General features: G+C 38.7%; 3 protein-coding genes across 4 annotated transcripts; 1 reads left to right on the top strand and 2 right to left on the bottom strand.

The window, feature by feature from the left end:
• The first annotated feature begins 40,158 nt into the window (after positions 1-40,158).
• adgrd2 (adhesion G protein-coupled receptor D2) lies at positions 40,159-73,125 on the top strand. Its single transcript, XM_087809441.1, has 25 exons — positions 40,159-40,441; positions 42,268-42,313; positions 42,389-42,619; positions 42,707-43,336; positions 44,200-44,322; positions 45,605-45,699; positions 46,417-46,701; positions 54,963-55,074; positions 57,498-57,632; positions 57,895-58,003; positions 58,842-58,947; positions 60,502-60,557; positions 60,692-60,818; positions 60,888-60,991; positions 61,207-61,309; positions 64,131-64,284; positions 64,744-64,877; positions 65,524-65,639; positions 67,022-67,142; positions 69,012-69,053; positions 69,119-69,172; positions 69,232-69,379; positions 71,901-71,959; positions 72,221-72,251; positions 72,943-73,125. The coding sequence occupies exons 1-25, from the start codon at positions 40,397-40,399 to the stop codon at positions 72,948-72,950; spliced, it is 3,174 nt and encodes a 1,057-aa protein (XP_087665567.1). The 5' UTR covers positions 40,159-40,396; the 3' UTR covers positions 72,951-73,125.
• Positions 73,126-76,186: 3,061 nt separating this feature from the next.
• Positions 76,187-91,356, bottom strand: nr5a1b (nuclear receptor subfamily 5, group A, member 1b). Its single transcript, XM_087798172.1, has 7 exons — positions 91,168-91,356; positions 90,070-90,188; positions 89,142-89,283; positions 88,068-88,720; positions 81,983-82,102; positions 80,854-81,001; positions 76,187-78,537 (listed from the first exon to the last, which is right to left on the bottom strand). The coding sequence occupies exons 1-7, from the start codon at positions 91,187-91,189 to the stop codon at positions 78,284-78,286; spliced, it is 1,458 nt and encodes a 485-aa protein (XP_087654298.1). The 5' UTR covers positions 91,190-91,356; the 3' UTR covers positions 76,187-78,283.
• Positions 91,357-112,122: 20,766 nt separating this feature from the next.
• nr6a1a (nuclear receptor subfamily 6, group A, member 1a) lies at positions 112,123-126,228 on the bottom strand. 2 transcript variants are annotated; one of them, XM_087798148.1, is made up of 9 exons: positions 125,934-126,228; positions 118,904-119,134; positions 118,129-118,184; positions 116,301-116,461; positions 115,642-115,872; positions 115,281-115,535; positions 113,383-113,504; positions 113,159-113,314; positions 112,123-113,084 (listed from the first exon to the last, which is right to left on the bottom strand). In XM_087798148.1, exons 1-9 carry the CDS (start codon positions 125,947-125,949, stop codon positions 112,954-112,956), a joined length of 1,359 nt encoding a protein of 452 aa, XP_087654274.1. In that variant the 5' UTR covers positions 125,950-126,228; the 3' UTR covers positions 112,123-112,953. The 2 variants fall into 2 exon arrangements, with proteins under 2 accessions (XP_087654274.1, XP_087654284.1); XM_087798158.1 differs by having other exon boundaries at positions 113,159-113,311.
• Between the last annotated feature and the right edge of the window lie 17,951 nt (positions 126,229-144,179).

Genomic DNA, 144,179 nt, shown 5'->3' with positions numbered 1-144,179 from the left:
GTTCTCCCCTGTCTGAAATCTCAGCGAATGAGAGGTTATGAGAGCGGAGTCTATTATTATATAATGATAGCTAGCCAGCCAGTTGTAATCGTGCCTTGAGGTGGAGACTTAGATTGAGGACGCACTGATGCTTGACCAATCACAGCAGAGTGGGCGTTGTTATGGTAAAAAAGAGTTTATCTATTTTCATTGGGTGGGGCTAAAGAATATTTTCTTATGTAAATATTAAAAGAGAGTTTTGTACAAACAGACATATACTGATGAGTACAATAGATCTCCAAGATACATTTTAGGGGCACTTAAAATAACACATTAGTTGAACTTAAATATAATAAATACAGTTTTTGTTTATAAGATTCAATTATGTTCATAATATTGACACATTCAAACTTTGGTTCTACCACAATGCAGAATGTTTAAAACCTATTAATTCATAATTAAAAATAAAAATAAAGGAAGAAACTATGAATGCATTTTGGCCTCTGGTGGAGGTAGTTGGTGGCAGTGGAGCTGCTAAAACAATGCCTATTCTTCTCTGTGGTAGATGTTTTGCTCTGGAGCTGGACTAAGTGAGAGTTTAATTCAGTTAAGCGACCACTTTCAGCTCACCGGGCAAGCCGGGCTCAATGGGGCCTGATTTATGTGCTGACAGGCCGTGGAAGCTGAGTGTGTTGGGTGTGCAGTGGAAGACATATCACTGCTGGAAGCTAAATAAAAAATCAATGTGAGTGAGGCTGCTTGGTTAGAGAGAGCATCCGGTCGGCTGGAGTTTAACAGCATTTTAACTCTCCACTGACTGAGGCTGGGGGAACAGCCATCGATCTAAAACCCCCGCCTCACCTCAATCCCCATCACCACCTTCTCTCTTTTAATAAATCAGATCTGTGTGTCTTTGTGTTTGTGTGTGTGTGTGTGACGTACACTTTTGTTCAGCTAATTCTGAAACTCTTATGGAATAAAAGGGAGCAAAATAATCTCCAATCCTGATTGTGACTTGAAACATGTTAAATTTAATACAGAAATACATGTTAAATCAGTGTTGAGATCAGTCTCAAGAAGACTTTTTTTGTATTATTTTTAACTTGGTCTCGATGGTCGATGGTCTTGATCTCGACTTAGTCTGAACTTAAAGTACAATGGACAGCAATTATTGTTGTGCTTCATAAGGCCTTGATTATCGGGCGTCTGGCCCCCTTCAGTCAGTTCTGTGTGGTTGGCACCCCGAGTCCCTGTGGTGTGTCACCCCAAGTCCGGAGTCGGCGTCCTCGTCGGACAAAAAAAAAGGCGGGTGCATGCGTTCAGTCTGGAGGCAGGAGTCTGGCTTAATGGTCAATCTGATTGGTCGAGTGCTAGCTTTAGCTAGCGAATCAGCGCAGGACAATGAAACCATAGTGACTATTGTAAACAGTAGATAAGCGGCGATGGATGAAACTACACTTTCATCGAAAACTTCACACCAATATTATCATGTGAATGAAGCAGATCAACGAGGTATTTTTGTGAGAAACAGGGCCAGACTACGTCACACCACACAGGACCGCCCGAGGGCGTCAGACGCCCGACAGTCGGCGTGGTGTGTCAAGGCCTTTAAAGGGCAACAAATGTGATATCCTTGCTTACTCAATTGTTAATGTAAATGTTGAAGTCTTCTTCTTCAAGATGCAGTCCCTCATCATGATGATTTTGTGACGTTAATTCTTAAAATTATTATTTTCAGTGGGTATGCCTTATTTTCTAATGTAACAATTTCAGTTTAAAGAGAGTTTGTACAAACAGACAGATACTGATGAGTAGAATAGAGGTCCAAGATCAATTTAAGATACATTTAAATAAACACATTAGTTGCCCTTTAATTACGCATGATACAACCGGCCTCAGAGTCCATGCTACAGAGATCAATCGACAGATTGACGTCAAAATCGACCCTCATATGATGGAAATTATTTTCAACTCCACCTAGTTATTGAATATATTATGTGTGTTCAATGGACCAATAACAGCACAAACAAATGGTCTGTGAACCACATTAAAACAAGCGAGTTTGATTAGTTTGATTACTGGTAATAGTGTAGGATGAATAAAATTGACGGGAAAACAACTCAATTAATGACTAGCGAAAACAAAATGGGGACATTGAATAAATAATAATATTTGTTTGATTAAAGTTAACCACTAAAATGTATTTAATCATCACTTAACTAGACTAAAACTAAATTTAAAACAGAAAATTACAAAAAATCAAAAGAATGGTCTTTACGTTCTTAAAATGTAGATTTAATTTAGATTTAAATTGGTCCTGGTCTGGATCTGGAAAACTCCTACTGACTTGACCTTGACACTCGGTGATCGTTGTAGTATCAGCTGAGGCACTCTTGACTACAAGTCTACTTAATAGTAATTATGTCTAACGTGAGTGGCTGGTTGAAAAATAACTAAGTTGTCTCTCTATTACTGGTTAGTTGATCATATTTTTATTAATCGCCTACCAATCATTTAGATGATAGAATCTTCTCAAAGGAACCACAGGACTTAATGAACAAAAGTAAAGCTCAAAAGTTTTCATTAATTTGATGACAAGAGATAGAACCACATAAACAATTCACAACCCGACAAAGGGCAAATAAACACTTTCTGCACTGAAAAAGTGCTCTAGTAACTGTAAACACCTCTATTGGTTTACAGTAATTACATTGTTTAACAAGATTTTAGGTTAGGTAGGTTTATGTATGTACTGCATAAAACACATTTTAACAAACTAATGGTTATGATGCATCAATAACCAAAATGCTGTGCATTGAGGATTCAAATAAAGCAGAAAAAAAAAAAATCTTCTAAAGGTCGTTTTCCCATCGCAGCATCATCCTGATGTACGACTTCTTTAAATGAGTTTTTATACCAAATTGAGGAAAGAGCATTTGGAGGCTCATTCAATGATAATGAAATATTAGATAAATGAGAGCAGTGTAACAGCTCCTGCGCTCTCTGACTGGCACTCCCTGATCACCCTAATGAGGCTCCGGCACAAACCAGGGCAGGAGGGCACCACCATTATCTATTGTCTCCCCCATTAAAATCACCTCCAGCGGCCCTGACCGTCCAGCACATCATCCTCCACCACAATTAGCGGGTGAAAAATATGCAAATACAAACTAGTAGAGCTGCTGCGAGGATGCGAGACACAGAGGCTCATGCGGTCAGTGAGGTGATATGAAGGAGAACTGGTCGGGCATGTTGTCCAGAGGGCAGCTGGTGATTAGTGCATCAACCTATCCATTGTCACGGGTGATGTTGTCTGGGCAGGGTGACAGAGTGACAGGGGTAATTACTTAGGAGAGGTCACGCAGGAGTGACGGGGTAGGTGACTCTGCTGAGGTCTGACCGGCGCCCAGTGTCAGGAACAAACACCTAGTGAACCCCTGCCCTGCAACAACAAGGTCACTGTTCATTCACTGGTAAACAGCAGTCAGCATTTTGTTACAAAGATCAACAGCAAATGAAACCTCATACAGTAAAAAGCTTTTCTCTCCAAGGTGTATACTTTCTGTAAAGCAAAATAAATGTAATGATTTTCCATTTTTACACCACAATCAGCAGGGTTTCAGTATATTACCTTTTTGTCCCAGACTTTTTTATGATTGGTTATTCTATCCTGTAAATAGCCCAGTTTCGACGTGCAGACTGTGGACCAATGGTGATATCTGACAACAATACAGCGACCCACCCAGCATGTTGGAGGTCCCTAATGAGTTCAGACCCACCTACCAGTCAGTTATCTAAATTGAAAAATATGTCTTTCATTGCCAAGCCCATAAATTGATGATTGCAAAATTGTGTGTCTAAAAATGCACATCTCGTAGTCTGAGGAACATGCAAGTAGAAAAAGACACAATGAGATGGATTCATGTGAAGTATTCAGCTTTGTTGTTAACCAATAGAGCTCATTTTTGTTAGTCATTTTTTACGTTGATTCCTTTAAACTATTCTTTGATGGTGCCATATATTATGTGACAACATTATTCTAATTCCCCAAAACATCTACATCTATTTCAAATTAATGTATACCTTTATTTGTGTCTAGTTTATTTAACAAATTAACATCTACTACTGTCTGACGGGCTGTATCCAGGTCCAGTTTGGCCCATTTGTACTGCCCATTAGACAGCTAAACAATGCCTCCAGCACTATGCCAGAAGCTTGCCAAACCTCCTAAGAGAATTGGGGATCATAATCTGGAACAATGTCAGTGTGTATGGCATGAAGCCTGAAACATGGTCAAATCCTCCTAGAGCTCCATTGCAGAAGTAAGTACAGGAACATGGAAGAAGTAAAAAGCAAGTCCACAACATCCAGGGTAAACTGAACGAGTTGAGTGGAAGGCCTTTTTTGAGATCTAAAAATGAATGCAATCAGAACTAGTTGTGAACTAAAATAAGTGGTTGGAGACTAGCTGGATGACGGTCCCTGATACTTCCAGCCATTTCATGCCACTAGAGAAGTTGCTGTAAAAAATGTAATACCAGAATGATAGATCAATATTGAGTAATGTCCCCACTTGAGACTGAAATAGCTAAGGAACAACAAGAAGGTCCAGAGCCTGGATCCGGTATCAAGTTCTTGAGCTTAAAGAACTGCCTGCTCAATGTATTAGGAAGCTACCCCAGTGAAAAGTTGACTTGCATCAAGAGATCATACTTCTGGCTTTCTGGTTTGTAGGAGAGAGAGAAGTTGAAACAGGCGGGCATATAGAACCATAATAGTTTGTTGAAATTCTGTAATGCATATGATGAGATTATTAAGGTCAATGAGAAAATGAATGAATGCATTTGTCTGGCATCCAGCAAAGGTAGACTTCTGTGTTCAATCCAGATGGCTGAGGATCGCTCTGAGCCAGATTGTGGATTTATGCATCCCAGATTTAGATGAAAAGTTCTTCATTATTATCTCTGATAGCTATTCTCACTTTTCCTTCTTGGCAATTTTTTTAGCATGAAGATAAGTAGACTACAGGTGACAGGAGCTGTTTCAAGGCTTGACAAAGATATTCAGCTAACATTTAACATGATAATTCATATATCTCCATCCTGTCACATACTTACAAACAATAAAAATAACAACAATAACTTAACTTTAAAACAAACCTATGTCCAAAGCATGTCAAATTCTACATTACTGTCTAAGGGTATTCGTGCATTGGAACTGTGACGAGATTGTCATTTCGACAGATATTACCCAATTGTTACGATCGCCACTTCTGACCTTTTTTCCTTAAGTAACAACACATTACAAAACAGACACAATTGCCCGAGGACTAAAGCTTTGAAAGATGTTTCATGTTTTGTTTAAAATGAGCAATTACAATAGGCATAATCCTCTGTTACCCTGTGACTATTCTTTTCAAACCAGTGTCCCCAGATTTTATAGGAGTTACATCTTAATTTTATCAAAAGACTAAGACAGAAGCAGTTCATCACCTGGGCTAGCCCCACCTCTGACAGTCTGCTTTGTTACTTATCAGCCTGTGAAGTCAAGAAAAAAAAGTCATCAGTCTGAAAAGATCCTACAAGGATGAAAACTCATGTGCTCCACACAAACAGAGACAAAGCCTGAGGGGAAGTGACAAAGGCACCAGGAAGCGTTCCAGAGCCTGCTGTGAGCAGACGTAGGAAGCTCCAGCTCGCTACACAGATCAGACCCACAAAGGAGTCCCTCTGTCAGTGGTGTACCTCTCTTCACAAGCTTGTCACCGCATGCTTCCTCTCTACTGTTTCTCCCACTTAAATGAAGCCATGTTAGACTGAGGCGCCCTAATGCATTCAGAGGAGATTGGTTGTGAAGTCTGGCTTCCCCTGTGCGCTCATCCTCCGAGGCCGGCCTGTTGATTGTAGTGTACGCTGCTGCTTCCTGAGATCCACGTCAAGCCTTGTTACAGCAGTGGCGTGCCACTGGCTGGCTTTGGCAGGTAACTACAGTCGTGCAGTCTGGGATTCTTACAGATCCACTATTGTCTTTATTCTCTTTTTTTCTTTCATCTCAGCTCTTCCCGATCATTGACAGTTATCTCATGAGCAAAGGTAAAATACAAAGATGTGTTCATCATACATTGTCTGCATCATGCCCTGGGTAACTTATAACTTTATATTACTGTCATTAGATATGTTTATTACCATTGAACAAGTGGTCCAATGCTGGTTCGTTGCTCCACTTTTCCCCTTCCATTGGAAAAAATGTAATACCAGAATGATAGATCAATATTGAGTAATGTCCCCACTTGAGACTGAAATAGCTAAGGAACAACAAGAAGGTCCAGAGCCTGGATCCGGTATCAAGTTCTTGAGCTTAAAGAACTGCCTGCTCAATGTATTAGGAAGCTACCCCAGTGAAAAGTTGACTTGCATCAAGAGATCATACTTCTGGCTTTCTGGTTTGTAGGAGAGAGAGAAGTTGAAACAGGCGGGCATATAGAACCATAATAGTTTGTTGAAATTCTGTAATGCATATGATGAGATTATTAAGGTCAATGAGAAAATGAATGAATGCATTTGTCTGGCATCCAGCAAAGGTAGACTTCTGTGTTCAATCCAGATGGCTGAGGATCGCTCTGAGCCAGATTGTGGATTTATGCATCCCAGATTTAGATGAAAAGTTCTTCATTATTATCTCTGATAATATAACTTTATATTACTGTCATTAGATATGTTTATTACCATTGAACAAGTGGTCCAATGCTGGTTCGTTGCTCCACTTTTCCCCTTCCATTGGAATCATAACATATTCTATTTTAGTCCAGAAATACTTATGTACCCTCCTTCAACATTTGAGTATTTTAAAAGGCTATCGTTCACTTGAATTTGATAATTGTTTAAAGTTGTGTTCAGGTTCTGTCATTTGATCTAACACATGGAATAAACCAGTTAAAAATGTTATTTCTTCAAACTGTCGTTAAAACTAAAGGGCGTTTGTTTTCTTTTCCTATAAGCCTCAGCACATGTACCCTATCCATAGTGAATTATATGGAATCACAGTTTGGCGGTGGACACTCATAATATCTCCAAGCACTAGATGGCACTCTCTGCTCTATACTTTTTGGATTTTAACAGCTATTTTACTGAAGCCTCATTAATTTTATACTCAAGGCACCATTTACTGAATCTAGTTATCAAGAACGTTTTAAAGAAAACCAACCATCATAGAAACATGGGGGGAAATGATGTTAGCAATTTGTTAATCAATGCTGCATTGGCTTTTAGATAGTTTTTATTTCTTTTTTTATTTATGTAGTGGACCAACATTTGGCCCGCTCAGACATTGGCCTAGATTTGAATAGAAACTAACAGGAGCAGTGTAAGGAGTTCGACAACTTATCTGTTATCCAAGTCATTTATTTACAATTGACCAGTGAGTATTTGTGGGACAACTGTGTTAAGTCATTGAATTCTCTGACTCTGTGGGCTTCATCATACTGGTAACATGCATGTTTAAGTCTCTAAATCTGAATACTTCGACGTCTAGTCCTCTATCCCACCACAGACCAACCCTTCTTTTGGCCCTCTGCAGACGCACTCATCCGTGCAGCTTCCTTCCCTGGCTCTTGCTCACCCCGTTGCTCACAGCTCTGCCCATTAACTTCAATTAATGTGATGGTTCATCAGTGGTGGAGGACTCTGTCACAGAGCCGTACCCTACTACTTATCTGATTACTCTTAATGGGAGAAAATACGATAAACAAATTCAATTATCCATGACCTATTTTCAATGTTGGGGACATGTTGGATGATCATTCATGTCATCTCTGAAGTATGATAATAAAGAGATCTAATTGCCTCAGTGTCACGTAATGGATGGACAGGGTATGTAAACACACTCCATATTCATGGTGATGAACTGCGGAGCGTTGTAAAGGCCAAAGAGGGAGTGAAGTAAGACTGGAGATGAACACCCCCTGATGCGTCCTCCCCGGCCATCAATTCTTTACGAGAGCGGCCTCCACCCACTGTATTGATGACGGCAGTGCTGAGGATTCTTCCAGCATGCGCACAAATGATGAAGACAGATGGATATGGATTTAATTAAATCGGGAGCTTGACTAGATGAAGATTGAGGAAGCCAGCTAAAGATGGATGCTCGTGCGGAGGTTAATGCAGCACCTCCTCTGAATGCTGCTCGTGAATACCATCAGCCGAACAACAACTAAATGAACAAAGGAACAACATGATTCACTCATAGACAATGCTAGTGTTGATTTTGTAATATAACAGTCAGTAATATTGATTGATGAGACTAATGAATGATTTTTATTTTATTTTAAGGTTTATAATTGTAAAAGTAGTAATCATGATCAGAGTAAAACAAAGAACTAAACTATAAATGTGTTAGAAATCAGGCTGTCATAAGTTTAACTGTCGGCCACTGAAATACTCTCAAAATGTAAAGTGAATGTATGTACATTCATTGCACTGTAATAGTCAGTCAATAAAATCATTTTCTTAAAGTTTTAAATATATCAACTTTTTTATTTGGGCAATAATCTAACCTTGTAGGCATAAAAATGTAATCTAAACCCAAAGAAAACTTTTCTTCATTCTTTATACAGTATATATTCTTTATTTTTTGCTATTGTTTATATATTTTATATATATATACCTATATAACTGGGAGATAATGGAGAGCAGAAGAGGCAGTTAACCAAGCTGAAGCAAGGCAGATGTTTGAGTAGGTGGAGCTGCTAAAGCCCACACTACAACAAAGCCATAAAACAAAAAAAGACATCCGTTGTTGCAGGAAAAAAAGAGTGTAGAGGTGGTGTGGCAGCAAGAAGACTCCTTGGAGCATTTCCTGATCTTTAACACAGTTAAAGGCTATAGCAGAAATCACCTACACAACACCACCTTCATCAGGACATGATAGAAGCTCCAACTGGTCTTTCAGCCACAGGCCACAACTGACCCTGGGAGGTAGCTAGAGCTTCCATAGGGCATCACACCTGATATTAATGGAAGACTCTATGATAGCAGATGGTCCTGTTTTAACTTATAATACCTTTGGAAGAGCGGATGGAGAAGGACCAAAGCCTTAAGCTTGAGTTTAAGTTAAGGTACAGTGGTAGATATACATCAGAGGGCTAGAGAGATGAGCCAACAGAAACATCAGCAAGGTCATTGAAAAGACTGTATCAGTAGATCAGATGCAGCCCACTGACGGGATCTAAATCTAGTCCAGATCACCAACTGTTAATTCACCTAAAGTTTATTAATCTGGAACACTGGATTAACGCAAGTTCTTTGGTGCCTGTGTAAAGCTGAAGGTGGGTAAATATTCTCTTATTTCTGTGCCTTAAACTATGTTAATATCTGTATCTGTATCTGTATCTGTTAATAGCATAATTCTAAAGAGTGATAATTCTCCTCCAGCATGGGTCTCAAACCCGTCCTGAAAAGGGCCAAGATGGTTCATGTTTTGGATTTAACCAGTCTAGCACATATATTTGTGTCTGAAAATAGTAATACTGACGGAATGATTGACAGTCAGGAGCTGCTTGTTTAAGCAACACTTAACTCGTCTCCTTTCATTAACTCATGTGTGATTGACTGGTTCTAACAAAACCCTGGAACATTTCAGCCCTTTTCTGGACAGGTTTGAGACCCCTGTCCTACAGTATTTGCATCATTCTATTGATTCATTATAAGCTGAAAAGTTTGGCTTAAAACAATGCAGTTCCTCATGTAAAGAATTTCTTCTAACACAGTTATTGGAACTTATCTGTTGATAAGGGATTCACTGAGGGCTCCAAATCCTGGTGTTCATCTTTTGTCAACATGGAAATTATAGCAATTAGTGTCATCATCAGTCAATTGTTACATCCTACGTCACAGTCTGGTACTTTGCTGCAACATTTACATACAGGAGAATATTTTCAGAATCAGAAGCTTGGGAAATTTGGTGGTGGCAGTTTCTTTTGATGATAAAGAAAGTAAAGGATTCTTGCAGCCTTACAGAAGGTGTTTTAAACAATGACGAACTATCATGTTCGCTTTAAATTAATATACTGTATAATTAATAAAGTATATAAAGAGTTTGTTGTCAATTGTGCTATTAAGGATTTAATGTATGCTTTAACGTTTATATTTAGGTTTTGTAGGTCTTTCCTTTCTAGATTGGACTGCTATAGAGCAATTTTATAAGAGATTGATTCAAACTCTTTAGATTTTTCGTTATTTAATCCATTTTAAAAGTACTTGTGTTGTATTTTTCCTGAATTGTAGCTAATTTAAAACTATTTTGAAAGGTTTACTTAATAAAGAAAAGAAGAAAAATAAGTTTTTAGTGTGAAATTGATTTGAGATTTGTTAAGTAAAAGTAATATAATGAATATATTCGTGCCATTCTCGTTCGGTCCATGGTCGGGAGTGTGAAACTTTACACGTTGATGACGCGACTCTGAGCTCCTGGGGAGTCTGTGGAAAAACGTGGGCTCCCTCTGTTGGTCATCCTCAGCTCCTGCTCTGATAGCAACACCAGAGAGTGTGTATGAGAGTAACAGTTCCTTCTTAATTTAAAAACAATTCCTTTTCACGATACTAAACAATATTTATGAAGCCTTATATGTTGTGGCACGTTCAATAGGAAATGTGAGTTTTAAACTGCTGTTTCCTTTTGTAATACTCTCTTTTGTAGTATATTGTGTGCATCATTGTTTGTGTGTGTGTGTTTCCTCTGCTGACTCTGAATACTGAGAGTTCACTGACTCTAAAGAATCGATGAAGGGAAGAGATTCAGAGCCAATTATTTTCAGCTTAATGGTCCCTCGGGTGTAGGGCGAGCAACAACAAAACGCCTTCAAGAGACGTCAATTCTGGACAAGCCAGCTCCTCCATCTCTGCGCCGCCACAGTATGAGCATCCACTTGTGTATCTCAGGAGAAGAATCACACAAACCCATGCACACATAGCAGCTGGAAAATGTCAACTCCAGGCATTGCTGCGCTACATTGACAGAAGATGCTAGTTTTAAGCATCCGCACTGAAGCAAGAAAGTTGCCTGATTGGAAACAGACGCAGGAAATAATCCAGTCTAACACGCAGCACTGTGGTTCAGGGGACAAACTTCCGTTAATCACAATCCTCCTTTTCACTGTCTTACATCACGCTTGCATGACAACATGTCAGCAGCGAGTTCCTGACACTCTGTGACACCTGAGGCAACACTTTACAGCATCCTAACAGAAGTCCTTTCAAATAGAAATCTCTTGCTCAACATTATTTTCAAACACGAAGAAGTGAAAAGCTGCTTCATTAAGTGCACAGAGAGGGAGATTATTTGTCATAGGTGCGAGAGTGTTACTGTGAGTCTGACAGCTACACAGAAACATAACAGCTTTCTGAAAATGAGGGATGATAAATTACATATTTTACTAACAATTGTCAGAAAGTACAACTTGGGAAAAAATAATTCCTCAACTGTAACAATAATAATTATACCTGGTTTCTCATGCAAACCTTACTTGCTTCAAATATATACGTATAAATGTATCCAAAAATGTATCCATTAGTGTGATAATTGCTACATAAACGGTAGGTCTTTTTGCCAAAGGGTAAAAGAAGGCCGCGCTCAAACGTCAAGAGGATTTGATAGATATCAGCACAGAGGTCCAATAGAGCAGTCAAGTCACAGTCAATTATCTGATTGGACAATATGGGAACATCAATGATGAGCTTCAGCTTTGTTGCATTCGGTGTTGTTAGTTCACATTGAAAGATTTGAAATGAGATGACAACCCTGCATTGACACACCAACATATACAATATATTTATTTTTATAGCTAGAAAAAAAACTGAGCAACTGCTAAATTTATATATATTCTTCTTGTATGTTGTGAAATCTAAAATAAATAACAATCATTTATATGTTTTCCATGATTGTTTGCTTAATCATGTCACTCTTCCTCTTTATGAGGTGCTTACCTGTGGAAGTTATTAACCGATGCTGAGCTGATGCTGCTCAGTCTGTCCTTGTGACTAGTGATGGGCTGATGATTTACAGAAGCTCATCCGTGCTTTTGTTAGTTGGACTACTACAACTTTATTCTGTCATGCTGATGGAAGTCTTGTGCTGTCCTCTTTCCAGTAGAATTTTCAATCCAATTTAAAATCCTTCTCTGCAAAGCTTTACATGGTCTAGCACCTACATACATCACAGATCATCACACCATTAGCCCTCTATCCACAGTCTGGTACAGTAATTAGATTAAGATTTAACAGTTATAACATAATTCTCTTAATGTACTTATGGAGCCAAGGCCTTCAGTTTTCAAGCCGCTCTGCAGTGGAACCAATTAAATGTCTCAGTCTGTAGTGCAGACACACTATGTTTAATAATAATCTTAAAACTCCTCTTCAAAAAACTAATAGTGAGGACTGACTTTGGCTCTTAGTCATGCTGCTATAAGTTTAGATTGATGGACGTACACCAAACTCTCTCCCAGAGCTCCCTCCTAGATGGCCACATCAGAAAATTGTTAACACTGAGTGTGGTTCTGCTCGAGGTTTCCGTCTGATAGAACAATGTTTTTTTTTCCATGTCCCTGTTGCTCATTTTAATTGGCAGTGACCTGTTCTTTAAATCTCTTGTATAGTGTCAAGCCACTGTACAGTGACTTGACATAACTTTAATCTACAAACCCAAGACTACTCGTGTCCCATATATCTGCCTTTGATTCTTTGTAACAACTGGAATATTTTCGCAAGGGTCCTTGTTGATCAAATGTGCTTCTCTAAACAGCTTTGGGCATGGGTTTACCATTTTAACGGGTTCAACCTAATATTATTTGTTTGTCCAAAAACGCCATAATGATTTACTCCGCCAGGAAGGCCAACTCTTTTGCAAGCTTTGTGAGATCAAGCTCCTCAGCTTCACTCAGAGACTCAGCTGAGCCCTACTGCTGCCTCTGATTGGCTCTTCTAGCAGTAGAGTAAACACATTTCTATAAAATTATACATGAACATTTTAACAATTTTGGCAGAGTAGTCTTTTTTAAGTCATAACAAAAGCACTTTGATTTTTCAGTATTTAAGTTTATAACATGGAGTGATAATTAGATAAGGCCATTTTTTCCATGATCATGTATAAAATGATGTCTGTGTAAGCAAAATGTTTTTGTATGTTAGTTTTATGTCTTTTTTTTAAAGGATGAAGAATACCTTTCTTAAATAACCTCTCCAACCTTTTTTTTTTCGCACTAGAATTAAATTAAGTGATGATCTTTTTTATAAAGCCAGTTTCCTATTTTTGAAGCCCATTAGGGGATTCCCTCAGTTTGAAATGCTGTAAAGTTTTGATAAATTACCAACTACAAACTACAAACCCAACTCTCCTGACTCACTCAGATGTTTTAAATGTTGAAGTCTTCCTCTTTAAGATGCAGTCTCTCATTATCACAATGTTTTAAAATTATTACTTTATAAAGTTCACACTCGTCTCAAATCTCAGCGAACGAGAGGTTATGAGAGCTAGAGATCTACTGTGCCATAAAAATAAGAACAATGTTTCTTAAAGCTTAGTTTGAAGTGTACATCCTTTAGTATGAATGCAATGTAACCAGCTGCCAATTAATACAATGTATCCAGCTGTCAAATCCTCTGAGGTAGATACTTTCTGTGAAGTGCTTCACCCCAAGCAAAACAAAGAGGCAAGTGTCTTCTTTCTATGAAAAGAATGGCAGGTGACAGCTAGATCAGTCCATATTTAGTGACCTCCACAAATCTGATGTCTAAGTCAGGGCATCATCCTTCAACACCTTTTCCTTGTCCTTCTCTTTTTCTTCTCTTGAATATCTTTTCATCACCATCCCTTTGAGGGCTTGTTGACAAATATACATCAAGAATCATGTCAAGTATACTCAGCCTCCTCCACCTCCTTCTTGGCCATCCCTGAGCCCCATAATCCTGAGATCCTGATAGACAACAGCTGGAAGTCCTTGTGGTTATTAAGGCCTATCGTATTAGGTATCTCTAAAACAAGATAATGCATATATAGAGTGACAAGACATTATTTAAATGTGAACTTCATTTAATTACATTCAAAGAGACCTGGTTAGAGGACCGGACATGCTCATGCTCGGTATGGCCTCTGCATTAATGATTGATCTGTGCTGTATATCAACTCCCTGCCAGAGCAAGCACTTCACCTTTATACCATCATTTTAAATATATTGAATTAAAATGTGTTAATGTAAGCAAGACACACGTTCTATGATGTATCATTGTTATGGTGACCAATGAATGTCCATGAACACCATATGAAAATAGAATCTTCATAATACCGTAAAACATCACATTAAGGAGCTGATGGTGATCTTTTTTGACTGCGAGTCACCTTCTACGCTGCTTCTTGGTCACAATAAGCTTGCTTTCATTTGCAGCAGCTTCACTAGACTTGGACTGAAAACAATTAAGATACAAATACTGTTACTATTTTAAAAACAACGAATGGGTTGTAAGAATTTAAAAATCTTCTTACATGTTAAATTAAATTAAACCTATACCCCCCCCCCAAAATAAACTGACTTTTTGCTGCTAGTGTTGCCACAGCCACTCAACCATGGAGGTCATTGATGCCTGGAAATGAACTCTGCATGAACCCATCCTAAAATCTCTGATCCTCAGACACTTTACAGCATGTCACTTCTGCTGAAGATCTTTCAGAGATGGTGAAGATGCAAGAGAGGGCCAATGATTTCATCAGCCCTAGAAAGCTGAATAGAGTTTTGGTGGTCTTGATGGGGTTTCCTACAGAGTTAGGGAAGGAGGAGGGCTACATTCGGGATCTCATCGCTGCCTTGTCTTGTCCCAATCTGTTTCTCCTATGAGTCAGTCCCAGGGCACTGAGATCCTGGCTTCATCTTCCCTCTCTTTCCATCTGTTCCCCGGCTCTCTCAGCCCCTCAGAATAACCCCCGTTAACGTCACCCTCAACCACCTCCACTACAAACCTCCCCACCACCAGCACACCGCCCTCTCCTCTGCCTCCTCTCAGCCCTTCCATCTCTTCGGCATCCCCCGACTCCCACAAGCAACTCCATGAGGGGTCGCATGATGAATGAGCGGGCAGTCAGCAGGACCTCTGTGCATGTGTGTGAGTCTGTGTGTGTGTGTTGGTCAAAGAGTGATGACCACAACTGGCAGAGTGATCACAGTGGGATTCATTACGGCGACAGACAGGGCCGCCTCTCATACACTGCCTGTGCATGTGTGTGTAGGTGTGTGTGTGTCTTTGTAGCTGTGTGTCTACGCATGTGCGTGTGTGTTGACAGGCCCTCTACTTAAATGCTATCTGAGGACAACACAAAAGGAAATAAACAACCGTGTGTGCGCGTTTGTGTGTGTGTGCGTGTTCTTGCGCTGGTTTGATAAATTATTTACATCACTGAGAAAGCAGTGTTGACACTGTTTATGCCCGCACCTGCTCCTCTCAGTGCTTAAAAGATGATTTATGTGTTATGGCCACATCGGATTTCAGTAACTATCGGTCCGCTGCCTTGTGGGACACAAAGTGGTGGTTACAAAGTGACGCCGGCTCATTTGGGAGGCGGCGCATCGAGACGAGCGCAGCAACATATAACTGGACCGGGCAAATCCCCGTCCAGAGAGCTGTTACAGCAGTTTGTTTGCTCTTACTCTCAAATGAGTTATGGACACACTCGGGGAGAGAAGACACAACACTCACCATGAATCTAGCGGTGTAAGAAGCTATCAACGCGGTGGTTGACACGGCTGGAGGCAAACGTAAAAACACAACATACTGAAATTGTACTTGGCAACACAATAATTTTGCTGTGTTTTTATTAAATATTTCGGAATAGCATTCATCAAAGGCAAGTTTTTAAATTTACTTATTTCAAAGAAAACAATGAAGGGCACTTTCATTGACATCTTTACATCTATCCCTTTTTCCATTTATCTTCCACTGGTTCTGAGTCGCAGCTATAGCCACCAAAGAAAAGAGGCCCAAACTTTCCTCTGCTCCCAAGTCTTTTTGCAGCATGTTCAAGAAAATGGTGAGGCCATTCAAGGAGACATTGTTGTCCAAAGCGTCTTCGGTCTACTTGACCTTCTTCCCAGCTGGACATGCTAGGAAGACCCTCTGGGGGAGGTGTACAAAAGACATTATCAAAATAAGCACAAACCACCTTAACTGAATCCCCTCTAATGTGTAGGAGCAGTTCTTTTACTTTGATTCTCTCTGAACATGTGGTGAATACTCATTTTATCCACCTGACACTACCTTAAATTTGTGAACATAGATTAAATCAAGATCTTCCTCTTTACCCCAGTCCTTCAACTAGGACAAACGCAAACTAAATCTAGTGTATTTTATCTGATGATCGCTTCACTGAACGCGTTCATTGTGGTGTCCATTAACATCACACTCTCTCCGTTCATCCTCGGCCAGTAGGTCGCCAGATTTCTACAGATAGTTAAAGGCAGAAAACTGCTAAAACACTGTGTACACGTCTTAATGTATCGCTGAAAAAACACCCAAATCTGGCAACACCAACCACAACAACCGCTTACATCATCAAAACAAAGAGCAACACAGTGAGGCTACAGCAGCATGTTGTCAACACCCTCTACAAAGTGTCAAGCTTTCCTTCTGTAATCATTTAAACAGGTTTTATTAAAATGTTTTAGATTTCATTTGCACTTGCCCGCCGACTATAAAATCTGTAGATCAAGACAATGAACGCATCAATGCAACTGTGACTGAAGACCGATAAACATGGTTCTGTAGGGTCCAACATGGGATCCCCGTGTTATCAACTCTTTAGTTATTAAATGTATGTCATATATTTTATAAATTCCTCTTTTACGATACTGACCATAATTGTCGAAATTGTTTCTGATGTGACAAGGATATCTTATGCATATTTTTAATGTTAAAACAGACATAATATTTACTGACTTTAGTTATAGATGAGCTTTGGTAATACTTTTGAAAAAAAGAAGAGCTTGTAGCAACATATAGAAAAAAAAAGAACTATAAACTAGTTTTGAACTTTTGAACATTTCGAATTATGAACTATAACCTGAACCAGTTCCTATTTAAAGTGACCTTTGAACTAAAAAATTGGAAACATAATGAATGTTATATAATTCAAAAGACTGTTTTTGCAAGATGGCCCTGGCAGTAACAACATGAAACCAAACACTGCTGGAAATACATGTAATAGAAGTATGCCGCTCCAACAATCTCACACTTGGGTTTTACCTCACTCTTGAACAAGACCTATCTTTGCTTGTTATCTACATTGTTTGCTGACATTGTTTGTTGTGAAGAAATGAAAACATCATTAAAAAACCGACAGACACAGATGTATTTATTTATTGAAAAATAAAAAACAATTGAAAGAAAACTCTTTTAGGAATCATCCTTACAAACATACAGGCTGAGATGCTTTTCTGCCTCTTAACTGATGTTGCATCATTGTCCCTGCAGAACCCTTCACACGTCCCAGATATCAGTCTCCTGCTCCCGACACGGGTGTCATGGCCAGATTTACATACAGTCCCGGCATCACAGACACCCAGCGGTACCACAACACCGCACAACAGCTCAATATTTCATAGCCATATGAAATATGTCTAAATGTGTGCACAGCATCTGGCATCACTGGGGCCTGATGGCCCCAAGGGGGTCCGTTTGATCTGTAATTGGGAAGTGTGCTGAATTAATCAGCAGTTTATCCAGTTTTTAATTGAAATAGCACTTTAGAAACACAGAAGAACAGCGCCACTGCTGCTTCCACTATTGTCTTTTGTCAATTTTGTTTTGCATGCTTGCTAATGGCCCTCAGAGGTTCCAATTTTAACTGTGAATCAGACACGGATCACCGGTGAAAACTCCACAGAGACATCAAGTGACGCCTTCGCATTTCACTGAATTTAAGATGAGATTACAATTTGAAAGGGAAAGTAGCACAAATCGGAGACATAATGAATATTATATAATTCAAAGGACTGTTTTTGCAAGATGCCTGCGGCAGTAACAACCGGAAATCAGCACTGCTGGAAATACATGTAATTTCAAATGTTTGAGTTCTTGTTTTGAGCTTTTGTGGACAATATACAAAAAAAGAAAACTGTAAAATAGTATTGATTGGAATGGGGCTGATAAATGTGTTTTTTGAAATTTCAGTGTATCTAGTGCATTTGGTTTTCAAGTGCCAATAAATGTGAATAAGCTAATGTTAATGTCCAATAAGAATTAAGAGAGTGAAGTTCAAGTAGAGAACTGGAAATCCACAGCAGAGTTCAGGGACGCTATTAAGTCTTTCTGGGAATGTTTGTGTTTTGGTGACACATACATATTTGTGTTTGTTCCGGTTTGCATGTATTTGGCATCATATGCTATTTAAGAGTAAATAGTACATCTATTACTGTTTGAGTTGGTATAGATGATGCAATCAAAGAATTAATAAAATATGATGTGAGAGAAGAAAAGGAGATTTACAAAACTAAATACATAGACACTACTATTCTTAGGCTGCTGAAAGTATACAGCAAAGATACTTTTTTTAATATAAAAATGAATTGATCTCGAGGGATCTTGCGAGTATCAACGTAAGTATTAATTTCAACTTCCAAAATGTCAGTTATAAAAGTATGTTTGTGCCATCAGAAGATACAGGTTCATTATTAAACAAGTATATTAAAAGAAAACGTGTTTTATTTCATACTTTTGACAAATCTTGTGACTCATTAGCGTGTCTTGTGATTACCATACTGAAAAAAAACTGTGTACACAAAAAGGTGCGTATGTACTTTTCCACAGCAAAGTTCATATGTATCAAGAGTGTGAAAACGAGATGACTTCCTGACAGGTTTAAAAGAGTTGTAAATGAAGGCAGAAACCTCGAGCGGAACCAGACTCATTGTTGACGGCCTCCTGCTGCAACTGGCAGGGAGGATGGATGGGGAGGGATAGACAGATGGACGGAGAGAAGAGTAAGAGAAAAGAGGAGAGTGTAGAAGAGTCCATGGAGGTGCTGGAGAGAACTCTGGATCCGTTGACGTGGTGGAGATCCTGGATCAGCAGCAGCTCTGGATACACAGAGAGAGAGCTCGGTGTCTCTCGTCACTGCAGAACATCTGTAAAAGGTGGGGTTAACATTGAGACTGTTGTAATGATTTTTATATCAGCAAAATGTTGAACTCTGTTTGAGGTCTATTCTAAATCAATTTTAAACTTATTGGGGTTTCAGTCAGGGTCTTATAATACTATCGGACAGGTTACTTTCACCCCATATTCCAGTGACGTCATCATGATGTAATGTTAACTTTTTCAATATATACCACTGACTTGGGAGATGATATTTTCTTGGAGGTGATGACGGTACATTTCTATTTCCTCTATTGCTACACGATGAATAGGAATATGTTAAAATCTGATAGTGACTGATTTCTCAATGTTAATAGGGAGGGTCGACAGGCTTTATAACTAATGTTGCAGGTGGAGATCAATGGAGGTGTGGGGGGGTCTGCTCTCATTGTTCCTGCACGCAGAGCTGCCACTCCTGCCAGAAGATCCCTGCTGAACACATGATGGATAGCCTCCATTCTGAACTGGTCGCTTGGTACTTGGCATTACTGTGGCCTGGGAGTCAGATGTGAAACAGTGGCAGGTCCCCAGTGATCTCTGGGAGGGTCACCCAGGGGTCTCCACTCTGCCTGGATGGAAAGGGGGAACCATAAATCAGTGCGGAAGTCTACATTACTATCCAGATCATCCATCCTCACTATCAGGATCCCTCATGAGCAGGACGAGGCAAGGGTTGTCGAGAGGTAAGGGGTTCGTGTACCAGGGGAGACTTGAAAGAGGCAACACTGCGTGAGCGATGGGGCTTCGGGGAGCCCAACCATCCTAAAACCCAGGGGTCAGGTAACACAGAGGGGTGACGATCCCCCACACTGGGCTGACCAGGGTTCACAGGTGAGGAAGCTCAATGTGTTTGGTGCTCTTTATAGCAACTCAAAAGCCCAGAATAATGAGTCTGCTAGTTTGAGTTTGTGAGAGGTCACGGACCAGTGACACAGTGTGTCCATTCATCCGCCCGCACTTTCCTCTATCCTGCCTGACTCATTATGCAGGGATTAAAAAACATCCCTGTTTCCTTCGCTTTTCCTTAATTTAAATGTTACACTGATATGACACTAATGTTCAGGCTGCAAGTTGGTCTGTGCTTTTCAAAGGCTAACAAGCAGAAAAATGTGTTATTGTACGTGTGGTATTCAGTATGAATGTGTGTGTCTGGACGTGCACTGTGCCTGTGGCAGTAGCAGGGGCCAAGCAGAGAAGGTCTTTGGTGGGAATCTTCAAACATCAGCATGGTGTTTTGCAGCGGGAGTCTGCAGACGGTGGCAGTGCCGGGGGCAGTCAGGGTGGCTGAGAGGAGTCACACTGCTTCAAAGAAAGAAGCCACGACTCCAGGGCAGAGCATCTGATCTGAGCACAAGCCTCCAACCAACAAGGAGAAGGGGCAAATCTAGCTGTTTGCTGCCGTGAAACACTGTGCAGCGGATGAGAGAGGGATCTTCCATCACAGCCTGACTCCCCTTTCGCACACCCTGGTCCAGGGAGGGGTGAAAGTGGAAGTGTGCCGAAAGCTAGAGAGAAAAAGAAAAGATTGTCTACTAAAAAGTCTTCTGATATATACTTACTTTGATGTTCAAACTGATGAACCGATTGAAGCTGGATTGCTGTTGAAGAAATAAGACTTGCTGGAGATCTCTTGGACACAAAATTAGGATTAAAAGACGTTTCTTTGTAGTTAGAGTAGTTGGGTTCGTAGTTTGTTAATTGGAGGTAAATATCACTAGACTATACTACCTTATTGAATGTCAAAATTTGATGACAGCAAGCCTACAGTCCACTTCAACCTGCAAACATCCCATTGGTGTGTCGATTTCAAGGCTTAACAAAGTTGTAACACGGTTTCATCCCAGACTCACCGTTGTCGTTTTAACCTGGGATGTCATGTTATAAGAGTGCATTAATTTGCTATTAAGACGGTCATTCACCCAAAAAAAAGTTAAGTTAAAAAAGTGTAGGTGTACAACTGTCTCGGGCTCCATATATTTGAGAGCGTCTAATGTTGTTTTGTCTGAGGAATTTTATTTTAAAGACTGAGGACGTTCGATCTGACAGAGGTTTCTCTGATTTTTTTGATGCCATTTCGTCTGGAACCTGACACTTTACTCTGACCTGACGACATCCTAAAATGTACACCCTACTAAAGGATAATGGTTGCCATATAAGACAACTGAAAAATGCATTGGCTTGCATGCCTCTTGACTAAAAACAATCCAATCTTGCCCTATCTGCTTATTGAGAATTCAGAATCGCCTCGCTCTGCTGAAATTTTCTGCTAAAAGGTCACATTTCATTGTTGTATGCTCAGCAGTGGCTATGTCCTTATTCTGGTTTCTAAGTCACTTCAAACTAAGTGATGACTTCAGGGCAGAACATCTGATCTCTGCCACTAACCAGAGTGGCAAGGATACAGCAACTTCTGTCTTGTGATTCTCACACACGTATCCAGTCACGTGTTGGGAGAGCGAGCGCTGCTTCTCCCTTCTCACCAGAAAAAATGTGCCAAAAGCTAGAGAATAAATATCGGGGTGAGGGGTGGAGAAGAGGTGGGAGGATGGGGGTTCCTCTTCAAATGTATGCTAATTCAGATGACGATCCGACATCGCAGTCACAGCACACTAGCCCCAACTTTGTTCACATATTGATGCATTCTGCAATCAGCTTCAATGGCAGAAGAGTGAGAAGAGATGAAGAGTGGAATCACCCGAGCGAGGGTGCCAAAAAGTCAGAGGAAGAAAAAAATCCAACAGGGTCCCAGATTATTTCTTCACTAAACGCCACCTTCATTACCCCACTAACCCCCACCATTAATTAGACTTCTTGCGCTCATTTGCAAGTCAATGTATGTGGCTGTAGGACGGGCTGCTTTGAGCCACGGCGGCCCTGTGATCTCTGCCTCCTCCAGCCCCCCACCCTTGCCCCGCATATGCTGGATGCCAGCCTTCCTGACAATTAGTACAAAAGAGATTCATGCTCTGGATAATCGATACATTATTCATATTTTCTTCTCACTTAAATAAATGATCATATTCTTTAGGCTATTACTTAAACAACATGCTTCTGCCTGCTCTCTCTCCTATTGGAATCACTCTGTATCGCCTCCTGCCCTGAATTTGATTTTAAGAAGTCTAATGAGATTTTTGTTTTTACCTTCAATTAGAGTGAAGACAGAAAAAAAGAAAGAAAATATTTTAAGCGACAGAAGTCTCTCTTACCATAATGATTTAAAATGTTTCTTCATTCACTGCCGCTACTCATGTGCCTTGTATTAAAAGAAAAACTGAAAACGTGAAATAAAAAATCCTATTTTTTTACGCTTCTATCACTTAGTTCCTCATGGGGTCATACAGGCTGCTTAGGCTGAGAACCGGAGAACTCACTTCCCAATCATAGAGACACAATCTTTTATGCACACTCTCATTCACAGACAATTTAGAGAACTCAATCTACCAAAGTACCCATGCAAATGCGTGGAGAACACATTGATTTCATTGTGGAGCTATTTTGACACAAGTTTCCACTTTTAAATCAGTAATAAATCATGTATTATATGTGTATAAGTTCTGAGCAGTCTGTGAGTGTGTATGTGAGTGTGGCAGCCACGTTTTAGGAAGAAGCGGAGACCAATAAATAGCATAAAAGTGAAAAACTAAAAGTATTTTTATTTGCTCTTTCAACACTTTTATTCACTTATTATGTGAACAAATTTTCAAAGTCATTAGGATTATATATTGTTTTTTTGCAGTGGTATTACAAACAATACTCAACAGAGACGACATAATTATATTAACGAAAACATTAATTATGACACCAGACAATATCAAACAATAATAAGAATTATAAATTAATTAACGGTATTAATATATCACAAATGACATTCATTATTGCAATTACATCAACAACAGCATCATTAATAACTAAGAAGTTAATATTCTCTTTGGTTGAAAATAACATGTGATTAAGAGGCAAAGACTATGTAAAGTGATATTAACTGATAAAATTAGATTAAAATGTAACTACAAGCCAATCAACTAATATGGTTTATTTTTATATTTCTACAGTAACATATCAAAGAGGAAAGTTACTGATGGTTAAAAGTAACTAACTGTCAGCAAGTAATATATTTGAAAAAGAAAATGTTTTTTCAAATGATTCTGCTGCGAATCGTACCTAATTCGTCTAAAAGCAGCAATTGAATACCATGGAATCTCTGTTGTTTAACGTCACAACTCAGAGCACAGACCAGGAGGCAGAACTGCAGTCTTACACACTCTTCTGCCCTTCTCCCACAACAGTCACCTGCCTTTAACCACATAGAGAGGGTGAATCTGCCCCGTTTAATAAAACCAAGAACAAATGTCTGTATTAGACGAGTTGTTAAAGAAAATCTAAATCAAATAAATAATTCCACTACTATTGTGCAGGACAGGAGAATTAAGTGTCGACTGTTGAATATCCGATCCCTGTCCTCAAAAGCTGCACTAAATAATGAACTCATATCAGATAAAACCATTGACTTATTCTGCTTAACTGAAACCTGGCTGTCTATAGATGATTACGTATCTTTAAATGAATCAACACCACCCAGCCACACTAACTTTAATGCTCCTCGAGAGAGCGTCGAGGAGATAGAGTCGCAGCCATCATCAACTCATGTCTGTCAACCTTTACTAGACCACAATCTGATTTCAACTCTTTTAAAAGTATTATACTTGCATATCTAATACAACCTTGAGATCAGGTCAGTCACTTCTCTTTGCAGGACTCTATCGTCCTCCTGGACCATATTCTGAATTCTTGTCTGAGTTCCCTGAGTTCCTGACCTGTCCTGACTTGTTGGTGACTTTAACATCCATGTGGATATGGTCTATGATAGCTTAGCTAACAGGTTTCACTCTATCCTGGAGTCATTTGTTTCGTTCAGTATGTACATGAACCGACTCACTGTTTTAGGCACACATTAGATCTTGTCCTAGCATACAGACTTGAAATTAAAAATGTTATTGTCTCTCCTCAGAATTCAGTTCTTTCTGACCATCGATTATTAACCTTTGATTTTATCTTAAATGACCCAAGTCTACGGAGCGGGAGCACTCTCAAAAGATGTCTGAAAGTGCCATAACCAAATTTAATAAAAACAATTCCCTCCGAGCTCATTAAATTGTCTAGGCTCAGTGTGTCAGGAAACTCTACCCATAGACACCTTGACATTGATAACTTTGTGGGCAGTTTCACAGACTCGTTGCATAACACGCTTGACTTAATTGCACCACTAACTCAAGGGACTGTTAACAGAAGTAGTCGTGCTCCCTGGTATACTCAGGAAACACATAAATTAAAACAGGATTCTAGACGATTAGGGAAGAAATGGTGTTGATCACAAAATGATGAATTCTACCAGGTCTGGCAATATAAATTAAAAATGTACAAGGCAGCTCTTTGGAAAGCCAGAGCCAGCTATTACTCATCACTTATATGAATAACCCCAAGTTCTCATTCTGTACTGTAGCCAGGCTGACAAAGAGCCATCAGTCCATTGAGCAATCTCAGTAGCAGTGATTTCATGATTCAGTGATTCATCATTTTTTAAATGAAGAAATAGTAACTATTAGAGGAAAGATTCAAGACCTCCTAGATTCTTCTTATACAACTGGTGCCGCTTTGCCGGACACAGACACTAAAACTGATATACCTCAACAACTGTCCCGGGTTGTTTCCTCCTGAAAGTCCACAACATGTCTTCTCGATCCTATTCACACATGGCTACTTAAAGAACTGTTCCCCTTACTTAGCACATTCATACTTTACATTATTAACTTGTCAATGTCATAAGGCTTTGTGCCTCAGATTTTTTAAGTTGCCATAATTAAACCTCTGCTTAAAAAGCCCAATCTTGATCCAGAGGTTCTCACTAACTATAGGCCTATCTCTAATCTTGTCTTCATTTCAAATATTCTGGAGAAAGTGGTAACAAGACAGCTCTGTGATTATCTCCATGTTTCAGTCTGGTTTTAGGGAACACCACAGCACAGAGACCGCCCTGGTAAAAGTAAGTAACGACCTGCTAATGGCCTCTGATCAGGGCCATGTTTCAGTTCTTGTTCTTCTAGATATCAGTGCTGCATTAGACACTGTTGACCACCAAATTCTTCAAAAGATATTAGCAAAACCATATAGGCATACGTTACAACCTGTCGGATTGAAACGACTATGTACATGTCAACCAGCTCTCATCGACACACACTGAGGTCAGCTATGGTGTTCCACAAGGTCCGGTTCTAGGTCCAGTCCTATTCACAATCAATATGCTCCCACTATGGGACTTGATCAGAAGACACTCTATAAACTTTCACAGTTATGCTGATGACACCCAACTCTACTTGTCAATGAAGGCAGATGAAATAAATCAGCTAACACAACTACAGTCCTGAATTACAGACATCAAGTCCTGAATGACCAAAAACTTCCTTTTACTGAACTTGGACAAAACTGAGGTTCTGCTAGTTGGTCCACAACATCTCAGACAACTAATGATCTAGATTTCTAAAATAGACTTGCCCCTGATACTAGCACCACTGTAAAGAATCTGGGTGTCTGCTTTGACGAGGCCTTATCATTCAACTCACACATAATATAAATCTCATGGACTACCTACTTAGACCTTCGTAGCATTTCAAAAATCAGGCACTTCCTTCCTTTGGATGCTGCTGAGAAACTCATCCATGCATTTGTAACCTCCAGGCTGGACTATTGTAACACTCTTCTCTCCGTCCATCTGTCTACCCTCTATCCTTCCTCCCAGCCGGTCACAGCAGCACAGTCAACAATGATTCTGGTTCTTCTCAAGGTTTCTGCCTCCTAAAAAGAAGCTTTTCCTCGCCACACTGGGCTTTTAATCATTGTAAATCATCATTAAAATAATAGAGTTCTACTAGATGAGTCATGACTGACCAAATTTAAATAAAAAAAATGTTTTTAATGAAATAAATATTCTGAAATTGTGACCCTTGGCAGATGTATTCTCTCCCTCTGTGTTTGATGGAGTCTACTGACATCTTAATACATTCTTATTTGCGCAGGCTTTTCCCTGACTTTCTTGGACTCCTGTGTTTGTCTTATATGTCTTGGCCTTTTTAAGTATATATTTTACCTGTATATTGTTTTTAATTGCGCTTTGTTGACCCTTAACAAATAACTATTTCTTAATTACTTGCTTACTCTAAAATGATTGTTGTTCTTATATTCATACAAATCTAATTGTATTATATTATAATAACAAGGCTGGGTCACCACTAGATGGCTCTAAAGGTCCCCTGACAACTAACAAATATTCATTTAGATAATATTCACATTCCAGTCAAGGATACCAGAGTATAATTTCCACTTAATCAGAAATGTAGATTTGCGAGTATGTATAGCAATTTGGTTCAATACAGTGATTGAGTCAACTAAACCTGAACAACTGTTTATCCACACAGATATTGTTCACAGCAGTTCAATAAGAAGGCAGCAGTTGTCTCAGAGATTTAGAAAACCTTTGAACTATTATTTATCAGACTGGAGTGCGTCTATGTCCAGCTCAGGGCCTGCATCTTTCATGATCGCTTGCAGTCTGTTCGGACGAAGATGCTTCCATGGAATACACAAAACATGTGTATTGATGTACATGGAATATTTATTTCATCATAGAAAGACATGAGACGTTCAATGCAAAGAGATGGATTTTACTGGATCGCTCCTAAATTGCTTCTCTTTTTCTTCCTGTGTTGAAATTGAAAGTGTTAGACAGATGCTGTCATCCTTCCTAGCACACTTGTCATGTTAGTTAATCCATCAGTGCTGGTCCGACAGCTGTCTCTTTTGGCTGCAAACTTTACTGCTAATTTAGAAAGTTGCACTGAGCACTTCAAGGTACATAATCCACAGCACAGGCGGGGTCGAGCTCAACTTTAAGTGTGTTTCTGAGTGTATTACTGCAGTCCAGAAGATCTGAGGATGCGAGCAGACACAGCAAGCCTGTCACTTGGGCAGAAACAGGTAGTGCAATTAGCCAAGTGAACATGTTTATCTGTCAGCGCATAGACAGAATTGGATGGCTTTGAGGAGTGAGTAGGAGGGAAGGGAAGGGGGGTACTTCGCGCTAGCCCTTTTAACTGTGTACAGACTATGAGGCCATTTCACATGACTCATTTTCAGATACAAAAAGGGGGACGCCTGTGCCTCCAAACCCCCCCTCGTCCAATTAGCAGAAGAATCCCCTCTTCTTCAGCATTTATTACACCTATTCAGTATTCCGGATGCTCCTATCAGTTTTCCATAACTAGGCCGAACAAAGAGCAAACGCTCCATTTGGTGTGATTTGTTGCCCCGCTTGACCGCTTCTTTGTCTGGGCTGGGCTGGCTAAGCGCCGCAGAATGGCGCTCCCCTGCTGTTTTATCAAGTCTGCTGAATCTCTAATGAAATAAGTGGGTGTGACAGTGATGGTGGTGGGAGGGGAAGCAGAGGTAAGAGTAAACCTTTAAAAGAAAAGGAAATCATTTAAGCAAGATGCAATTACCGCTGCAACTTGAGGTGAGCCCCAATTTTCCAGACAGCACAAATCAATGTGCACTGCCACGGTGATATGTTTGACAGAATTGCCTGTTAGTGGTATGCAACCGCTTCAAAGGATCGTTATACAGTGTGTCAACGATACATTATCAACAGAAGAGGAGTGTGAAGTGACGATGAGGCTGGGTATGAGTTTTTTACTAATTATGTACCTGAATACAACTGCTAATCAATTCCACTTCTTAACGTTGGATCAATGTGATACATAAGTATTTACAAATCATACTGCATGCCATTGTTGTTGTTTTTTCCAAACAACCTAATGCATTTATTTGACAATAACAAAACTTTAAATGTTACAATGAATTATGTGTAACACTGAACTTAATTTGACATTGGTCAGATGAAGAAGCACATCCATGTACTGCACATTCAGCAGCTGTGGAACAAAAGTGTGTGTTCATATGAATACCTTCAGAAGTCAGAACATAGACTTCCAGTCTCAACTGACAAACCTAATACTTTCTATCTATCTATCTACAGCATGTATCTATCTATCATTCCTTTTTACAACAATTCCTACATCAAACTAGTCTGTGTGGTAAAATAGGTTGGTGACCCCTAATTGCCTTCCCTTCAAAGCCATGAAAATGTAAACTTGGTAGAAAAAAGGTTGTTCATGATCCGAGTGTGTTTGAGCACTGAGGGTTTAACTTTTATTTGAGAACATGTTAAGTAGGTCAAATCTTCAGAAATGCTTTCTTTGGCGGTTTGTATGTAAACATGTATGCTTATGTGTTCTAAACAAACTCCATGAAAGAAGAAGAAAACAAAAGTGCTGAGCCTGTTTGGCCTTTGGTGCTGTAAGCGTTAAGAATTCCTAGCAAAAAATCTTTCCTTTGCATCTTTGATTTTAATTATATGAGCCTGTTCTAAGCATGGTTGTTCAGTTGTTGGTGTTGTACAAATATTATAAATAGCTACCAGGTACAGAAAAGAAGGACATGTAGATCGAAAAAAAAAACTCTAAAATATTTCAAAATGTTTTAAGAAATCATTCATCATTCATTTAAAAGTTTAGTCAGTAACTCGAAAACCTTCATTTCTACTCTACCTACTGTATACTTTATCCATGAAAATGCGCTGCTTGTCTCGTCTGAAAGTTTCTCTGTGACTTTTCTCTGTCTGACAGTCGTGCTTCCTGATCTTCTTCTGAGTGCAGAGATTCTCATTTTGTACAAGGTTCAGACCTTTCATGTACCCCCCTCACACGTGCACCTCTGTGGTGGATCCTTGCTGGCCACTAGTGCCTGGCGAGGTCTACCCCTCATTTATCAGTGACACCAGTGGCTGACAAAGCACTTATTCACACTCACTCATGAATATTCAATTTACTCGTAGCTCAAGGATATAAAAGACATGTTATACACAGGAGAGCTGAGCGGCACCTCTCTCTCAAGCCATCTTTTCCTCCAGAAGCAAAACATCAGCAGCAACTGCGGGCCTTAATTTTGCGTGCATGTTCCATTACAAGAGGCTTTTTTTTTTCTCTGAGTGGTTGTGCAACACAATCCTGCACAGTTGGCGCGAAAGGAAAATCCCATTTGTCCTTTGTCAGCACAAACACTTTAATTTGAGGCTTTCACACCTGAGTAAGCAGCAGATTTCCTCAGAAGCCCAAAGAGACACAGGAAACACATGTGGCTCTTTCAATCTCCCCCTCGTCAGCAGGGGTGCACTGAGTTCCTCACTGCCGCTGTCTTGTACCGCTCTCTGCAGCCAGGAGTTGCCTAGAGGAAAAGAGAGATGGGCAACTTCGGACCGTGGCTACATTTTCCAGATTTGTTAAGAAGCTCTTTAGTGCTAATTTCTTCTTTGGAGTGCTCCTAAGAAAGCTGTGAAATAAGGATATGTTTCAGAGAGGCACTCTTAGCTTAAGAAGATATTTGACTAAGGAGTAAATGTAAGAGCTGACCATCTTAACAGCCTTCTTAGCGCCTAATTTGTGAGCGATCAAGCCGCATAAGGGAAATTTCTATCCTCCATTTTTCCAGATTATCAAACAATTCTCGATGATATGATGATTTAACTTTTCCACATTATATGTTAATACTCATGTGTGTGTGTGATAGAAATCACACAGAAACACTTGAATGACAATATCCAAATATCCTATAATAAACATAAAAAATATAACCCTTTTACAGATATCAATGAAACAGGTGTAGTTGAACTCAGAGAGTCTCCACCTGTTACTCTATATACCTTTTTTTTTTACCAAAGTCTGCGCATGTGCTTTGTGTGACTTTTGAACTGATACAGGGGTGAGTAATAGACTGTGGATCAGCATCTGCTGATGGTTCCTCACACACGGTTCAGTACCAGAGGAGAGAAAACCTTCCAGACTGTTGCTCCTAAGCTTTGGAACGATCTTCCTCTCTCTTTGCGCTTGATTGATCTACTGACTCCTTTAAGAAACATCTTAAGACGTTTTTATTTGTTCAGGCTTTTCCTTGATTTTCTGGTACTCATGTTGTGTTATCAGTTTTATCTTGACCTTTAAAGTATATACTTTATTGAATATTGTTTTGATTGTTTAAGCGCTTTGTGACCCTGGTCTAGAAAAGCGCTATATGAATAAAAATGAGTTACTTACTTACTTACTTACTGGGCATTGATTCGGTTTCAGCACCACCATATTGGACAGCTCCCCAAGCCCTCGTTACTAAAAGTCTTCTTACATCTATGCCTATATCCTAAGGTTCTCTTAAACTCAGGAAAATGCTGTCTCATCTGCAGTCAATACAAAACACTGCAGTGAGAATTCTGACCCGCTCTAGTAGAAGAACTCACATTTCCCAAATCCCTAAAACTCTGCATTGGCTGAAAGATTCTTTCAGGATCAACTTTAAAATTCTGGTTCTTACTTTTAGAGCTATTCATGGTCAGACCTTCGATCAGTGATCTGATCCAGCCTTACACCCCAGCTCGGGCTCTTAAGTCTGTGGATCAGAATTTGAGCAGCTTTTTTCTTAATTATCTTAGGGCTGCTGTGTTTGTCTCTACATTGTGTTGGCCTTTTACAGCATGTATTTTAACTATGTATTGTTTTGATGATTCAAGCGCTTTATGACCCTTGTCGGAAAAAAGGGCGCTTTACAAATATACTGTACATTCTTACTTACTTACTTAAAAAGGCAGTTAAGAACACTTTGGAATACATCTTATACTGTATATTAGCAATCCTTCTTAGCTGAATCCTTCTACCTTTAACCCTTGTTTTACATTAACTGTTTATGTTGAATATTGGCGGGAGGTGGGGGGTTTCTAGCGCTTTACATCATTTTAGTCTGACTGATCTGCAATAACTTTGCTCATGTTTGTTTCATACTTTATAGAAAAGGATGACCACATTTTATTTCAAAGATTCATGGGGTTGCATACGCAATCTGTAATTTTTCCACGTTGATCAAATCTATAAAATTCAGTCCTATAGTGTATTACTTTCAAAACTTGAATTCACTGAGTCTCTCCTTGTCTTTTCTGTAGTAGCCAGCACTTTCCAGGAACTTCTGTAGGAAAGCATTTCTGAAATTGCTTCTCGATCTTTAAAGTAATTGACAATTCCTGATACTGGTAGGTGATCACTTATATATGTATATGTGTAGATTTTGACCTTGTCCCTTATTAAACATATGATATTATGTCACCGAGCATTTTATAAGTGTGAGGTCCATGGCGAACAATGGCAAGGTTATCTTTTCTTTCAGTTGTCCTTACATTGGCAATGATAAGAGGTCATCGACCCATACTATTGCTCTGCAGCCAGTCTGATTGAAGGTGCACTCCGCATGTTGTCCTAGAGATTTAGATGTTGTGACATACAGACATGGCCCCCTTTTTCAAATTTACTTAATCCTCTTTTTAATGTATTGTATAAATATTGTCACACATGATGAAGTTACATGAGGCAGTGTCCTAGCTCAGAAAGTAGAAAACGTTTTCACATATTAACTGGTCAAAGCACTGGATTATAAAGCAGAGAGTGCCATCTAGTGGCCTCTAAAAATAATTATGCATCATGAGGCCTCATTAAATAGTTACTCCTCAAATCCCTCAAACGCCTTGTCTGTACTGTCCCGTTCCAACAATTTCCAAATAAGTGCCAACTAAAATATATATATATATATATACTGTATATATATTAAATCGCAATTCCATTAGCTTTCTAAACAATTCAAAGTTGAGTTCAGTTGGGCAAAGTGTCATAGAAGTTTAATGTAATAATTAGTAGCCAAACATTTTTATTTATTATATTTTTTAATTTTGGTAATGAGTGGATTTTGAAAATGTGTAAACCTACGTTCTTATAGTGGTACATCTGTTTGTCACACAGCTAAAGCTGGAGGTTAGCATGAGGAGGAAACTATTCCCTGATCATTGAAGACAGGCAAAAAAAGAGGAACGGCTGTTTGACATTTATTACACACTTAAATACAAGCCCACTACACAAACTCACAGCATATTGCAAGAGCACCCTCAAGTGGTAGAAATTGAGATTAGATGCAAGATTTATTCTGATGTATACACATCTCCTTTATCTTAAATAAAAATTAAAAATCAACATCAATGTTAACATAAAGAATAATTGTAAATATTTATTTAAGACAATAACAATACAGCTGCATCTAAATATTTCCATTTGTTAAGGGAAGATTTCAAATGGCCCTCTATCTGAGACGAACACACTTCAAGTGGTGGCAAACTGCAATCTCAAGATGAGAATACAGTGCTGCAATGGCCTCATTGCTGCATGGTCATCATCACATAATGTACAGCTCAAGATGGCCAATTCTAGCGTACACTGCTTAATACTACTTGCTGTTTCGAGTAATTCTATTATCCTTTATGACCTTATATCATGTTGGGAACAATGATTGCTGAACATTAATTCATTTCACAGTTTATTTTACAGGGCAAGCGTAAGATTAGTGAAGAGTGTGGGCTTGAGAGAACAGAGGTCCAGTATCAATATTCTCCATTGTATAATGTAAAAATGGAGAAAAATAAAAACATGACTTTCTGAAGTTTTCAGTGGAAATTCATTAGATTTTAAGCTGTATGAAAAATGAAATATTGTTCACAGTGCCACATGTGCATGGTGCTGGTATAACTAACCCGTGAATTAAATCAACACTATCATTTATATTTATATAGCCACATTTATTTGAAGTTCTTGTAAGGAAATGTTCCTTCAATGTAAATTGAAGTAAGTGGGGGAAATTTAGTGGGCCATTACTGAAACTGAGACTGAGCTTGGAGGAGTTCATATGTAAGTAAGTAAGTAAGTAAGTAAGTAATATTTATTCATATAGCGCTTTTCGAGACCAGGGTCACAAAGCGCTTAAACAATCAAAACAATACTCAAAAAAGTACATACTTTAAAGACCAAGATAATACTGAGAACAACACAGGAGTTCCAGAAAATCAAGGAAAAGCCTGAACAAATAGAAACGTCTTAAGATGTTTCTTAAAGGAGTCAATAGACTCCATCAAGCGCAAAGAGAGAGGAAGATCGTTCCAAAGCTTAGGAGCAACAGCCTGAAAAGATTTCTCTCCTCTGGTCCTACTCTGGAGTGGTGTGCGTGGAACCATAAGTAGATTCTGATCCACAGACCTCAGAGCCCGAGCTGGGGTGTAAGGCTGGATCAGATCAGTGATGTAAGGAGGAGCCTGACCAATGCTCATGTCTTTCCATTGTGATTGATAACAGATTAAGTCATAGAATTACCGTAATTTCTGGACTTCAAAGCACACTGGACTATAGGCCACATGTTTTCATTGTTACAAATAAAGCGTAGTAATGGCAGTATTCACCTTTTTTTTAAGACTTTGTTAATAAATGATCTGTGAAACTTTATGAACTTCTCAAGAATGGTTTTATTCTTGGATAATAACACAAAGAGAAACATAAAAACGGTAGTACAGATTTAAGGTCATCCCAGAGGCTGAGCAGCTTAGTCAATAGTTTGCTGGAAATCAAACACTGGCTGAGTGAAAATACTTGCTAAATGTGGACAAAACTGAAACTTTGGTTATTGATCCTGATGATAAGGTTCCAGGGTTGAGTCAGTACTTGGGTGACTTAGGTCAGTCTGACAAACTGAGCCTGAGGAACCTGGGTGTTGTATTTGACAAAGACATGTCTCTAGTACAACTCTGCAAAAAACTGACCAAAACCTTTTCCTTCAACTGAGAAAAATCTCGAAACTTAGGAAAATCATGTCACACCATGATCTGGAGCTTGTTATCCATGTGTTTGTGTCTTCTCGTCTGGACTATTGCAACAGTCAACACATTTCCCCGATCCTTAAATCTCTTCACTGGCTGCCAGTTTCTTTAGGGATCAATTTTAAAATTCTGGTTCTTACTTTCAGATCTATTCATGGTCAGGCTCCTCCTTACATCAGTGATCTGATCCAGTCTTACACCCCAGCTCGGGCTCTGAGGTCTGTGGATCAGAATCTGCTGATGGTTCCTCGCACACGGTTCAGGACCAGAGGAGAGAACTCCTTCCAGGCTGTTTCTCCTAAGCTTTGGAATGATCTTCCTCTCGCTCTGTGTTAGATAGATCTACTGACTCCTTCAAGAAACATCTGAAGACACTTTTATTCGTGCAGACTGTTCCTTGATTTTCTGAGACTACTGTGCTTGTGTTGGTGTTGTCTTGTCCTTTTAAGTATATATTTTATTGAGTATTGTTTTGATTGTTTAAGCGCTTTGTGGCCCTGTTCTAGAAAAGCTCTTTACAAATATTACTTACTTACTTACTTACTTACTTACTTACTTACTTACATTTGACCACAGACAGAGCCTTCTTGAAAATGCTGTTTTGAGCCACATATCAAGCCTACGGCCCGCGACTGGTTAAAACATGAGAGATTCATACAAAAAGACAAAGAACACAGTCAAGTTTGGTGGGTTTCCAGTACTTTCTGAAAAGTTTGTTAACACTATTCAGCCTCCCTTTAAGGATCCCTCTAACAGTCGAACCTTAGATTCAAGATAAGCAGCATTGTTTTATTCTGATCATGAACCAGTTTACCAGCTTTCACCCTCAGCTGAGTTTGTTTAACCAATTGTTTTGTTGCACCTGTTTAACGTGTGGGGTTTCTTTCCTATAATGGCTCAACTATGTCCAAACTTTTCTTCTTAATCGGTTTCATCTTACATTACAGTTTTTTTGGACTGCATAAACTTTAAAGTCAAAAGTCTTACACAAGTATAAAAAACCTTATAGTCAATGAGAAAAGCTCTGGATTAGATATACATAACTATAAGCTTCACACTTCTTGCAAATGACTGCACACAGTAAATTGCAAACAAACAAACACACTCTTGTACATTAGACACAGATGCATATCATGATGTCTCTTCCTCGCAAATTTGCAAATCACTGACTTTAAAATGACACTCATGATCTAATTGGTTAAACAAACACCCAGGTTCACACATGATGCTTAATTTTAGACACACAAATCAGGTTCAAGCACTACAAAAAGGCAGCATTTCTCGACCAACTCTACAAAATCCTCACAGTGAACCAAATACAGATGCAACACATTGTCATCTGGGACGATGTATTATTCCACCACTCTGCCCAGGTCATCAATTGGTTTCAGCACAATCGTCAATGTTCTGTGCTACACCTTCCACCATACTCTCCATTTCTCAAACCAATCGAGGAGTTCTTCTAAACATGGCGGTAGAAGGTGTATGATCTGCAGCCTCAGACCCAAGTGCCCCTCATCTAGGTCATGGAGGACGCCTGTGACCAAATTGACGCCTTATTCAAGATTGGATTGCACATGCACGGAGGTTCTTCCCTCGTTGTCTTGATAATGAAGATTTCGCCTGTGATGTCTACGAAATGTTCTGCTGGATTGTTCTTCTTTTTTGTTATTTCTACCCTCCCCCCATATTTTTTATAGTATCTTTTTTTTGATTAGGTGTGTATTTTGTTGTTTTTTTGTGTGTTATGCACATAACTGTTGTAGCATGGACATCTTTAGTTGAAAATTTTACTGATTTAGATAATTCAATTCTATTTTCATCCCAGCATTGGTCTTGTGTTATATTTAGTTAATTTTTAGATTTGTATATTAGCACTTCCTCAGTGTTCTTCCCTTACATTACTCAAATAACTGAACATATTAAACATGTGTGTTTTCATACGGTAACAAAATATCGTATTCCCTGTAGTGTAAAGTGACATCATTCACTTCATCAAAGTCACTCAGGACCAGAGGAGAGAAATCTTTTCAGGCTGTTGCTCCTAAGCTTTGGAACAATCTTCCTCTCTCTTTGCGCTTGATGGAATCTACTGACTCCTTTAAGAAACATCTTAAGACGTTTCTATTTGTTCAGGCTTTTCCTTGAATTTCTCGAACTCCTGTGTTGTTCTCGGTGTTGTCTTGATCTTTGAAGTATGTACTGTTTTGAGTATTGTTTTGATTGTTAAAGCGCTTTGTGACCCTGGTCTCGAAAAGCGCTATATAAATAAATATTACTTACTTACTTACATCATCACTGAGTAAGATTCGCAGCTCAATGTGTTCGGTCAGGATGAGAATCAGTTCCTAAAAATCTGAAACAATCTAATTCAGTCAGAAAAGGGCGGAATGTGCTGTACAGGCTGAAGGAAAGACTTTTTCAAGTATTGGGGATTCTCAGTGAAGAAAAGAGCCAAAAAGAGTAAGGAAAAGCTCTGAACTTATTGGACCATCTATGTCCCAACCCTCGTCTGTGGTCATGAATACAGACAACAAAACCGGGGTAAGAATCTCCCCAAGGGATAAGGAGAGAATTAAAGAAGAACTGTTGAGGTGTCTAAGGCACATCGATGACCTTTGCAGATGTTGAGGAGAAAATGTTAAAGGATCCGATGCACACCAATTCCAATATGGCTATTAAAGTTACATAAAGGAATACTTTATCCAATATTCAAGTTTCTACTCACCCTCATGTCGACTAAGGGTTGGGATTATTTTCAGAGTAATCTGTTTTTTTTATTTTTTTATTTTAATAGACAAAAACGTTTTTTTGATGTAGTGACCAGTAGTCTTGTATTGAAGCCTCGACAAGAAGAATTGTTCTTTTTTTTTACTAACTCTGTATATCAGTTTTGCAGATGTGACTACCTATTAGTAAATGCTACACACTTGTGCAAATATATGCCTCTCCAATCAGATTTCTTACTTTGGTTGTTTAACAGGATCACTAAACAATGAAGGATCCTTTTCGGAATTTGATAACTTTTATCCATACACAAACTAGACAAGTTCACTTCCATTGCGGTTTCCCATGACAGAATTGGCCTCATAACAGCTGCAGTGATGTACAGAGGCCCTGTGTTCTTATAAAAGTTTTGATGCAAAGCATTTGTGTTCAATTTTGTAGAATTCATCAGCTGCAGGTAGATTTTTTTCTTTTCTTTGAGCTCAGCATTTTCTTAAATGTATTCTTTTTTATTTCAATCACTTCAATTTTTTGTCAGAGTTTTAAAAGTTTTATGGAAGCAGCACAAACAGATTCATGTTCAGAGTCAGGGAAAGTGACCCTCTCATGCCCAGAATGTGTCACCTCTTCTTTGTTTCATCGAAGAAAAAGAAAACCTCAGTTCGGTTTATATGGCTGCTTTTAGAGCCGTCTCCGTAGCAACAGAGTGACCCCAAGCTGCTGGTGTTTTTGGGCCCTCAGCATTAGCTCTGATTGATGACCAAGGGCCGGCTATAAAGACGATCTGCTGTTGCCAGATTAGAACCGACAAACACCGATCTGTGACTAGAGAGAAACGTTTGTTTTCAAAGCAGCATTCTTGTATTTAGCGCTGAATATAAAGTCTGATAAAAGTGCACAGATATACATTTTGTCCACTATTATAATGTTAAACATTACAATAGAGATGTTAAAATTAGTAAAAGATTGGAGAAAGTAAATGTAGTCTATGTGTTATATATGTGTATGGGTGTGTGGCTGAACATTTTTTGTGTGAGTGCCTGTCTCTATTGTGTACATCTGCATGTCTATAGCATATCTATAGCCAGTTGAACAGTGCTTGTGCATGTGTGTGTCTGTTGCATGTGTGTGTGTGTCTGTGCCTGTGGTTGCTGTGTTTGTGAAACATGCTCTGCTGGACAGGATTCTCTGGGAAAAGACTTCTTCCTTTGCTCCACATGTAGGTCAGTGGCCTTTTGTGTTGGACCATGTCGGCCCACCAAGTGTTTGACGTGTCCATAGCATTCTTACACTCTACCAGTTGTCATGGAGATGAACCAGCCGCTGGGGCATCAGAGTTACAGTGGTGTAGAGGACCTGGGTCAATTATTGGCGCCTTTATTGTACGTTCACAAGCCTGCGTTCAAGAGCTAAGAATCACAGAAGTTCCTAAAATACTCAACGTGGAGACTTGTAAGAAGAAAAAAGTAGATTTACAGATTGATTTATGACATTTTTAAGGAGACGCTTACATTAACTTTCAACTAGAAGTCTGAGTCAAATCTGTTGCAAAGTGTTTATATTTTTGAATGAGCCCCTTTTTATCTATCACAAAGAAATACATAAATCATGGATGGCCTAATACAATGCCCAGAGACAAAGTGTGAATCATCAGCTTCTTAGGAAAGGTGCATGTAAAATGAGAAAATAAGCTTTTTATCTTTTACATTTCTTCATAGACAAATAAGAACGACCTGGCGCACAAGCTGATGCTGTCGTTTACCACATTGAGACACATATATGTGTGATGTCCTGCTAAGATTATGCTGTTACGTCTTCATGTGACACTCTATAGACTCTCAGCTCTGTGTTACAAATATTCATCAGTGAAGTAGGTCAGGGTTGTTGTGGTGAAGGTGTTGTCAGGGGAAACGCTAGGGAATGCTTGGGCATCTCTTGCTCTGCATTTCTGTTCACTGCCAATGACTTTACGACATCGCTCAGTAGCCGAGTGCAGCCGCTTCCCGTTTTCAACAGCTGCCAGCCTTTACGAGAACATTGCTACTATGTTTACGCGTTTTCCTTCTTTGTCTGATAAAATGGGACGTTAAGTGGTGAACTTAAATGATCCGTCTCATGTGAAACATCAGATGGGACTGACCTTGACATGCTGCTGTAAATGAAATCCAACCAAATTTGTTCATTTTAATGAATTTTCCGAGCTCTGAATATGAAACAACGTCAGTATCCGCTCATTATCCTGATCAGGACGACTTCAACACGAGTTGATGTCATTCTAAAGTTTTCAAGTTTTAACTGTCATCATACACACTTGTGTGTATCTCCGTAACAAACAGTTTACCTCATTTTAATGCGGACCTTTGGAGACACATTTTAAGTAAGAAGGTAAGTTATAGTTACAATACAATTGAAAAAAACCAAGACAACATGAGTCCCAGAAAATTAACAAAAAGCCTGCACAAATGGAATGGTTTTAAGCTGTTTCTTGAAGGAGTCAGTAGATCCATCAAACACAATAGAGAAGAATATCGTTCCAAAGCTTAGGAGCAACAGAAGGATTTCTCTCCTCTGGTCCTGAACAGTGTGTGCGGAACCATCAGTAGATTTTGACCCACAGACCCCATGAATAGCTCTGAAAGTAAGAACTTGGCATTTGTGACATTGATATTAATCATGTTTTGTGTCAACCTAGAAGAGGGACGTCTTTGGATCCAAAATATATTATTTTAGCTTTCAGTGGGACAGATAATCGCTAAAATGTTTATGATTAATATAAAACAAAATATTTTATGAAACACATCCTTATTTCTTCTTTTCAAATTATATCTTAAACCCCCTTCAACGTATTGGTTTCCTACCAAATCTCATCCCCTTTGAATTTATTTTTAATTTAGTAATTATCTAATTATTATATTTTTCACAATGTAACAAGTTGAAAATTGTTTTAGCCACACTCAATCTTAGTGAGACAAACCCTCCAACGGTGGAAAGGTTCAATCACTCTCTTTTCTATCTTCCAGTTACTTGTTTTTCTAAATAAAAATCCTCCCTCAATCGTCTTAAGAAAGATTCTGTTTTTGTACAGTTTTTGTTAAAAATCTTCTACTGGCACTGGGTTATCCAGAAGCCTGGGGTGGACTATTATTCTCCAAAAATCACTCACAATTCAATTTGTTGGAAGTGTCAATAAGAGCTGCGGGGTGAAAAAGAAGCCTACCACCCAGCTGGCTGCTCTTAACTATCATGCCAAAAGGCTGACGCTGCTTGCGTAAGAAGGATTCTTTTAAAAAACGACCACATTTACATGACAATGTGAAGAGACTTCAGGGTGCTGAAAGGGAGGAGTGTGGGGTCTACAGTGAGCCAGAAGGCACTGGAAAGAAACACTGGGGCACTGGAGGTACCGGACCCTCAGCAGAACACTGGATAAATGGAGGAAATAGACTTCCACATATTTGGTTAACAAACCAGGAAAGCTTGACGTCAATCTGCCAGGAGGACGGATTAAAAAAAAATGACTTGCATCACTCAATATTATGCTGATGATACAATAGTAGGCTCAGCAATAGCATTGTGATGCCAATTTCCAAAGTTTAGCGCAGATTTTCGGAGGTTTTTTATACGCTCGATACAAATGTCAGGAGGATTTTTTGCCTAATTAAGTATTGACGTCCCTTCTGGTTTCAAGATGATGGGAGTTCCTCAAGCTGGACTGTTACTCTTCTCTTTGCTAGTAAGTCCTTTCTGGCTTTTTTTGGTTCTCTTTTTATATCTCATTTACTTTGCAGGTGTAGTAAAAACAACAGAAATTGTCAAAGGAATCAAATATGAGATTATCAGAAGTATATTGTCAAGGTTTGCAACAAATCAACGGCTCAGTGTTGACTTTGGTCCTAATAGCTCAGGAAACATTTGGACCAAAGCTGTAATCTTGTTCCTGCTGCCTTATTGGAATCATCTGCCTGTGGTGACCGAGAAACTGAGAGCCTTTAAATCACAGGTCACTACACTACAAAACTAGAATTGGTCTTGGACACCCATCTTTGACACCCCTCTGAAAGTCTGTATTACATCTGTTTTGCTCTAAATGATGACTAATGACCAAATAAACGAATAGTGTACAGATTGAGGAACTTCATCAGATACTTGATCAGTGATCTTCAACCCTTGTTAATAAGGCAGTAAACGATAAAACTCAACTATTCACACTCCCACAGGTGTTCCACACAGAAATGGATAATTGGACCATATATAGCACCTACCTGCTATGGCATCCTTACATTCCCACAGGTCCATCTCATGAAGTATAAATGATGCTTGCTGTGGTTGTGGTTCTAGACGGGTGCATAGTAAGCTAGGCTAATCAGGGTCATAGCATTTCTATCGTATGTGGTTCTCCTAATGTTTAAGGGAGCATGCCTTAAGTCCTGTTGAACAACACTTGTCAGTTCCAATATCATGGGTCATGAAACATGAACAGGTAGAAGGCCTTTTGAAGGTGAGTTCAAGCTCTTAAATCAGGGTCTAGACAAAAATAGAAGTGTCTTGAATGTTAAAGAACACTAGCTTCACATCATGTGCACAAGGAGACAGAGAGAATGTATTGTGTCTGTAAGGCAGTGATGGTTACTTGACAGCATTGGTCAGTGATCTGAAGGAGGAAGTTAATCACAGGTTCGTGGGTTCCGGATTAACATAAGTAGCTGCACATCCTGTCACTCATCAATTCCTCTTTTGAATGACAGACAAGTATCTACTTAGAATCAGTCAAGCGAAGCTTTATGAAGCAGTATCCTCAACTTTAGGGTCCATTTGAAAGACATTTCTACTTTATAATCTTAGGCTTTAAAACAAAATGAAATAAAATAATAGTTAAAAAACAATATACCTCACATGCAATCACACAGAGGGAAAGAATTACTAACCAAAAAAAAAAACATTTTTGCTCGAACCAAGTAGTGCATAAGACATGTAGTCCTCCAAACTGGTCTTGGTCTCCAGACCACTTTATAGTGTTCTTTGTCTTGTCCTCAGTCGGAGTTGGCAGGTATAGAAGAAAGCAAACTAGTATTCAACTGGTTATCTGTAGGAATAAGGAGCAAATCAAATTGATCAACATGATAATTATCTCACATTTTAATTACTGCAACTCACCTAGTTAGTCTGCTAGTCTTAACTTTTCTTGTTCAAGACTCTGCTACTTGCCTTTTAATCCTTCACACACACATTAATGGTCTGATCAAGCATGCATAGTTAATTCAATGAGGTTTCAGCTGAAACAACCAACACCAACTAGTCGACTAATTACGGTCCTAGACAACCTGATTAATGAAAAGTATTCTTCATGGGTTCCAACAAAAACCTGCACCCACTGCAGCTCTTTGTGGAACACTTTGGACACCCCTGGGTTCGGTCATACATCCCAGCACTTCACTTAACCAAGAGGCTTTATGCCTGGAATCGTCTCTCGATGTTTTGATGTCTAAATGTTGTAGGGGGCTTCCCTTGATCTTCACAGACGTTTGTATATTTCAGCAAAAGTATTTTTTCTCTCTCTAGCTGGTCTGTCAGAGTGAGCCCACCCAGGAGGGAAAAGGAGAACAAGGTGAGAAATCCGAATTATAGACCTTGTTACTGTAGTTTCTTAGTCTTGACTCCTGCCTCCTGTTTGACTCTATAGAACTGTCCCGTCTAGTTCACCTGACATCTGACTGGGCTTTCCAGTTGGTCAATGACTCTCAGACCTTCCCCAGCGCTGAAAGTTACTGCAGAGGACTGTTCGGCTCCCTACCTACTCCGGACCAATCAGAAGGAGCTATTGAGCTTATTCATCAGGCTGGACTTAAGTCCTATGTTTGGATCAATGATCCTAACAAACATATGTCCAACCCTGTGGCTGTTGCCAAGCAGTGTAAGTGCCATGACAAAGTCTCTGGAACACCTGGATGAACTGAGTATGTTCCTCACGTCAAGCTAAGACAACTTTTGTTCCTTGCAGATTTACAGTTTCCAGCTCTTCACTTCCCAAAGGAATCTCGAGAAGGCTTCGCTCGCGTGAACGTGTCCTTCCCGACTCTTTCTGTCGTCAGTGTGTGTGTGCGTGTTCGGTGGGACCCAGACTGGAAGGAAGTGTCGACCATCTTCTCCTACGCCTCTCCAGTCTTCACTAATGAGTTTCAGCTCCGGGGACAGGCCGATGTGCAGGGAAGAATCCTGTTGGCCCTCATCATCCATGGAAAACACCTCCCCTATAAGGCCTCCTTCACCAACAACGGCGAGTGGCATCACGTCTGTGTCATGTGGACCAGGAGGAGTGGGGACTGGGCCATTTATGTGGATGGACAGAAGAAGGACATGGGTTCAGGAGCTGGCACTTCAAGAGACCTCCATGCCGATGGAATACTCATCCTGGGTCAGGACCAAGACTCGTTTGGGGGGAATTTCACTGAACCATTTTTTGGGACCATTAGTGACGTAAATGTTTGGAATACGTCTCTGGAAACAAGGCACGTCAGAGCCCTCAATGAATGCTCTACAACAACTGAGGATGTGATTTTCAACTGGAACCTCGACAACTTGAGCATCCACCCGGATGTCAACAAGGTGCAGGCCTTGCTGTTCTGTCCAGGTAGGACTTCTTCTTTTCAGTATTTCAGAACTGAACATTTTAACTGACAAGAAGCACACATATACTGCTAGAAAACACAAAACATACAGAGAGAGAGAAATTAAAGAATGACTTTTGAAAGTTTTTTTCTTTCTTTTCGAGAAAAAAAACAACACTTTCATTAGTATAATGTCTGAATAAGTAGAAAGTATGTTATTTTTCCCACGAAATAGAGCAGAATTGAACACATCGTCTCAGCCAATCACAACTTCTTCCTTGTATTATCTTATTATTGTATTAATTTGAGTAGATTTGATTTCCTATTTTATAGCAATCCAATTTGCTGCAATAAATACAGACAAAGACGTACAGTCTTGTTTTTGTTTTTTTTAAGTCAATCAGCAAAAGGATCAGATGTGATTATTTCTATTTCTATCAACAATTTTTTCTTTTATTTTGTTTCATTAAAAACAACAATACAACCACATTGAAACTTGTGTGTTGCAATCTGAGTTCATCATGTTTTTGGTTAAATTTCTGAATTATATTTGAGTTATCTTTGCTTGAGTGTGTTGGTCGTTGAATTTTACTTATTTAAAAGAAAAATAATAAAAAAGCCAATCAAAAAAATCGAACTAAATTAAAAAAGATTTAAGATACTGTAGTTTTCAGCCAGTATCTTACATTCTAAAATGTGACTCGTTCATTGGGACACATTTAAACTAAAATCAGCCATTGAATGTGTACATTTAAAGAAACATAGTCCTACATGTTTAATTTGAAAATGTTTCTTTAATCTCCGTATTAAAATGTTTTTACAACTGTTCATTATTACATTGAAATGTATGTTTTCTAACATTTTTACTACGTTGTTGTGTGTGCAGCTTTTTACCAGCAGATGAAGTTGCAGGGCTGCAGGACACTGCAGGGCTGGTCAGATCAGTTGCCATCTATCAGTCTGACTGACTGCTACGAACGGCTGCCCTTCACCTGCATCACCAGCAGAGGTCAGTGTGACACAACCATCCCTTGACTTTATTGCAAAAGACAAGTGCATTCATCTATAAGTTGCTATTAGCTTTTGATATATCGTAGGTGTTTAATCATGAACTTTTGATGACGTTCAGGTAACAGTCTATTACTGCCTCATTTCATCACCAAAATAGTTTGTCTCCTTACTAAGTCATTTCCATAGTTCCACCTTTTTTTTAAATTAACTCTGTGTTTCGCCATCATGTAAGAAGTACTAAGGCTTATTCGTAATAAATATATAATAAGACTTATTACTGAGTGTGTGCCTTTTCCATCTGATCAGATCATCTCTGAATAAACCAAAAACTTTTACCTCTGAAACTTGTGCTAATGTATTTCCACTTAATGATACAATGTTTTCATTGTCTCTGTTTGATTTTTATTTTATATAAATACTGTATTTTAAACGTTTATCTTTTTTTCCATCCAACCAATGTTGAACTTTAAAAAAAGGTCCCTACTGACTCAGAGTTTTTATATCCTCCCCACAAAGGTTATGCAAGTAACACCTGATTCATTGTTTTGCCAAAGACGTGGATCTCTACAACTCTCTAATCTCTAATTGAATTAAAAAAATTAATCTGACCGTCAGAGTAAAACATTGTTCCTCTTCAAATCTTTTAACATCAGAAACAATTGTTTTAACGTGAGATGTAGTGTAAGATGTTTTAAACTCCTAACGATTGTCAGGAAAATACCTAAATTGATGTGCCAGTGTTTTGATGTTGTCACATATTCATCTGCGCGTCACCTGTAAGTACAATGAAGTAGCTCGGTCCTATTTTGGTATTGTCTGGTGTCACTGTTAAAACAGCATTTATTTTGAATTTGCAAGGCTTCACACTTTTACTACTGAATTGAAAAGGCTACGAATTAAAAAATATTGAATGAAGAAAATGTATTTTTAAATTATTGTCAAACTCTAAGTGTGGAAAAAGTAATTAATTTCGAAAATATTCCATTTTCTTATTTCAATTATTCAATAAAAATGAATCCAACATTTCAATATTCAAAATATAAAAATCAATTATTCAAAAATAATAATTCAATGGTTAAAAAATACAACAAAAATATGAAATTTTAAATTCAGCAATATGATATTCTGATCTACTTCAATATCTCTTGTTACTTCATCCAAATTTGATATCACTCGGTAACTTATTGATATTATTTTAAGTATCTAATCTCTGAATCAAAGGTTTTTCTAACAAATTTCTAACAAGCTTTGTTACTGAACTGCTTTTCTCTTCTGCACAGAGCGATACCTAAAGATGAAGCAAATAAGTGACTCTCAGGCATCTCAACCAACAACTTTCATGTCCCATCTGATGAAGCTAGCCAACAAAAGCCAGGTAAGCCACTGAACACATCATTGACAAATTCTTCCTTCACAGATGGAATCAGGTACATGTATAGCACATATTGTCTTAAAGTCATTGACTGCATATGAAACAGACAATCAGCCAGTATTATTGTCAGGCTGTAGTGGCGTTGGACTGTATACTCTTCTGCGAGCTTGCTGCACTAACCTTTAGCAAACCGTAAACAATGTTTAATGGATGACAAGACATTTTGACACATGGAAGTTATATTATTGATTTTATGCTGTGTCTAATAAAGTTATACAGTAAAGTTTTCTTGTGGTTGTGGTTAAAAATGTGTTGATTTAGAGTTCTTAAACAAATATTAGACACAACTCACAACAACCTGGTTTGAGACCAAACATCCTATCAAGAACAAGCTATAAATATAGAACACTGACACAGGTTAATGAGATTAAAGATTCATCAGGTTAAAAAAGAGGGCGCTGTGTGCTTTTCTGCTATTCTTATTTGTCTTGCTCTTAAACTGCACTGCTGAGTTACCGCTTTGTTGATCAGCAATAATGTCATGTTCCTATATTCATATCACAAAATCCACATTATCACACATTACCCCAATGACTTCATAGCCTTCCAAGGAACTTGTTGATAGTGTGACGTGCTAAAGTGTGACTTAGAATAGATTGTATGTTGCTAAAGGCTAAATTCTGGTTCGACTAATTGATTGAATGAGATGTGCTTCCTCAGGGGGGTCCTGGACATCAGCTAGCAGCTCTCACAACTGTGGACGAAGCTTCCAACTTGCTCAACGTGTCCGTCCAAGCATTGGTGGACATGGAGCAGCAGGAGCTTCAGCCGTCTGACATGGTGTCCCTCATCCAGCTGCTGTCTCTGGCTGCTGATGTGCCCATGCACACTCCTGACTCCAACCACAGTCAGGAGAGAGTCCAGGAGCTGAGTCACCACTTCATCAGTTTGGCAGACAGCATCATCAGTGAAGAAAACACCCTTAAGTGGCAGACCATCAAAGAGGTAGTGAGATCTACTCATCCTTGTTTGTTATTTTTATTTTTTTTAGAATCCCTTATTAGTCCCGCGAGGGGAAATTCGGTAGTGCTTTTGACAGCCATTCACACATCCTGATGGGAGTAGGCTGCACACCTGCGCCAAGTCTACCATCAGGAGCAATCAGGGTAAAGTGTCTTGCTCAGGGACACAACGACACATCTTGTCTGGAGCTGGGATTGAACCTGCAACCTTTTGGACTGCAGGCAACCACTCTAGCATCTGAGCTATGACGCCCCTTTTATCAATGGTGATGATTCTTCTGTCTCTATCCTGTATATATCTTCAATATATAATGCTGATAAAGGGTGAAAGAACTGTTATTTAATGGTTGTGTTGTTTTAAATTAGTATTTGGGTACCACTACGGCCATCTGCTGGCCCATCGAGCTCATTGCTATCTAAGATATTTCAAATGTGTCTATTGTTGTCCAATTCTAAAGCTAATAGTAATGATGTGGCGATCTTTACTTATCTTACTCTTTCCCTTCAATTCCTACAAAACTAATTCAGGTTTTAACTGTATCCACTTCCTTAATCAGACTTTTGGACTTTCAGGAAAACAAGGCAGGTTTCTGGATTCATTTCTCATATAATACAGGAGCAGAAATACGATCTATCATTGAGAAGGAAGCAGAAAGATGTTCCTGTTGTTGGAGAGAACTCGGATCAAAACTCTAACTGGTGCATGCTCCTCTAAATGGGCAAACACATATGTTTTAAAAAAGCACTTTTGTAAAAGTTTAAATAAATACAACATTTAATTCACTTTGTGAATACTCTGTGTTGTTTAAGCTTGATGGAATCTGATTCTTGTGGACAAAACGCATGAGTCAGCCTGTTGTATTTTTTCTTTGAAGAAGCACATTATCCTTGACCTACCATTTTAAAGAGCAGCAAAGAATAATGGTGTAAACACTATAACAAAGAAAGAAGAATAAGAGAAAAAACATTTGTTTTCTTTAAACAAATAAGCTAACACAACAACTGGTATTAACTTCCTGCATACCTGACAGAATATAACAAAGCTTATATTTAGATGATTTTTTAACAGTCTAAAGTCTCGTTCTTGTTTTAGTCTCGACAGTCTATGGTTTATTTCTTGTCTGTTTGGACTCATTGTTATTTTGTCTGGACACAATATATTATTGGTATTGTCTTCCTCTGGTCAGTCTATGGCAGGGGTCTCAAACTCAGCCACCAGAGGTCAATTCTTTTGAAAACTGGGCGGTCTTTTAGTACTTCTAATGAACGATTGTGGTGAACATTTTTCTACATTTTTGTCTGGTTTATCCATGAATTTGGGTCATTATTGTTAAATTGTATGTGATATTTTAATTCTGTTCCAATCCTTACTATATATTTGGTTTGAGTTGATGATCATCATTCCATCTGACCTTGTGCCTGCACTTGCAAACATTGCAAACATTACATAACAAAATACATGGAGGGTCGAAATCACCCGTAAATGGCCCATGCAAATTTGAGATCCCAGGTTTATGGCCTTGCTCTTGTTTATGTCCAACACTGTGTGGTCGCGTTGGTGACTTTAGCCAAGCTACAGTCTTGTTCTTGTCTTTGTATCAAAGGTCATTGGCAGGAGTGTAAGGCTTTGGATCAGGCAGGTGAAAAAGTAAATATAATTTTCTTTTTGGTTAAGCATGAGAAAGAGCAGCAATTTTTCACTTTGTCCACTGGATGAAGCAATAGCAGTTATTTTATGGACGCAAACTTCTCATTCAGGGTTGTGCAAGTTCCGGTTGTATAGAAAGTTGTTTTGCCCTTGCTATTCATTACAGCTTTTACTTTTATCATCACATGCTTTGGCACCCTCATTGCCTCCAACATGTCTCTGTCTAAAAGGGGAAATTGAGTGTCCAGCATTCCAAGAAAAATGGCTATTGATTAACGGAAGTTAATGGGAAAGCTGCAGGTGTTATAATGAAAATCTTCACGTCAAAAAATAACGTCAACTTTTAAGGTCCACAAAGAAGAGACCAAATTAAAACAAAATTTGGTCTTTTTAAGTTTTTTGTTACTGGTTCGGCCAACTTGGTAATAGATTTTGCTCCATTATGCCTCTGCTGTAGAGTGAGAGAAAATATGCAATATATTTTGATATTTCAGTAAACACCTGTGCTTTACAGGCTACATTATATAAAGTGAGCAATATCAATGATCGGCCAATTGACAAACCAGATAAAGAGGAAGTGATGGAGACAACAGGAACCGTTCGTATTTAGCATGTGCAAGTTGTTAATGAATGCAACATAAACAACACAGGCATGTGGCTTTCTTGTTATTTCTTGTTGTTGACTTACATTTTTATATTGTAGAAAAGTCATACAAAAATCATTTGGCCATTTAGTTTGAACTTGATAAGACATTCTAAGAATTTGTGTATCACTTTTAGTTTCACTTGTTGAATGAGAGGCTTTTAGTGGAAGCCTTATACACGCACTTTGTCTTAATTTCACCTCCAGTCAAAAAAGGTATCTTGATTTTTAGGAAACCAAAAGTAAAAAGCAATATCACAAAAGGCAGAATTAAAAAATGTTTTGAACCTGTGGCCTATTACCTTGGATCTTGTTTTCTGAGTACTGGAGATAATTTGAGACAAGTTTTGAATTACCACATCCTTCCATATCCCTCCCAGATTGCCAAAAACATTTTGCACATTTTCACAAAATGTCTATCTCCATGCTTCACATATGTCTTAAATGTACATGATCCATTCATAATAATGTTACTGTACTGTGGGTCTTGATTTCCATAGATGCATTCAATGATGTCATTTATGTCACTTTATCTCCTCTAAAATCCATTTAAACTTCCATTATTTATATACAAACCTTTCATTTCTGACTATTCTGTTTATTTCCTTACTTTTAGCTTAAACTGATGGGCTTAATGTTTTTAATTGTACACAACTTATTCCTCTGGTAAATAATTATTTAAAAATGATGAATGTTTAGTATGTACATTGACATCATCCACCATTACAAATTATAAATATTTAAAACATAATAATTAGCGTGCTCACAATAAATCTCAAGGATACATGGACAAGAAAGTATGATAAAGCCCATTTTTCTTTTTTACTATTCCATTCTTTTGATTGTTGCTGGTTTGTTTTTGTTGTTTTGCCGTTTCACACAACAGAACATTGTATTGATGTCATTTTCACTAAATTCAGAAACAGCCAATGTATACAGCTTGTTGAAGGGAACGCTCCGACACATGGAAAAGTGTACGTGAAAGACTGTGCTCCCAGAATCTGTGTGGTTTAGTAATCCTGATGTGATGTCATTGAGGCAGGTCTGATGGTAGTTTGTCAAAGAATGTAAATAAGTAAAGAACATCTTCTCGGATCAATAAAGTTTTACCTTACCTTACCTAAGTCTGTTCTCAGAAGATCGATAGACAAGGCTACACCTCTCCTGGCATGTTCCCCAAAATGTATTTGACGGATTCTATTTGCCAGCAAAACACACCATATAAACACAAGAGGGATCACACAAGATTTAGGACCCATCTCCGGTAGGTCACCAATAAACAAAGAGATGCCAAATAGAATCAAGAGCTCCAAGCTTCTAATCTGTATATATGCCCTCCCCCTGGCTGTGGATGACTACTCAGAAAAAAAGCATAGAAGATCTTATCAATTTTAACAGATATACACACCCATCTGTCTTGCTGTGGATTCTGTGAAACCCTTGAGCTTGTCACTATTTTGACACTCTACCCTGAATGTGCTTGTTTAACATCATCTATGGGTTACCTCAAAGCTCTGCCTTGTCACTGAGAAAGATAGATGCACTTGGCACCCAGCAGGGTTCAGTAGGCCGCCCCTGCCTAACCTAGCTTAAAAAATTCCATATTTCTTTATTCAGCTTAAAGTGATCGTTCACCCAAAATTCATACTTTATTCATTTTCTACTCACCCCCATGTCGACTAAGGATTGGAATTATTTTCAGAGTAATCCATTCCTTTTTAGAGTTATAGTCAACAATGTATATCCAATTCAAAGTAGCAATTGGCGCCCAGGGACGAACTTCCTCCAAAAAGACACGTAAAATCATCCAAATACCTTCATACTGCTCGTCTGTAATGTCCATCTTGTATTGAAGGTGAAGGTATTGAAGGTGACTGAGTACAGAGTACCTCCCATCTTCCAGCATGTGGGGGCCAGCAGCCTACAACCCTGTGTGTCAAATAGGGCCATTTTGAGGGAGGCCACCTACTGGTCCCTGTTGGGTGGTGAGTTCATCAATCTTTATCACTGACGAGGCAGAGGTCCGAGTTAACCCATAACTACAGCCTGTAGAGGGCGCCACACGCATCATGTATACCTTAAGTTAAGAACGGATTGGTCAGTATATTTGCCGCTGTGTACAAGTCAAGAGACTGTTTCAGATCGTCTCCCCTCACTGTCCTGCTTCATGTCAACAGTTCTACCCTAGAACTCCTCAAGAGGTCACTGTGGCAACAATAGTTGTGTAGGCAACATACGTCAATAGTTAATTCACTTTACGCTCTATGTTAATCAGAATAACTGGAAGAAGTTGGACCAGTGGGCTTAATCAAGCCGTTGTCTTATTTCAACTATTCTGTGAAAGCACACAAGCTGTCTTAAGCTCTTGGAAGAAGCATGGTGTAGTAGGCTGCAAGCTGACTCAGCAGTATTGCACAAGCACCACATTTAGACATACTATGCTGTCCTGGCACCATCACTGATGGACAGCTAGAACAAAGCGGCCGCACTCTCATCTTTTTTTTATCAAAGCCTTGAACACAATCATCCAGACTATGGTTTTGAGCAGGGGTCACCAATATGTCACCAGGTCGCCCGCAAGGACCATATGAGGCGCCCGCAGGCCTGTTCTAAAAATAGCACAGCTACCACCAGTGAGCTGCATCTGAAAAAAAAGTTTAATTAATTTTAAATAAATTACTTTTTAATCACATTTGCATTTATATGAAAATGAAAATGACAAGATCTTTAAAATATCATATTTCAAAATATTTGTATAATAGATGGAAAGTAGCATTTTGCTAAATCTGGTGCAGCCATCTTTTTAATGTAACTGCACATTGTCCTTTAAAATAAACTGACCTGAATATGAAAGTTTAGATAATTTAGTTGAACTCTTATGGAGTGAAATTACTGACACCGGTTTGAGTGAGTATATCTTGGTTGTTGTACACTCAAAACATGCCTTCTTCCCATGGGTAGCTCCCTGTGACTGGTGGAGAAGTCCAGCCAATTACAGCAGAAGGCTTCAAGAAGAAGGTCTCTGATTGGCTGTGTTCGTGGCAGACATGTAACATTCATTTATTACGAGCCTGCGAGACTCGTGTTGTGAGCAGACAAATGTTCAGTGCAGCAGTGTATTTGAGTTTGTGTATGACTGGTTGAGTGCGCAGCAGAGTGATATTGCGCATAAGAAAAAGTTTTTAGAGTACATAGTACACCCAAAACATTTTTTTGGGTGTGAATCAGTATTTTCTGACATTAACTTCATCAAGAACAAGCACAGAACCCACCTCACTGATGGACACCTGCAAGACTCACGCAGAGTTGCAGTGTCAAGTTACACACCAGTCTACAATACAGTGGTGAACAGCATGCAATGCCAGTCTTCCCACTAAGATAGAAACAGATACCAGATGGTGTCAGTTGCAAAGCTTAATCAAAAATAGGATACATTGTGTTCAATTTAATAGTGCTAATGGAATGTAACAGATATCATTTTGTAAAAATGCAGCAGACATTAATTCAAAAATGTGATTAGATGTATTTGGAAAATATATAAGTTGATTTTTAAAACATTATGTAAGTGATTAATTTTTCAAACAAGGTTAAATACATAGTTAATGATTTGTTAAAAGGGTTTGGCAAATGGCTAGCGAAAAAAAAGGTTTTTCCCAATTTGAATTCACAATATATTTAAATTGGGAAAATGGTGTTCCGTTTAAAAGAGTATTCATGAAATGTAAAAGATTATTTTGTAAAAATGATCATTGTCTTACATAAATGGGTATCATTAATCATTAATAAAAATATATAACTAAAGGCAAACTGAGCAAATTTGTTATTTCAGAAGACTGTATCAAACTGAGTCCCCCTTTGTATGACTAAGTACCCATGAAGTAGCCCTCAGGTTTAAAAAGTTTGGTGACCCCTGGTCTGAATGTCCAGATATTTCGTTTTCAGCGAGGTTATACTGCTTTAACAACGGGAACAGCCACAGTTCAAGGCTATGGCCACAAGAGGGTAATGTGTTGCTGTGCAAAATATGGGTGTGGACGCTTGTCTCTAAATGGCTTCTTACATGTTTGAATAAGAACTTAACTTAACTTAACTTAAGTGTTTGGACTCAACAACATTTTAGACAGTTTTGAAAATAAACCAGAATAGCATAGTTCATGTATTCTGGTGTCAAATTAATTTCGACATTAATGCGTGTTACACAATTTCCTCAAAATAAAATAATAAAACATTTTAATTACCTAAATAAAATGGTATTAATATTAATTCTAATACCAAGACAATTAAAACGCACATTTTTATTTCACTTTGAGATACTTCAAGAAACAGCTTAAGACACTTTTAGTCCTGCAGGCTTTTCCTTGATTTTCTGAGACTTATTTGTTTGTCTCGATGTTATCTTAACCTTTTAGGTTTATATTTTTTTATAGGTTTTTAAGGGCTTTGTGACCCTGGTCTGGAAAAGCGCCCTACAAATATAAATTACTTACTTAATTACATTTCAGGAGGTTCAGTGACAAACTAGCTCTAACTTTAATACAATAATAAATGATTGATTTTTTTAAATATTTGTATAGCAAATACTGTAAGTGTAAAATTGTGAAAACAAACTTTAAAAAATAAGATTCCATTTTTTTTTTTTACAAAAAAAATTATTAACTTTTTTTGTTTGTTTTATGTTTTTGTTTTTAACAGAGTTGACTTGTAGCTTATATAAATTTCATCCATCCTATTTGTACCGCTTGTTGTGGTCTGAATGTGTTTTTATATATGCTTTTTATAATTGTCTTGTTTTCAACAATTCCTTTTTTCCTGTATCATTATTTTTATAACTCTCTAAGTGGATCAAATGGGAATTTTCCAGAGTTATGAGTCGTATCGTTGTCATGCTAACACTTTCACAAAACTTTGCCAAACGTTTATCTTTGACAGACTTGCAACTAAGTGACAAGGGCTCAGTTGTAAGGGGCGGTACTACAGGCTGAATCCTTTTCTAGTTCCAAATCAGACCAAAACAGAAGGCATTGATTGTGCTCATTCATCTTCATATGTATGTCTCGGTTGACTATAGATCTGAACCATGGCTGCCTCATGACAAGTGAGTTTAAAGCTTACCTTGCTTCCCTTCCCCCACAGCCTCAGTGCCTCAAGGCCACCACAGCCCAGGCTCAATGGTTGACATCCTTTTACAAAAATTGTCGGCTGTACTTTTACACAAACCTCCTTCACTGTGCTGCCAGCTTGGTTATCAAAAGCTCCCATTCAAATTGACATAAGTGTTTTGACAACAAACTATTTCTAAATCCACAAATGAAGCCAGCTATCGCACAACATCCATACTCCTGCTGAATGTCTTTGTGTCGGATAGTTATATTGAAAATCTAGTTGGGGCAGGATATTGAGTGTTGCTACTTGAGAAAGGTATAAATGGAGTTATTGATTTGTGTTTCATTATAATGGCTTGTTTTATTTTGCTATTTGGAATTTAGCAAAGTATTTATACATTTATATATGGATATTAATGATAGAAATGAAAAATGTCTCAATCTTTATCTTTATTGAAATTACTTTTTTAATATTTTTGTGTAATGGAGTTCTGTTTGTTGATGTGTTGCATGTGTGTTTAGGTGTCTGTGTGTTTGTTTAATATTGATCACCACAACTACTTTGGGATCTGTTATTTTTCTGTAAGATCTTGTGTCGTAGACGGGACTCAAACTAAAGACCAGCTCAAACCAATGATTGTAGTCTGGTCTCTGTGGTGGAAAATGGGAAGATAAGTCCCTGAAGCTCTTTCCATTCATGCTTTGAGCCTGAAAAGTCCTGAAATATGGAACATGTCAGTATCGTCAGAGGGAAAAAAAGTTTGGCCAAGCAGTGCAATGTTATATTGCCATGATCACATCACGCTGGTGATTTACATGACTACAACTGAACTTTCTTCTCTGTGTTTTAGGTAGTAAACGGGCCAATGGATGTGGTGAAGAGTATTGACCGAATGGTGACCAGCTTGAGTCCTCATTTATTGGGGAAAACAAAGGAGCTTACGATTAACACCCCCAATATCAGTAAGTGCCCAACAACATGACCAGATCAAGTTGAAATAAAAACAAATATTGGAACTAAAATATGAAAATGAGCAGTCAAATACACATGGCTTTCTTGTCCAAATACAAGATGGACAAGATGTGATGTAAATTCTGTTGTTGTCTATAATAATGTTAATATAAAAGATACCTTGTGGTTAATAAATCCTGGAAAACAAGACAGGGATAGAAATATTGTAAATTATATCAATATAAAACATTGACACATGGCAGCGTAAAACTTCTCATCTTCCTTTTTGTTTGTTGTGTTTGTGTAATGTCTGCTATATTTATGATGTGTTCATGCCTTCATATCTCTCAAAACTCTTCCTGCCGCAAACCAGGTAACACTTCACTCTGATTATACATGCAGTCTTAGTTCAAATCAACAAGATGTTTTTCTGAGCAGCCCAAGATCAAAACTAGAGCCATTCTTTTCGATTATTTTGCCGCAAAAGTGAATCATCCCAAAAGACAGCCCAACATATACAGACATCCTTGATGGTGGCTCTGTTTTTTTCTCTATTCACGCCACTGCATTTTCTCTGATGCTGGCGCTACACTTAACTCAACAATGTAAAATCCAACACTTTTGAATTCTCAAAGCTTTTCTGTCTCTGTAGATAGAGAATGTCTCTGCCTTGGCATTGTATCAGGGAAAAGAAAATCCACAAATAGATTCCAGAGATAAAATGTGAAACATATAATAAAACTCTCATCACAAATATTCCTGGGTTGCTATAGCAACTACATTCTCTTTTAAGTTAATCAATCTTTTTCCAAATGTCCTCTTGTTTTTTTTAAAGTCGGCTGATAAACAGAACATTATATTGTGAACTGCCAATTTTATTTAAAGTGTCTTATCATAACAAAGTTATCTCAAGACACTTTACAGTTTAAGTAAGACTATAGTAGGGAAGGGAAAACAGATCCCAGCAACTCAATAATGAGTAAAGCACAGTGTGGCGTTGGCGAGGAAAAACTTCCTTTTAGAAGGCAGAAACCTCGTGCAGAACCTGACTCATTGTTGACGGCCTCCTGCTGTGACGGGCTAGGAGGAAGGATGGGGGGAAGACAGATGGGCGGAGAGAAGAGGAGGAGGAGGATACAGTGAGAGGAAAGAGGAGAGTATAGAAGAGTCCATGGAGGTGCTGGAGAGAACTCTGCATCTAATGATGTGGTGGAGATCCTGGATCAACAGCAGCTCGTGAAGTGGAGCCCTGGGGCTACAGGAAGGAAATAAAAACAGTGGGTTGAAACTGCACAGGTGAAGAAAAACAAAAAAACAAAAAGGGTTTATTCAGGCAAAGCCCGACTCAGTCCTAATTATAGGCTTTATGGAAAAGTAAGGTTTTAATATTGTTTTTAAACATAGAGAAGGTGTCTGCCTTCCAGACTGAAGCCGGTAGTTGGTTCCACAGCAGAGGGGCTTGAAAACTGAGGGCCCTGGCTCCAAATCTACATTTAGAGATTTGTGGTATAACTAAAAAGATCAGTCTTTGTCAGGACACGAGCTGAAGAGTTCTAAGAGGTTACAATAGTCCAGCCTGGAGGTAACAAAAGCATCCAAAAAAAGGAAGTGCCTGATTTGTTAAATGTTACGAAGGTGGAAGTAGGCAGTCCGTGAGATTTGTTTTATGTGACTTAAATCAGTCCTCGTCAAAGCAGACACCCAGATTCTTTACAGTGGTGTTAGTAGCAAGAGCAAGTCAATTTTAGAAAACTAGATCATTAGTTAAGGATTGTCTGAGATGTTGCGGACCAACTAGCAGAACCTCAGTTTTGTCCGAGTTCAGTAAAAGGAAGTTTTAGGTAATCCAGGACTTGATATCTGTAATACAGGACTGTAGTTGTGTAGGCTGATTTCTTTCATCTGGCTTCATTGACAAGTAGAGTTGAATTTCATCAGCATAACATCGAATGTTTATATTGTCTTCTGATCAAGTCCCCAAGTGGGAGCATATTGATTGTGAGTAGGATTGGACCAAGAACAGAACCTTGTGGGACACCAAAGCTGACCTTAATTTTTGTTTAGTAGTGACTGAAGTAGCATTCGTATGTCATTCCTAATATTTGATTTGTATAAATGACCATGATCCCATGTATACAGTACATTATAACTTCATTTCAAATTGTCAGACTTGAGCTCCAGAATATTGTAAACAGACAGATTAACAAATCTTTAACTGTGTCACAACTTAAGTGGAATTCCATGATAGATGTGTAATTGACATGTATTTTTTAAAGCGCATCCACATTTGAAGTGCTTCATAAAGCTTGTAATAGATTGACATACATGATTATAAAATGTCATCTTAAAAGCCTTCTAAATGCATTAGAATGTATTTAAAATGTGTTTTTCTTGTTTTAAAAAAATGTGTTCTAATGTTGGTTCTAATGGGCAGAACTTGCAGTGCGGCAGCAAAACCTCCAAGAAGGATCCAAAGCAACACGTTTCTGCGGGCCCAGCACTGAGAAATACTCCAGCCAGGACTGTATTTCAGTGCCTCAACAAAAGATAGTGGATCTCCATCAAAATGGTAGGAAGACCTCCATTCTTAACACTTCAGAGAACACCTCATTCATGCTACTATCACCAGTTCACAACACCCCCTAGTTTGCAAACAATTGAACACATATTATGTAACTAAGTGCAACACTTATGTCTGATGTATGTAATCTCAAGGTCTTCTGTGAAATGCAGAGAGGCAACTATTCATCCTTGACAATAAACCATCGTCAGTTAACTGCATTACTGATTAGCTTCTGCCTATAAAGAAATCTATTGCTTTTGTGATGCAGGTTTCCAGAAGATCACGTTGGTCAACACGTGGTACGGTTCCCTGCGACAGCTCTTTAATCCTGGAGAGAACATCACAATGGTGCCTACTGTCAGTGACGGCAGCCAAAGGTGGAACGACCTACCTTCCTATTATTATGAACAAGAAGACTGACTCAAATGAGATATAACTGATTATATCACCGATACAAATAATTCATTTAATGTTTGGAAATTTCACAACAAATAATGAAAAAGAATATCAACATGTTGGATCGACAGTTGAAGTTGCATACAGTTTAATAGGACAGCTGTGTAGTAGAACCATCACTGAATTACACTTATCATGTCTTTAGACTGATGTTTTTGAGATGTTAAAGTGAAAAATTCAACTTCCACACTTTCATTCAATTCTCTCCAGCTTCAGTTTTTGTTGTAATGATCAATTCAAGACAAAGAATAACATAATTTTAATGATTCTCAGTCAAAGTTAGATTACATTACATTTATGAATTGTAAATGGTATTTTATTAGAACCAGGTTTGGTTTGTTAAAATGATGATATATTACAGTAATGAACAGTAATTATTTTATATATATATATATATATATATATATATATATATATATATATATATAGATACATATACTGTATATATATAATAATTACTGTTCATCATATTGTTTTTATTTTCTTTTTTTTTATATTTATTTTTTTATGACCTGACAAAAGAGATGTGCTTTGATTTCAAGTATTGTAAAGGTTATGTAACTTGAAAAAAAAATAAATCTAAATGTTAAATTTTTATATCAAGTATTATATCACAAGGCATATGTTTATATTGCCCTAATACATGAAATAATGTTTTTTAATTGTGTGTTTTGGGATAACATAAAGAAAAGATGTCAATCAAATAACTTATATGAGCAGCAGCCAATACCATTGAACTATGAATGTGAATGTCACCAGATACTTGGGGACTATCCTCGGCTCCTCTGTCATCTCCACCACTATGCTAGGTGATGACCAGCAGGTCAACACAGCTGTCCACTTCCGGCTTCATCACAAAGTCAAGGTTTGTTGGGTCTTTTTAAATGTCTTGCTTTGAAAATGTTCCAAGAAATTAAGCTACAAAAGCCTAGTACGAAGAAAGACGTGCATTGAGTTTCCTCGGATAAGAGATATGAGTGGATAAAAGACTTCGTAATAGTTTTGAAAAAAAGTCACTGCTATAAATTCCTACCTCTTCTAATCTAAGATTTCAACATTTATACATTTCTTTATCGACTTCTAGGGTCTCAAATGCACATCCTTTTTATACTGCTAAACTAAATTCGGAATGAACGGCTAGTACTCCTGTTATGCTTAATCCTGTGGGTGTTTGATTGATGGGTAGTAGATTGATGATGGAAGTGACATCAATCCTTAATTAACTTGAATAACTCGCCTTACAACAACCAACTTATAGGTGAAATTGAACAATTGCCGAGATACGACTTTAAGATGACAGTAGATTCAACAACACCTGTGTATATCTTGGTTTGAATTATTGAAAAAGTTGGGAATAAAGGACTAAATGCAAGCTTCTTTTATAAGAATTGTGAATACGGAGCAGATGAGTTGTCTAAAATGAGTTGTCTAAAAGACTATAACACTCCTGACGGCTAGTGGAATATCAATGGATGTGAAGTGGGCTGTGAAGATGTTAGCAAAGGAAATTCACATTGAACTCAACATCGCTCACAATTTGTCAAGTTTGTCATCTACAACCTGAGCATTTCTTTTGTATTTAGAAAGCATTATTCATATTTATTTTTAATTATTAGTTGGCTGAATCAAACATTTTTACAGTAAAGGGATGGTAAAGCTTCTTTCAGTAGGTGTTGCTCTCAGTTTCTCATCATATGAAACTTCGCCTGGAGAATCATATAGAATCACATATACAGTACACATGACATCAACCTTAATATAGGCTGTTCAAGCAACATTTAATTTCCCGGGCAAATCAATCATTAAGTTCATATTCACTATTAGGAAACTGCCAGTATTGCCATTTCATATAAGGAACCAACAAGGTGTGAAGAAAATGAAAAATAAATGAACATTGTAAAAAGTCAATTTAAAATTCAACAGCGAAACAATCGAACATGTTGTGCACACCACGTTAACTTCTTTATAAATTGCAGTGGATCGGAATTAATATTAATTTGCAGCATTTTTGTCCTTTTATTTCATTATCGTTTAAATAAATTGAATAAAATGTCAGCTGTCACACATGATCTTGCTAATCGAAACATGATTGGATGAATGTCAGTGACATCACTGGGTAGCTGAAACATGATTGAATTAAAACTGTAAAATTATATTTGACACTAGAAACAGGGCAAACAAGTGGATATATTATGACATAAATACAATATAAATTTACTTTTCTAAGTGCGTTGAGCCCAGAAGAGAATCCCTTGCTGGCCCTGACTGTTCAACACTGTTGTAATGAGATGCACCAGGATCACTTATTTGATGTTGTACTGTGCTTTTTGTATACTTTTTTTCAATATGTTTTCTGACTCATTTCAAATAAATAACATGACCCCTTCAATAGAATAATAAAACCTTTGTTTTGTTTTAGAATACTATCAACACTGTGTACGATCCAGTATGTGCATTCTGGGATTACAACCTCACGTAAGTTGGAGGCCACGATACCACACTTATCTAACCTGCTTCTGTTGTCAAAAGCATTCAAAATGTTCTATTTTCATTCTCTACATTCCTCGTGGTGTGCAGAAATGTTATCCATGTTGTTTGTGTCTGACTAGGCCTGAAACCGGGGGCTGGTGGAATACCAACGGATGTGAAGTGGTATCCAAACAATATGGATTCACAACCTGCTACTGCAACCACACCACTAATTTTGCTTTGCTGCTACAGGTTTATGAAGCTGAGGTAAAGTCCCGCTCTTAAACCCGATCCACTATCTCTTCTGCTAACATTTTGCTATCACTGTGTGTCTAGAGGAGCCCAGAGAACGAAAGAGCTCTGCAGGTGCTGACATTCATCGGCTGTGGAGTGTCTCTGTGTGGCCTCCTCTTCACCTTCATCCTCTTCATTGCTGTGGGGTGAGTCACATGTGTTACAGAATGAACAAACCACAGCTCAAAGGGTGAAAATTGTTTTTTTTTTATATATATATTTTTTTTTATGAAAGATTCAAAGCAACAAGTCGATTTGAAAGCGAAACCCTTTTGCTGCAGAAAACTCTCTGGACTTGATTTGTGAAATGGATTATTGGATTGGTGGGAATAATCTGCTATCATGTCATTTTAACATGCAGGGTTCCCAAATCTGACCGCACCACAGTCCACAAAAACCTGATAGTTGCTTTGGGACTGGCAGAGCTGCTACTAATGTGTAGCGATTGGGCATCTGCCAATGAGGTAAGTTATAGTTGGGAAACATTCACAAACAATTTGTTCATTTTGGTTACAGAGTGGATATAGAAAATATTCAGAACCCTTAAAGCAATCAATCAGATTTCGCTCATTTTCAGACAAAACCTTTTAATTTGATCATCCCTCACATCATCTACACCTTCGTTGTAGTCCAGCTGTTTGTAGCTGGATTCAATAAACTTCTTTTGGAAAGCCACATACCTGTCTATTTAAGACCTTTAGGCTCAGGCTGTAAGACTCTGAGACTTATGAGGTCAAGAGACTGCCAGAAGTCACAGAAACAAGATTGTGACAGACACGAATCAGGCCTAGGATATACAAGAATGCTACACTTAAGGGGCCTTAAAGCACAGTGACTTCCATAAGCCAGAAATACATTTTTGACACTGAAAAATCTTTTAGAGGTGGCCGTCCAGTGAGGGTTGGAGGTTGGTTAGATAATAAGAAGAAGATGTGACTGAGCCCAATAAATGCAGTTGGAAATTTTTTGTAGGCAGGCCCAATGGAACCCTTTCCTAAGTACAAGACAGATAAAAGCCTGAACAGACTTTTCCAAAAAGGCTGATGTCCAACCGATTCCAGACCAGAGGTCGAAGTAAGGATGTCACAAAGAGACAAAGTTTGCACTTTGAGCATCAGTTGGGACTAAAAGAAACTTGGCACCACCTTTTTTGTTACAAAGGCAGGGTATAATGATTTTCTTTATAAATTAAATAACAAACCGAGGCTCAAAGTTTAAAGTGATGGGTTGACTGCAAATGAAAAAAATGACTAGAATTAGTCAAGTGGAAATGTATTTGATGCATACACTTTCATGCATGCTGACGCAATTCCATTAGGCAGCTTGGGATCTCTGATACAGGCACAGACTGGGATATTAGAGGTGATTACCCTTGCAACTGTTTGCCCACAGAGAGGATACCCAGGCATCGGGTTCCTCACTTTTTTAAATACTTGAATGGCTGCAAGTTCAGTGGCTGAGGGTCTTGCCGTATACGCTGGAGATGAAAGGACTGCATCAGTACCAGGAGGAAGCGAAGGTCAATCATTATTATCGTAGTTCGACTAACCTGCATTAGCTCCAGCCGACACTCCTACACCTGGAAAGTAAGCCATTCATATATAGAAGGCACTACTGATTCAACAGAATACAGATCGAGGATCCTTAGTATGTAACTACACTAACAGGTAGTGCCCGAGAAAATGTGCAAAATATGACAAATATATACCATATTAACCTATAAGTAAAGTGTATTACCATTAAATTAAATGTGTTTAAATAGTTAAATAAGTATTTTAATAGTTGAGCATTTATTTATCCAACAAAAGAAAATCAAAGTTATAAATCTTCATGAAAGAGGCAAGGAAAAAAAGCATGTTATTGGAGGAGAAATACAGCATAGCGAAGAAGTCATTGTTCAATTTTGAGAAAGCCCTGAATCAAATGGCGGCCAGAACTGAGAATAATGCTCCTCCTTTCAGCTGCATTAATGGAATTTATTTACAAAAAGAAATAAATCGTTTATACACAGCTGTGGAGCCAAGACAGTCAGAAGTTTGCTGATAATCGTGGCCTTTATTGTCCTCTGTGCTAGCTTGAACAATCATTTTCAATTTCAATAATGCCTAGTAGTTCTAAAAATCACAACTCCGGCATACGTTTTAGTTGGTTAAGACTAATTATTAGCTTTTGTTTTTACCTTGTAAGAAACAACTCTTCCATTGGGGACTTCCGAGCTCACTTGCAATAAAGAGTTTTGATATACAGTATATTGTGAGACAAGAAAATACAAAAAGTTTTCATGTGGTCTTGTTAACTGGACCAGGGCTTCCCAAAAGACTGGTTGAATTTATTTAATAACATTATTGCAATGGATTAGCCTTCACAAATAGCATGACTGGTAACGAAAAAACGTTAAGTGCATAAAAAAGACATCTCACGAGTCTGTTACACTAGACATAAGGAGCCCTGGACTAGTTTCTTAGCAACAAGATGGTCCCATATAGAGTTTGTGTTACTAATAGTAACCAGTTTACAGTTTGTTTCTTTTGAGTAAACTGTACCAAAAGCGTCTTGAATTGACTTTTTGTTGAATATTGTTTGGGTTACACAAAAGATAATCAAGAATTTTTAATAAAAGAAAGCCTGTCAGACTATAATAATCAATACAACAAATTGTATATATTATTTCTTGTTTATTATTTCTGTGTGGGACCATAACCTTCAAGACCCCTTACTTGGGTTGGCTTGTGGAAAAACAAAATCAAATAAAAAAGTTTCTTGCTCCGTACTCTCTCTTGTGTGTTGCTGTTGAAGACCTATTATTATTATTATTATTATTATTATTATTTATAGATTATTATTCTATCAAATAAAACAATATGTGTGCCACACACCAAGCCTTGGTTGTAAATGTAAAATGTTAAAGGGATTATTAATCGACCGAAGTGGCCACAGAGTAGACCTGGTTGGCCTTATACATTTAGGCTAAAAATGTTCATATCCAAAAATACAAACACAATCATCATAAGCCGTCATATTTCTAAATGATTGACAATTTCCAACAATTCACAGTGATACAACCCATACACAAAACCTCATAATGATGAATAGATGATGCTGGATAAAGTATAGAGTTAAAATATGTCCCTCTGTCTGAGGCCTGGTCTCACCTCTGTTGACCCAACAGTCACATGAGTTTGAGACATCTATTACTAAGAGAAGAGAAGAGATAACGAATATATTGACAGCAAGTTTTTACGTGCGTATCCTGCTCAATTTTCTGACATCTAGTTGATTCTACAGGCAGCATGTTTTGCAGTGACCGCACTGCTGCACCTCTTCTTCATGGCTTCCTTCTGCTGGATGTTGGTGGAAGGTCTGCTGCTCTGGAGCAAAGTGGTGTCAGTCAACATCAGTGAAGATCGAAGAATGAAGGTCTACTATATAATTGGCTGGGGTAAAGTCTGAACTCTGTTATTCCCCTTAAGTTAATCTTGATAGCCGATCAATAGTAAGATGATAGAATTAAAAGGAGTAGATTGGTGGACCTCACGATTAGTCAGCAAATATCTAGTAAACACGCTGAAAAGAGTCAAATATTGTAAGCTAATAGTCAATCAGTCCACAGTACAACTTTAACCCAGTACGTTCAACATGAAAACATGGGCCAGCTGTTCATGTTCAAACCATGCCGCTGCTTGTTATGTCACACCCTGACCTGAGAACACAGTGTGACTTGTCACAGACACAGTCTAGGATTGTCCCAGGTTAGACGCAACAGACTTGAGTAGGACAAGAGACTAAACAGTCCAGGACCACGCAGCAGATGTGCCACTTCTCTAAATACCGTAGATACTCACACTAGCTTCTACCTTTTCTTCTCTTATTCTGATTGTGTTGAAATGTTTGTTTTTAGGACTTCCTGTTCTGATAGTTGGCGTCACACTCACCACATCAGTCAACGAGTACAAGGCCGACGATCACTGCTGGCTCAACGTAAAGACAGATACCATCTGGTCTTTCGTGGGACCAGTTATATTTGTCTTGGCAGTAAGTTATCAAAGATCCTTTTGACATGTGTACAATCATGAGTTGTCATATTCACAACAATTAAATAAAGTATTTAAGACGATAATGAAAAACAATTATAAGATTATTTACATTTTGATCATTAATCAAAACTGCAATCCTTATGAGGCCTTAGAGACACTTTTCTTCTCTTCAAACACTGCCATTTTTAATAATGCCTCATTCAATTTAGTTCCAGATAGATATTAGATATAGTGCAACAGATATAAAACTCAAATGTTGCTTGTGAGGAAATTGGGAGTTCAGGTGCAGAAGGGGCGAAACTAGATCCCTGAGTTCATATAAAGATAAATTGAAGTTTCTTTGAAAGAAAATCTTTTGGATCGAAGATGTTTTGTATTTTGTTTGGTATTTTAAGCATTTACAGCAGAATTTTAATTTAAACACATCAGTTTCTAGACATTCCTTAAGAGGAAATCATTTTTACACTTGAAATAATATTAAATAATGGAACCAAAAAAAACTCTCATAGCATTGGCAGTGAGGCATATATTGGAAGCGTCTGATAAAGAGAATTCCACATTTGCTACAGAGGCCAAGTGGCTTTGCAGATGCACATCTCGTGTTCAGAGGAGGCTGCACTGTTGCTGTTATACTCTGCTTTCAGGTCAACGCCGTTGTGTTGTGTCGGGTCGTCATGGTGACAGTCTCCAGCGCTAGCCGGCGTTCTAAGATGCTCAGTCCAAGCTCCGCATCGAAGATGCAGACCTTCGACCTTACCTGGTGAGATGTCTTTTCCGTCAATCTGTTTTCTTTTTTGGAGACACACGCAACGCCAATGTGGTGTTTCCTTTCAGCCAGCTTTCGTCAATACACACAGTTGAGAGATAGAAGCGGAGGTTTGGGAGTCTGCTGTGGGAGGCAATGGGGCTTATCTGCCTCACACCTGTTTCCAGCAAAGCCGAGAGTCCATCTGGATTTATACAGTATCTGTTGTGTTCATGTGCCTGCACAGGGTTTTCCTCTTGCAGCATTGTTCTCAGAAATAGTTAAAGATTGAGAAAGAAAATGATTTCCCTTTGAATACAATTTATCCAGCATTTTATTCATTCATTTTCTGCAGACCATTTCTTTATCGGGGTTAGTTGGGGTTGGAGTCTATACCAACTGTTGCACAGCTTACAGATGATATATTGAGATTCAATTGCCAGATTTGTTAAAAGTATCATTGGCTTTTAATCCGCAAGTCTGCAATGAAGTTACAAATATATATGTTTAAATTAACTTATTATGTATTGAACACTTTTATCAACACCAAATATGGATCTATTTCAATAAGTTATGATATTCACTTTTCACCATTGATTTGACAAAGAAGTCATGAGGAAGTCACGCCTTATGTTTAATAAAAGATAAAACTTGAATACTTTATGTCTTTTTAGTTCATGCAACTTAAGGTATAGTTTTACAACATCTCGTGATTCCTCCTTAGTGTAGTCCAAAAACATAAATAAATTTCAACTTCTGTTGAACGTTTGTTCATGAAGTGTAATTGTGTTAGTTCAACACAAACTTTGAGGATGTAGATTTGATCCCCCTTGTCTCTTCCGCTGGATTCTCTTTCACATCAGGAGGATGGAAATTCCACGACAGCCTCCTCTCTTTCTTATCTTCACAGAACTCCCACAGAAACACACTGAAAGGCAGTAATGTACCAGCTCTGAAGTTTTTCATGAACTCTGCAGATTAAAGGGAAATTCATTTCAAATCCAAAGGGGTTTGTGCCAATGGTGTTGTCCTTGCAGACACAGCAATGACTGAAAACTTGATTTCTCTTTCCAGGTGCAGCTGGAGGACAATAATAGTAGTTTGAACAAAGACAACTTCTCTGCCTTTGAGCAGGAATCACTTGTCACTCTGCATTCTGGGGAGAGATAAGTGATGAGAAATTTAAAAAGAAGCAGATGAAATATGAAAGCTATTAAAGCATCATATAAACTATTCAACCCTTTGTGTCAATTCTTTTTTGTCTGTCCCAGATTAGATAACGAAGGTGCGCAAATGATCGCTTAACTCTGGTTCTGATTCTTCTTTATCATCAACATGATGATTGACACATGCTTTGGTAGTAGCCCTTGTAAAAATGCATCTTCTTCCCTCTCTAGGGCTGTGACCCGACCCATTCTCATCCTACTTCCTGTCCTGGGTCTGACCTGGCTGTGTGGAGTTCTGGTCCACCTCTCAGTGGTGGTTGCATATATTTTCATCGTACTCAATGCTTTCCAGGTGATAAAAAGATATAATATGACAATTAGTTAGAGTAAGTCATCATGCTACTGGGTGTGCAACATCAACATGACATCTTCACTTTCTCAATCACTGTCAATAAAGAACGTCATGACAGATAAAAAATAGATAATAGCAACAGAAACAATTCATTGAATGAGCTCAACGGCTGATGGTGGACCTTTTAGTTTCACAATGCCCATTAAAAACATAAAAGAAGACCTTGCAAAAAAGGCAACTATCAAGCTAGCGGCACAAAACTCTGGCTACGTTTAACCTGCATTTCAATCATCGTATCAGCTCCCCTCCAAGATAACAGGGCTTCAGGAAGGACAATCATTTTGTGCCTCTCACCCTACACAGCTGGGACAGGCTCCAATCTCTTGAATGACTTAATTTTTTTAAATTAGTATTCTGACAGAACTCAGGGATGAAACTTATCAGATACTTTTCATCATCATACAGTTGATGATTCATTCCTCAGACCTGTTCATGCGATCTCTTGGCACTGGTCAGAACTAGATGAGATGGATCAGAGAGCTGCTTGAACCTCCCGCACATTTCTGTGGGTCACACATATCCATCTACAGGAACCGTTAAAAAAATTATATTACAGCTGAGATCATTTCCTAAATCTAAATACAGACAAATCAAATATTCTGAGAGCTAATGTCTGACGAAATATGTGACGATTAAAACAAGCAACAACACTGACATTCACACCTCTTGTTACAATGAAACATTTTGTTCCATTTATTGAAAATTCATTTTGAATGGGGCAACAACAGCGTTTGTGTGTGTTTCCTTACTTGTAAGTTAGAGTGCAGGGTTGACTCTGTGTGTGGGAGTCAAGTTAGTTTAGAGCACATCTCTGATAACACTGCAGCCACTTCCTCTATCTTCACTCGCTTCTCTTGTTTTTCTTCACACTCTTCTCACACTGGCTCAGCTGAATCTCGCCCCCCCGACTCTAATCTTTAATTAATCAAATGAGGTAGCCCCTCAGTGACCCCAAAAATGCTAGTTAATTTAGATTTACTGCTAATGTTGGTACAAGGAAAAAAAGGCACGATAGTGGGAGTTCTCTCCCTCTCAGAGGTAGGAGGATGATATTATGATCTACTCATGTCGCTAAATGAAAACTCCACTAAGTCAATTGTCAGTTGTGGAAACACTACAGACTGACAGATTCAAATCTAACGAAGATTTCACTGGCTGAATTGTTAGATTCAGGTTGTCTGTTCTGTATTTGTTATATTGTTTGGTTTTGTTAAAAGTGTTTTTTTGTGCTTAGTTTTTGTTTTGAATGTTGATGAAGTGAGTTTAGATCTGGTGGAATTCTGTTCCATCTGCTGGGCAGCCTCTACATCAAAGGTCTGCCCTTTTTACCCTGCAGTAATGCAACCGGATAGAAGTTCATCCCAGTAATACAAGTATTACAAGTAATAACTCACATGTCTACCTGGTGATGGGCTGATGAAGCTTCATGAAACAGTGTCCTTTTTGAAAGCTCAGTAGGAAGTGCCCTCAGTTCAACACTTGTTATTTTTTATTTTGGGGTCAAGGTGACCCAAAAAACAATGTTTTTGAGGTATTCCATGTGTTGCCTCTGAGTCAAGGTGAACAATGAGGAGAACGCCATTCACTTTGACCCAGAGGCAACACAATGGTTAAAATCAATGCGACAATTCATTTGAATATCTGTCAACAACAATAGATTATCGAGATGAAAGTATAATCTATGGGTTGTTGTTTCCAAGATAAATTAGGCCCCTTGAAAGCAAGAATAAAATGTCTTGTATGACGGGAAATGAATGCAATGTAGATTTTCTACAGTCAAATAATCATGAATGTTTTTCCTCTACTCAGGGTCTGTACATCTTCCTAGTCTACGCTGTTTACAACAGTGAGGTAAGACGTTATTGAGCATCAACATGTGTGGCCAGTGTTTAACTGACGATCTTTCGGATCTTTAGGTCAGAAATGCCATAAAGAGGATGAAAGAGAAAAGAAAGGCGTTGTCATTCACTGTGAGTGTATCAGATCTCCTTTTCACTATGCATTCAGCTAATGACTGTATTTCTGATAGAACTGCTCTCAGCCAATCACCTTCCTGCCCTCTCAGAGGGTGCCTGTTAGTTCCTGGAGCCATAGTCCCCCAACACCCTCCAGCCCAGAGACAAGCGATACATCCGGACCGCCGAGTTCCACTTCCACATCTCTGGTTATTAAGAATGGTAGGTGTGTAGAAGTGTGTGTTACTCTCTACTCATAGGACTGAGCCATGTGATACGCAAATATTCAAATCAATGTGTCTTGGTTTGAAGGTACCTTCATGAATAGAAGCAACAGAAAAAACAAAATAAAAACTAAGTTCACTTAGACCTGTGACAGGATTAATGAACCAAAGACATTTAGTAAAAACCTTTAGTTCTACCCTTTAGACTTTGATCTCTTGTCTTAAACTGCTTATTTTTTATGTTTAATGAGATGTGTTATTGTTTTAAACAATATCCTGATCTCGTATTTATTTATTGCTATAATTTTTTATATTTAATTGTTGTTTTTACTGTGTATCCCTTTGATGTGAATTGACAAATACATTACTATTACTCATTCATTAATTAATTTTCTACCGCTTCATCCCTTATGGGGGGGTCGCTTGGAGACTGGAGCCTATCCCAGTTTCATTGGGTGAGAGGCAGGGGACACCCTGGACAGGAAGCCAGTCTGTCTCAGGGCACACAAAGACAGACAACCATTCACACACACTCAAACCTATGGACAATTTCCCTAAATTCTCAATCAACCTCTGTATGTTTTTGGATTGTGGGAAGAAACAGGAGTGCCCGGAGTAAACCCACGCAACACAGGGAGAACATACAAACTCCATTACTATTACTATCATTATTATTTTTATATTAATTGTATTTTTTTGTATTTCATAGTTATTATTAGGCTAGTAGAAATACAGTCCAATTGTTAAACCAACGCCATACCGATGATGATAAACTAAATGTAAACGTCTTATTCGATTAAATAGTTTAGCGTCACTCATCCAAGGTTGGGTTGCAGAGCTATCAAAGAAGCCCATCCTTTCCTCTCTTTAGACCACTTGTTCCGTCTCTTCTCGAAAAAAAGGACTGAGGTTTTTTTCAGAGCGTCTCTACCCAGTTGAATGTCCCCCAACTATCTCCCAAGCAAGGTGTTCTGACATCCTAAAACCCGGCTTCTCTTCATGTGAAGGAGCAGTAATTCTTCTTTTGTCTCCTGAATGACTGAGCTTTTCAGAGTCCAGAAACTAATGGAAATAACGACACATGTTCATACACACACTGTGGGAATACAGTCGAATTCTAGTTGGAATCTATGAAAACAGTTTAATGCTTAGGGACAGGGAATTTATTGGGTTAAACTGGAACCGCAAAATCAATGTATATCTGGAGATATTTCTGCCTCAACCTAGAGTGCTGTCAGTTCACCAGAGTTTACTGAACCTACTCGTGGTCCTTCCCCACATCCTCTTCAGATTGATTTCCGAGATGTGAAGTTTAGTCCTTAGGTCATTAAAATGGGTTGATGACAGCTGGAATTCTTACAAACTTCAAGGCCGGTTACCTTTTCTATAAATCATCTTTTGAGAGTAAACATAACCAGATTCAAGGGTGCGAGTGCCTCGCTCATCAGGGCAGTTCTTCTCCAAGTAGTTACTAGCACCGACGAGGTCATTGAGCCAAAGAGAAAGCATAGAAGAGCTCAAATGGATATTAATCTGATGTCAATTCAGATCTCCCCTGGAAAGTAAACATTTCGTTGTTGTACATGTGCAAAAATAAAGTGCAATACGTATGCACCTACAGTACATTATTTCTTGTTTTTTCTAGGAAAATTGCCTTGAAACTTACATACAATAAAAGTAAAGCAAAAAATGTGCCTGTTATGTCCTCAGCATTCATTTCTCAAATTGGTTTTCAAGGAGCTCCAACATAAGCTCTCATTCACTCATCAACCTACATCTTTTTTCTGTTCTGTCAACTTAACCAGTTCCCTGGCTGATCTGGTTATATCAGACAAATGTGCTGACAGTACAACATTAATTTGGAAATATATCAGTAGAGCATGCAAAGGTCTGTGCCTTCCAAAAGAGTAAAATCCAAAGCATGCCCAACTTACACAATGATTATATACTGTATATATTAAACTTAGCTGGTTCTTGGAATACAAAGTTATAATATTTGATTCCCCAAATTAATCAAGTTATCAAACCTGAGAGCAATTGTGTAAAAGTGTTTATCTTTATTTTTGACATTTGGAATGGAAGAAGAAATACTGTGTATGGGTTATACATAGAAAAAAAGGAAATCTAATCTACATGGTTGAAATGATTGTATATAGTGATAGGTGGATGACACTTGACGCTGAACAATCCTTCTTGCTCTGAACAGCTTTTATAGTGAAACGGCATGCAGTTTTAAAAGGTGTTTGTGTGAGTGGGACACTTCAAAACAAGTTGCTCAAATGCTCGATAGAGTCTGCAAGAACATTAAAGAATTGCAGCATAATTGAAAAAGATTGATTTGCACCTGAATCTGATACGTATAACTCAAGATTGAAAGTGTTATAAGTGTACATTATGTTGGTAATAGTTGTTGTCTTTACAACAAAAAAAAAATGTATGTACATTAAGACAAGGGAAATGTGAACAGAGGGATGCATTGTTTCCTTTCTAAGCTTCATTCTTCTGCATTTATCTTTTAGAGAGTTTCAGAACAGACAGCTGCGTCAGTTTCTCCTTCCAACCTGTGACTGAAAATCAGGTGAGTAACCATGTTGTTAACATGAATATTCACAAAGCAGTTTCCTCCTTTCAAAGTCTCCTCTATAATCAATTGCTTTGAAAAGTTTATTATAGCTTTTATAATGAAACTTAACATCATTTTTAAACTGAGGGCGCTACCTACAGAGCTCTAAAATAAGGACACGCTTCATGAAGCTTCATGGGGCCATCACTACATCTGGTGTCTCTGTACAATGTAAAAATTCAGCTGAATGTTGAAGGTTTATTTTTGTCTCAACAGGTGGTGCAGCTCACTGCATTCAAGCCTTCAGGTAATACAAGTACTGGTGGTTTTTCACATTGAGCTGAAAAGTTCTGAGAGACTTTTTTGAGAGTAACAATTGTGCCAAGGGAAGGAAATGCCTGTTTTTTAAAGATCTTACCGAGGTGAAAGTAGACAAGATAAGTTTTATGTGTGAGTTAACAAGAATTCAAAGGAAGGTCTGACTTCTTAGATATCTTGGATTTGCACCTACAGCATCACAGGCGTGAGTTGGACCAGCCTTCTGCCGTGCCATAAGCAGGATTTCTGTGCTTACAATAGGTCCCGGGCCAGCGACCCTGTGAATGTGTTTTGTTGACATAAAGGTGCAGACTGACACAACAGATGGTCCAAATTTCTCCTTATGGTCACCTAAGTGGCCGTCATCCTCCAGAATGAACTTCCAGATACAGCCATTAATGTTTGAGTGTAGCGGCTGCCGGCCTGTGCTGGAGTGCTCATTGTTGAGCGGTCGCACAAAGACAAGTCGGTTCCCATCATCAGGAGGACATGTGTGTGTGTCTATTCATAGCGTCTGCCATTAAGCACTTTAACACCTGCTCTCTCCCGTGCTCCCCTTTCTCCTCGCCTCCATGTTTTTATACCTGAACCCGTTTTGTACCTGAACACAGTTGTGTGTTGCCCCAACACTCAGCATCCAGCTTGCACTCCTCCTAATGTGTTGATCTGTGTTGTTGCAGCTTGTTGAAGAGAAGAAAATCCTGAACCCATAGACTGGACCTGATCTTGATACATGCACATCGAACCTACTTAAAAACATCTGTTCTGAGCTTTCTCTCTGCAATAGAACAATAAAAGGATCCGAAGGATGAGATGTACCTGTGTGATTGTTTCAGGGACTGAACTTCATGACCTTAACTGTGATGAGGAAACTCGCTCAAGAATCCATAAATTCTTATTTTTGTTCGTGTTTCAAGACTCCCTTTTTTTTCAAATTGCTCCTAAGCCCAAAACATATTTCCAGAGATATATTTTTAAACATTAGTACATTCCCATCCACTTACCCGCTAACCTAGTTTTGATAAGTTGCCATCAATCAAATTTCAATTGACAATCGGTGTTTAACTGGTAAATTAGCATACACATGAGCCACTACATTTTACCACAAGGATCCAGAATATGTTTCAATTATTTGTTGGTCCAACAATTAGACCACATAGAATGTCCCATTGGATCGTTTTCTGTCAGCGGATGGTCAAATAAAATCAAGGATGAATCCTACATTCAATTATGTTTTGGATTTGCTTGAATTTAACATTGCACATGCATTAGTAAATGAACAAGACGGGATGGTAAGTTGGGGAAGATTCTGCTCACATCTCTGTCTACAATAAGCAATGAGCAAAAAATATCAAACCATTAGGGAAACAAAATATAACTTGAAAAGCATGACAAAATGTGATCCCAACATGTCCACCCATCCATTCCATTCATCTGTCAGAGAGTGTCAGGGAGTGTCTTAAAGAAGAATTGTTTGTACTTGGCATGTCATTTTGACCAATCGGCATCACATTGCTGTGGCTGCAACTGAACCATCTTTAGATGTTTGACAACATGTGACTCATTTCTGAGCTGAACATGACTAAATGGTAAACTGTATTTGTTTACAATATTTAAACTCAGAGGGAAATATTGTGAATTATAAAAATTGTATTCAATTGATTGTGGCTATGTTACTGTTACGATTGTATAATTGTTGAATGAGAAATAAATCTGATAGAAATAGCAGGTACCATTATTGTTTGACCGCCAGACACAGTTTCTTCTTCTTGAGTCAGTTTGTGAATGGATTCAAGGATTGTCATTCCAGTCAGTAGAAGACGATTATCAACATGCTGATGACAAAAAGATGTCTACCTACTTAAAGTTGTGTTCATCTTCCTTCCACACTTATTAGCCGGCCGGAGGAGCAACTGCTATGATGGTTTACCTTGTTCCAATCAAGGAAATTGCAAAAAAGAAAATCTAAACCTTAATGGGAAATTCTAATCTTTTTTGTGGCTATAGTTTTAGCTGATGAATAAATAAACCCTGTAAATTCCTGGTCTGTTATTTTTCATGAGTAGTTCACCGTCCTTGTGACCACGGTCATAGATCCTCATCACTGTGGTTTATTTGTGAAGCGTCTGAAATTAAAAGTTGTTGCAAAATAAAAAAAGAATCCAAGTTCAATATTTTCTGAATTTGAAGCATTTTTTTAATTAATCTTAAAAATTTCATAACACTTTAAATTCAATGTTAATGTAAAGATATAGTTGTAATAGTGTCACCAGACAATTCCAAAGGAGTGCAAAGCTACTTGACGATGTGTACACTTGGTTAGAAAATGTACAGGGTCTCAAAAAGCTTACATTCATTCTCATGTTCAACCTGTGACACACATTTTATCTTCTCTGGGTTGCAAGTGTGTGTGTGAGTGTGTGCCAGAACCAGAGGCCAGTGTAAAAGTACTCTCTGGCTGTGTTCAGTCTTATCCGAGACAACGCTTCATCTTTTACCCTTCAAAATGTTAGGTTGTTTGCAGGTGTACACACATGTGGTTTATTGTCAGTGTGTAGTTGCTTCTCACCATCATCATCCCAATACTGATCCTGGATCATGTTTTCTCTGCTGGGAGCTTCAAACGCGTCTGACCCTTCGTCTTCAGTCAGAAAAGAGAACCTGACAAAAAGAGACATTTTGTCTTGAACCACTTGACAGGATGGTTTTTTCTCGGCTGACAGATTCAGTGTGGATGTGTCTGATTAAAAGACCCAGATAAAGGACAGCCATGATTTCATCAATAACAAGCGCTAACCAAGGAAGCTCAACTTCATCTCAACACCAGCAGCAGCACTGAAGGAGAAATGTTGTCCATCTTAATAAGAGAGAACCTTCAGATGCAGGATTGAATCAATAAAAGGTTCATACAGTTTGACCCCTTTTTTCCACTGAAAGTGGAACCGCCGTGGACTTTAGTGGAAACCAGGGGTCAGAGAAAGTGTGAAATGGTGGTCGATCTGTCTTTTGGGTTCAGTTTCACCCCAAGATTTTTCTTATTCGTCTTTTCTAATCATGGCCCTCCTCTTCATGATCTAATTTGCCCTTTACCTTGTACCCCCATATGTCATTTGGCCAACCTTTCTTCTAGAGTTCTCTCTACAGTATAAACTGCCACTCATTTGTTATATATTTGTTATATGAATCTTCAACTCTGACTCTTCTAACTTTGCTTGTTTTTTATCAGAGCTGCTCTTTCCAAACATCCATCTTGGCTGGTCTCACTACTGTTCTAATACTTTTCTCTCATCTCTAGTTGGTATTATTGTTTTACAGATCACCCCATTATTCAACGCCACCTAATCCAACCTACCTTCAATCTTTTTTTCATACATTTCTGGCTGATATTTCCACTGATGTCATTGGGTTTAACCTTTTCTAAAATCATCTAAAATAATTACAAGGAACCTGAAAAAAGATTTTGGCTTCATATGTATTTTTAGATTATTTACACCTCAATCTCTCTCTCTCTCTCTTCTCTGCATCATGTCTTGTTTTACAACTTTTTAATCCAGGATCCTCTCCATGGCTCTATCAGTACTGTCCTTAATCTACACTTCCTTCCCTAATCTCCCCGTCTTTCCTCTCTCACAGTTGTATTCCCTGTCTAGGACCTGTGCATTAAACAGTCCTTTTTTTAACTTGATTTTATTTTCTAGTTATTTTTTTCATTTATAGTTTTTTTTTCTCAAGCTTTTACTAATGTTCATGCTTTTAACTTTTTCTTGTGAAATAACACCAAACTACTGAAAATGAAATCAATTTAAAACATGTATCATTTTGTAACAGCCGATTAAATACCTATACACTAGAGCCACTATAATATAAAACACACAGACATTGACTCATTGACTTTTATTGGTGTGAAGCTATTACAATAAAATATATTCCATACAAACAAAATGTTTTTATTTTCTCTTGATGGAGAAAAGCATATCGGTCAAAGACAGAACAAACTGTCAGCTCACAGGAAAAACAATTGTATTAATCAAATCACAACAAAAGCTATTGGGACATAAAGCCATTCCTGTGTTGGAATGAATCTTGCAGTAGATATTCACCTCACAACATAAATACTCTGTACAGAATGAAAACGCAATTGTGTGTGTGTGAGTTGTCAGGCGGATATTAAGGCAGGTGGAGTGATTGTCTACAGGGGGTGAAAGCCGCGTTTCTAAAAATCTCTAGCTGCTGCTGCTGATTGTTTTATTACTGGATGTGGATGTTTTTTGATTCTTGTTCTTTATGATGTGTGAGTGCCACTTCAAGAGGATGTCTTTAGTTCAGTTAATCTAGTCTCAATTCTGATATCTGGCTGTAGTGCCAAATATTTCATGTTGCAGATTCATGCTTGCATTTTGATTTGCTGGTGATAAATTCTCCATAAAACTGCAGAGTCTTAAAATAGTCGTTTTTTCTTCAAAGTCCAGAGCGGCTCATCTTTGCCTGTTTTGTTCAAGGTCAATGTTTTATCGAGCACTGTCCCTGTTACAATAAATAATGCAACCTTGGCATTGGATCCTCGTCTTTTCTAGGTATTTTGAATCGGTAACACTGGTATACTCTCGAAATGTGATGCACAGAGCTATGATGCTGGAAAACTCTTTGACATCGCTCCACTTCCCTCCACTTGCAAACTCTTTGCTCTGCTTTATCACAAATATTATGTTGACTACAACAGTTTAGTGTGATGAACACAGATCAAGAGACAGTTGAAGACGATGCAGCAGTAGTGAAGCGACGCTTTGAAGGACAGTCAGAGTGGCCAGATGTAGGATTTAAAGACTTCATTTTTGGATGTGGCAGAGATGAACATATGAACTTGTCTTTAAGGGTGACTAAGAGCGACAATGAGTAATAAAGTTTATGTGGAGTGGTTTGGCAGGGAGATGTCATCGACATGTAGAGAAAATAAACTGTTGATATGTTGGATGGAGTAAATGAGAGCCTTAGATGCCAGGTGTACGTTAAAGTAGTTGTTTTTGATGGAACTGCAGAGTACGACTGTTTGTGCCTCTGCCTGGTGAGACCAGGATGTTTTTTACTCCTTAAACGATATGCAGCACAAATTCATTTTTTTTCATTAGCTATGTTTTTCACTTCAAGCTGATTTACTTAATATTTTCAATCATCCGTCAATTGGACCTCCAAATAATTTCGTAAAGATTTTACAAAACGTTCACAGATATCTTTAACTGAGTAAAAGAAAGTGCTTGGATGGCAACTTTATATACGTTAAGGCACCATAGACCTAAAATAACAGCCAAATACCAAAAAGTCATTTTTTCATAATGTGGAATTTGTGAAACAAATTAGAAACAAAATGTTCTTTTCATGTGTATACAGTGAACAACATTGTTTTCATATGGGTTTACATCAAGGAATGTCGTGGAAAACACAATGTAAGTGTGTTAATAAAGTACACTATGTAATCATCTGTTTCATTGTCTTAGCAGTCCTGTCAATCAGAATTGATCTGCATTTGATGTGCCTCGCTTGTTTCAGTTAACTCATTATTAAAATAATAATATTGCCCTTTAACCAGATCTGTGATGGTGCTGTCAAAATGTGTTTGCATGAACGCATCACTGTGAACTGAAAGTGAACAAGCAACAAACAGATCTGGACACTCTGACGGAGACAGTTGATGACATTATTGTCAGAGTCTTGAAAGACAATATCAGGGTAAAAGTGCATAGCAGCTGAGGCACCTGAATGATTGAAACGTTAGAGATGATTTAGTGTATCTGATGGAGGCTGACTCTCACAGCTGTCTCCATTTCTGATGTTGGCCAATAACCTATACACATACTGCCGGGCTCATGTTCCAAACTCCACAGAGGTCCAGTCGAAAACAAATGATAGTTGCAGCGCTGCCAGATATCCTTTAAAGCTTGTCATGGATGGAACGTCTTCAAATTACAAGAGAAACCCAACTCACACACATCGTCACCCGGAGAGACAATATTCATCGGAGGTGCTTCACACACATGCTCGCTTGGCGTGCAGCATCTCGATAAGCAGGTTGTTGCAAGGCACCTCCCCGCTCAGGTGCATGTAGCACAGGTAATCCTCAGCCTGTGTGCTGAGAGCACGCAGCTCCGGCAGTCGCACAACCAGCTGACTGAACTTTTCCTGAAACTGAGGATAGGCTGACAGTGTGTACTCCAGTAGAGCCCCGTTCACCTGCTCCTGGACGCTCTCCACAAACGCCTGGTTCTCCAGCAGCTTCACATCTGTGAAGAAAGAGCATGTCTTAGCAGGAGAGAAACATTGTGTCAGAGAGCCCTGCAGCATCTGCTCATTGAACACTAGATATTCTGAATTAAGAAGAAAAGGACATATGTTAAGACAGACAGACGTGGTGATGCCCTTGAAGGATGAAGCGACATCTGATCTCTGTGCATTAATTGTGGTCACCAGAGATGATTGGGATCAGAATAAAGAAAACACATATATACAATATTATAAAGCTAAAATCCACCTCTTTAGTACAACACGCATGCAGGAATGCACTGTTGTACACCGTTGTATCAAACACACTTACATGCACACAAAAAGTGTTGGATAAAAGATTATTTATACATTATCTCATACGTATATCATGTGATGACACTCATACATAGACAAAAATAAAGTTAATGACCACTTATACGCAGAAATCTTCAGACTATAACACATACACAACACCACAGTCCAAAGGTTGTTGTTTCAAAACAATGTTTTAAAAAATACGGATCTCTTCATTCTTTTGTTGACTCAAACCTATGCTGTTATAAAGAAAAGTGTGTTTTTGTGTTTCTTTTATTTCTTTTATATTTATTGACTTGATTTGTTAAATGCCGTTAATTGGCACATATTTTCAGTTATTTAAAGCATTTTGTGTAAACGTAAAAATAAGTAGCATATGATTGATATCTATATTAAATTAATTTAGGTTACACAAATCAAATTATTTATATTAAAACTCAATGACATAAACACTTCAAAGTAATTACACACATACTCTCAGACTACATCTTTAGACACCTGGATGTTAGGGACATACTGTTTTTATGCATACACACAAACTCAGCATCGACACACACTTTCATACAGTGAGATTTTAGACACGTGTGTACATTTTCACATGTGATATTCATATATTTTCATGTTTTACGCAGACAGATTGAAAGCCTGTCACAGTGCACACAGAGACACTGCACAACAAATGAGGCGGTCGCAGTAACCACTACCCCATGGTAATTCTTCCTAGCATATTTCATATTTTTCGTGCAAAGGGAAATGATTGGAGCAACCGTGATAAACCTTCCCAACTGTTGATACACAGCTCAGCTTTAAAACTAACAATACGGTGGAAGTGGTGGTGAGTGTAGCCGCTACCTGCAGGCCCAGGGCCTAAACAAACCTTTTAAACATCATCCCAGCAATGTGTGTAAGATTGTGTTTACATACTGTTCGCGCCTACATTGTAACCTTGCTGAAAACGAAATTAAAGAAGGTACAACACTATTTATTTATTTGTGAAAGGCTTAAAAATTAGATAGGGTAATAAATGTTGTCATCCTTGTACGAATGTGGACGTACATGCTGACCTGCACCTCTAAAGGGTCAAACCTATGCATGGACACTAGATACATCGATTTAAAGGTTCTAAAGGTTGAAAGGATTAACGCAGCAAACGTCTGTAAATCCATCTAATGTGTTCTGGAGTGATGTAAACACGTGTCTGTGTAAGAGAGTGACAATAGTGGAGCCCTCCGGTGGACCGACATTCATCATCAGCTAAGCCCGTCTACACGAATCTATTCAGTCAGTAATTAAATATTTTGAATCAATCTTTTCAATGCGCTTAAGGGCAATTAAAATACCCCCCGACACAAGCCTGACTCTAAAGAAGAGGTAGAGAAGCTGCCGGTGAAGAAAATATTTTCTGCCTCTGACAAGTGCTCTCCTCCATTCAAAAGCTCTTTGTTCGCCCCTAAACAGCAAACACTTCTGGGAATCTGTGCAAGCCGCGTCTCTGCTCTTTCCATCTGTGCAAGCCGCCACATGAATGTCGACTCCGCCATCCAATGATAGAGACATCCATTACTCTGCCTTTGAATGTCATTAGCGGACAATGAAGGAGGATGTCTTTGTTAATGTTGGCTTTTCTCTACACTTAGAATTTAATTAAGTGAGTTTAGTGAGGAGAGGTTTGAGAGAACAGGGCCAGTTTAGAAAACACTTGTAACCTTATGGATAAATAGGTTTCGGCACACTATCCAGCGATTGTGACACTGTTTCATAGCAGCATCGCAGCTATTTATGAGCGCGCCATCGGAACGACCCCACAGCCTCAGCAAGCGGATTGAGATTTGTCGAGTATGCTTGATTAAACTATCTAAAGACCCAAGGATACTGCCACTGTTATATTAAAATACATTTAGCTGCTTAAATGTGGAAAATTAATGAAAATGACACCACACTTTGACCCTGCAAGAGATTATTTTAAACCATGTAAGTGTGTGTGTGTGTGTGTGTGTGTGATGTAGGGCTGGTGCACTCACTGGGGTTGAAGAGTAGAAGGAATTTCAAACAGGCAATTTCTCGACGGTCCACCTGCAGCGCCTGCAGCCGGGCAGCCAGCTCCTGACCCCGCTGCACCAGGCCTGACAACGTCGCCTCTCCCTGGGACAGGATGGAAGACAACTCCACCTGCGAATGTGAAGCAGTGTCAGCAGCAATAGCGTACTCCAAGCTAGTTTTTCATTTTGTTTAAGAGTACCAAGAGTAAACTTTCACAACTTTGCTAAAAAACATTGACTTCTGAATGCAACTAAACAAATTCATTGACACAGTTTAGAAATGAATAGACCATATATTTCAAATTAAATCACAGACTTTTTTGCTGTCTAGAAGATGCTGTATATCAATTATATAATAATATATAAAAGATTGTTTTTGGTAAAAGAAAATGTTGGTTACTTGTGTTTGATATAGCTAAATGTTCCCGATGACAACAAGATAGAAATATAAGCCGTTTTCATTGATTAAAACATGACTTTTCGGAGACTAATACCCGACTTAACTTAAAATAGTATTGATGTGAATGGAACCAATATACCATAAAATGACAGCTAAATGCAAACTCAACAAAACCTCAAATGAAAACAGTTTAACAAAAACAAAACTAGTGTGTCCAGTAAAGTAGAGCAGCTGCTTTGACACTGTCCAGTGTCAAGACAAGACCAAAGCCAGGTCTGTACAGTCACTGTCCAGCCTTTGTTGTGTCTTGGTCTCCGCTGTGACATCTTATCTATTTGTTAGAATTAGGGAGAAGATCTGAACCTGATTTAGTAGAGCAGCTGCTTTAATGTGTGCAGGTGGGTTTTATAAGAGTTGTGTTTTGTATTGTTTTATCTGAAGTAAGCAAAACATTTAGTCTGTTGTTGTAAAATTGTCACTGCGACATTCTTTGTATGGTTCGTCAAATCTTGACCTCATTCAAGAGACGACTGATTGTTTTAAGCAATTATGTTTGTGCATATTATTACTTTTTTATTTTATTTTTTATAAAGCCGTTAGGCTGTAGTTGGGTGGAATGTAGGCATCTTCAATACTGTAGAGCGCAGAAGGCCTAATGATGTTGTGTTTGCCCGTTTGTCTGTGAGGGAAGTAGTGTGTAGGAGTAGTTACCTCTTGGCCCGTCACCAGCAGGATACTCTCCCCCTTCCCATGTTGCACTTGTCTGAAAATATGATCCAGCACCAAAAGTTCTGACCAGCAGTTGTGGAGCAGTTTCATCTGATCCCCCACCTAAACAGAACACACACACGCAGGAACACACATGTTAAAATCAGTCAATCCATCAATTCAGACCATTTGCAAAAGAGAACATTTGTATGTGTCGGTGTATTCATACAAAAAAAACCTTTTCATTAGGGGGAGAGGAATGAAGACATGAATCTGAAGCCGGTTCCTGTCAAATAGCAATTCAAACCAAGTGCTTAAATCTTAACACCCCTGATGTGCTGGTCTAGAGGAGGGGTCGCTGAACGTGTTTTCAAATTGAGCCCCATCCCACATATTGTCTATGAAGTGAAGGACACCGCAGCCAGTTCTGCCACTAATAGACCCAGACAAACATGGGTCTGACACAGAGATGACTGAATAACTGTCTGCCTGCATCAAACAATATATTAGCAGGGGAAGATGAAGGTCCTCTTATATAGTACTGTGATGGGGGTCTGGGTGTACGCTGATAAAGGAAGGGGTTAAGGAAGTAAGAGGTCTTGGCGACCTCCCCGCATTTCCTCTCGAAGAGGAGTTGGACTCTGAGCCTCGGCCAAGAAAGAAAAAGACTGAAAACCTCCTCTGATTCGCTGAACATTTTCATCTGGATGCAAGTGTGTGGATTTGGGTCGGAGCTTGTTGAAGTGCAGAAGTGGTCTTTTGCTGTGTAGTAACCTGTTTGACCACGTCGCAGGGTTTCTGCGGCCTCATGTCTTTGTGTGATTCGCATCTTACTAGTGTGTTTTCACTCGGGCCGCGTGAGCACACAAATGTATTTAACTTCAAGCTAAATTAATTTGTTACAATAATAATAATAACACATTTTGAAAAGTGAATAAATGAACTGAATATTCTGTCTATTATGACATAAAACAAACAAACAATCGGAATATTAAACAAATGTTTTTTCAAGGTTATCATTAGATTGTCCTACTAATCTCAAACACTTTTCATTCTTATTATTACATTGTGTATATTGTATTCATTTGAATGTGTGTGTGTGTGTGTGTGTGTGTGTGTGTGTGTGTGTGTGTGTGTGTGTGTGTGTGTTTTATCCTGCAGCAACATTGACTTCAAAGATAACAAGAAAGTTTTTTGATTCTGTTACAGAACAATCTTACTTTGACCGTTTTTAACTGGCCTATAGTGTGCCGAGAATTCTATTGATAGGGCTGAATTTAAAAGTTCAAAAAATGAACAAGAGCATTTATTTACACTGCCTAAATCATTAAACAAACATTTGTGTTAATAGCGAGAAAACGGGAGTCGCCACACCTTCATGTGGATCCAATGTTTTCAAGCCCAAATACGTAACATTCCAAATTTTGTTTATTGAAAAGCGTAACTGCAACATTGTAAAATCACCCTTGTTCATTTTCAACAGGTTCATTTTTAATAAAAAATAATCTTGTTCTGGTTTTCTGGTTTTAACTTCCTATTAACGTCAAAAAGTCTCACAGTACTTTGTATGAAATCACTGTCTCTGATCGACTTAAAGTCTAGATGGTGGTGGTCACATGGGTCTCACAGACTCAGCCAGGTAAAGTAACATGGTTTTTAAAAAATAGCTACTACATTAGTGATGACTATTCAAAATTGAATCAATTATTGCAGACAATGAAATGAAAAAACGTGACATTTTGCTACAGTGTTAAAACAAATAAAACCTGGCCTACTGGCATTTTTAATTCTGTGCCTACAATGTATCTCCAGGTTGTATAGAATTGCAGAGTGACAGACTGTTTATTCATGTAAACAAATGATACAAACAAAAGCTGTGCATTCTACACATCTGTGTGAAATGACCCTGGCAAAGAGTGAACCTTTTATGATGGAGCCACAATAGAAGTTGTTCTGTGTGTGGTGATGAAGCGTCTTCTTTTCAGCAACTATTTATGTTGAGAAAATATACTTTATTAGTGAAAATTTAAGGACCAACTATAGGTCATTATTTTATCGCAACAAAAAGTGATGAGTGGGAGGAAAAATGACTCCAGAAAGCTTCATACATCCTGCATATGATTCCTCAATATGTGGCTTTTACAAACCCAGGTCTATATATTCTTCCCATTCCTTCTCATCACGTTTCTGGTTTGATGATCTTCACACAATTGTGCAAACCTCCAGTTCAGCTACAAATATTGATGTGCCATTATGTCCCTGCGCTGTAACATCTGCCGTGTGCGACACATGAATAGAAGCATCAAAAACAGAACGCAACAAAGGAAACCCCGTAAGAACTGCAGCACACGCTCACAAGATGGTAACAATGTAGTGGAGGAAAGAGCAGGGAGAGAGCGGGAGAGCACTGGCGTTCTCCCGTTATCGTTGGCATGGAATGTAATTATCCAGACCAGAAAAACAAGTTTTTTTTTCCAAGTCAGAAAATTCTCACTTTTGTATTCACTTAGCATGTCTGTTTTGAATAAATGGAGCTCAGGATGTCACCTAGTTTGATCATGTAGAAAACACAGTCGACCTTAACAGCAAACACATACTGGATTCATTTGACACATTACGAGGGACTCTCAATGCACCACAAGCTGTTTTGGAGATTCAAACTACACTAGATCAGCCAGTTGGAAAAATAAAATTGCTAACTCCTAATTTTCTTCTCTGTCCTCTCTGTTTAACAAATTGTGTGTGTATTTTTCTCATTCTTCTTGAAAAGCATATTTGCGTGTCCGAAAAAGTGCTATATAAATATGATGTTTATTATTATTATTATTAAAATATTCCGAAAGGAAGTTAGAAATTAAATACACAAAGTTTTGCTGTAGTTCTGGGTATGTAACAGTTTTAAATAATGAAATCATTTAAAAAACGCCAAAAAGTAAGCAGAATCTTTATTTACAAACCTATACAAAAAAAACAACATTTTCTTTGACCTAAATATTAACACGTAGGAGGATTGAAGTTGGAATTGTCAACTAAATTGTTGCAAAAAGTGTTATAATTATTATTATTAGTGTTATTTATTGTTCATAAAATGTATTTCCTTTTCATTTACTTGAAAATCAAATAATTTAGTGCTTTATTTATTATTTAATTCATATTTACTGTACTGTACTTTACTGTACTAAATTGTAATACGTTATGAATATGTTGCTGCTTTATTTACTACAGAAACAAGTGGAATAAATCTTTCATGCTATCATGTCTTTGGTCTATCCTGTGCAGCCATGGGAAAATGAATGAGAGAGAGAAAGGCAGATAGTGCCAGGTGAGGCTTTAACTGTTCACCGTCTGCGGATATCAGCCGTGTGGAGGAGTGTTGGAAGCACAATCAGCTCTTTGTCTGAGCAGGCAGGAAGAAAGTATATGTTGATGAACCAACACAATGTAATAATGCCAGATGTTGTCACTGTTCAAATGTACAGAAAGTTAAAAGCAACATGTGCATTCACACTGTCTCCTTTCTGCTCTTCAATGGCATTCACAGCAAGTAGTTCAGAAAATGTGTTTCCCTTTTAAATATTTAGTGCAGGTGATTAACAACAATAAACATGCTAGATGTTCACAACCTAAAGACATCAACTGCCGGAAGTCTTGGAGAAAACCAAATGTAGTCAGTGCCAAATATTTTGTGTTTTTAAACAGGGAATGTGAACCATGACAGCCCCTGCATGAATACACATTTCTTCAGACTTCAGAGTTTCGATCTCAAACTGCCTTATTCTACAAACAGAGCCAGATAACATTTAATTGTGTTTCTCATCATGGTGAGCTTCAGCTTTTTATTAAGGTTGGCACTGTGGGCATCTTTTAAATGTACAGTAGGTTGTGAATGCCTCAGTTAGCATGTATGTATGTGTTATGTATGCTGCAATGTAAATGTGGTGTTTACATGGAGAATATTTTTGAGTGAAGAAAATGGAAATTCATTTAACAACCTCCCTGATCTTTGAGCAACTTACAAATCTAATTTGTATGTTTTGTTGCACAAGCAACTGTATTAAGATAGAGTGTGAAACATCTAACTACACAAGAGCTGTGTCCGGAATAAGACGATCACACAATCTCTAATTTGAAAAACATAATCTGAGCAACCAGAACTAAATCCCTAGATCATCATCATCTTTTTTTCTAAATAGCCATACTTCCTCTTCTTTGTAAAGCCTCATAATTTAATTATTTATTTTGTTCATACTGTACAATAGCATTAGGTACAATCTTACACAGCTAATGTGTTGATTTAAGTGTTTTTTAAATAGATCTTGGACCTCTATTGTACTCATTAGTATGTGTCTATTTGTACAAAACTCTCTTTTCAGTGAAATATTTACATTAGAAAATTTGATTAAGCCCCGCCCACTGAAAACAGTTTGTTCGCAATTAGAGTAAGACTTCAACATTAGAATCATGTGAGTCAGGACAGTTGCGATTCTATGTAAGTAAGTAAGTAAGTAATATTTATTTATATAGCGTGATTTGAAGTCGAGCGACGCCAGTGGACTAAAGTGGGAGTGTTCAGCCCGACAGGAGACCACATTTCCCATGAGCACTCGCTAAACATCACAAAAGTTGCCATGTCATGGTTTGCAGGAGTTTAATTTCCATTCCATTGGCTGAATGAAGGATGTATACTGATGAGGTAATGAATCAGATTGTGGATAATGAATATGATACGTGTTATGACATAATATAACTTATAATAATATAACTTTAACTTTGTTTTAGTAACGTAATTTGTCCCTCCCCCCACCACAACCAGTGCAATATGTAGTATGTTCACACCATCCCCAAGAACTTTTACAGTGAAAATAAAATCACACAAAACACCTCAAGTCACAGTATATGAGTCATTTAAGTTGATGTGTCATCACAAGTTATTTTAGTACAAAAATATAAAGGTACCCATAACTACCGAGAGCTGCTTTAATGTTGTTATTAAATGGCATTATAGGCCCAAACATAAACTTTTTTTTAATACATTTTCCCACAAATAGATTTAGTATAAGATGAGATATAAGTCATAGAAAAAAGGAAAAGAAACAAATATGAATATGAATATGAATAACTAAACGTTAATATTTAAAATAAATTAATTGCTATTATATATATTTGATAATTCAACTAGTAAGAAATATATTATTTAATTATATACTAAAAGTAATACAATTATTTGCCATATTTGACTAGAACTTTTAATAATTAAATTGTTTGATTTGATTTACTTACAGTAATTAAATTATTTTCATGGTGAATTACTATTAAAAATTATGACTTTTAATAAATATATATAAACAAAATGTATAAAAAAAGGAATATTTACTGTATCTACTGTAACTATGTTTCTTTCCTACTAATGACTCAGAAAACTAAAATAGCCACAACAAGTGTATTGAAAAAGTAAGGCTAGTAGCTGTAGATGAAGGAGAAGTACATCTGAATTTCCTTCCTCAGTGTTTTTTTTTTTAGAAATAGCCGGAAACGTAAGATAAAGTGTAGCTTTCACTCGAATAAAACATTCATACTGTGTCTCAAAATGTGTGAAGAAAACTGTTGCCATCCTGAATACGAACCTGTAACCACAGGGTTGTTTTTTACGAAAGCAAGTCTAACTTGGTGAACTCGTTCAATTATTGATCACCCAACGAATCAGCGTTCTAGAGCATCGTACATGAATGTTTGAAGATGAAGCAGTGAGTCCACATTGATGGGTAACATGACAATTATTATTGGTCCCTGAAGTGCATTCGTAGCCACAGTTGTACGATGGCATGTTCGGCTGGGTAAGGCTCCTGCAGGGATGCTGTGATCGTGATGTCACTCTCAAGACATCACCATGGAGATGTCACCATGGTAACCGCATTGTGGAGACAGGGAAGTGATGTCCTTGTGGACATGTGACTAGCGTGACAGTTTCGAGAGTGTGTCGTTGTTAACAGTCTGAAGGTATTATAAGAATTAATTTTTCCGGAGTCATTTCATAATTCCACGGCAATTCATGTGGATTGAAGACAACACAGACTTGTTCAGTACTCACTCTGAGCTCCTTGAAGAAGATGCAGCTGCGAGCCCACTCCACTATGGAGAAGAGAGTCTGGTCTGCCATGCGACACATGAGGCTGAAGGTGCTGGGCTTCTCCTGCCGGCCCCGGCTGCTCTGCTCCTGCTGCAGGTGGGACACGATCTTGTTCTGCACCACCAATTCATCGGGGTCACAGCTCAGCATCTCCAGCACCAGCTGGGGCAGGCTGGGGGGCTGCGGGGAGCCTGATGGGTACACCTCTGGGTAGGGGTATCCTGTCAGGGACTCTGGGGAGCTGGTGTAGTCGGGGAACTCTGCTTTGATGACCCTGTTGGGTAGAGCTGTGTACTGGTACTGCGTGCTGAGAGGCAGGTGGGACTGCATGGTCATGCCCAAGGACTGGTCGTAAAGGTTGGCCTCGTAGTCTGTGGGGTTGAGGGAGTTCGGTGTGGAGGGGAGGAGGTTTTTGGAGATGGTGGGCAGGCTGTGTAAGGTCCCGGTGAAGCCATAGTCAGTCTGTAGTGGAGAGGCTGGCGGAGGAATCGTGCTCTCCAGTTTGAGGCCGCTGGATCGTATCAAAGCTTTTTTCTGCTGCTTCAAGGCTCGATCTCTCTTGTACATCGGGCCAAATTTATTCCTCCCCCCACGCATGCGGTCTGCACGCACCGCTGCAACACAGAACACAAATCACGAGGATGAGAGTGGAATCAAAATCACAGTGATTCCTACAACCGACGCAGATGTTGCTTTGCTTTCCTTTTTGGGCCTGAGAAGAATTCACAGACTGTCGTGTAGCCTAAATAGAGCGCTTGATTTAAAACAGGGGTTCATCTGCGGGGTTTTATCAAGCGGCCCAGAATGTGTCCCGGCCTCAGCGAGCAGGTGCTTTCCTGCACAACTGTCAGGGAATTAACCCCATATCACGAGTGCAAGCGAGACCCCGCAAATCATCTTTTCTCTGCAGTTATCACAGGAATTACTGTCCGCGTGCAAAGTATACAACAAAAGCATTTGATCATATATAGAACATTAAAGGATAGTGGGCCTTTTTCTAAATAACAATACATCTTTTTTTTCTAGATGGTTTACCTTCCAATCTCATGCCGACATTGAGACACTTCTGGAAGCGACAGAAAGGACATCTTTTCCTCTGGGTCTTGTCGATTTTACACTCCTGGTTTTCAGCGCACGTGTATCTTTTGTTGTTCTGCACGGTTCTCTTGAAGAAGCCCTGGAAGGTCATTAAAACACGTCATTTTCACGATTAACGCTTTCGTTTATTGTCGTACGCGTATGCGTGTGTATGAGTGTATTTAGCTTTTCAGTGTGTCCGCATGTGAAATAATATCTACGACAATGTAAATATTGCTGCACAGAATTATGAATCAGCAATTTATTTTTGCGTAAGTGCACGTCCGAGCGCTGTGTTTAAAACGTTTAAATTGTATAGTTTCGTTACACAACACTGCACCAATAAGTACACTTGGAAAGTATTTTTGAAACATGTTTCTCTGTGCTACGTTTAAAATTGACATTTTTTCATAGTTAATTTAATTCGTATTTGTATGAAAAAAAAAACAACAATCATTTCTAAATTTATCATCGTGGTAAATATTAAATAATAGACTGATTTAAAAGAAATGTTCTGATCTTTCAGTGTCTGGAGGGAAGTATAGGCCAACTGCGGCCTATACCTCGCTATTAAAACAAATCTGTTTTTTATTTTCGTTTTCTGTATTTTTTTTCTCTTTAACGAATTTATTAAAAATATATTTATTCTTAACAACGATAAGATATGTTTGGCTTTAAGAACCATGGCGGTTTGTTTTTTTAAAATTCATCCAATGTTTTATTAACAATGTTTTTATGATATACGACCAAAGCAAATGTATGTGAGAAAACGAATAAAAGGGGAAAAAAAAAGTAAAAGCGTGTTTTTTAGCACTGTGCGTGTGTGTGCATGCATGCGCGTGTCTGAGTGCATTGGTGTGTACGGACGCGCGTGTGTGTTCTGTACCTTGCAGCTCTCGCAGGTGAGTAGACCGTAATGATATCCGGACACTTTGTCCCCACACACAGGACACAGCTCTTCCAGGTCGTCGTCATATGTGTATTCCATAACCCTAAATGTCACACCTGGATCCAACACGCATTTAATACGTTAACTTCACACACGCCTTAGTTCATCTGACAAACGGCTGACAATGTATAATTGCCATCAACGAAGAAAATGTAAATGTGTGTGCATGTAAAAAATAAAATGATTAAAATATGATAAATAATTATCGTATGACTAATATATATTATTGTCATCTTTGAAATTCGTTTTTTATTGAAATCGTACTATTATTGTTATAATTAGTTAAATATTATTTAAATCAGAAAAGCCGCTTGAGAAAAATATATATTTTTTAAATGGCAGATCTTCGACTGGTATATGAATTTCAGCAACCATGATTTTCCATTTATTTCGATTATTAAGATATTTAACATAATTAAAAAAGATGTTCAGTGATAACGTTACAATGTCGTTTTTTGAATCAAGTATTTTTATTGTCCCTTATTTCGAAGATATTATTATTCTTCCCGCCGCCAGGTATACGCTTAATATTGATGTTTTTAAAACGTTTATTTAAAGAAATGTTTTTTGTTTTTTTTTCATTTTACTGCACTTAGAATTTTAAAAAAGGTCATTTCAATTTGGAAACATCTTTATCAATCATGGCTTGAAAATAATTTTAAATTAAAAAGAGTAGTCGTGACAATTGTTAACGTGCTTCTATGTGTATGATATCAAAATATGCAGAAAATGAATATAACTTGGGAACGGTCCATGGATCTTATTTTAAATGAAGCAATAAACTACATTCAATGGCAGCTGATGAAGTCACAAATACCCTCACAACAAAACAGAATTTTCTTTTTAAGTTCTACATGTTTTGTATATATTTATTATTTTGAAGAAAGAATATGAATATGTTCTCTTAATCTCCAAAAAAAACTGTTTTAACCCATGTCCTTTTTGTTTCTTTAATTTTTTTTGTTTTCAAGACAAGCACATATATTTCTTTAACTGTGTTAATGGAGATGAAAAGGAGAGAGATGTGAGACTTACCGTGCGCCTTGTCTCCCAACATTAGAGTCTGAGCAGTCACTAAGGATGTCTGAGCGTTCACAGGGTCTGTTCACTCCCACATTGGCCGCCGATCTCTTCACTAAAAAGCTATTGAAGCGATTAATAAATATGTCTAACAATATATTTAAAAACGTGAAAGTGAGAAATCCGAAGGGAGAGGATGTGACGACGATTAATAGATGAATGGGAGCAGAGTGAAACTCCTGCGCTTGCAGCTCGTTCTTTACTGCCGTCTTATCGCCAAGTTACTCTCCTGCAACATGATTGGTGAAGGTGAAGTCACGTGACTGATGCTCGCAGCCTTTCGGATATGCGCAATTGATGGAGTTGCACACGTTCACCCGCCCAAGATCCACGCGCGCTCTATCTCACACACACACACGCGAGAAAAAGATCTTTCATAATTTGACTTTAACTATGATATGTTTGTGTGTTTGTGTGGACCATGGACGTACAGTGTTATTATTATCTGTATTATAAATAACGAAGTTTTTTAAGATGGTGGGAATGTTTTTTCTTTGTGCGCGCGGGCGCATGGTATAAATACTGTAGTGTGTATATTATCGTGTTATATATAGAAAAATAGGTTTCTGAAAAACCTTTGTAAATTAATCAATGTAAATATTGTTATAATACAAGCTTATTTATTTTTAAATACGTGAACGCAATTCATGTTTGTATCCAGTATATTTGCACACGTTTGTGGTTTTGATGAATCTGTGCGTGAGAAATGATCGGTGCGGGAAGAGAATCATGTTTGAACATGTATGTATGTGTATTTAGTTCGTTTTTTATATTGGCCTAAATGATTTGTTATAAATATAATCTATTATTGATTGATTGATGTGCACGCGCCCCCCGTTATATTTAATGCAATGAAAGCCAGTTTATCGTCACACTATATAATATGCAATATAATTGGGAGTGAGCTATGCTTTTGCTGGTAAATATCACCATCATAATCTGCTGAGTATCTATATTTACTCGTGCTGATTCAGGTTCTTTCCTCAATACTGTGTACAAATCGGTGGGATTATTATCAATCACTGCTGCTTGGTCAGCTTTAAAAGTCCGTGTCTATTGTTAGTGGATTGTTAGCTGGACAGGAAACAGTGGGAGGCTGCTGAGGTTCCGTCAGACTCTGAGGGTCAGAGTGTGGAGACATAAGTCCAGCTGAGGCTCCTCAACATGTACACTGTATTTCTATTTTAAATCAAGAAACACGCAGCTGTACTTTCGCACGAGGATAACTGTTTGTCATTTCTTTATGTGATGAAATGATAGATTGTTAAACTTAGCTATTTAGATAATTATAAATATTCGTTGAAACGTAATGTAAATAAACTCAGGTGAGATATCAAAAATTGTTTACAATATAAAGTAAATGAAGGTGTTGTTGGTTGAATCAGCCACTCCTGGTATGGCATGACATGAAGGGTTGATCTCATGTATATATTATTACAAGAATGTATATATTAGTATAATGATGATGGTGAGCTCTGTAGTTTACAAGCCGGAATCATCTTTAGTTATAAATTGGTTGGTTATAAGTACAGTAAGCAACACTGAAAAAAATAAAATTTTGCTTTTAAGTTATTGAGTTTTGCACCAAATGTATCAGGTTAGTGCAATGACCTTTCTTGAGATTATGTCTTAATTGATTTTTTTTTTTACACTCAACTAACCTAAATAAACTTCACATGTCATAAACAAATTGAACAGAATGTTTTTTTTTCCAGTGAATGTAATGGAGAGGATTGTTACAATAACATCTGGAGAGTTATAATAAATTAGTTTAAATCATGAGGTTGCCTGTGTGGGGCCGTAAGATGTCAGTCTCTTTGATATTCATATTATAAAAACATATATTTATGCATAATATGTTTGGTTAACCTTCTGAAGGGAAAGACAGACCGCATATTCCATTCCTCTGTCGCGAAACTCAGATTGGAAATGCTTTGCATTGATGTCAGATTACACTATTTCCACTTGAAAGCAAATTGTCACACTTTCCTTTGTCCTCTTTCCTGTTGCTATACAGAAAGAACGGTTATGTGTTTTGATTAGAGGAAATTCAATGACTAAAGTATTTGCCACAAGACACAGCAATTTGTATTGTTATGAAATTCAAAAACTTTTTAAAGTATTTATTTTAAACTAATCGGGATATTGCAAAATTGATGATAATCTTTGAAAAGCAAGCCATCGCTGGCCTGAATAGATAGAGCCACATTGGTTAGGCTTTCATCTCCTCCTACTATCCCTTCGCATTCTTGTCTTGCAATTTATTGTTTTACTTAACACAGTAATGTCCCACCTGCTTAAAATATTTGCAATATATATATATTTTTTCATTCATATGTATTTTTGGTTCAAAAGTTTTGCTTCAAAGATCATGCTCTTGATTCAATGTTTAACTGAGAAAGGGGTGAAAACTCCCTCAATACAACACACAACTTCAGTGTAGATTAGACTGAAATAATAACTGTGTAAAACTAAAATGTGTAGAAAAGATCAGATCTTCTGGAAACACTAATAAATATAAATGAGTGAAATAATTAAATGCAAGGTCTCAGTCACTTGTTGCTGATGTAAGCCTGAGACACATTTCCAGTTCTTTCCATGGCTGAGGCTGATGTGCACCACCTCTATACTTGTGATATGTTTTTAAATGTGTTGTTTCGTGCCTTTGCTCATATCAAATATGATGACGGTAAACTCAATCATGCTGACAATTCTGCATTCATGAGTTGAGACCTGATAACAGGCTAAAGACAGATTCCCATGATCGTCCGATCACAGTCCCAAACTTCACATGCCGTTGATCTCATCGTCCAAGAAGTCAGAACAGTCTGCTTTGTGTTATTTTCACATCTTTTGACGTCTTAGTCAAGAATGTGCAGATCACAGCCAAGGGCATCACTGATCTCAGGACTGTCGTTATCCAGTCTTATCAGTGTGGAATCTAAACGCAAATGGGAAGATTCCATTTTTCTTTTATTTTTGGCTAGTCTTTGTAGTATGTAGAATTGACATGACCGTGAGCCCGTACCTTTCTCATTTTTATTTTTTCTTAAATGCCAAAGGTTTTTAAAAATCTATTAACTTTGGTCCTTTTTTCAAAGTTACTCCCTTGTTCACATTTAACAATAGAACAGAGAGATTTTTCTTTTATTTATTCCCTTTCACTGTAACAGTTAAAATGGTCTTCCTAAAATAGGATGAAAAGATTTTAAAACAATGTAAAGATAAGTAAGCAATAGAGAGACTGTGGCTGCAGGTTGGTCGCCACGTTTCTCACGTGGCGCCCTGATGCCTACGTTCACCCCCCCCCATCTCAAACTCATGGTCACCTCACTCAAGTAGATATTTGTCTATACTATATATTTAACCTCCTATCACACAGCCCTGATCAAATTAATCATTAGGGGCAACAATACGTGTTGGGGAAACAACAGCCTGAAAATACAGTGTCCTTGCACGCTCGAATCATCCTGGAAATCCTCGCCGGAGAAGGAAAGAAAATGACTCATGCGCGGCTGAGCTAACGAAGAATACTTGACGAAACGTTAGTTTCACATTGATGTTAACATCCCCAGCACTGTGAACATCCTTGCTAGTGTCATGTTTATGATATGATGTTTTTATTGGTATTTTATTTCCTGTTGTTAAAAAAAACAGTAATATTCAGCGATGCTGTTAGAAACTAAAGACAGCAGACGGTAAATAATTAGAACTGCATATTTTCAAAACAATACATTCTTTAATGAAGATATATTTTTCTGATACTGTATACAAATCTGCTGCAAAATAATGGTGTTAAAAAAATGTATAACTCAACTCAATATCCAATTTCCAAAGTTTAATAGCTTTTTTTTGGTAGACCGACATGGAGTTACATGAAAATGTAAAAGATATTCTGAGGGTTAATCTTTTATTCAATGTAAATACTATCATGAGGAAATTGATTAAGTGAAGGCAAAGTGCAGGTCGAGCGCTGACTCAGCAGAATGTGTCACCCTCCGTCCACAACTGGTCTTGAAGACACAGGCTAATCCTTGTCTGGTCCAGATCTTGAACCCATCAGTGGGAGGGGGGACAACCAGGAAAACAAGCATGACTGACTGCAGGAGGACTACACCCCCCCTGCTAACTCAGGCTCTCTGTCACCAGGCCTGGAGAAATGGCCTATCTTGTGTTTGTCTCCAGCCTGCTGTTGTTTTGCACCCGTGCTGTGACTACAAGTGACAGCATCAGACCTGCTCTGTCTCTGTCTCCCTGATATATTTGTACAAAAAAGAAAGGGGCAGGGATAACGCCTGCCCACTGTTTTGACTTCATCATTTATTCTTGGATCATAGTGTGCCCCCCACCTACTAACCATCAGTGTGATGGACAGCAGGGTCCCTGCAGATAACGCATGACATCCACAATCATTCTAGGTGAAAGTTGCACTCCAGTGGAAAGATATTTTGAGTGATAACAAATTTAAAATGTTGACTTTGTCCTCTTCCTTCCCTAATACAAGGAGATGACTTGCCTTTAGACATCTTTCTTTTCTTAGCACCTTCGCTTTTCTAGTTGAAGCTGCGTCAATTGGCGAAATAAGATGGGTGATGAGGAATGAGGAATTTCATTTTTTTAAATGAGTGGAGAATTAATGTTGGGGCGATCTGCCAAACTCAGTTTAGTGGAAATGCAGGCGGTGATGGAGTTGCTTCAGGTTGCTGAATTAAAACAAAATAAATTCAACTCAAAATGTAAGAATTATAATAAATTAAAATTAAACATCCATTGTCAGTTGTCAGTGCAATCAATACATTATTGCTGCCAATCTTTAATATGTGAGGTTGATGTTATATCATGTGTTTTTTTCCAGCAATAAAACCACAGATATTGGTGAAATTGTGATCTTGGCTTCACACCCCCCTGACACCCAACTGCCAAGTTTTGGTGGACTTACCTGTGAGTCGGGTGATAATGATGGGTAGATGAAGCTTCATAAAGCAGTAACTATTTTTCAGAGTCCACTAGATGTCACTCTCTGCTATAAAATCTATTGCAACAGCTATTCTATTGGAACTTCAAATGACCTCAGGGCTCCACTTACTGAGCTCAGAGAATTTGACCCTGCTTCATGAAGCTCAATCAGAGAATCACAAGTTTGAGATGTTCTGAGAGTAAACACCGAAAAGAAGACACAAGTGGGGAAATAACTGCACATAAGAACAAGTGCTGGAGCTCAAACTGCTGCTATAACTGCAGGTGGATTGAAATAAATAATAAATAAAACTCTCAACTTAACCCCAGGGTACACAGGAAACTTCTAGAAAATCCAGACACCCAGACCTTAAAGGACAACAATTGTATTTTGTCATTTAAAGTTCAACTTTATTGTTTTTGAATTACATCCAGAACATAATCAATCCAAAATGCTGCCGTGAAATTTCTCGTGATAGAGATAACCTTGATCTCTGATGATAAATAGTTATTTTTGACAAACCTTTGCATCTTCTTTCTTCATTGAATTGTAAATTAAGTTTGACATTATATATTTAAAAAAATAAACTACACTTTCACAAAGGAATAAATCCAAAATGCTGCAGTAAAATTATAAAATCATAGTGGGAGGAACATTTACTTTATATTCATATTTGTACAACAGGTTTTAAATGTATTAAACTATAAAACAAATATGTCTCCAATCTTACAATCTTACGACACTTAAGGGAGCCTGGAGTGAGACGTACACGAGTATTAGATTTAGAGCCATTGTTGCTTCTTTTTAAAGTCATTCACCAAATCCTAGTTAGTCACATGAAATCTCTGGTTCAACCTGTCACTCAGAGTTTTAGACTCCTTAATATGTACGTACATCTAAGTGAGTATGTTACACTAGAATTTAGTGAAAACCCCATTGTAGAACTGTGAATTGAAGGACTTATAATTTGGGTCTATGTTGTTACTCATTTTATTTTGCTTTGCTAACACAAAAAATCCTCACTTAGAAAAAAAATAGATTTATTGAAAGGCAAACAGACTAATTCCATTCAAGGAAAACAAAATTATTCAAATTTCATACGTTTTCTGTTTTTCCCCAAAAAAATCCACATTGACCTTTATAGAACAAAAATATTTGAATCATTACAAATGAGCCGGGTGCACGTCGCAATGTGGTAAGTCCTATCATTACTAATAGGTGAAAAACAACATCCTTCTTGTCTTGCGCTAAAGTCTCCCGCACTGTACCAGCTAATATGGTGTAAACCGGGCACTTCATCGAAAGGATACTCAGTTCATGGAGCTCAGTCAGAAACCTGTAAAATGAAAAATAATGCCAAGAGTTCAAAATGTTCTATAAACATGTTATATAACGCCTGTTGAAGCTGGCGAGGATAGAAGATTTTGCAACAAGAAAAAGTGGGTGAGCATTGACTGTCCCCTTGTCCGTCCTTGAGCACACAGGAGAGCCAACACAACAAACCACTTAGAGAGGGGAAATCAGAACGACAATAGCGAGGAGAGAAAGCCGAGCTGGCAGGGTTTTTCCTCACTGTCACTGCACGAGGTCAAGAAGAGAAACAATCCCTCATCAATCCTTAGAGACACATACAAATAACAATTCAACATGCGTTGCATTTCTGTGCACATAAATCACTTGTCTAATTGATCCACGCCCCCTGCTGGTAGTTTCATCTAACTCTAGAATAAACCCAAAATTACATTCATTCATTCATAATGCCAAACAAGTCCCTGTCAAACTTCTCTATTTTTCCTGTTCTATGGTGTAATTCTTACCTCCAATAAATCCCTTTATTCGTTTTACACAATCAAATAATACAATTAATAATAATATATTAATAAGTTAAATAATAATATATACTAAGAAATAAAGGAATCAAAGGAAATGTAATGCTTTAAATCACGTGTTCAACTTGATTGTTGCAAATCAAATGCTTTTACACAGAAATAAAACATGTGAACTGTGAAAACCATGTCATTCAAACCTCACTTCTAGCATCACAAACACAATTCACAGGTCAAGCAAAACTTTACTGAAGGCAAAGCCACTAAATAAATACATCAGCAAGAGAAAGCAGTTTTGCTCTTTAGGCTGTACTGTTTGCATCTTGTTTTTCTGTAAAAAAAAAAAAATCTTATAATGCTGTATTAAAATAATAATATAAACTCAATTTAAACCAGGATCGCCATTTTTGGTGGGAAACACTTTCACGGTAGCAGATGCTTCTTTAACTTCAATTTAAAATCTTATTTCATCAAGATCGTCCACACTAGGTGAGCTTCACAAACTATTCTGAGGCATTAACTAATGAAATTAATTTACTGGTACAATAATCAGTTTGGGATTTGAAATTAGGGCAACATTTTGATATGTTTATCAAAGGAGCTTTCCAATGTTTTTTTTCAAGTGGATATATTTGTATAATCTGTAACATTGATTTTTATATATTTTATTTTTTGAATACATTAAAAGGTAATATAGAATATAAATTCCATATGTCAAAATTAAAAAAAAAAATGATGCGATGTGCCTCTATAGCAATGAAATAAAATCCTTCAATAATGTTCAGTGCCTCAACAAGTCAAGGAAGACAGCATTGCAACATTCCTTATTTTCAAACGTGATTACAACCTTCTAAGAGGGCAAAAATCACAGGAGTGCTGCTCTTTGCCTAAAACCATACAGTGCTTTATTATATTGAATTTAATGTTTTTTTAAGGAAGTCTTTAGTAAGAAATGCTCTCCAAAACCATCTAAAAAACCATCTCACAGCTTAAGGAGAGGTTGATAAAGCAATTCTAGGGAGTGTTGTGTTTTTATGTTTAGCCTGTAACTACACTTTTACTACATGTATTTGTCAACATTGTCTTTGCATATTATTTTATAGGTTTAAATATGGTCGATGGTCTTGTACAATGAAGGGAATTGCTTTATTTATTTATTTAATTAAATCTTGATTTAAAACCTTCAGAAACACCTCACATTTAATCTCTGAAATAGCTAAAGTTTATCTCATTTAATGGTAGAAGCAAACCCAAGAATCTCTGGAACATATTGATTTGAAAAGGAATGGTGTGTTTGAAGCTTTAATTCATCAGGAAAATGCTTATGAGGGGTCAGCAGCATGGAGCGGTAAATGCATGCTGTCTGCTGCAGGAGCTGAGCCGACATTGTTATTTTTTCATCTTTTGGGTTTGGTGAGGACGACTGAATAATAACCATTATACTACCGACTTTGAGCGTCCTTATTCTCCACATGGCTGCTGTCAGAGATGGCCTTTGTGAGGATCCACAATAGAGGCATGCGATTGGTTGAGGTTAAACTTCCTCCCTAACCTTGCTGCTGCATACAGTATAGCTTCTATTTAGCAGCACCGTGCACATTGAAAAGTCAAGCTCACCCCTAACAAATCAGTCACCAGATCTCTTTCTTTCTTTCAGTAACAGCATCTGTGGAAGTGATGGTGTGTGAGGAGAAAACATTTCCTACAGCGGTTTAACTACCTTATCTTTGGTGATTAATTAATGATAATAAATGGGAAATAATTCAATTGTTCACTTTAGCTTTGTTTACCTATTGAGTCAGTTCTGTTCCACATAGCGTGCAGGTACATCTTGTATAACATCTGAATGATAAAACCCTTTTTAATCATTTCACCAGTTACTCTTACAATGTGCAAAACAATCTTGTCTCCTCTTAAATGGCTTAATCAAAAAAAAAACACCAAGAAGTCTTTTTTCCCTGGTCATACAGTGCACTCACACATCTGTCACTTCACCTTAGCAAACTTTAATCCTCCAGTCCTAGGCAAAATGCAGAAAAAAAAGTAATGTATATTTTGTGTTGTGCCCTTTTTTCGTATGTCTTCTATCCGTTCCTCTTCCTTCTGTGTTTTGCCAGGCGTGTGCAATTGAACCGTAATCAACGATCAGTGTTTTCTTGATCCTTCCATGAGTGTTTTTTTTTGTAATTCCTCTTGGTTTGGCGACACCTTTCATTCCTCCTCTGCCTGCAATTGTTTGTTTTTGATACATGTACGTGTTATTTACTCTAAACCTCAATCTTCAGTTACTTCACTTGACCTCTGGGCGCCACTAACCTCAGTCACTTACTTATTTCCTAGTTAATGAACCCTTTTAAGCTTTAAGCAAAATAAATCAAACATTACTAACAGCGTGTGAACTGAGGAGTTTCTCAACTATTGGATCATTCTTTGGATTTGCCCACCGAGAATGCTATGAAGCATGAAATGATATTCAACCCCTAGACCCAATCACTAGCACTAATCCTCTTGCAGTCCAAACAGCAGCAGCAGGTGTGCAAGCAGATCCAAGTGACCCATCAACTTAGGTACCAGTTGGTAAGAGAGGCTTGAGTTGATGGACTCGCCCTCACAACATGGAAACAAACAAAGAAATCCTCTGGTCTTGGTAATAATACAATAACAGTGATTAGAATATTATTTTTAATGATGCATTGATTGTGTGAAGACAAACAAATCCAGGTTTTTGTTTTTTGTTTATGTTTTTATCAGTGGTGCCTTTGGTATTTTATTAATTAGACATTTCTACACAAAGATATATCAGTGTTTCAAGAACGAGGCCACCAATGTGAGCAGAGTTTAGAGAGAGTTTCACCCCTCATCCAAGACGCTTTTTCAGTTCCTGACTAGACAACGTAAATGTTATTCAAAGTGAATCATACTTTTGTCCACATGCACCCTCGCTAGGATCACAGCATCAGTCTGAACGTTTGCATGTGAAGCTACCAGTAATCAAAACGAAACACACTCCTTCCTTGTACCATGTGTGTGGTAACAAGGTCCTTAATGTTCTCAGGAAACATGTCTTTATTCTCTAATATTGTTTTATCAAGACCTTCTGCTGGACAATATGAATACATGAATGTTTGTTGACAGTTAAGATGAGGGATGGGCTATTATTTCAGTGCCAAAATCGCTGCAGTCTGTGTCAAACATCCCCCAAACCTTCTTTCACAAAGTCCTTGACCTGCAATCCCTTGAAGAATTTGGAGAGAGATCTACCAGTTTTTGCAAACATTTCAACAAGGGAAACAGGAAGCCAAAGTGAGCTCTACGGAGGAGGGCATGCTTCTTTTGTGAGCACTATCTTTTCCATGTCCAGATAATTGCTGGCCTTATCACCATGTATGTGGAACATAAATTAATGGCATAAAGAGTCGACACTGAGAGATTTGAATTGCCTGGATACCAGATGTTAAAGTGCCGATTAATGCCGGAATCACATTCATTCTCAAGGCTGCAGCAAGTTACTGGGTAATTAGCTGTCATAAAGGCCCTTTTACAAAAGCACAGAGATCGGACTGAAGAACAAGCGTAACATGGTGCAGAGAAAAGCACTTCTGAATGCATTTACTTTTGAAAGACAGTGGCGAACTGTGAACTCAATTACAAGCGCTCCTCTTCTCTCACTGCAACAGGAGGATGTTGTGCTATCAGGGGGCAGTGGTTGGGCAGTGGCTGGTGTCGAGTATTGGACTGAATACAAAGAGTGGTCATTTAAATGTTCAATCAGTTTTTTTTTATATAAATGAACCGTTATCTTCTTATACAATCCTCTCTGAAAGTTCCTCCGAGATGTTAATTTTTTTTTTCAGAGCTCTTCATAAATCATGTCTCTCAGAAACTAAAGGTAATTACATGAGAATGTCAAAGGAAATCAGACCCAATAAACCTTGCATGTCTCCAAATTAAGTAGAACTATCAGTTTACACAGATCCAACTGCTGGACATGTAGCATATGGCTGGTGGCCTCCACCTGCCTCTATGAACACCTTCAATGTCTAGACATGTTTCTGATGAACTGGTGGATGTCCTAGGGGTTTTCCTCCCAGACACGAGTCAAGGCCTCAGTCAACTCCTGGACAGTGTGTGGTATGATGTGATGAAAATGGAACGGTACATGATGCAGCACTGCGCATTAGGTGGGTTGTAATCCCGTAATGGTGCCCTCCATGTGTGCCGGTGTTGTGGCCTGTCAGGCATCAAGGATGAGCTGCACTACCTGAAAAAACTTTGTCAAGATCCTCTGTAAAATGCACATCTCTGTACAAATGTACCTAAAAATGATTTCCTAATATGATCACCTAATAATACTTTATAAAACACTTTTAAACACATTAGTACTAGACCATCAAGTGGTGGTGGGCCTGGTTTGGCCCTCGCCCTCCCGGACATCGGCAAGGGTGGAAGGGCATTTGCCCTTGTTCACTGACTTTCCAGCACCTCAGCAAGACACTTTAACACCTGGTTGTGTGGCCAAAGTGCCTTAATCAGAATTCATATTTTATTGTTTAAGTAACAACTTCTTTAACCAATAAATAATAGTGGCTACCTAAGGTCAGGATCCATATAGGGGCACTGAAAATATAACTATTGGTATGCTGTTGTCAGACCTAACTGACAATAATAAGGTTCCATCAATACTACATTTTAAAGCAGGTCTGAGATAATGTACATTTTTCTCTTCTACTTTTAACAATATTTACAATAATTACTCAACTTAAGTAGGGATATAAGAAAATGATATAGCTGTTAATGAATTCATGCTAGCTCATGTAAAATAAAAATAAAAAATCGGTTTTAGATTGATTACAAAGCTGGTAATTTATTCATGAATTCCCTTTTGTTCATCACTAATAGGTTTGCTGGACACTGGAGTATATATCGGCTTGGATTGAAGGGCACATACTTATAGACGGAAAAAACATAAAATGCCACACCTGCAGACTATGTATGTTTTTGGAATCAAACCAATTTAACCAAACTCTAACTCTGTACAACAACTCTGTGATTTTTAAGTGATTAGTGATTTTAAAACATCGCTCTGTCAGAGGGTAGGCCTAAAACTTTACCTGAACATCAATATTGAATTTACCTAACTCTTAGGTCAAAGTTAGGGTTGGTTAAGATTAGCATTAGGATTAAGGTTATGGAAAGGGTCATGATGTCTCAGCAAAAACCTTGTCCCTTTTTACATTTTCGGATTGCCAGGAATGTCAAGTTTCAATGAACTTTAACTTTAATTTGATCACTTTCTATGCTACCTTTCAATGCTAATCTTTAATTAAATATGTATTTTCTATTTGATAATTAAAATAATATTTTAATTTGAAACATATCCAAAACCTGACTTTATTGACATTTAATAAACACATTTAAAAGCTAAGAAAAAAAGAACAACCTTTTCCTCAATCTTCGCACAACAGCCTGGAGTTGGAGGGATGAGTTGGTAGATGTGTTAAAGGGTTCTGTACATCTACCACTTATAACAACACATTTTAATCCTATTTCAGCTGCAGTGATCAGTTTATGTTGTGAGAGTTATGTGTGGATTCTTCTAGCTAGGAATGGACCTCAAACAACCCAGGTGCTATATTCATTATTTTTTTATTAGAGTCGTTATAATCATAAAAAATACAAATGCTGTCCATGAGTTCAGGGTCAGAGAATATATATTTTTTGACTCCAATACATTCCTCTTTTGAACAGTATTTTATTTACAATTTTCAATTGAATTCCTGCTCTTTATCCTTCAGGCCTTCCCAAGAGCCACCACAGAAAGACAGTTTTCTCCACCTAAAATATAAATTGTTCATCTTCCTTAATCACCCCTTTTCTCCTTGTATCCTCACTGCATCAACAAATCTCAATGTTTGTCTTCTTCATCCAGCACCATTTTTCATTTTGCCAGAACTGCAGGCTTCCCTGAGCAGTTTGGTAGCGTTGACTCACGTGTAACAATAGTTTGGGGTGAAAGTAATGTCTTAGTTTAGGCCTCTGATGGTTTACATAGGCTATGTTGAGGTGTCAGTACATATTGCCATAAACAGTTTTGTGCTTTATGGAACTGAGCAGATACTAAAAAAAAATAATCACAATAGTGTCTAAAGTCCTACTTAGCAACCCTTTAGAACTGAGAATCCTTGTCGTTCTTCTGATGACTGGTTGTTTTCATACTTAGCCACCAGCTTAACAAGTAACATAAATTGTCAATTATTATCAAGTGGATTCTTAATGCATAAAAATGCCACAAACCCTGAGCTTCTGGGTCCCCCTCTGTCGCTTCAAATTTACAAAATCAGATTAAAAATGTAAAATTTTGTCATTTGTGTATGACAATGATTTAATTCTTGAATTAATTCCTCTGGTGTCTACTCATAAATCAATAGATTATTAATAATAATTAAATAATAAATACAGGGAAGTATAATGTTACATATAATATGTGTTGTAAAATGTTACGCCAAATCATAGCAGTTCAGCAATGGATTGTATTTATTTATTTTAAAATTGTATTTAATTCTTAAGGACAACAAAAAGAGAAATACATATTCTGAAACAGCATGGTAACTTAAAAAGCATACCAAGGTTATGGTAAAATAGTTTAAAAATGTGTCAATTTTGCTTGTTTTTTTGACAAACAATAAAGTTCAAAGCTGCTTCAGCAAATACTACTTTTAAACCCAGGAGTCACTTTGCATTTGGATTGTGGGATTGTAAGAAATGTACAGTATCAGCCTTTTTCAGTCTTTGCTGCAATAGTATTAGTGCTTTCAGCAGCTACATTTGTGACTGTAAACCAAAAATCACCTCAATGAATACACGGTTTTCATTTGGTTGCAAAGTTACGCTATGGTTATGTGAGGCTCTATTGTAATTTAATTTGAATGAATGAAATACAGGTTTGGAAGGAGCCATAAGTACCATATCTTCTGGTCGTAATGCTAGCAGGAATAACCATATTCATAACATCTTATGATTATTGAGTATTATAACACCGAAGTGTCACCAGCACCCAATTAAAACTGAGTGGAAACAGAGTGAGTGAGCCGGCGAAAAAGAAATAGCAGCAGAGGTATCAGAGAAATGTGAAGGAACAAGGCCGCCCACCCTCCTGGAAGTGTGTCAATTGGCGAGGTCTGAGAATGATGGGTCCGTGGTGCTGTTATCAACATCCAGGTCCTGGTGTGTCAGGGTCAAGGGGAATGAGATGAGAGGAAGAGGAGGATGACAGGGGTAGGGAGCTGGACCACACCTGGAGAAGGCACACTTCAGGAGCGTGCTGGAGTCGAGTCAGACACGAGCCAACTGGCGCCGACGGAGAGGAGTTCATGCAGGGGGGGGGGTCCCGTCCTTGACGTGTGTCGTTTGTGACGCGAGTGCAGCGTAGGACAACACTGCTCGACGTTAAAGCAGAAACAGATTCAAACATAGAGTCACACTGACTCGTGGGTCTAGATATGAGCTTTGCAAAATAATAACCGTTTTTGTGTATATGGGTCATGGAGGACAAAATATTCTTAAAACAAATGATCAAACGCAACAAGTCAGCATTCCTGGGTTCTAGTGATGTCAGAGCTGTTACCATAGGGTGTTGATGGAAAAACAAACTCCACTATCGGAGTCTTTTTGGCAACAAGATATTGTGGAGGCAAGCTTAGAAAACATTAAATGCGCATAACTTAAAAGATAAAAAAAAACACCTCATCACAACATCTGACACTTCATAGTTCCATCAGCCACGTGGTTTCACTCTGGACATCGCCGGGTGACCATGTAACACACGCCCGGAACCACAATTCACACACCTCAATTCAAATCTCTACCATCCTCGTCCTAATTATTCATTTATTATCTGCATTTTTATTCCCTTTTACTGCTTGCTGGGGTCGCCGGGTCAAACAAGCATTATTTGTGTTTTAAATTCCATTTTAAGGATCTGCCACGTGTCTTTGCCTTCACATATAATGTCCTTCTTTAGTGGGAACACCGAAGTGGGCTATAGCCGGTTTAAGATTGACCGGCCAAGCCCCCCATCACCGAGTGACTCTCAACAGAAACAATAGCAGACCTATACGTTGCATAAAACATTGACCACTTACATTATCTGGTTCTATGGCACCAGTGTAAGTTTTGCTAGAAAAAACTAAACATCGTGGCGACACATTTTCTATGACAAAAAAAAAAAAAAAAAACTATGCACATGTATTATTGCAACTAGCAAATTAAACTTTAGAACTGTTATAAACTTGCTAAGCTAAAAGTAAACTATAACATAGGCTTATCTATCTATTGTGCAGTATTGTTAGGTAAAGTTAAGTTTAGCAGGCACAACCAACAAGAGTGAATAAATCATATCATATTGTGTATAATGATGAATTATGGATTGATCTCAGTATATACAGTATATACAGTATAACGCATAGTTCAACAACTATCCTATTGACACTTCACGTTACTTTAAACTGAGACCCAGAATAGTTTCATGAAGCTTCATCAGCCTCAAATATAATATCCATGCATTAGATAACACACACACATACACAATATAATGTTTTAATAGTAACACTTTATTATTTGTCTTCCCATCATTGCACAGTGAGGGCTTCATCACAGTAGAGAAACATATGACGGTGACACGCACTATTGTGTGAAAAGCAACAAATTGCTTCTTAGATCAATGTTGAAGGACATTCCGATGTCTGGAGAATCTCCTGGGTTCATAAGTCTCCGGTATTAGTCGAGAGACGTCGTTGTCTTGTTGGAATAGTTTCAGAGTTGTCTCACCCTCCTGGAAAAGTTTTAGTTTTGTGGAACCTGCAACAAAAACAGGAACTTTTCAGTTCAGGTCAGCAGTTAGATATGGGTTTTTAAACCCCAGTGAAAATATGTTGACGCTACACAATGATTCAAGGCGCTTCTCTCAACCTGTGAATAATTACTGTATGAATTGAGGAATGTGTTGTTTTTTTTATTTTAATTTTTGATTCTGTTCTTTAGATATTTTTTATTTATTTTGTATTCATTCATTTTTTCATTAAAAAAAAAAGTACACAAGACTGTGAATACTTCTGTCACAGAAGGCTTTTGAGGGATATAAAGGATACTAAACAAAGAGCTGCTTGGAAGTGGAATTAAGGTTTCTGTGAAGAGCTGCATTTATTATCACCTGTTTTCTCCACCGTGCATCAACTTTGTGTCTGTCTGGGCAGCCAGAATGAGCAGAAGGGTTTTTTACTGTGGGAGGAAACTGGGGGTTTACAGGAGACTGGATTGTTGACTGGCTCCACACCTGATAAATGAACCACCACAAATATCAAATATTAGATTTTATTTTGAGTGATATTTGGATAGAACCCACAATGTTATCACGTGTGCTCGGAACATTTGGTCACGTATAACCAGTAGGGGATGTTGGACATTTAGTTCTGATAAGAGCTGATGCTGTGAAGAGCAGGGCTAGGTGCCACATGCCAAGGTGAGCGCTGGAACACCAACAAGCAAACACACGAACTGATGCTAACATCTCGCTCACCTCATAGATGCTTATCTGTGTCCGATAGCGAGGCTCCTCGCTCTTACATAATCATGGATCAAATCCATCCTCTGACCCCGTCACTTGAGTGTTGTTGTGCCCAAGGGGATCCACAGCCTTGACTGGCCCCGATCTGATTACAAGCGTGTTGCTGGGGGAGGAGAGCGAAGAGGGGGGCTCTCAGCCTTGAGATGATAAAGTGATGGATCCTGGAGACCCGGCCTGCACCCATGATGCAATAAAGTCCACCATCATTCACTCCACACGTGCGTTGTCATTAATGAAACCCTGCCGGGCTGTCATTCTCTCAAACATTTCATTCATTCAACCTTTATTGACCAAAATCTTCGTCAGGGTGGCCATTGAGTGCCCTCATGTGGCCCCTGCATTACCACCTGTTCCCTTAAGGGCCCCAGAGCAGAGTTCTGCAAGTCTCTAAAAGAGCTTGACGCGAAAACTTCAAGCCTTACTGAAATTGCAGATCTTCACCAAAATCTCATATCACTTTTTTATAATTTAATTTCTAACTAACTCATAAATATACATGAAAATCGATTTTTTTTTTTATCTTAAAATGACCGAACACCGAAAAATCTTTTTTAACATGATTCTTTACAAAACACTTCTTCATAAACCAATGGTTTTTCTAATTTATATTTTGTCTTTATAAATACCATGATATCCGATTTAAGCCTTGAGCTGACCGAAGCTTGGCTCGAGCCCTTGGATCCACTGCCAAATAAGAGCACGATACTGAATCATTGATACAGACTGTTTATCATTTTGTTATCAGAATCATTGTGCCGTTTCAATGGTAAAACAGGAGGTATTAAAAAGTTTAAAAGCCACCACTTACCAGGTTTCTGCTTTTGTTTTAATAAATGACCATTGCATGAGAGTAAATTGGCTGTCGTCGTCTGAACTAACCGTCCAAACTCCTTCTGGCTAAACTGGATACTGCATTTTCCGCCGAAAATGCCCTCAAAAGCTTGGCATGTGCAGAGAAATAGAAAACAGTGTGATGACGAGATCACCTGCTGTCTTTGGATCTTGAATTCACACAAAAAAGACTGGAGCAAACTTTGCATAACGTTCACATTTATTTGGTTTTCCTAACATATCTAAACATGCTCTTAATACATGATGAGTCACATTTTTCACAGGTAGTTAAAGTAACAAGAGCAGACAAAATATTTCTGAACAGACAAAATGTTTCAGTTGTTACATGACTGGTGTGTTAGTTCCATTTCATCCCTGAGACACATCGTTAAATTTCCCTTTTTTTTTCTTCCTGAAATCAAACAAAAAAACACCTCACTCCGTGTTCCTGGTCAGAGAAGCTGCAACAAGGTTTCTCTAGCAGGGCTGGCTATGGCTCATATAGATCTAGTTTTAACAAAGACGCAAGCAAAAATATTTTAAAATCCCAAGACAAAATAGCTCCTTCGACATCAGACATTTCTGTTGAATGAGCACAATTTTGATGATCTTACATCCTTAAACTAGTATTAAGGACAAAAGCTGTTTTGTCTTAAAGGTCAGTCATATTTCTAGTTTTATGTAAATTAAAAAAAAAAAGTTTTATGACAGACAAAATTACCGATGTGGCAATTTAATGCCACGTTTTAAAACAATATAATTTTCTCCCTAAAATGAAGTCATAACATGTCAATAAAATAAGCAAAAGTTGATCCATTTAAAGCTAAATATGAAGCTCATGTGTGACGGTCGGCCCAGAGTGGTGCTCGCTCCACCATATCAGCCAGTGTCCAGCCCCGTAGATAAAAGTTGCCACAGTCAGTCGGCGGTCACGTGCCGGTGTGCCAGGGTCACACAGGTGAGGCGAAAGCATGTAAACACCAGAAAAGGTCAGTCTGACCGCAACTACATCCTCCGATTGATAATCGATCACAAGCAGCATTGACAGATATGATAGCTGTGTGCCTCCTTGAGTGCCACAAACACACACACACACACACACACAATGGCATATCATGAAACCGTGGATACAATGTACACGATCAAGCTGCCACTCACAAGATAGCACAGCGGTTTGGTGGTAACAGGGACGCACAGCGGAGTGTATCACGTAAACGCTTCACATTGTCATTGACATTCTTTAATCTTTGGTATCAGGCTGACGATAGCAGGGCAGGAGGGGAAAAGATAGTTTAACATGAATCAAAAAAGAGGAAGAAGAGGATCCCTGAGAGGTCAGAGGAGAGAGCACACATTTGGAGGTAGAGGATTCAAAAACAAATGCACAAAAAAAGCCATCAGTCTGAGGTCACAGTGTGGGGAAAAATAACACTTCACATCTGAACATTGGTGCAATGAAACCAATAAATAAGACAACAATTGAAAGTTATGACAAATAGAGGTAGTTCCGGTACATAAGTTGTGACTGCTTGTCAAAACAAAATATAGTTTCAAATAAAACAGTATCAAAAGTTGAGTGTCGGGAAGTTTGTGGTGGTGAAATTGTGTGTACATTCGGTCAAGGAAGAGAAATCTCCCCAAGATCTGCTTCCCTGGACACGAGCACTACTGGACCAGCTGCTCAAGCTAAGTGATGATAAAAACACTGAATTTAAGAAAACATTGTGGCACAACAGCCAGTTTAAAATATTTTCACAATATTGTAAGTGTTTCTTCCAGTTTTGGGAATTAAAGTGCAGGTTACAAGAAGTTATTCTGCCATTGTAACAAACTTCTGTATTGCTATGATATGATTTCTATGCTGTTGTGAAAATGAAATGTTGTGAAGCACTTCATTTATTATCAAAATGTTACCATTTGTTAGCATCCTTGGTTGTCCTACCCTCATCCCAAAGGTGTCCGTCCGTTACAGTAATTTTTTTTTTTTTTTAAAGAAGATCTAAAGGGAGATGTTCTCTTCTCACCGTCCCATCACTCAGACGTCCCTGAGAAAGAGGCGTTCTAGTCGCCTTTACCGGCCCAGGTACACATGCAGATACTCTTTCAGAAGCACTGTTGTTTATGTGTTGTTAATGTGTTAATGTAAACATTGCTGCCCGCTTCTAAGAACGTTCAGGTCCAATCTTGCATTTGGTGTCAGACGTGTTCGTTTGGAGGCACTTGCTGATTTTGGGTGGAAACTGTGTGAGGGTGTTGTGAGGACTAATGAGTGATGCTTGTTGGCGTCTGAGTGACGGGTGACACACATTCCCACCTCCGCGAGGACACTTCACAGTTCACACAAAAGGCTCTGAGCAGTCAGAACTGTCCGTAAAAACAAACGCTTGGCTGTATAATACTATCAAAGGTCTGTCTTCACTCCAAAAAAAACAAGTCAAGAAGGTGATAAAAACAAAATTTCAAAAAAATCCCCAAAAACATTCACAATAACTACATGAAAATGGTATAAAAATCAAAAAAGATTTGAGGAAACACTGCATTGGAGTGGTGGTGGTGGGGAAGGTCACGCCCCATCTGCAACCACCAGGGCACGCGTGGGATACAGGGATGTAAATGAAGAAACAAAATGTTGGCTCTTACCAGGACCTACGATGTCCTGCGACCTACGACTACGAACACTACGAGTCCATCAGTGTGCTCACCGTGGAATTCCTGGATGCAGTAAATAAACACTCATTTTACCCTGTTTTAGAACCAGGTCAGCTGACCTGAGAGAGAGAGAAGAGAGAGAGAGAAAGAGAGGGACATGAAGAGGGGGGGGGCAGGAGCACAAAATGGAGTTGAGGTTTCCCTCAGCTTTATGTGCAAAGATTCAAAGGAGGGAACTAGAGAGCGAACGAGCGCTTGCTAGGACTGAGCTCGGTGGTTGATAACGACCAGTTTTGAGAACAAAGTCAACTTTCCATGGCTTCTCTTCTTTTAACTGTGACACAGACAGGTCAGATATCAAGTCCTGCACTTGAGTTTCTACCACTTATTCGATAAGCTTTATAGTGGTAAAAACATATGAATTCTTGACTTTGTACTGATCGATTATACTGAGCTGCTGCCTCACCTTTTCATGAGGCAGCAGGTCAGACTAACCCGGATCAGGATTATAGTCGGTTGGATAAGGGTTAGTGTAACATTCCTATTCTGTCATATTTCGTGCTTCAGTCAGTGAGCCCCTGATCACCACCAATGACTGTCTGAACCCAATCCTGGGCTCAGGGCCGACATGCGCCTCTTCTGGTCTGGGGTCTGTGCAGAGTTGGATTGACCCGTTAACGAAGACCCTAAAACAGCACATATGAGTCAGAGGTGTGATTGTGTCATGTGGACAGTAGGCAGGGACCCAATTTTCTGTTATCATAAATCAGCATAGATCGACATGAGGTCTCTCAAACCCTGTGAGGAGACGTTCAAAAGGGTCAGAAGGTGGATCTAGCCAGGTGCCGGGAATAAAGCTTTGCTCTTCTATTAGGCATGTGGCCCGTCTCCGCTCCTTCCAACATTGTAGCACACAGGGTCATCAATGAAAATGACATTCGAGTCAAAATATGTTTGGTTATTTTCCATCAAGCCCTCACTGGGAGAGTGTGGTCTCATCCTAGCGTATATGTGCTAACCACAACACGACCCATCTGTCCATCTGTCCAGTAACATAGATTCCTTTCTTATAGTGATCCTTCATTAACAAGAATGCTAGTGGAGCTAGCAGCTCCTGACCCATCACTGGGCGTAAGAAAAATAAAGCATTGCATAACACTTTGGTCAACAATAAAGAGAACACATTCTATCGGCCATAAATCCCTCCCCAGCACTAACGCCACACTTTAATGATTGTTAAAAATACCCGTATACTGTTTTTTTTTTCTTTACGACAAGAAGCCGACATCGTCCTAACTCATGGAATGTTACTCAGACGTCTCCACTAGTCTGTGGCTGCATAAAGTAGCTTTTTGCATTTGCAGAGCTGCAACACAAGAGTCTTTGATTCTGTGCAGCTCCTTTAACATTCAGCATTTGATTGAGGCCTCGCATTGCCTGTGGGGGGATTTGGGTTTCCTTCAGGTAACTTATTTTAACAGCACAAAAAGATACCCGATATTAGCAACATATTCCTGAGGTAGTCTCATAAAAACACTCACCACGTGTCCATCACACCCTCTCCCCACGCCTGAATAAAATAAACTCTTTTTAAAGTCTAAGCTCTAACAATGGCAACACTGACACATGGAGCAAACTGGATACACATTTGTTAACTCCCAACACCACACATGTACGAGTATGTGTCGGTGCAGGAGCATGTGCACAGTGTAAATCAGCATACATTCAGCTCTGTCGTGTAATAAATAGATCAAGAACAAAAACGTACAAAAGAAGGAAACAAAAACAAACTAGCTGCTTGTCACATTCACAAGAGGGCAGACCAGACCCTCCACGCCATGCCGGGGGGCGGCGCTCTAGTTGCCGGCGGAGGCCGTCACGCATGGTGACTGGCTGCTCCTGTAGCTGGTCAGGCTGGATTTGCAGGAGTGCAGTACTGCTTTGAAAAGCAGGGGGAGCTGCTCCAGAGGAACGTTCACCAGTTTGCCTAAAAGAAGGACACATCATTATAAGCAAAGTCAGTCAAACTGTTGTCGAGTGGATAACACGTGCATGTTGTACCTGCGATGCAGCGGATCTCGGGCAGACACATCATGATCTCGGGGAAACGTTTGGGCTGGTGTGGGTACTTGTACTCCGTGTAGTCCTGGCACACGTACCAGTAGCGCTTGTTGAGTTGCTCCAGCTGGGAGATGTTGGACAGTCCTCGAATGTCTACTAGACACAAGAGAGTCAATGACAAGTGTGGAAGGGCTTTGAGCTTCTGCTTGATCTCTTTTGCCAACCTTGGTTGAGGAAGTTGATGGCCTTCATGCAGGCGTACTCCTCGTTGCTGATCTTCAGCTGGTGAAACTTGCGAAACAGATAAATGAGTCGTTCCATCACCTCCATGCCGTCCTCGCTGAAGCTGAGCACAAATATTACGGAGGTTAAATTAAATTCGGACATCCAGGTTGAGCTCTCATAATGTTGGTGACAAACGGTGTTTGAAAGATAAGACATCTTAATCAATAAACCTTTACATTTGTTCTATGTGTATATTACATTGGTCTACTTTTGTTTTTGCTCAATTGCCTCGTCCATCTCATTTAGAAAGTAAATGATTTACATGACATTCAATTTAGATCAACATGTCAACTGCAGCCATTTAAACAGCCTTTTTGTTCATCGTGTTTTAATTGTTATTTTTAACTTTAAATGTATCTGTTTTATACCTCTTAACCCCATCAATTAAACTTCAGCTGAAGCTCTTATTTTTTAATCGATGCACTTGTTTGTAAATTTTAGTAATGTGATCATATTATACAATCAGCAAAATGTGATAAATACAAAAAACTAAAATATTTTCCCCTTTTGTTTACTAAAATATATAACATGTGATGAATTTTCAAATATAGTCCTCAGCAAAACCTTCAAAAAGTAAAAGTACTAAAAGTTACATTTAAGGACTAGATAAACCTTCAGAGAATATATATATAGCAGTTAACTTGTAACGTTTGTTTGAGACGGTGTTTCCCCCTAGTGTCATGAAATAGTAACTGCACTGTCACAAACTGTTACCCTATTGACAAATGCAGTGAACACCCGTTTACAAAACAAGATAAAGGTTCTTCTTGTGTCAGTTTCTGCTTTAGTCTGCGTAACAAGTTAAAAAAAAGTTTAGTTCTATATGAAAACACATTCTCTGACCCACAAACCGTTTGGTGGTCACATGAAAATCACAGTCTCCAGGAAAGTAGTTCAGACTAAGTTAAGCAGTGAAGATCACTGGTATAATAAAAGTTAGAGAGTTGTGCAACATAAGTCATGAACTAAATTAGTTAATCAGTTTTAAATTATACATATTCCCCCAAAAAACAAGTCATTATATTGTCAAAAGGTTTTGTTGCTTTAGATAATTGGAATGTAATTTGTCAGATATGCACGTTCATTTATCATTTATATTGTGATAGAAGCTGTAACTGGCAGTGATGATGAACATTGACTGGACCAGCTGAAACATAAGACGACCACAGACGGTAGTCACTAAATCACCTGCTATCAATCAGCAGTTCCCTGCTCAGAGACTCACTGTATAAGCTGTATATTCAGAGCAATGCTTGTCAGGAGAGTCGATAATAGGACCATGATTCAAGCATATATACGGGTGTGCACACCAGCAGTACGATCGGAGGAGTTGCTCCTTCATGTTCTGCTACACAGGTTTCAAAGACAGCAGTAGAGCTGCAGAGCCAGTGGAGTAGAACGTCTGGCTCCCACACTAACTCCTGATATCAACTTCACTCTGGTGAAATATTAGTTCCAGGGCGTTAATCAGACATTTGCTATCTGGTGTTGGTCAGCGGGAGGCTTCCGGCAGGAGGGTCAGTGAGATTCTTTACACCAATAAAACCAAGTGGGAAACGTAGCACACCTTACAAGAAGTTAGCAGTGCAGAACAAATAAATAATTATCTGCTGGAATGATCCAATTACTGCGCACCGGTGATGGATCATGTTTTTATTCTAATTTTTTCTCACTACATTTTTCATGCACTGATTTATTATATGAAAGGTACATACTTTGGCAAAGAAAATATATTTTATGAAGTGAATGTACAGATTTAATTGTTTGTCACGCACATTTTGAATTAACAACATATTTATTTCGTAATCAAACTTGTTGGTGAGGTGCATTTACTCACCCCTGCAGCTCATCGTCCGATGGCGTGTACTTGGCGGTGACATCTGCCAAGTCTCCGAAGATCTGAGCGCTGTAGATGGTGAGGCATGAGAGCAGGATCAGCTCCTGCCAGGTGGAGCTCAGCAGACAGGTGTAGTCCTCAATGGAGAGCTCGTAGAAGAACGGCAGCTTCTTGATCCATGAGATCTGACGGAAGAGGAGCTCATCTGCCAGACGACACAGCAAAGCGAAGAGCTCCACCTGAGTCACCTTGTAGCTGCAAGACAAGAAAACACTATAATATCGAGGGACAACATGTGGCTCAATATTATGTTAACAGTATATTCTACTACAAAGTGCCAGTGTTGGTTACGCCGACTCACCCGTCCTCGATGAGCATGGGGGTGGCGAGGGGTGACAGGTCTTCAGCAGCCACCAGTTGCAGTACCAGTGGATGGGATTGGGGGTAAATGGTCCTTGGTTGGGGGGCCAGCAGGCCAGATTGTGCCGCGTAGCTGAACAGGTGAGGCAGCAGCTGGTAGTGCGTGGACATGGATGTGTTGATGTACTGGTCCCGGAGCGCTGCCGTGTAGCCGTTCATCTCCACTGAGCGACTGGAAACAGCACAATGGAGATTGAACATCAGCATTTACAACACATGTAGTGAGGCACAAATAAAGAGCACTTTGAGTTATTAAAGGATTTAGTTGTTCCTGGGTTCCTAGTCAGTCTAAAAAACAGATATATTACACGAAAGACCTACTTTTGTATGGTGAAAGAGGTCAAAGGTCACTTATATCACTCCACTATGTGGCTTTTCTCTGATCTGATTCAATCAGTGGTCTTTTGGGCTGCCGAGCAGTGAGTCAAGATAAAGAGTGTGTTCACATGGACTAGGTTAAACAAATGCCAGAGAGAGAGAGGAGAGACGGAGGATGACCTTGACGGGTTCAGACAGACAATGTCGAGAGTCATGAAGGACGGCAACATACATTCTTGTTCTGCTGCAGAGAATGCTCAGTCAGGACTGTGTGACACTCACTTGGAGGAGAGGGTTGAGGCTGGAGACGGTTGGTTTCCCTCTGAGGCGCCGTTGCTCGGTGAGCTGTGGTCGCTGTCACCGTTGTTGCCCCAGGTGTGCTCTGGAGCCTCCTCCTTGAACTCCTGCCCCGACATGATCCGCTCAATCTCTTCTTCAGTGATCTTGAGGACACACACAGAGGTTCTCATCACGTCTGTTCAAATGTTATATTCATTATATATGAATAAATATCTCAGAGTTATTCATATTATTGTGAGATGAATACATTGTTATTGGATACGATAGTCACGATATTATTGAAATTGATGACCTATTATAGTTTCTCATTATTTCACTAGTTCCTTTGCATTGATTTGTGTATTTGTTTTGGCACACAGTTAAATTAAAAAGTTGAGAATTGATTTTTGATGATATTTAATTGATAATTCACTTCAAGGTTTTCACATGTAAAGAGAGATAAATGGCCATTTATTTTGGGGGGTAATCCTGCTGTTCTTTTGATATCCACTCAGGGCAGGTGCTTAAAGGTCAACTAATGTGTTAATTTGAGTGTCTCTTAAATTGTTCATGTACATCCATTGTTCTCATCGGTATGCGCGTTTTCAGTGGGCGGGCTTAAGCACAGTTTTTCTGGAGATTAAATCTTGTTTATCATAACCACACCCACTCCGCACTCGTCATTATTCCTGGAATTCTCCACCACAAAGGGACTGCTTCCATAAATTTGGATAAGATTCACAATTTTTTATTGCAGAATAGACGTATAAACTCTGCGCCTCAATTTGTAACTATGCAATATCACCACGCAGCCGGAGATAGAGCTGGAAATGCTGGCTCAAAGTAAAGTGAATGAATCAAATCATGTGAAAGAACTTCAGCCCAGCTCAGTTTAATTGAACTACAAAATGTGACGGTGACATTGCAAATGGTATACGATTATAGAGATAAATAACATGTAATACAATGAAAATGGAATAAAGTTAAAATATGAGCTGCATGTTAGAGGTCTATATACTTATAATGCTTGTATTGTTTTATATAAATTAAGTGATTGACTGCTGCTTACAAGTCTATATGTGACACACCTCTCTATCAGGAAAAACAATGATTTGATCTTTAGTTTCTTTATGACAGTTTTGCACCCGAGTCTACCTATGTAAACCTATGAGGTTGATCTACTTGACGATCTTCCTTTCGTGAAATGTTAAGGGGCAAGGAGACATACCCAGCATGCAAACGTGCATAATCCAATTATAACTGTAAAATAGTTGGTGACCGAAAGACATTTTGACAGCTGGTAAATAGTGTTAATTATCATAACTGTGTAATAGGACAGAGAAAGAAAGAAACACCGATTGACAGCTACTTAGCCTCACCTCCTCTACTCTTGGTGTAGAAACACTGAGAACGCAGGTATCAATGTAGTGTTGATGAAACGATGTGTTTCAGTCATTAGCATGGATGACCTTCAGCAGCTCTTATTTTACTCAGAACACTGCTGCGTTGCTAGATTTCCCTTCACTCATATTCAGGACAAGACAACAGTTGAAGGTTTTGCTCTTCACACAAGTCAGGTGTGCATTTTTCCACACTTGTCGCTGCTCTCTCAAAAATTCTCAAATCAATCAACATAAATGATAGCTGCATATAATGTTTGTTAAAATCTACTGAGCACCTTTAGCTTAATTATTCAACAATCAGGTTATTATTAAGGTAGTTGCTGTTATTATTACAGGGAAGCCCAGAGTCTCTGGATGATGATTGTGTACAAGTTGACACAATCCTATGTCACCGTTCTCATGAGCAAGAAAAAAAGAGCCACTCTTACCTGGACTGGTCCGATGCTCTTGTTCCTCCCTCCTGGCATGCCATCCTCCCTGATTGCTGAACGAAAAGAAGACATGTAGTTACAGAGATGCCTTCTTGCTCCCTCTGCTGGCCAAAACATGTTTAGCAGCTTCCAGTATAGGAGGCTTAATGCCTCTAATACTTTTCTAAAGGAATATAAATGAGATATTCAGTCAAAAACAAATTGAAACTAATTGTATATCTGCGAAGTGATGACCTTACTATGTGTACATAATGGGGTTTTTTTTAGCTTTAGATACAAGAAACACTGAGCTTTGGAACGATCTTCCTCTCTCTTTGCGCTTTATGGATCTACTGAGTCCTTTAAGAAACATCTTAAGACGTTTCTATTTGTTCAGGCTTTTCCTTGATTTTCTGGAACTCTGTTGTGTTATCAGTTTTATCTTGATCTTTAAAATATATACTTTATTATATATTGTTTTGATTGTTTAAGCGCTTTGTGACCCTGGTCTGGAAAAGCGCTATACAAATAAAAATTACTTACTTACTTACGTATAATTTCATTAAATTTTTTTAAGCCATATTTATGTGGTAAGATGAGCTCATCCTTAGCATGTCGTTTAACTTGATTAAATAAAAAGAGTTTTAAACACAAACGCACACTTAATGTATAACTTAAAAAAAAGAAAGTTATGTAGATTTAAGTAAGCTGTGGTGCTGCTCACAGTTCAGCCACTAGTGGTCGGTGTAGGACAGATAGTCGCAGGCAGACTCACAGACGTCACCATAGCTACCTTTGCGGTTCATCCCCATCTGCAGACACTTGAGCAGCCGGCAGTACTGGCAGCGGTTGCGCTGCTTGCGGGACATCTCGCAGTTCTTGTCCCGGTTGCAGCGGTAAACACGCTTGTTGCAGATGCTGCGCTTGAAAAAGCCCTTGCAGCCCTCGCAGGAGATAATGCCATAGTGCAGGCCTGTGGCTCGATCTCCACAGATGAGGCAGGTCCTCTGGTCGGCTGGATCATCTGCAACATGGTTGGAGGAGAGGAGAGGATTTAGCAGAAGTCAGCAGGAGGATAAGAGTGGGTGCAGAAACCTCCCTGAAGGGTTTTAATTGAGATCAAGGGGGGACAGGAAGCTTAAGATGCTTGCTAATCCTGCCGGTTTTTAAGCTCCAACTTTCATTTCGTGAAAGTGGAGGTGACTAGTGAGTGCTGAGACGCCTTTGTATGTTTTATTCAGGATGAGTGAGACGACACCGGTATCAGTGCTCAGAACCAAAGTGCTTCTGTGAAGTGTTCAACAGCCCGTGAGCAGCTTTGTGGAGTCTCTCCTTCATGCAGACTCGGTCAGCAGCCTGGCTTCCCACAAACGTTCTGCTGATGTCGCCACAGGATGACCCAGAATTAGTAAGGGCTCTAATCTGGAACACATGTTTGGGGGTGTTTGGTTGTGGTGGTGGCGTGAGGCTGGTGAGGAACAGGATGTCCCGAACTCATCTGAGAACAAATGCTGTGTGGGGAGAACAACCGAGTCCCACCTAAGCTTCAACCAGACGTGCAAGAACTGCAGCCCATCCCTAGACATGCTTTCATTTTGTATCGTCAGCGAGCATGTTGGATGGCATCAATTTCACTTCCTTCACTGGTGGCATATACTGCTGAGTAATGCAAATTTATTATTGATTATTGAGAGTTGTTCTGCTGCCGTCCACTCTGCAAACATTATCATGCTGCGCATCTCTGACTACACTTTGACATCCCAATACCAGCTCCCCATTTTATAACCGTCATCATTTTCCATGTGCACTGCGGAAGGAAAATACTAAAGTATATATATCATATTTGATGTGATTAGCTTCACTTCGAGGGTTCACTATATAGCACTTTGGATAGTATCCAGCTCATGTTTGATTAATTATGATTGACAGATGAGGAGATTCTAAGCAAATGGGATTGTATTGTAAAGAGGATCATGGGAAATGTGCGTCTGTGTTCACTTAACATAATCACTTCTTTAATCATCCACCTACATCAAATTGAACAAAAAAAAAAACACTTCACCTTGATCTCTATAAACTAGAGCCAACAAGTTCAGATCATGTTGAAACCTTAATGGAGGGAAACAGAGTCTGGTTTTTACTACAATAGAATATACAAGAGAACATAGACCTCCACAAAACACAATGTTATTTCTATACATTTCTCGTCTATATTATCTAATATCATTGGTAACAATCGGCTCAATCAGACAACAGCCTGCAGCATCACTGCTTAACTCACTTGCACAACAGACTGTATTTCAAACTCAACCCAAAAGGTACCTCAGAACACCACACAAAAGCTGTTCCTTTAGAACTATAAAAAAAAAACATGGTTTCACTTTGTTGTTGGACTTCAACGTTTTGCATGTATAAGAGATGTTATTTTTTTTAATACGGTTCTGTGAGATTAAGATGGGGATGTTCAACTGTATTTGCCTGCTGTGGCCACAGCCCGAACAGCAGTATGGTTTGATGCTAGCAGCGTGAGGTAATGTCCAGCAGCTTAACCTGAAGCCTCTGTGTATTGTCCTGCTACACAGGGACTGGGATTACGAGGCCTAGTGTAAAACTGGTGCCAGCAAGACTTCTCATGTCCACTCTCTGAGGTCAGGACTTCTCTGGGGGTGTCACGCCTAGATATTAGAACTCAGATATTGAAGTGGTGGGAATACTTCTCTTCAGTTTAATGCTAATTAAACTTTAATTAATAGTTAATAAGTTTAATGCCTAACAAACAAATACTGTAATAAACCAGAAAATGGAAAGATTCCTTTCAAAATACATAGTTCAAGGACATGTATTGTATTCCTAAAGCAGCCTTTAATGTTACTGTCAGTCTCAATAGATTTATTGAAAAATATATACAATGATAATACGTGTATGTTTAGTAAGGAAGCTGCTTGATATACTTTATTGATCTGGAACATGTTCATCCAACTAATCCCCTTTTGAATCTCCCTACAATGCACTGAAAGAGTCGCCAAATTGATTTTATTTTTCTTTAAAAAAAAAAAAATCTTTTTTGGAAGATATTGAGGTTACACAAAAAATAAAGTTTGCAAAAAGAAACGATAAAGGGATTAAAATGGAGGAATGTGATCAATAAATATAAAGATTTAATGAATTCATCATAATCTATAAAATGAAAAATACTGCATTTTCTCATGTCCCTAAATGGTTCTGATCCATCCTCATGTGTTAAAGGCTGATGTGTCTACACATTAGGGGTTGATCACAGCAGCATCTTCAACATTCGACTGGATTACGCTTTTGTGTAATTTAAAGGAGCAGCTCATCAGGGTCATGTGACCGCATGCTGAGCTACCCCCCACTCCACCAACAAAGAGGCGGAGTGCTAAAGGCTTCATGTACTGAAGGTAATTAGAAGTAGGGTGGAGATGAGAGGACAGACCCTCTCTAATTCCCTCAAACGTGCACACACACACACACAAGGAATAAAGGGCATGGAGGATTAACATTTAAATGATGTTAGGTTACAGTTGGCTGTGGGGGTCTGGACCTCAGAGCAGGGGTTCTTACTGTACCGATACAATGAGCAACAACATGGTGAGTCATTCTGGAATTAGAATGAAACCATTTCACTGATTAACTGGGTACTGCAGATACTAAGTCTCTCTTGGAAAAGCCATTCTTTCAGGGGTAAAAACTAAAGGTCATCAAACTGTAGCTGCAGGTCAAAGTGAATAGATGGATGGAAAACTCCATTATAAAATGTGTTGTAAGAGGTTAAGGTCTGAAGTCTGTAGTGGACAAACCATGTCTTGTGCTTCCTGAATTGATCAACAACTGTGGATATTGTCATTAGGAGAGAAATGATATTGATGGAATATATATTTAGTATACTAAAAATAAATATAATAGCAGTGAGTTTTGATGTATCAAGCTCATGGTTTTTGTTAGTTGCACTTCCTCTCGGCGGGGTTTTGCCTCTCAGTGCATCTGCGAGGGCTTTCCTTTCACTATGGCCAATTTCCATACCTTGTCCTGATGAACTTACAAATGGCTGACACACACACATCGGCAGCATGTTTTCCTCCTGCAGCTCAGCACTGAGTGGACTCAGGCCTCAGTAAAGAGCTTTGTGGCCGGTAAGCTCCGGGGTGGATCCGTGAACAGGAAACTTCTCTCTCTCGCTCCAAAAGGGTTTGGCGGGAAGATACTGTAACTACTCATAAAACACCATTTGTCAGCTCGTTCAGGAATTCTGACCATCTTGCCAGCCTACTCCTGTGAAACTTCCTTCATCCAGGAGCAAACACAATAGCTATCAGCTGCCACGACTGGAAATGATTTGCTAAATCTGTCACCCCGTCTTTCAAGTGCATGGCCACCATATAAGCTGCGGATTCACACCTCCACACACTTGATCTCAGCGTGTTATGTCCTAGCACCCCTCACACCCCACCACCATTAACTATTCATGATCCCCGCTTTGACCCTGACTCCACTACTAAACATTTGACCTTCCTAATTAAAGCTTTGAGGCACACAAATAAACAACATACAAATCAATTCAGTCAATTGGAAAATAAGAAAAATAAACCAGTAGTAAAATCAAGGGAAAAGAGCCTAGCAACGAAAATAAGATTTCTTGAGTGAAAATGTCCCCTTATATTTCCCAATATCGGGTGATAAAGATATTAATATGAATCAATTCGGAACTATTGGCCTCCCTTTATAAGATCTGATGAAGAGGGTTAGGAAGGAGCTCATGTGTCCGACCTGTACACACACAGGCATGCATTTACATGCACACACACTATCACCAAACACCGACCACCCCCGCCTCCCATTAAAGGCTGCATTGTTTCCCAGGGGTCAGCCCGGGTTTCATTCCAAACTTTAACGCAAAGCAGGAATTGCTTGTCGGGCATGTCCGAGCTCCCGTCAAATTGGACAACAAAAAAGGAGGGCAAATCTGAATCTTGAATCCAGATTAATTTTCCAGTTCTTGTTAATGACGACAGTTTTGCTAGTTTGTATCCTTTTGTTGTTAAATGAACGTGGCTTAACCAGGAAGTGATTCAAGAGTGAGATGGATTACATATGGGACGGCATCCAATCAAAGCTGGAATTTGTACTAAAAAACAAAAGAAAATATAATAGATCTAATCTCCTAACCTGGCTTTATCATTGTTTATTTGTTTCATGACTGCTTCAGGAGACACAGGCGACATGCAGGGAAACGTAGGAAGAAAATAGGAAATTTAATCTACTGTTAGTGTTTTCACTGGGACATCATGCAAGGGTTGATCCTGAGCTCTGGATCAGGGAGGTCTAAGAGTCCACATGGTAGTATTGGCGAGGGACAGTACTGCTGATGACCCAGCTACCTTGAGGTGACCGAGGATGAGTCAGGGGAATTGGGGGTTACCAGGTTTCCTTCAGTAAGCCAACTGCATCCTGCTGGGAGCTGTGATGCTTCCAGCAGAAATCTCTCCATTGTCCATGTGGTGATGCACACAAAGGCGGGTGTATAGGGTGAAGCAGCTCTTTTGAGACACTGACACAGCAACAAGGCCTGCTACTGAAGGGGTGGAGGACAGAGGGGGGGGGGATTTAGGTTTTGTCCAAGCCCTTCCATCACAATCAGCTGGGACAGCGGGGGTTGCTGGAATCTGCTGTACTTTTCCGCTGACCTTCCTCTTCTGCTGCTGCTCATATTTGCTCTAGAACTTATCTCAGCAACCTGGAGGGTAAGGGGACGGATGTAACCTCTCTACGGCTGGTATGTGCACACCGTGGACGCTCGTCTGGCACGAGGACACGAGAAGACCCTTTGGGACTCCAGCATTCCTGAGCGGATACGCAGTGATGTTAATCTCTAAAGTAACATGCAGGCAGTCGCAGACTGGGATCTGAGCAAGACAATAGCTGCCTGTTGACATCTCTGTCACTGGGAAATACGCCCAAATTCAGGCCTGAGGCATTAGCATGGAATAATGGCTCAGAGCTAATGCTATGTAAATGAAAGCCACAGGTGATGCTACTTTGTTAGCTAATGTGGGCGGAGGTCCTCTCCTTCAGACTTAGTAGTTAGCAATTCCAAAGGCTGATTTAGACATTCACTTATCTTAAATGCTAATATCTCCAGAGACTGTAGGCAACCGACAGAGCAAGATTCCAGCAGCTAACATTCTCACAAGAAAAAGTTCAAAGTGGAAAGCTTGAAGCTAGATCAATTAAAATATTATGCTATTATAGTAAAATATAAAATGGGAAGTTTTGATTCCATCCTTAAACATGTTTATTTCTCAACCAAATAATAAACTAAAACCAATTGGTATTTGACATTTATTGCATGATTCCGAATTTGAAATACATTTCAATTATTTTACATGCATTTTGGATTAATTCAATAAATGTATGTTTATGTATTGAAATCCATAAATAATATTAAGATTCAAAGTAAAATGGTTTATATATAAACATGGATTTGAATGTTAAAAATATATATAATTTAATAACATAATTTAAATCCTCATACAAACTCAATATATACTATTATAAATATATATAGATATACGTTTATATTTTTTTAATTTTATATATGTTTTGTATATGTTCATTTATGATTTAAAATATTTGTGTGCTTGATGCGTTTGAGAAAAAGATTCAGAACCACATGATCACTTTCCAGCTCTGTTCTAATTTATTAAAACAAAAATACCGTGATCTTATTTATTCTCAACGACAAGCTACTCACTTTTGTAAAGCCGCTACGTTAGCTTAGCTTCATTCGCTCACAATAAGAATCCTCAGCTGGGGTCTGAGTGGTAAGTCGCCACCATCTTTGGAGCTTTAACGGAGCCAGAGAGGGACAAAAATATTTTTTATGTCACTAGTGATGCGCTTGTTTTCCGTTCAGTAGATATTTTTGCATCAAACTGCAGAGATAAACAACCAACTCTGTTTGTGTTGGGGGCAGGGGTCCAGTTGAAATAACAAACCCTAAAAAGATAAAATGGAGACCGGGGAGATGGTGGACTTGATGGCCTAGGGTGATGCATCTGCTTCAGCAAAATAAAGGAGAATGAGTGCTGCTTGAGTGAACGGCTATTTATAGTGAACATTACAGTCCCAGGAGTCCCTGACAAACCTGCCCACCCACTGCTGCTGCAGATATTGATCGTCACGCTGGGTTTCTCCATCATACATAAAACCAGCTCATCGAGCAATGGATTTAAAGAGTCACCGGGCCCCTCATGATTGCCTTTCTTTTTCTCGTGGAACTGGTTTTTAAGAGTTTAATTTGATCTGATGGGCAGGAACAACATGGCTACTGGAAGCAGGGGGGAGTATATAGGGGGAGGGGATAAATACAGTAAAAAGCTGTCTCCAAAAACAACACCAAAAGTCCACAGATGTACCAGCAAACATCCAAATTTTCACCACACATTTTGTGAAACAGAAGATGGGACGAGCGCGAACACCTATGACACACTTTCCTTTACATTTAGAATGAAGAGTGAGAATCGGTTCACATTCCAAATACGCACAACAAAACAAGAGGAGGGGGATGTAAAATGGAGTGGGCTGGACTGCCAGGAAGGTTTCATTCATTTACACAACTAGAATCATCCTCACAAAACACAAGACAACACACAGTGTTTTGTGAGCCAATCGACGGAGCCTCCCTCACATCAACACATGGATCAGTACAGATGTAGGCACGCTCGCACCACACACATACAAACTGAATACTAGCCAACACAAAGATGACACTGCAGCCCCTGATAGACAAGTCATGTCTGTCTTACCTTCCCACGTATCCATCTCATTCTTCTCCCAGTCTGCCTGGACCCCATTCAAGCCTGAAGAAAAGTTAGCGGGCCCGGTCCCCTCATGATTGCCTTTCTTTCTCTCGGCTCCCTCTTACCTCGACAGCCTGCCCTGCTCTGACCACAGCCGGAGCCGAGCCACTGGTCACTTTACTGCCTGGTCACATGACCACAGAGTTCAAGCCCTGGGGTCGCAGCTTGGCTTGAGATCCAATGACAGCCAGGGGTTATCTGAGTGGAACTGATAGTCCTATTTTCACTGCCGTTCAACAATGCCCCCCCACCCTCCTCCTCACACACACACACAAATACACACACAGGCCCTTTTGCCCAAATTAGCTCCCCCCCCCCCCCAACCCTGCCTCTGGCACTTGTGGAGGAGACCAAAGTGCATGTCCAAGCATAAACACAGGTTCAAGCTGACAAAACTCTGCGACATTAACTAATTGAACTACTTAGAGCAAGTTAAGTGCTTGTGTACTAAACATGAAGCAGTTGATGGAGGAACAGCGCTGAGTCAGGAGTCTACTATCTAGACCGTCTGCCATTGGAAATATCCAGGAAACACAGCAACAAACTAGAAAAACATTCTAAATACATCTCTTGTGTTTAACCGTTTTTTTTTTACTCAAACTGTGTTTTGAAACTATGTTAACAAGTTTTCTTTCGAGATTTTGCTTTTAAAACACTTTGACTCAAAATAATTTACTTACAAAAATGTATCGGTTCACATATCATCATTTCATCATAGTTCACATATTACATGCATGTCCTGAAAGAGAAAACAGTGGGAGAAGCTTGAAGCTTATCTAGTCCCACCCCCATTAACTTCAAAGATAAAATAAAATAAAAAAAGACATAAGTTTCATTTGTACTATTCACCTTTTGTCTCATTACAGCCGAAACGCATATGGCAACGAGTAAGAACAATGATTGGACATTTGACCTTGCTGTTCTAGTTAAATATTAAGAAGATTATTTTGTTAATTAATATAGTAAACTATCACATTACGTTGAATTGTATACATTACTCATTTTTTTTATGGATAATCATCATCAGAGACTTTAGGTTTAACTTTTTTTTTTCTTTTATACAACAGTGTTCAAGAAAAATTAACGAACAACTCCGCCAGTCTAAGGGAGCTTCACGTATCATTGCTAGAAACCTATGCATTATAGAGCGTGTGCATGTGTGGAAGTGCAAGTGAAGTCAATGAAAAATCTATATTCAAGTGTGTTTTTAAATGCAATCACTCTTTGATCAAATGTTATCAGACACTGCCTGATTCCTGAATGTCTTCCTCTGATGTAACTATGCGGAGTTAGTCAGGATTTTCATTGGAATGGAAGTCCAATAAGTGGATACTACAATGTTTTTTTTAAGACTTTTAATCATAACTATACTCTATTGACTTGAACTATAGGATATGAATGCAAAGTTTGGCAACCATTTTAAAATGATCTGGGATGACATTTAGAGGAGCACCATATGGCTTGAGGCCCAAAACTTTACTTAACTTTACAAGACTTACATTTATGCGTTTTAACAACAACAACAAAAACTGACAAGCCAATATTTAAATAAAAAAAAACATTTTGGTAATAAATAAATACATTTAAAAAAGAATGTATTATCACTTTGTGAAAGGGATCCAGCATCCGACAGTCCAGATCCAGTCCATTTTAAATGCCTTTTATTCTAATTAGCTACAGTAACCAAACCAGACTTGTGGTTAAGGTTAACCGATCTACTAGGAAACAATTACTGCTTAAAGGCCAAACTATATTTTTTAATATAAAATATAGTTACTATAAAAAAGTTATTTCTGCAGCAGATGAGAACGGTTTAGTACATTCATCAGTACAGTTCATGATAGCAGAGTAGCCAGCAATGATTGGACCTGGTACAACTCTAGCATGTGTTCTAGTGACGGGACCGTTCTTACCATCCAGGGAGTTCTCTTCCTTCATCCCCTCCAGCGGCCGGGCTAGAGGACCATATTGAAAAGCATCCAGGATTCCAGCGGTGTTGAGCTGCCTCCTCCGACCTTCCACAAGCAACACTGTGTATCCAGGGCGCAGCCACCTTCTGCTACTATAACCCCCAAACTGTAGCTGACTGACCAGACCTGATCTTTCAAGCCCAGCCTCTCCACGGCTCCACCCTGCTAATACGGCGGGTTTTGTTCATGTCACAGCCCCCTTGTGAATGCTAATGCCCCGCCACACTAAGTCACAAATAAGAAGCTTTTCACATTCGGACCAACAGAGATGCTGTGGATATGCAGAGAGGGTGGGGGAGGGTGCAGGGGTGGGGGGTCCAGAGGCAGGTCACTGAGCAGGTAGTACTACAAAGACACGAGTAACCTGTTGCTGTCAAAGACTGTCTTTTTGTATCACACCTTCTTGTGCTCTAATGCAGTAAGCCGTCATGTGTCACTGTGTCAACCTACACCTTGTGTTGGTACACAGAATCCTCCAACACAAAACCAAAACCATGACCAACTGACTCATCCAAGACAGGCTGTGTTGACCACAGACCGTTATGTGGACATATGATGTAGGCAGCGGAAAAATCGGAAAAATTACCACACTGAACCAGTTTTTGGATTGTGATCCTTATTGTCTCGCATTTGTCAACACATTTTTATTATTCATTTAATTTCATTATTCAAATATTTAATCAATAACTTGATATTGAGCCAACCATGTATTGCAACGATCAACACAACAGTGACAATTGACAATAAAAATGTAGAGGTAAATGTACTTTTCAAATCAATATTTGATGTTGAGTGAACTTCTATGCTAACATTTCTTGTCCTGAGGGTAAAGGTAAAGGATTACGAGGACATACGGAGCAGCAGGCAGAGATCACAAACTCTTGACACTCTCCTGACCACAATAAAAGAAGCGTCACATTTCCTGTCGAGTGTGAGTCATTGTTGACATATTCTCAGGCTGAATAGTGCAGACTTGCCTGTCGATACTAATAGGAAATCAAACCCGAGGCGTACGGAGGGAGGGTGAGGGGATAGTGGGCCGCCATATGTCACCCTTGACCTTAGCACCTTCCTTCCCATGTGGGGAAGATAGAAGACATAATCAGCTATGCTGCCTTTAACCTTGAAGTCGTGGCTCGCCGACGAAAGGCTCAGCAGCTTATCAGCTGTCGCGTGTGGAGCGGCCGAGGATGACTCCTCGTCCTGGGGACCCCTCCCCCAAGTACACTTTGTGACCAGACCCACTGGCAAGTGTTCACTTTATGCGTCACATTTACTTTAATCCGTTTGATTACTTGTTTACAATTCTGTAAATATGTTTATACTATTGAACGGCATCTTTGATTCTTAAACGTTTTTACTATTAAAACATTGGAAACATGTTTTGGAAAGTTTATTCAACCAGGAAGTTACTCAGAAAGATGGATATGTTCCTAGCAAGACCGCATGGTTTAACTTAAAAGATGCCAGACTTGACAGGACCATGCTGCTGCCCACTGGTCGCACTGTGGTTTATGTCATATCTGCCTCCTTCCTCATTTAGTCTGTTGACATTGTTCAAGTAAAGTCGGCGTCTCAAAGGAGAGAGGTGGGATCATGTGTGTTTGTAGCATCAGTGCGTGTTATTCGGTTTGATGTTGTTATGTCAAAGTTGGGCCAATTTTGAATCAGCCCTAATGTTATGAATATGAAGCTTTAAGGGTTCTTCCTTCCAAAATGTGGTCCTCTTTTGTCATAATATAAAGAAAAATAAAGAGAATAAATTACTTCCTGCAGATTAAAGAATGGTCTAATTTCATTGTGCTGTGGCTGTCTCTGGATGGAAGGGAGACTCCTCGAACAAGCTATTAAGCAGTGGTATTTCTACCGGGCATCCTGTGTTGCCTCCACTCACTTCAGTCAAACACTGCATTGACTAGAGTCACTAGACGTAAAGGTGTATTACAGTGTGCTTGTTCTCAATGGTGCTCACAAGCCGACAGAATGTGTTTAAGTTTCACGCTGTCTACCAATTGTTAGTGGAACACTTTGTTCTACAAGTCTTAACTTCGATTTATTTTCTGCTTAAATAGGCTGTTGTTCAACTTCTTTGCTGCAGTTTGCTCAACATGTGAGTAACAAAGCCTTTGGGGTTTGACCTCCCATCCCCCGCAACACTGTCACACTGACCACAGCTCCTTTACCGCGAACACAAAGAAGCTCCAAGATAAACAGGGATGGGCTACAGTAGCTTCCTCCGTGAATGCAGACACATGATGTCTTATTTTACAACATGTGACATGCCGCTTAAGGACAACAGTGTCAAAGATCATGATGGGAAGACAGGAGCTGTATGGCCTTTCTCTGGACCATCATCTTCGGCTTCATCCACACCAAACCGCTGCATATCTATCCATTGCATTGACCTAAAGGTTGCTACGCTGCAGCGGAAGATCTTCTGAAAACCATCAGATGTAGGCCGGCGTTTGGCGTACTAATCCGTCAATCAATAAAAATGCTTGAATCCAATATTACACTTGTGTTTGCCTTCTCTTTTGAGTGTGATGCTTGACTACTGACTACCATCATTACAGATGTTGTTTGGTCTTGTTTTCAACACGTTTGCTGCTTGTTATAATGAAAGAGGAGCTGTGATTGGGTGAGCTCAGCAACTCCTAACACTACTCTGTAGTCATTATGTTATGTTTAATTTACGACTTTGTGAAGAAAGAAGAGAAACAGAGAGCTATGATGTCATCGTTATCAAATTTGCCGATCATCCATACAGACAGAGACACATTCATTGACTCTGATGACACATTTAAAATTCCCCGACTCAAAATGCCAGATTTGGTCTTTTTCTAAGGTTTTAAGTACTCATCTTTAACTGCAATTTGACTTTAACTTAATAAGGTTTGAAGGAAAGCACTTGAGTACATTTGAAATAAGATTTGTCAAGTTGAAATAAAGTAACAGGGATGTGAAGGTATTCAAAAAAGAAGCAATAAATTAGCACGGCTGTCAAGTGCAGTCATGGCCATTTTTAAGTTCTGCTTCAGGAGCAGGAAGAGATTTGCTGTGTATGAATTGTATGAACTATTTTCATTCAATTTTACCATACTTTACTGTTGATGCTTGAATTGTTATTTTGTTTGAAAATTCTTTGGAGGAAGTCTTGCACAAAAATATTAAACCTGATATTGTCAGAGAGTGGTGAAAACCTCTGATGAAAGATCATTTTGGTACCGACTGACTCACAATATCAATAGTAACTATTTTTAGATTTTGAGTGAGAGTGTTCTGTCGAAGCATGTATATTTGTGCAATTATTAAATTATCACAGAAAAAAATACACATTAGACATTTAGTTTTAAATTAATGTGCCAGCCAGTTGCCAATCTCCGGTCACCTCCCACTATATAAGTGGTTGTGAGATGATTTAAAAATTAAACTTGAATGTAGAAATTTTACGAAAGTCTGGTCAGTTTGTATTCTTAATTCATTAGCAATACAGTAGCACAAGATGAGGAAGACATTTGGTTTGACCTGAATTTGAGTTAGGGTGGAGTCCAATCCAGAAGATTAGATTGTTGATGATGCAGGTAACATTTCCCAGTTGCATTGATTTCTGGAGTTCTAGTACAGTGTACGAGACCTCGCTGACTTCAATACAGTCATCTATAAAATACCTTTAAAATCAGAGAGAATTGTGTTGGCGTGAGGCGAGGTATGATCAAGCACTATTGGAGAGAAAAAAATGAGAATTTACATTGTAAGTCAAGGTTATACATGTAAAAGGTAGATAAAGATAAGTGGAGATCTATTCATAACATATTTTTTTTCTCCTCTCCATTAGTCTGCAAATGTGCCTATCAAGAACGTTAAATAAGAGAGTGAATCAAGTGTTTGAAAAGAGAAGAGGGTCTCAGCAACATGTAGAGGTCAGAGGGCAGGTTACGTCACATATAAATACAAATTACTTACTTACTTACATGAGGAAACAGCTTAATCTTTTTCTTTTTTTTTACATTACCTTGATCTGTATGGAAAATGTTAACTGCCTGAATCAAATAAAAGCCGCTGTTGTTTTTTAATGATATTGCTTATGTTATAAATAGAAACGGCGCCTCAGCGTTGAAGTCATTCTGAAACGCATTTCTCAATACGAACGCACCCTCTCTTAACACCAGAGGGCGGTGTTACACAAACAACTTCAACCACAGCAGTGGACTACGACAGATTAGTAGGGTTTAACAAAATGAAACAAAAAACATCAAGTGATGAACGCTTGACCAGAGAAAAATGGGCTTATCTTACATCTCAAATCTACTTTATCTGATTTTGCCTCCAGAGGTTTCTGCCTCTGCGTGACGAGAGTGAAGGTTTCTCAAAAGGAATTTAATTTAAAACAACAATACTGGACGAATTATAGACTACGAGTAAGATTACTCAGTTGGAAATTATTGGTTTAATAATCAATAGGGACTTGTTACTTCTTAATTTTATTAACAGCGTTATCATTAAACCATATGTCACAAGATGTTTTTTACTACATAACTTCGACTTGACCGGAGAAGCTGCGAGTGCCACATGACCACCCAACTACTTTACAGCAGTGTGTCGGATACAGTGTTTTTATGAAGTATTGAGAAACTGACACAACAAGAGCCCCTTATTTAGTACATAAATGCACATGCTCTATCTGAAAATGTCTTTTCTGACAGAAACAATATTTTCAATTTAGATTTTGTTTCCTTTACGATGAAATATAACGTATAAAAAAGTGTGGGGGGAAAAAATGGTGTAATTTTGATAAATGTAGTTTGAAAAGAATATAAATATGTTTTACAATACATTTTGTTTGCCAAATCCTCTCAGACCACCTTTCTAATAATTGGATCAACCGATCCAGTTTTTTCTTTCACACACTTATATTTTACAATTAATTATTCATTTTAACAATACGTGAGGTCAACGTCTTGATTAAGGACAATTAATTTTTTTGCATTACAATTAAACTCCCAATATGAACTAGTGTAATTATAATGTGGGGCGGAACCTGCTGAAGGATTTGCGGTAAAATTTGAAAAAAAAAAAAAAAAAAAAAATCAATCACAGGTCTAAAGTCCTGATCATGAACACACATGCAAGTCATTATGGATCGAGGGTCAGAGGCCGTTCAACTTATATGACCTCCATTTTATTGATTGTACTTCAAAAAGCACACCAAAAAGTCACTGTATATAAACACATAACTGTGACGGTAAATAATGATTTATGTTACAAAATCAGTGCAAAGTTGTTCGTCTAATATTGCCGTTAAGGCAATGTTGTTAAAAAATGTGAATACTAAAGGACCAGAGTTTGGGCCAGGCTTCTCACGGCTGAGGGCCACCATTTTGCTCTAAGCAGTGTCAAGAACAGCAGTGCATTCTGGGATTTGTTCTTGCATCCTGATAAGTAATTTCTCTTTGTTTTTAGCTTTGCTAACTGACTGATGGAAAACTCATTAATGATAATAAAGTAGCTACACTCTTTGTTTTAATAACAAGTTGCAGCAGAACAAAGCAGGCTCATTAAGTACTGTCCACTTACTGCATCTCTTACACACAAAGAGCTTCAACTGATTTAAAGCTTAACTTTACAAGTTCTAGAAAAAAAATACTTGAAAATATATGTGACAAATATACTGTTTTGATGCGACTTACTGTGACTTTAGTTGAACCAAGGCATATTAAAGGACAATTTCCATCAGCAGAATTAAACAAAGTCTCTGACTATCCTTTTATATAAACATACAAGAGTGGGTGAAAAACTGATGTTCATACAAAGTTATCGTAAACTTTAAAATGTAATTGGTGTTATGTTTAATGGTACCAAACCATTCATTATATGGTCGGTGCAACCTGGGTAACCTACATTGCACATTGTAGAAGTGGCTGGAGGGCAAGGTGTCGTCACCATTTGTGGAAAAGTAAAATTAAGTAAATTGACCATTGTTCAACAAAAGTCAGCTGAGAGGAAGCAGCTATTCATTTGAAGAGAACAGCACAGTTCATATTTTCCATCTTGGTATGTACAATATTGTCTAAAACATATTTTAAACATTTTATTTAATATTTTATAAAACAGGGAGTGGGAAAAGTTGTTAAAAAATCCTGTAAGCCTTTACCTCAGTGCTGATAACCATTTTGCATTAAAATAACAACCTTGTAACCCGAGAAACAAGCTCATCCTCAAAGACTCTAGTTGGATGACACCATCGATATTTAGAACAGGGACGAGACAGAAGCATCTCTGACTGTTGTGTTGCTAATGACAGGCTGGGATGGCAGCAGGGTGTCTGCTATGCCACCTTCAAAAGAAGTCGCAGATGAACTGGAGCCCAAGTGGGATTGGTGCCTGTCAAATTACAGTGGGACCCCACCTCACTTCTCAATCCCTCCATCTAGTGCCGCCTAACCTTCTTTTGACAGCTTTTGTTCCCCAAAATAGATTCAGAAATGCATGCAGATGTGGCATGAACATGAACTTCTCCACCACGTCTCCATTTATCTCTTATTTATGTTGTGCATCTTGCATGGATTGACCATTATTATGTTGTTTTATAATGTTCATATGCAGTAAAGCTTAGGTCAGCAGCACCTAATGAAGGACGATTCAATCAACAGAAAAAATTATGAAGCAATCTTTAATACTTCTGCGGGTATATAATAAATCCTTGTACAAAATCTTTGTAATATAATAGAAAGATTATTCACTAAAACACATAAACATTTAATTTCAAGCAACATAAGGCATTTCTAAAGATTTGCAGCCGTGAGTCACCCATCCGTCTAAAATCTTCATTTGTCAGGTCTGACTGGTTTAAAATAGTTGAGCATACATAATTCATGAATAACTTGATGTCGCTTCTTCCTACTCTCTCCCTCCAACACCACCAAAATGTTCATGCGTCGTTCGGATGCACTGGTTTTCCCTTAAAAGCAATTTTACAAAATGGCGGCCACTGCGGGAGCACTCAAGGGAGTATATGCGAGGAGGGATTTGGCCACATTCTAGCAAAACGGGACGATAAGTAGACCCTGTTTTTCTTAATTTGCAACTTAATTTTAACCAAAAATACTTTTACTTCTCCACAAAAGACCAAATGATGTGCAATTATATTCAGAGGCCATTTTGTACAGAGGGTAACAATAGAGGTCTCTACGGCATCACCTCTTTAGTCCTTCCCATCCCATATTCCTCATTCCTTCTTTGTCCAGATCAATCTCATCCCCCACTTCTCTCTCATCCAGCACCCCCCACACTCGTTCCTCTCTCTCCTCCTTTTCTGTCCAGCCCTCCTCTTCTTGCTCCAGAACTGTCAGATGGCATTAGTTCCTTTCACGCTCATGGCCTGTAGGAATAACAGCCGTGAACCTTGCCGAACAGCGCCATTCTCCTGCTCCAGTTAGCTCTCGCTCCGCACAGGCTGTTGCGCTAATACCAATGTTATTCACGTCGTGGTCCTTCGCTTACACAACATGCCCCAGTAAAGGGCAAAGTTAGGCGGAAGCAAATCTCTGCGGAGAAGGTCAGGGCGGTGAGTAAAGATGCGCGTGTGTTGTGTAACACGGACACGCTCACCCACAATTGAAAGCTCGCCCCCATGATGGACCCACAGCTTCGCTAAGATCTGCCTCACGTGGATCAAAACGGATCCACTTCTTATCTTCTTATAAAGCCATAGGCCAAGAAATTTGTTAAATATATCAGCTTATATCCCATGAAGATTCAGCTGCAGGGCAACTTGTGGTTGGTATTAAAGGCCCACTGTGACCAATAAGCTGTAAAATGTGCAGAAGTTGTTATTGTGCAGAGAAATGACTCAGATACGGTGAGCACACATGGAACAGATGCTGCGCACACACGCTGCTGCTAGAATGTATTCTGCTGTGTTAAATGTTCACTATCTAGCATTTTCAACACAGACATATGTAGAGTAATCACAAACAGGCGATGCTACACAGCACACACGCAAGGTAACATAACCCCCCCAAGGCTTCTACGCATGTTTCCTGTTGAAGCTATTGTCACACTGTGTCAAGTGATTATCTGCAGATGATATCGCAAATTAAACCGTTAACTTTTGGAAACTAAACAATGTTTCTAGTTATCTTTTTGCATTCAGTCTAACGGGAACTTATATGATCCAATATTTAGAGCTGTTGTGAAATATGTTATTTTCATTTTTAATTTCAAGCGATTGTTCTGACCTGACGTTTTCGCCATGTTCTGATATAAGAACACATCTCGCAAAGTCACAGATATAAGGCCTAACTTCTTCTTCAGGTGCAGCGTGTGGACCTCCTGATCTTGCCATTATGATTTTTTTTAATGATTATTGTGCATTGTTAAGCAACTCTACTGCAGTATAATAATAGCTTCAGTAAGTGCAGCACATTCAAATACCACATGAAGGCAGTTTTATAGTTGCTCATGTGATGAACTTAAGAAAGCCAGGGAGGCCTGACGGAGAATGCTTTTTCTATGATGGGTCTGCAACCAGAAATAAAGGAGAGGAAGTCATCAAATGGGGTTCAAGGACGTGCAAGACGGCAGTCCATATGCTGGATACTAAAGTAGGTAATAAAATATGTATTATGACATTAAAACCTTAAACTAAAATGCATGTACATTTGTGTAAAAATGTTGGAAACCTGAATGTCAACACTGGCAACTGCCAACGGATATAATGGGGTGCATGAGAAAGACTTTTTGAAAACCATGATTGTATGGTTGTTTTTCAAAAAAAACGAGGGACAAGAGGGAATATCAATCACAACATCTCACCAGCCCTCCTCCAAGTTTCTGTCAATCAAGTTAATTTAGGGGAAATCAGTCTTTCAGAGACTTAACAGGGAAGTAATCAGAACAGCTGAGGGGGTGAAGTTAACCAAAGGCCACGCAGTTTGACACATAAGCAGCGATAGATTAATATAAATACGAGTGGTTTTCCATCTCTGCGTAGTCGACAAGCCCAGCATGAGAGGAAGGCTTAAAGGCTAATAATCAAAGCAGATTAGCCGCAGCTCTGATGGATGCTACGCAAATCTTCTAATCATCAGAGTGATACCCATGAATCATCACCGACGCAGATGAAGTGGGTTTCAAATTAGGAGTTTGATGGAATGATCCCATATCAGCATGCCATCAAAGAGTTTCTTACAGACTCTCAGTGCTTCCTCTGGTGTTAAAGCACCATGTGGATGTCACTGCTTGTTAAGTGAGGTGCACAAGGAAGCATGGCTGGAGAGGTTCTTGCTCACCGGTGTGTGTGCTCTGTGATTTAGCCTGGAAATGACAGACCCTGTTCTCACGGGGTTATGGTGAGAGAGCTAATGACATGATGCATTGGCTAACGTAACTATTAGCCCTCTTGGAGCTGCAGGAACTGACAGGAAAACAATTCTGTCATTACACTTTGAGACCTCTAATTACGGAGGACAGGATGACCACACTGCTTTCTGTAGATCAAGAGGTAGTGCTTCAGCTCGGTTGCCTTGCTCATGAGCACTATTTGATCAGATCATCAGCCGGAAATCATTCCAGGGGATTAACAATTTTAAATACGCATTGTCAAGTTACTTCCGGCCAAATGTCAACACAACAACCCCTGACCTACTTAGAGGCAGTCACACATGCCATGGATATTTTCCATTTTTCTTTTATTGAAAAGAACAACTAAATATTTAGTTTGTGTTTTTTAAGCAAAAGACATAATTGCTTTTTTTCTGTTTCTGTTTCTGTTTAGACATAAACACAATACACAAGTATTAAGTGGGAGTATAAGTAAAAACTCATTTGGTTTATAGCTGTATGACATTTGAAAATACATTAATCTAATATATAGACTTATCTTCTTTTCAATTTGTCAAATGACTACTTCCTCAAAACTAAACGTCATTTATTATATTTCTTACAACATGTTCATTCATTTGATTTTAAATTTTGAACCATAAGAAAAAACAACTACAGATTCTCCTGGTAGATAGAATTATGATTTAAGTCAAGTGTGCAGAACCGCAGAAATGGATAGACTGTGATGTAGATAATAAATCAAACATAATTGTGTGCCAACAAATGTAACTAAATAAAAGTAAAACGAAGTAAAAGTCTGTTTCACACACCACAAAATGTAAGGACTGCTTGTATAATATTTTTGGCATTAATAGCGTCAAAGATTAGCGGCGTTGAGTTAACTAGTATTTTAGAAGCTGCTTTACTCACACAAGCACATGGATGATTTCTTATCCAGAGCCAGCATAAGCTGCCATATAGTTTCAGCATACCTGACACTGTGTGAAAGGCTGTAATGCAGTAAACCCCTCTCATCACACAATTCAAGCGGATTAACACAAACGCAGAGCAGGCAAGTGCACCGAGGCAAGTCTGCCCAGGAACATTCCTCGCCGCTATAGGTGGAACACAGGAATGATCAGCACAGCCACTTAACACCATGTCAACAAGCTGAATTGTTGCAAAGTATTGAAGGTCTAACAAGTGACCTGGACTGAAGTCAACCTCTCGCCAGAACAAGCTTCAATGCGTGGAAAGGGTCTAGTGCTGAGTCGCACTATGCAGCAGATGTGCAATTAGGTTTCATCTAGTAGTCCATCTTAACGTGTTAATCTAAGACAGCCCTATTCAAAACAGAAATATATTATACCTCAAGCAAGTTACAATTGAGACTAGAATCTTGCACTTAGGCTACAGATGTGAAATGATTTTTCAACCTTACGGTAGTGTAAAGTGCATTTCATTTCCGATGAGAGAAAACTGAGTTTGTCTGTTTTTTAGGAATTTCTGTGTTGCCTAAACATAGAGGTGGATTAATATTTGACGAGAGACTGCTTCCTTCCTATCCCTCGCTGGAGTGATAGTAAAATGTCCATCATGTGTGTTTCATAGATTCTACCTTATAAAAGAATGACTTTCTAGCTCAATGCATTTTCTTTAACCTGCACACCATACATTTGTTAACCAAATACTTAAAATACATAAATTACTCTAATTTGTTCTCCTGGTATAAATACTTAAAAATTATGTGATGTTTGATTAAAGTAAGTTGTATCTGTCAATCCCATTTATTTTACTATCTTGAGCAGTAGTTTGTTCTTCACTCATGTTGTATGAAAGATAAAAAGATGTGACAAAGTATGAAAGGTTAACAATTTTATATACAGGTATATATAAATACATTGTATATTTATATAGACGCTACACTATATTTATATACACACTACAATATTACCCTGTTAAAATATGCACAGGAACACAAAATACTACCAAATACAACACAGTCAACAGCTTTGAAAGATGTGTAGAGGATCCCATAATACACCGTAAACATTAGAAATAGACACAGACATAAAAATAGAGCAGACAGATAGATAGATAGATAGATAGAGGAAAGGTAGGATCACTCACCCAGATGACCGTCATTGATTGAATCTGAAAACAAAGACAACAAAAAGTCAGATGGAATGTGTGTTCTTGTATCTGTCTGAGCTGCAAATGTGTCAATGAAGGAAGTTAAGATGCAGTTAAAGATTCTAAGGCCAGTTGCTTTTGAAAAAGAAAGAGCTCAGACACACTCAATTATTTAATCATGTTTCCTAAATTTAACACTGTAACAATCTGTTAAAACCATGGTGAAAAATGCAAGAAAAGACATCAAATCAGATTTTATTCTGACACTGAGAATAACTGGCGAAGAATCCTAAAGTTAAGCATCACAAACTAAGAAAGGACTAGAAACTATTTGTAACACATTAAAAGTGCTTTGACGTGGCCGTGCTTTCAGGTCATCGGTCTCACACCTGCGTCCGACAAAATCTGAAATAGGAATCTTGATAACGATTTCTGGTGTTTTTATAATATTCTGGAAGTGTGGTTTACAGCTGGAGAAGATGAACTGTGGGACTTTGAAACATTGAATCATGGACATGCCTGGAGTACCCAAAAAACAAAGCCTGAACCACTACAAAAATGTAATCTTAATTCCTGTTGTCCATTGTAGAAAGGACTTGAAGGCTTCTTATATAACATCAAGGATATCTTGGTTGTCGCGCTGGCTCTAGAAAATCTCCTCAATTACTCTTTGCGTTACAAAATCACATCAAATACGACCACAGTACAAGTGTGAACATTTTAAAGTGGCAAGAAATGCCTATGAAAATGCCCAGAACATTGCTGGACAACTTCTCAGAATACTCTACAGGCTTCACAACCCCTGCCCTCCTCGTCAGCAGCTTAACCAAATGTTCCTGACAACTAAACGCAGAGTGCCGAGAGCGAGGCGGCCTTACATGGCTGAAGTTGTGACATCACGCCAACAACAGCTAAATAAATAGGCCACAGCTGTTTGCTTCTTTAGGCTACAAATTAGACTCAATATGTCACCCAGCATCAAATCAAAGTGAAGGAATAAGAAACATTCGATTTTTCACTGCAAAACTCACATAATATTAATTTGCACTGGATGGCGGATGAATGACAAAGGCTTTAAAGAGGGGGTCGAATTACTTATGAGAAGATTTAAATAATAAATGAGTCAACCAGACCCAGGACTCTTTAAAAAGCAGGGGTTGCAGTGAAGTAGTGGCCCACATTGAGCAACCCTTTGGCGCGCCGGGAGTTGCGAGTCACATGAATTATACCTTCCTAGTTCCATTTTCACTTATCAAAGCATCAAATAAATTATTCTAGTGATTGTGCTTTGCTAGATTTCACTTCAACGGGAAAACAGACGGAAGGAGCACAGCCTCCATCTGCTTGAAGATGGAAAACGCAGATGTTTCTTTTAGCTGTCAGGAAACGTTGATGTGCACGCTCCTTCATGAAATCTTTAATGATGCAGACATTTAAGAAAACACATTCTAACATTCATAATTAAGGAAGTTTTCACAGGCGAGGCTGAGAATTACAGATAAAGCTTGACCAGGAACAACAGAAATATGTGTGTTTTGTTACCAAAGAAAAGTGGTGTTTCTGCTTCACGACTCTTGGTCATGAGGCAGTAACTCAAATTGAGCCAGGTTAAATATGTGCTTCACTACTTTTCTTATATCACTGCGATGCAAATGTTCACGCTTTTTCAGACACATCCATTTAGTAAATCTAGTTTTACTGATGAGATCCTACCTGGGTGGCACAGACACCAACTTTGTTCATCAGTGTCCAGCACATGACCCTTCCTGATTTCCTCTTCACTTCTACAACATTGTTTATAAACTAATATCATTTACTAACACCTTTCTGTCATGGTCCCTTTATTACTCAACAACTCTGCTCTTCCTTTTCTTCCTTTTCCTCAGCCAACCTTTCCATGCGTGTCCTCTTTGATAACAACACTACAAGAGAGGCCATGGCTTAATTTGGACTTGCAGCTTTTGCATTTCTAATGGACTTGTGCCTTGTTTTGAGCCGGCCCCGCTTGATTCCCACCTTTACAATGGCAGATCAAAGAAAAACATATTTACTTCTTAGAATATATCCTATTTTTGGAATTGATCTATCTATATTTCCTCTTGGAATGAAACATGTCATATACTAAATAAACCATTAACCTATTTGTCATCTTACGCCAACTCCTAATCAAGATTAAAGAGTCTTCATTGCCATTGTACCATATTTTTTTATGATGAACATTAATTACAAGCAAAAATCTAGAAAGAAAAGCTTGATCATGAACGACACCATGTTTTGTGACCCAGGTGTAGGATGTGTGGTCGTTCCGACATGTGAAGTTTGTTCATACCTGTTGACTTCAGACATCACTGCCTTTTGATTAGTTCCTCTTCAAAGAATAGAATTTTACTCGAAAGCATGAATTTGGTCATTTAACTACGAATTCTACCGGAACCTAAATTCCACTGTGTAGATACTCTGATGCCACAGAAGACATAGACACATTTAAATTAAAATATATAACTGAATGTGTAAGAAAATTACGTTATTCATTTTTGAAAATATTTGTGTAGTTTAATTCAATTATTCAATAAAAACAAATCCAACCTTTCAATGTTCAAATTATTGAATTTAATTATTCAAAAACGAATTCAACGTTATAATATTTGAAATATTAAATTCAACTATTCAATATTCTGATGGCACTGATATACTTCCATAGAAATATGTCCTGGATATGTGAATAATTGTCTTACATAAAAAGTTCCTGTTTCTCTTTTATTCACCTGATGGTTCTGAACACGCACTTCCCAACTTGCTCCTAAACTTTTGAACAATCTTCCCTCCTTGTTTGATGGAATCTACTGACTCCTTCAAGAAACATCTTAACTGGATGTTTTTTTTTGTGTTAAGGATTTTTTAAGGATGTCCTTAACAGGAAGAAGGTGGCTTTCAGGAGCAGGGACAGAGACGCCATGAGGTCCGCACAGCAGGAGGTGAAGCGATGCTTGAGGGAGGAGGTCGTGGAGAAGCTGAGTGGGGAACAAATAAGAGAGGTCTGGGACGTTGTTAAACCATCACTGGACACAAGACCTCTCTGACTGCAGTGGACACTGTGGAGGAGGCAAATGGTCTTAACAACTTTTACAACAGGTTTGAGCAGGACACCTCAACCTCACTGCAGCCTGCTTAAGAACCTGCCACACCTTCCTGTGCCTCTCTCAGCTCCACACAACCGCTTCCCAGCATCACCTCACTCCAGGTCCGCGATGTATGTCTAAAGATTCTTCCACGGAAGGCTGCTGGTCCTGACAAGGTGTCTGCTCGACTGCTAAAGACCTAAAGCAGTGGCACTGACTTCACAGCTGATGAAGACACTGGAGCAGCTGGTCCTCAAATTCAGCAAGCACAAGACCCCTGCAGTTTGCCTCGGCGTGTGGCTGGACAGTAAACTGGACTGGTCCTGCAACACAGACTATGTGTATAATAAAGTCCAGAGTAGACTATACTGTCTGAGGAGGCTCCGATCATTTAACATCTGCAGGAAACTCCTCTGCATGTTCTACCAGTCTGTGGTGGCCAGTGTCCTGTTCTATGCTGTGGTGTGTTGGGGTGGAAATGTGTCCAAGAGGAGTGTCAACAGGTTGGACAAGTTGATCAGGAGGGCTGACTCTGTGGTTGGCATGAAGCTGACTGGTGACAGTTGCTGAGAGGAGATCTCTGGACAAACTACTGTCCATCAACAGTCATCAGTGAGCAGAGAAGCAGATGGACCTCACGAATGCTCCTCCACAGATGCAACACTAATCGACTTAGGGACTCATTCATTCCTCATGCTATTAGACTTTTTCATTCTGAGTTTGGGGGCAGGAGTGGAGCGAAAGTATGATGTATTCTATATTCATTTTTGTATTTTTTTTTTACACTTTTTGATCAATTTTTTATTTTGTATGTTCTTTATACTTCAACTTTGTTTTCATTTGTACTTGTTTACTTGTTTTTATGATGTCTAATGTGAACTGGTACCTAATTTCCCGTAGGAGATCTCCAGATGGATTAATAAAGTCAATCTAATAAACACACACACATATATATATATATATATATAATTTTCAAGAACATTGTAGATGAAAGTAGAAATGGTATACTGTAGGTCTTGAGACAGGTACACAATTCAGTTATGGTTAACACTAGAATAAGCAAAAGTAAATACATTATATATATGAAAATCATAAAGACTGGACCAAGATTAGATTCATCTTCAGATTATAAAAACAATTCAACTAGAAGTCGGTATAAATTAAAGCTCTTTCTAAAGTCCAACGTATTTATATATTGTATAATCCTAATTCCACACATTATGACACATTCATCCATTGCACCTTGTTATTTTAGTAACCAGCGCTTTACTAAGAAGCGGGTGTGAATGACATTGCTGAAATGAGAGGTCTCTTTTTCATTTAGTAAGAGTTTGAGAGTGTTTCATCGTATTGCTCAAATGACAGCATTTAATGCGGCACCATTCATAACCCGCGCCTCTTATCACGTCTCCCTCCAACACTTGATGGAATTTGCCATCGCACAATGGTAGGAAAATATACTTCAAAGGAAAGACGCATCTAATCTCCTCCACTCTCCACATTGCAAATTTGCTGTGATAATAAGATCCTGCCATCCCAAGCGTTCTTAGGGATCTGAACCAAGGATGAGAATTTCATCTCTCTCTTTCTGACTTCATTGCTTTCTATCTAACTCCTTCCCAGTGAGGCTTCACAGGGATGGGGGAGGG

This window comes from Callionymus lyra, chromosome 1 (assembly GCF_982586985.1).
Source record: "Callionymus lyra chromosome 1, fCalLyr1.hap1.1, whole genome shotgun sequence".
NCBI lineage: Eukaryota > Metazoa > Chordata > Actinopteri > Syngnathiformes > Callionymidae > Callionymus > Callionymus lyra.
This window is presented reverse-complemented; position numbering and strand designations above follow the sequence as displayed.

Bases quoted from the DNA above. Each gene is read 5' to 3' on its own strand.
- nr5a1b (XM_087798172.1), bottom strand. From the start codon at position 91,189: ATGTTGGGAGACAAGGCGCACG. The intron at 89,284-90,069 runs GTACAGAACACA...ATGACCTTCCAG, and splicing joins TCACCTGCGAGAGCTGCAAG to GGCTTCTTCAAGAGAACCGT. The intron at 82,103-88,067 runs GTGAGTACTGAA...TGTTCTGTTTAG, and splicing joins TCTTCTTCAAGGAGCTCAGA to GTGGGGGATCAGATGAAACT.
- nr6a1a (XM_087798148.1), bottom strand. The intron at 116,462-118,128 runs GTAAGAGTGGCT...TGTGTCCTCAAG, and splicing joins AGAGCATCGGACCAGTCCAG to ATCACTGAAGAAGAGATTGA. The intron at 113,505-115,280 runs GTGAGTAAATGC...ATTTGTGCTCAG, and splicing joins TCGGACGATGAGCTGCAGGG to CTTCAGCGAGGACGGCATGG.
- adgrd2 (XM_087809441.1), top strand. From the start codon at position 40,397: ATGATGGGAGTTCCTCAAGCTGGACTGTTACTCTTCTCTTTGCTA. The intron at 42,620-42,706 runs GTAAGTGCCATG...TGTTCCTTGCAG, and splicing joins TGTGGCTGTTGCCAAGCAGT to ATTTACAGTTTCCAGCTCTT. The intron at 55,075-57,497 runs GTAAGTGCCCAA...TCTAATGGGCAG, and splicing joins GATTAACACCCCCAATATCA to AACTTGCAGTGCGGCAGCAA.